At 38.7% G+C, this 127,494-nt stretch overlaps 4 protein-coding genes across 9 annotated transcripts; 3 read left to right on the forward strand and 1 right to left on the reverse strand.

The window, feature by feature from the left end:
* Positions 1–19,059: 19,059 nt before the first annotated feature.
* On the reverse strand, positions 19,060–25,369 carry xkr9 (XK, Kell blood group complex subunit-related family, member 9). Of its 3 annotated transcripts, none has more exons than XM_057323427.1 (4): positions 25,317–25,369; positions 20,571–21,000; positions 20,178–20,374; positions 19,060–19,871 (listed from the first exon to the last, which is right to left on the reverse strand). In XM_057323427.1, exons 2-4 carry the CDS (start codon positions 20,975–20,977, stop codon positions 19,234–19,236), a joined length of 1,242 nt encoding a protein of 413 aa, XP_057179410.1. In that variant the 5' UTR covers positions 20,978–21,000; positions 25,317–25,369; the 3' UTR covers positions 19,060–19,233. The 3 variants fall into 3 exon arrangements, with proteins under 3 accessions (XP_057179410.1, XP_057179408.1, XP_057179409.1); XM_057323425.1 differs by lacking the exon at positions 25,317–25,369 and adding an exon at positions 25,130–25,302; XM_057323426.1 differs by lacking the exon at positions 25,317–25,369 and adding an exon at positions 24,876–25,302.
* Positions 25,370–27,468: 2,099 nt separating this feature from the next.
* tram1 (translocation associated membrane protein 1) lies at positions 27,469–37,796 on the forward strand. The gene is made up of 11 exons (XM_057323283.1): positions 27,469–27,710; positions 28,895–28,958; positions 29,085–29,206; positions 29,380–29,496; positions 29,603–29,661; positions 30,469–30,553; positions 30,803–30,873; positions 33,210–33,314; positions 33,493–33,636; positions 34,168–34,313; positions 36,275–37,796. The coding sequence occupies exons 1-11, from the start codon at positions 27,588–27,590 to the stop codon at positions 36,346–36,348; spliced, it is 1,110 nt and encodes a 369-aa protein (XP_057179266.1). The 5' UTR covers positions 27,469–27,587; the 3' UTR covers positions 36,349–37,796.
* Positions 37,797–37,930: 134 nt separating this feature from the next.
* On the forward strand, positions 37,931–115,526 carry ncoa2 (nuclear receptor coactivator 2). 4 transcript variants are annotated; one of them, XM_057322325.1, is made up of 22 exons: positions 37,931–38,154; positions 58,597–58,683; positions 74,111–74,215; positions 75,130–75,302; positions 80,564–80,667; positions 84,765–84,942; positions 86,260–86,442; positions 89,227–89,328; positions 89,982–90,122; positions 91,135–91,282; positions 92,740–93,991; positions 100,791–100,986; positions 103,059–103,259; positions 104,204–104,425; positions 104,821–104,950; positions 105,133–105,295; positions 105,407–105,703; positions 106,727–106,804; positions 106,892–107,387; positions 109,578–109,755; positions 110,238–110,430; positions 112,333–115,526. In XM_057322325.1, exons 3-22 carry the CDS (start codon positions 74,127–74,129, stop codon positions 112,345–112,347), a joined length of 4,539 nt encoding a protein of 1,512 aa, XP_057178308.1. In that variant the 5' UTR covers positions 37,931–38,154; positions 58,597–58,683; positions 74,111–74,126; the 3' UTR covers positions 112,348–115,526. The 4 variants fall into 4 exon arrangements, with proteins under 4 accessions (XP_057178308.1, XP_057178307.1, XP_057178309.1 ...); XM_057322324.1 differs by lacking the exon at positions 37,931–38,154 and adding an exon at positions 38,969–39,217; XM_057322326.1 differs by lacking the exon at positions 37,931–38,154 and adding an exon at positions 38,969–39,217 and having other exon boundaries at positions 112,336–115,526.
* A 2,051-nt stretch (positions 115,527–117,577) lies between these two features.
* On the forward strand, positions 117,578–121,376 carry prdm14 (PR domain containing 14). The gene is made up of 8 exons (XM_057323371.1): positions 117,578–118,130; positions 118,307–118,357; positions 118,583–118,743; positions 118,854–119,121; positions 119,460–119,662; positions 119,994–120,095; positions 120,692–120,911; positions 121,222–121,376. Exons 1-8 carry the CDS (start codon positions 117,578–117,580, stop codon positions 121,374–121,376), a joined length of 1,713 nt encoding a protein of 570 aa, XP_057179354.1.
* Positions 121,377–127,494: the final 6,118 nt, after the last annotated feature.

Here is a 127,494-nt window from a genome sequence, read left to right on the forward strand (position 1 = left end):
CTGTGTATAGCTGAATGAATGCAAAGCTGTCCGTCTTGGGTGATTGGTATTGTTGAAAAATGCTTGGATGGTTGGGAAATATCCACTCAAATTAGGCAAATCCCGTTCACCTCTCCCGCTTTTTATATGGTGTTTGAAATGGAGGAATGAGGGAACATTCGGACAGGTTTGATACTAGAGCTAATAGAAAGTTTAAATCGAACACTGAGTAGAACAAACTTACACACGCACGATGACAAATACAAATGCAAAAAACAGGTATTTTTCCTATGCTTGAACAAGGCACCTGCGGGTCGTTCTGTTGTCCGTGACAGAGCATTTACATGGCCACCTATTGCAATGCAAATCTGCCTGGGCCCATATGGGCACGTAAAAAAACTCAAAAATCCCACAGTGTGTTCTTTGTACAGTCCTTCATTTGTATATTTTCTTAATGAGGCTGCCGAAGACTAAACCAATGATGTTACAAATGATGTTCAAAATACTTGCATCATTAAACCTCTCGATTGATTGAGTTACTTGGATGTTTGACTAAAACATTCACGAGTGTGCTCCTGTTAAAGCAAAAAAGTGCTTGTACTTTTTGCCAAAACGCTACTATCGCTGACCACAAACAAAATACTTTCCTCTTCAGTCATAAGACACAGATCAAAATATATGCTTCCCAACTGACAATGTTCTTATTATCTTGAGGGGAAAATCCTAACGGAATACTTTCCTACAATTTTTCAATACTTTCTATAATCACGTGAAGGCGGTGAAGACATATTTTTGTCAAACAGGAGCCACTTATTATGAAATAAGAACATGTTTTATTCTAAGTCCAACTCTGAAAGACAATAATAGCTGGTGAAAGAGAGCAGAGAGGAATAGCAAAACTATGCCACTGCTTCAATTACCCGCTCATAATCACAGCAGTCTCCAGACCATCTGACCAGCACTGGACAGCTGCTAGAGCAAAAGGGAAACAGGCACTTCCTGCCAAAGCCTCTCGTTGACTGGCATTCCAATATTGACCATGTGCCTGGTTTGGAAGAACGTGTCTTCACAAAACACATTTGAGCTGAATTGGAACACCGACTCATCAGGTCTTATCATCCAACGTCGGCGTCCTATACAATTAAAATCGTAAAATATAGCATCAGAATTCCACAAAATAATGAAAAATAGAGTTCAAGTTAAATTTGTGTGCCATAGTTTTATTTGAATAAGTCCCCAATCCAAAAGAAAGGGACATTTCTCTGAGGCACTTGTGCATCCAGCAGACCAGAGTCAGCGGGCAGGATGGAATCCATGCATGCAGCCCATAACAAAGCTCTCTCTTACCTCCTTTCTCTCCAGCCCAGCGATTCCCGCAACGCTCCACAGATGTTATTGACCTGTGGGTTAACTCATGTCAGGTAAGCCTGGGAGATAATAGACAAAGAGCATTTTCTTTTACAGGTGGAATGACAAGGCATATCCGCGGCCGGCTGCTCCTCCCGCATTGACAGATTTTCTAATTCACTGCAGATTCTCATAAAACTGGGTGGCCAACCACAGCCCGGGCCAACAGAGGGGCCATTCATACTGGGTGGGATGGAGGCCTGGCCAAATTAACCTGGATTAATTTAAGGGAGCAAAAGGCTCTTCACATTCAAATAAAATGAAGATCAATAAATTAAATGTTAGAGGTCAGGATGTCAACTTGCCTGGCGATGAGCGATGCCATGTGGAAAGTTTTTTTTTGTTCGCAGAGGAATGAAAGGGGTTGTTAAATTGTGCTTTATTCCACAAAAACTTCCATTGCTCTCTCTTTACATGCACGAGTTGCTCTCTTATAAACACAGCCATGCCGGAGAAGAATGCTTACTACTTTTCTCATTTACTGGATTGGTTATTTCGGAATGCACTCACCATAATTACTACCCAGTGTTTCGAACTCAATGTTTGTTTCTCCACTTCCAGAATTATTATCCCAAATGTTTGACATCTCCCCTTTGTATCGCTGGACTTTCCATTAGCGCTAACGTCGATAGTTATGTGAACAGATTATAGAGCTCTCCGAGGGCACACATATTATAACCTCTCCTGAGGTTACACGATAATTATAAACGGATTGTAAACCTAAGAAATGATTCATGATTAGAAATGCCGGTGACACTTCCAACTCAATTATTTAAGTATTCTAGAGGTTCGGCTGGTTCAAGAAAGCTCTCCATTTGGATATCGCCGAGTGACGCCATCCAAACCTAAAACCTGAACCACATCACGTGTCATTATGTGATCAATTATCCAGAAGGGTTCTGAGGAGGCCTACTCGCCATTAATAGCATTAATTCCTAAGCAGCAGCCTGTATCCTGAAATGACATTGATGGCACAATGGAAATGCTCTAAAAATGGCTGATTACATTTTACAATACATTACAGTATGTTAAAACGGTCAATGCATGAATAATTTCAAATCAATTTGTTTATTTTTCACATTCACAGGTACACACAACGCAACTATAACAATACAAAATATGTACAAGTTGAAAAATAAAAACTGAAATATAGAGATGAAAATCTGAATAAAAATCTGAATTAAATAATACTATGAAATCTAAGTATTGACAAATGTAAACAGAGTATAAAACAGAATAAGTACAGAGTATTGTCCTGATCTTTTGTAAGTAAATTACCGGAGTAATATAAATGGCCTGTTTTTTGGGCTTGTATATAACATCTTCCTGCAAAAAATACCATTTAATAGTTATTAAGTCTAAGAAGAAAACAGTGATTTTAAATACAAAGTATTTATTATATTGCTGCTGTCCTTCTGAAACCTTGTATCTCCATATTTCGTGATTTTTATTTTTTGTGATAAATCATTATTATTAGTCACCCTTTATGTTTGTCACTGTTTTGCAAAAATCTAACCAATAAAAAGTATTAAAAAGCGCTTGTCAACTACAGTGTTTCCTGAAAAACAGTGAATTTGGACATACAAAGTTTAAAAAGGACAGTGACGTTATATTTTATTTGAACAGATTACAAAAACAGCACTATTTTTAAGCAATCTATTCGATACAAGCCGGTTGAATCTGTCTCTCTGTCCATATTTAGACTGAATAAAGAAAGTGTCTGGTAAACAATACTTTGCAAATATGCAAACAGAATTCTACCTAAGATTAACATCAACATTTACATAGGACTCTCTTCATCTGGGCCACAAAGGAAACGTGTATACAGTGCTTAATTCACAGATTGAGTTGAGCAAAAGGACAATGTCAGCAATGTCATTGACAGTGGGCAGAATAACATCCAGAGGGTTCAGAAGGAGCATGGGTAAAAAATGAACCAGTCTGTAAGGACAAGCACCTAACTCCCGCCAACACGGTCACTGCCAACATTTAGTCTTCCCTCTCCATCTGTTTTTATTACCATGGCTTTAGAGTTCTCAGGTATGATGTGCCCACAGGAAGCTATTGGTCTCAGGAAACTGCCCCAGTGACTCTTGGCGCTCTTTCAAGGTAAAAAATCTCTCGCTCCCATGTCTCCATGTCTCAATACCCCCTCTCTCTCTATCCTGTACACCGACAGGAGGCAACCAGGGACCGTTTACTGAAGTCCCAAGAGCCTACAGCTGGTGAGGGAGAGCAAGTGAGAAAGAGAAATCTAGTCTGATCTAAGGTCAGTCACTAACAGTCAGGTGATCATGTCCTCTGGCCAGCTGGAGTTGCTATCCCCTCTAGACAGAGGGCTGCGAACAAAAGGCAAAGATGCTCGCCACCTGTCCAATAACAATACGCACACTCATTTACGCAAACACGCGGGGCGGGACAGGACGGCTTCTCTTTGTATCATTAACAGACTTTCAACACACTTTAAAGAAATCCAAGTAGCCGCAATTTCTCATTTGTAATTCCCCATCTGTTCTCCGATCAGGATGTGAGGCCTGAATGCGAAATGGGTCTAAATGAATTATAACTGCTTTGTATTTGTCAATGAAGGAATGCTGGAGAAGCAAGTGATTGGATAATCAAACAGTTGTTTGTGTTCTGTGACTCCGTGGTCGTCAAACCTGGCTGAGCGTCCTTGGAACTGTGTGTTACTCCGAGACCAAAAAAAAAATAGAGAATAACAGGTTTGTTGTGCTGGGCTTTGGATTGGTCTATTAGCTCTACTTTGTTTCTTCCACATATATCCAGGAACTAGACCGGCTTCCAGTGGGATTGGGCACCGGCAGGCAGTGGGACAATGAGTCTCTTTATCATTCAGGCCCTGTCTGAGAGTTCAGCTTTCACAGGCTTATCAAGATCCTCTGCAAGTGTGCTGAAAAGTCAATCACAAATGTAAAAAAAGACCCCTGGGATTCAGCAACCCCCCTTTTCTCTTTACATATAGAGCTCGCTCTGTCCATTAAGGGACCCGAAGTGGAATTTTTGTGTCATTTCCCAGCGAAGAGGAAACGGATGTTGAAAAGGGTGTGAATCGGTTGCTCTCGCCGATGGTCAGTCCGGCTGAAATGCAATGTAAATACCTACTGATCCCTTCTCAATTATGACAACAGTAATGAGTAAAAACCCAAGCATCTATTTAAAGGACACAAGCTAATGTAAACATCGCCACACTCCTGACATTTGTCAACGTGGAGAATAGACTAATGCCACAGCTAGCTGTCACACATTCTCCGTGTAGATTCCCATCACCGGGCAGGGCTGGAGAAGATGGTTCAGGGGTAAATCACTTGTGGAAAGGTGAAATGTGGCCAGCACGAGTCCATAATCCACTCCAGACACATGTGTAACACAAGAGAAACAGGTGCAAACAATTGAAACAGCTGTCAGTAAGCTACAGTGATCTCTTTTGATATCTTAATTGTTAGGCAATCCTGGCACAATTTTGGCAACATTGCTGTGGGCCCGACTGCCTTGTCTCCATCTGTCAGAGGTGAAATATAGTGTGTTTTCTGTCCTCACAAAGAAGAGCATCTCTGGGATGTGTCCAGCCCTGAGCTCTTGCTTTGAGGAAAATTGGGCCTGATTGCTGCCATTTCCACCTTCTCTCTGGATCTGGTTAGGGGTGACAGTAATACCCATAATTGTAGTGTTTGGAGACTTCTACAAGGTGTCAAACGTCCCCTGTGATTCTTAGGGCTAGGGTATAATTTATTTTTCCATACACCATTACATTTAATGCACAGTCAAGCACTCAGTCATTGACCATAAACCGGAATAGATGCATGTGCGCTACATCTGCTTGGACCGTTCTTACTGATGTATTCAATCCTATGCATATATGCAAATAAAGTATGTGAGTTAGCTGAACTCAAAAGCACATTTTCTCATTCTATTGACTATCAGGCCAGGTTAAAGCATCAACTCCCGTTAATTCACCTGTGTTAGTCTAATGTTTCCCTAAAGGCCAAATAACCTGCGTGTGACTGTCATTACCCCTCTTGGGTCAAGAAACGACCAGCGTTTAGCCAAAAGAAACAGTCAATAAACATCACGAGAGCCATTACTAACCAATGGCAGACAGTGATGACCCTAATAATGGGAGTTTCCACAAGAGGTTGAAGCCCGTCCCATGGTGCGCTCTTACCTTTTGATTTATGTGGGTCTGACTCTGCTATTTGAGGGTGGGGTGAGGAATGAAAGTGTTAACGCCGGGTGTTGGGTGAAGTGAGGGTGGGAGGTTTTGGGGTGGGGGGGGCTGGTGGGGCGAGAGTTATGAGTTTTCTCAGCTGAGTGCTGCGCTTAGGTTACTGCCTCTTGTTTTGATCTGGCAGCGGAGAGGGAGAGGCTGCAAGCCTGCAGGCTTGAACCCCACAGCTGAACCACTGACCCTAACATCCATCAGGGCCAGGCTGCCCTGACAGGGGAGCCAGTCGCAGACACTTGGGGGCGGAGCCTGGAAAGTGAGTCACAGACGAGAGAGATTCCATACTTGCTTGATGGAGTACATGCTAATGATCATAATGTTGTAAAGATACGTCAGTACAAATAAATATACAGTTTAGAGAAATGCGCTGTAGAAGATGGTAACATGGTAACTGATGCTACTTGTTAGCATGTTAGCACTCTTTCTCAACTGTTCAACAGGCCTCACTAGGCTCTCACTAAATCCTTGGTGTTTTGAGTCTGACGTCATCACGCAACCGTGTTTTTTGGCAATTTTAACAATCAAAGGTAGTTTAGATGGTTAGAGTAAGGTTAGGTTTAGGGTGTGGGTTAGGGTAAAGGTTTCGTAAGACTTGAAACACCAAGGATTTAGTCAAAAACAACAAGCCACGCCCACGGATCTGACTCGAAACACCAAGGATTTAGTGAGAGCCGGCCTCACTAGCAACTAGCAAACTAGCTTGTTGCTAAAATGGCGCACCGCCAGAGGGAGTTATCTGTGGTACCTCATGCTCCACTGAATCTTAGTGCTTTTGTGAATTGGACAAACAAATATTCTATTGTGCTCTTATAATCTGGTGCAGCCTGAAATTCCATCAGCTCGAGAGTTGTTTCACAAAGCTGGGAAAGTATCCTGAAGGAGACCACAAAAGTGGTTATAGGGGTGACCGTATTTGTCTGTTTGACACACTGTAAAAAGGGGTCCCAGCTTTACACGGCAAGGGGGGATGGCGCTCCAGACATAGGCCGAGAGAGAAAGAAAGAGAGAATAAAAGAGGCAACAGCAAATCCATGAGCAAGCGAAACCGCTGTTTTTAAATAGCAGGTATCTGGTGTCAGCCGACTGAGGCCTGTTCCATCAATATGTTACTTTGCCCTTGTCCGCTTCTGATATCTTTATCTTGTCAGGTCCTCTCCTGTATTTTCCACCTCAGTAGCTTTCGTCTGGGTTCACTGGGTCTCGCGCAGATGGGGAACTCCTGGTTCTGGTGAGGACCTGCAAAGCAAGAGAGCCATATCAAACCAAGCCGTATGTCAATCTCTGTTCCACTGGGGCCTCATTATAAAGCTATTTTTCCAACTTTTTAAGGGGATACTCCACCCAAGAATGTACATTTTGTCATGAATTACTCCCCCCAAGTTGTTCCAAACCTGTACAAATTTCTTTGTTCAATTGAACACTAAGATATTTGTAGAAATGTTAGCAACTGACATTTCTGGGACGTCATTGGCTACCATAGTAGAAACAAATTTAATTGCAGTCAAAGTTGCCCTAGAACGGTCTGCTTTCCTAAATTGTTCAAAATATCTAATTTTGTGTTTAACGGAACAAAAAAATAAGATACAATATTTTTTCCTACAATGGTAGTCGTTCTTTCTGTTCATCCGTTCAAAATATCATTCTATCTGTTCATCAGAAGAAATTTGTGCAGGTTTTGAACAACTTAAGGGTGAGTAAATGATGACAGCATTTTGAGTATTCCTTTCAGGGTTATTTTACAATGACCATTTAATTGGCCATCATGAGATCTTCTGTACTGGTGTATTTTTATAAAATATTATTTTTGTGAAACATGTTTTCATAAAGAGGTGTGTTTGTATTTTCCTTCGTTCACAAGACTCAAGGTGTAATTTCACCAACATAATGTTTTGCTCTGCAAGCAAATTCAGAAGGTTGTTTGGTGATTTCATCGTAGTGACGTCAGATGATAATTGAAAGAAACTTAACACTTAAATCTGTGTTTGGTCAATATTATGACAAAGTTTTTGGTGCCGCCACTTTAAGAAAGTACAAGTGTGGGAGAGTAATTATAGCGGCATCTGGGTAGGCTATGTTTCCACAAGCGCCAAATGTTACACAGATGTTATGAATACTGCAATGTCACTGCTTCTTGTAAAATATTTAAATCTGCCACACGTTGTCATACACTTACACTCATCAAAATTCACATAAACCAAAATCAAATTACAATCAGGGTTGTTAAAATCACCATTCTTTGATTAATGTAAACAGCATGCCTGCATGGGAAAATAGCTATGTTCGTGTAATTGAACTTGGGCTTGACGTGGGAAGCTCCAGCCCTTTCCTGTAATTTCGAGCTTTGAGCGTGATGAAAATGGGAGTTAGCATTGTGCGCTTTGCGCATGACAGATGTGGATAAGACGGAGCTGCTGATGGGGTCACGTGTCATCGCAAGGTCAATCTTACCTTTTGACGGAGGGGTACAAATCATTTTAACCCGAAAGTATGCTGTGACACGCATCATCGTAAGTTACCTCAAACAGACACCTGTCAATCACGTCTTTGCTTTTGTCAGATTTGTCTTTTGTGCAGTCGTGGCGTCTGCATTGACTTAAGGCTTCTACCTGCGCAGTTCTTCTTTTAATCATGAGTGTGACTGGTGTAGTCACGAAGCAGACTGAGGTTTTAATAGCTGTCAGTTACCTGCTCACACTCGATATCCCTCCAGCCTGCTTGAACAGATGGCTATCACTTTCCAGTTGTGAAAATCAAGCTTATACAAACACAAGGACCGAGTCGCACAGCCTTTAATATCCTTTTTGATTGATTTGGTTTCTGGTGGAAGTGAGGGCAGATTTTTTTAGGCCGCCTGTCATGCTCCAGGACTTGTGTGAAAATCATTAAATATAAGCATTAGTGCGTCTCTTCCGGTGCGGGTGGCAGGTGAGAGCTCCTGGTGCAGCTCAATTAAAACAAGAATTTTCTAGAAACGTCAGATTAATACGCCCTTTAATGCTGGTGTATATTTGGTCATATTTCTGAAATTAAATATCTTATTAGTAAAACAGTAGATAAAATATCAGAGCTCATTTTATTTAGGTTAGTGATTATTAGAAATTAGCCTATATACATACAAACACACGATTACAACAGCCCAAATTACTCTTGTTTTTCTTCAAACACACAAAAGCTGCTTAGAAAATGTCAAGTAATTTCGTTATTATATATATAATTTGTATTTTTTTTTTTATATATTTTACATTTTGTTGTACAATTTGGATTAAGCTCAATTAGTGTTCATAGACATTTGATATCTTTACTGGACTTGCTGTAAGTTTTAGCGTAAAGCCACCCTGATTATTGAGCCACATGCGTCGCGCGCTGAATGTGTGGTGGTGACATGAAGAGCGGCGCGGCCTCTTAACCACAATGAACCACTTCCCTGTCACATAACCCCTATATTTCTGTTGCGACATGAAAAAAGAAACACGACGATGCAACGTTTATTAGACGACATGTGTTGAAATACAGTGGTTAATGCAACGAATTCCGTCAAATCTGTGAAAAGAAATCGTTTCAATTAAAACGCGAAGGATACAAACAAAATATGCTAAATTATTTCATTATTTCAAAAGATCATACAGGACAGAGTAAAATTTTCATAATGTAATTTAGAATTTTTGGTAGGCCTATTTTGTATGAATTGTATTTCCTGCATGCACATTTGCTTTGCTGAACATATAGGCCTATAGGCTTACACGTGAAAACTGCAGAATGCTACACTTCCAACAATTTAATACTACCAAAACAATAATTTAGTCTGATGGGATACGACTGAAAAAAATCTAATTTAGATGGGATAAGGCTATATAAACATTGTAATTGCTGTGAAATTGATTAACACGAATTGTATAAAATGTAGCTTATTATTTAAATCATTTTAAAATTAGACAAATTAGATTGTAAAATGATAACATTAATTATTATTTAAAAATATATTATTATTAGCCTATTATTGTGGCAAAAACGTTCAAATGTATGCAGACTTTTATCTCTTTTATTATTTTCAATACGCCTAAAATATTACAATGGTAATATCATTTTTATAAATATAAAAACACACTCAAAATTCTTAAACTATAGTTAAAGCTTTTTTGAGAATTTAAATTTACCGTAAAAAGACTCGAAATGTGAAAAGATTTTGGCATGCCGTTCTCGGAAACCAAATGTAATTTTTATTTATATAATTGTATTATTTAATATATATATATTACACTAAAATAATTATGTCCCTGTTTGTACATTAATGCTAAACGATATTCAAATATATTCTGCTGCTTTTTGTCCGTTAAAACTGTCGTTATTTCCTAATTTATTTTAATAGATTATAAAGGAACATCCGATTTCGACATAATCGAATAGGCCCAATAACTAAAAAGAAATTAAAATTATAATGAAGTCAGATCACATTGCAATGTCTTTGAAAAACAAATACTCTAGTTGTCTATAGGTTTGGGATCCGTTCCATGCTGATTCACTGACATCTTCTGGATAAGAGTGGGAAATACCTGAACTATCTCAGCCTCAATTGTTTACCAAGACATCATTTTTGGGCATCATAGAACATTTAGATTAATCTCAGAATATCAAAATCACATTCGTACAGCATTTTGAGAAATAGACTGAATTGTGACACTCTGAATATTCCCAAAAATGTGGTCTAAGTATAGGCATCTCAAGCTAATTTTGATTCACATGTGCTAAAATTGACTCATGTAAACGAATTAGTAAAGCCTAGTCTCTGTTTTTTTCCGAAATTTATTTTCTCATCACTATAAAATTGGTGTACCTCTTAAAAAGTCCTTCCAGTCTTGTAATATTGATAAGATTAAGTTTCATTGCATGACAAGCTAGAAACTTTTTCAGTAATATCCATCTCTGATGTGTGACCAAGCTTTTATTTTTTTTCTTTGACTGGCTAGGATTAAGAAAACGCTGGTCCTCGATCAGTACATAAAAAGCTAAATTTTACATTTGGCCTTAATCTACTCCCAGGGCTTAAGTAATGTGACAGGGTCCTGTAAGCCACATAAATAACCCACAGGGGTGCAGTGTAGTATACAGGTTCTATGGGACTGTCTGTAATGACCCAACAGGCAGGAAAGGGTCCAGTTACCGCACAGACCCTGAGGTCTTGGACTCTAATATCGGGCAGCTAGGTCTTCATCAGGCCGAGAATGGACCCAGGGGTGGTATTAATGATGGTGTTCCTTCAGCAGGTCCATAAATGATAAATAATAACCATCAGTCATAGCTCAGTTGTGCTGTGCGTGTCACACGACAAGCTAATTTGTTAATGCTGGGCCTTAGAGACAGCCTGTTGGATAGCCGAGTGCTATGAATAACAAGTTCTCCATCACTGTGCTACACACTCACTTTTAACATAAAATATCAATGTTTAAAAGCCTGAAAAATTAACTTTGTAAATTTTGAAAGCAGAAGGTCTTAATATTTCATTTAACAAATTTAGCTCCAGACACAGTTCTGGATGTGGTGTTTTTGGGCGAGGTCACTGATCCTGTTTTCCTTGTAGTTGGGTCCAATTAGACGCCATCAATGTTTACAAACCCACCCTCACAGCGTTTTAATCATTCCTCACCTAAACAGCACCATCAGCATTTTTGCGCCGCACTTTTCCCGTTTCTGTGGCTTTGTCCAACTGAAACCCTTCTTTTTCCTTTTCAAATTATAGCCCAGGTCCTCTTGGCAAGTGCAGCATAATATATGAGCAAACCCATTTAACTGAGGTGCTCTGATCGTCATTCTCCTGAGTTTTATTTTGCTTGGCTGCCATCGCCAGCGGTCAAAGCCCGACTGCCTTCTGCGGGGGAGAGAAAACATTGTTATTCACGATGCCTGGTGCAGAATGTAAGCTAATAAGAGAGCTGTTTGGATTTTTGAGGCTGGAGTGATGTCATGGTTGTGTTCAATCTCACCGTGGATCAATGCCACAACATTTCCTGTCAAAATCAGGAGAAAGACTTTATGTCCAGCCTTGGTCTGAACCCTATGTGGACTGTTTGGGAAGATTTGAGGGCCCTTTTGTTGTATTACATTCCTGAATAGCAATGCCTCGCTGAGGTCCCACAGAGACCACACACAACCACAACCGGTCCAAAATATAGTGTGCGCTCTGAGGTTCAAAAATGTGTCAAACAGTGTTTGCTGCAGACAGCTTCCATATCTTTATTCACAAATGCTCAAAACAAGAAATATTGTTTTAGAACTGTTTTTTAGTACCATTACCATTAGATAACCTATTGCCATTAGATCACCTAGGCCAAACTAGTTTTAATGCTTTCCATTTCAAGGATCTTCCATTCTGATTTTAACATAATATATTTTTATATTAAACCTACAAACTAGAGCATTGGGTTTCTTTCAATGTGTTTTATATTTTACATAATAAAGTACATAATTTCACCACAATTTGCATTTACCTAACAATATGTCAAATTCATAACAGGGCATGGACTTACTTTAAAAAAATGTTTAAAAAATTGTCTCCTGAATTTTAATAATTCATACAGCCAAATATTAACCTAAATGGTCGGCACAAACCATGTTTATCATCGATGCCAGCGAACAGGTAGCCCATTTAGACCATATGATAATCTACCTTGCATTTTTTTTATCCCTCAGAAAGTTTAAACATATAGGCTACTTTTTCGTAAGGCAAGGCTTTAGAAAAACGTATGCCGACACACAATGTTGCCATTTATCATTATCTATAAACTTGATATCCACTGTTGTAAACAATATTATTTGAACTCTTGCAACATTATAATTAAAAGTTTTTTTATATGACGAACCAAAGCAACGCAGGCCCGTTCCAGTCAGACTTTGTGAAATGCAGAGAAAGAGAAAAAACAACGCCCGCTATTTACTCGTTACCTGACGCCAAAGACAGGAAATGACAGCGCCCTCTGCTCCTCCTCCTCCTCATTTCTTTTTCCTGTGAAAGTATGCACTTTTAGGGAATGCCCACCCCCCGGCGAGACAAAAAGGCTTTGGTTTTATTGCTCCGATAAAATGCAGTGAGCTCACGGTCGAGTCGAGGCGCAGTCGGATGTTTCATGCTTGTGCGCGGCTCGGGACGAGAGAGGATCACACATCATTGCCCGATCGGCGGCCCTAAGCGCATTTTATGTTGCTCTCCCCTCTAGTGCAGATGGGTTAAATATGACATCAAAGGTCCTTTAATGTTTCACAGTGCCTCTCGAGTTTCGTGCCTATATCGAGTTCAAAACTAGTGCACGGTGCATTTTAACAGTAGACTTAATGGATCGCAGTCCATAATCAGATTATCACCGGCTTAATGTAGAACAAATTTCACTACAGCCAGCATCAAAAAGGAGTCGCACACTGTAAATCCACACTGCATCTTTTTTATAATTCAGTGTTTGGACACTGAAGAAGACAGAGGGATGAGGTACAGAATGACATGATCTTGATATTAGGGAGATCTTGTAAAAAAAAGAAACATCAGACTGCAAATCAGTTGCACATGTGTGTCATGTCTTCTTCCAAATGTCTTCTTCATGTTTAACTTTTATAGCTCCTTCTCTGTCAGCGTTTATCTCAAAGTTATTTCCTTTCACTGTCACTCCACAGGGTCATCCATATTTCAACAGGTCTTCACTCAAGATGTGGCTTTTCTAGAGAGGGATGCTAGTAATGCCAAGGTCATGGGTTTGAATCCCATGAAAGGTACTGATTCAATATAAAAAGCATTATTCCACTCCAAGTCACATTGGATGTGTCTGCCATGTAAATTTTGCAGTAAATGAAAGCTGTTATGTATTCTGGACAGTTTAATATCAGGAGAACAGTTTATCAGTGGGTTGTTTTATTAAAGTCCCACAATTTTTTAGACCTCCATTATATTAAGCATGGGAGGTATGTAAAGTGATTGAAATGGTCGAAAAAAGGCATTATTATTTTCATTAGAGCCTTTCGCAATATGTACAGTTACAAAGCACATTCCTTTATTAAACATTACTGCATTTTAATAATAATAGTTTTTGCGATTTTTTTGAAAGCGTTTTAGCTCTATATTTTGGCCTTGGTCGTCTGGTACAGTTGTGAATGTAAGCAGCAGTGCTTGAAAACAGGGAAATTGACCCCAGATTTGCACTATTTTAGAAGAAAACTCGCACATATAATCAGTCTTGCACTGGATGTTTTAGACCTTTGCATAAAAACAAATACTGTATATTCACTCTGCTTTCTGAATTAAACTTTATTATACCCCAAAATGGCGAGACGATATACTAACCATTCACCGCCCCTGCTACCCAGAGATCAAGTTCAGCACTATACAGTGGAAATTCAAAGCAAAAAAAAACTGCAATTGATGGCTTCCGCATCCAGGCTGTTTTTGGAAGTTGGGCTATGATGTAAGAGAATAAACAAGAAATCCGGATGTACTCAGGTCAATCAAGACTGGCTTCCATTTCTATAAAAGCACCATCCTGCTGTGCACTTTCTCTCGCCACTTCATACCTCATTCATAATTTCGAATACTGTTTAGATGTTGTTCGTATGGACGCTTATACTCAAAGGTCCGCATGCCGTCCTGGGCAAATAAACAGGCAGGGTCATATCATCCATCTTGCTTGTGCTCTGCATGATCTTGCCCAACAAAAACACGGCTTCTGTTTTCTATCTGTGTGCGAGGTGACTGGGAAAGAGCCAGGAGACACAGGGCCCTGTCGTGTGCCGCTCAGACTGGCATCACTCTTGAAACACTAAACCAACATTGCCTAAATTTGGATTACACAAATTGGCTTTCCTCTGACTCACTACTTCCTCTTTTAAGGTCATTCTTAGTGCTTGAGTTATGTGTAGTGGCCAGGTTATTGTTGACCTGTTTTTAGACAGCACAATTGAAATCAAATATATATATATAAACAAATATTTTATTCTCCACAGATGTATCAAAATCATAATAATCGAAACATATATGCCACTGTGCTTTGTAAAAGTTCAAGAACTGGTGGATTGGAAGTGATTTATGAGACATAACATATGGGCATATGGCAGAGTACATACAGTCTCCCCTGTGTATGAATCACTCCTCTGACTCTGACCATGATTACCATCAGTGATAACATACAGATTCTTAAGAAGTCAGGTTTCTTAAGACATCATTTTTACCACACAGGATTTCTCCTGATCAAGGTTATTTTAGGTTGCTAAAATTAAAACTTTTCTGTTCATTTAAATAAAATAAAATATTGACGTAAAAATGATTGGAAAAACTTAACTAAAGGAAAAATCGAAATCTTGCCTCAAAAATAAACTGAAATAAGTTTTAATGCACTAAAATTATAATAATAAACAAAAACTAAAATAAAAATGAACTTATCTTATATAGCAACATACCAAAATTGCTAAAACTTTATGTAAAATTAACATAAAAATCTAAAAATAAAAGCTAATTAAAAATATTTATAAAACTAAGTAAAACTAAAATCAAAACTATAATAACTCTGCTCCTGATTACATCAAATTAAAGTCGCAATAATGCTGTCAGTGCGCTATTTCTCCTTTTTGTTTTTAAGAAGATTAAGTGATTAATATTGTGATATTATGTGCTATTAGTTTATTATGTGCTATTATGTGCATTATGTGCTATTAGTTTATATTGATATAATATGATGAATTGTAATATTATAACGTTATATTTTCCTTTATTTTGACATTATATTATAGCCATAATATATTTATTTAAACCCTTACCAATGGTAATACCATGGTATATGATAACAATAGTATTAGTATTCTATCTGATACCTCACTATGGTACTACCAATGTGTGTTCTTGTAAAGGACTGCAGGTAACTTCAAAGACTCCGTATTTCAAGTTTCAATAATCTGATCGTTCAAATAACTTGTGTGAACCTCTCTTTTAAGATCTCCCATAATTTCTTACTCCATCTGTTCCACTTTACTCCCTTTAAATGGTATGTTGAAAAGCAAATTGATTTACAAGGTCCACAATTCCTTGGAACGTCATTGGTCCGTTTATAAAAGCCATATTCTGCCAACAGAATTAACCTGAAATAACACATTCGTAGTTTTATTTGGCCCACGAACTAGCAAACTAGAAAGGTAATCATCAATTAATGTGCTCATTCTAATGTAAACACTCTTGAAATGAAGCATTGTTAATTACCATGAACAAATAAACCTATTTAGTGGAATGTACATTTTTATTTTTAATTTGACATTTACACAGCCAAGGGCAGACATTTGTTCTCATTTAGTCGCTAGCGTACATAAAAGGCCGCTATATGCTATTTATAGAAATCATTCAAATCATTTTAGTAAATTGATTACCTAAATATTTCATCCACACTTGATTGACAGCAATGTTCCAGTGTCTAGCATAAACATATTCCCTCACAATTCTCACATTTAAAAGAATTACATAACATAGAAGTGTATGTGATCGTTTACAAACTGTGTGTGTTCTTGCTCCTATATGTATATGATCTTTAACATCCCGTATATGAGTTCCAGGTGCGTGTATGTGTGGTTTGTGACAGCCCACCTCAGCGCAGGGGTGATGTGCTCCATCTCGAGTTTTGCCTTGTTTCTTTGGCATATGAAAACAGGCAGTGTCAGGTCTCTGGTAATGACTGACCTCACCATAGCTTTGCTACAACACAGATTGCCTTACGATCCCCCCACTGAACGTATGCCAACTGCAGCCCTGCCTTACAAAAATGCCACTTAAAGAATCCCAGCTGCCAATGTTACAAAGCATTGTTTGGATCTGCATAGGAAAAACCAGCACAGTTATATCTCACCCTCTGCATGTGGACTTTATTAAAAAAAAAAAAAAAAAACTCCGGGAGAACCGTAGTGCCACTCTGTGATCAGAAAGGATTTAATTAAACTTTTCTCTTTTGCCAATCTGTCACTGCCGAGCCTAATTTGTTAGTGTGTGTGCCGTGATTAAAGGACCCGCCGCGCCCTAGTGTACCACACCGATTTCTCCCGTCTTCCCATTCCAGGGAATTTTCCAGCTATGAGACAAACCCCCCCAGTGTCAGAATCTAGACTGTATCTGTAGACATTTACAGATTGCCATTGCTGCTAATGTATCTGCGCTCGCTGCCACAAGTCAAGTCATAATAATTAAAGACACGCTGCATCTCAAGAGCACATTAATCATGCTTTATATGGACTTTGAAGCTGTAATGAAAAACAGCCACCCATACGGCTTTATTGCGCTTGTACAAATTGTGGCGAGTGTATGCTGGTATGCCCCATTTCTGAGTGGTTTTAACAGGAAACGGCAATAAGAAAAGCAAAAATAAACTGGAGTGAATCGAGGAGACAATCAGCGGTTACGCTGTCTTGACTAACTCACATAAGACAAAGCCTGATCTGTGTGTGTATGAAACATTATCTTCTTAAAAATGGCTTCAGTTAGCCTATTATGAAGATATTCAAGTTAAATGAATTAAATCTACTCATTTTACCCCAGGTGTAGTAACTGGTTTTGATTAGTACACAGAAGGAATTGCATTTTAAGTTAACCAGGAAATAAAGGTTAATTCGTCCATTTATTAAAATCAGCTCAATTGAAATCGTTTACTGGACGCAGTAATTCGTTTTATTGCATAGTCTTAATCAAGTAGCATATGTCGACTAATATATACACACTGTGACTATCAGAAACTCTAGTTTTGTAGCTTTTTAATGTTTCTAAATAATAAAGAATTAAAGGTCCAGTGTGTAATATTTTTGGAGTATCTATTGACAGAAATGCAATATAATATACATATCTTTAGTGGTGTAAAAAGACCTTACATAATGAAACGTTATGTTTTTCTTACATTAGAATGAGCTATTTCTATCTACATAGAATTCAACGTGTTGTTTCTACAGTAGCCCTAAACGGACAAACTGCTCTACAGAGGGCGTTTCGTAAATACGTTATCTCCTTGGACAAAGAAGAAAAAACGTGATGACATCTTAGTTCTGTGTCAGCCTGTGTAGTGCTTCGAAAGGGAGGGGTGGAGTGAGCCGTTGGTTGCAATTCATAACCTCACCGCTAGATGCCACTAAACTTATACACTGGACCTTTAATTATACATGTAAATGTAGGGTCAGTCTATAATGTACCTAAATATTATCCTATACATAACATGAAACAAAGACACTGGAACAACATTTTCAGCATGCGAGTATGCTTTTAAAATCAATATTCTCTTCTACATTCTGGATACAGTGATCATTCAAAGAAGTTACATTATCTCGCCTATAAATTGTGATTATTACTTTTGAACACAATATTAGTTGCGAAATCATAGCAATATCCACACAGTGCATTTTTTTATGAGAGCGGCAAAGTATGTTGTTAGTTAACAAAAAGGTAGAGCATTGTAATAAATTACGAATCTGATACAGCTGTAAGCAAGAGCCAAAAGTTAAGTCCAGATAGTGTTAGATGGACAAGAGAAAACACAGTACATATGTGGTTTTATGTGCATGTAAAAGTGTTTATTAGAAAAAGAACTACTGTTGAAGAAATCAAAGTCATTCTCATAGTGCACATGTTCACTGAAGGGTCTCTCTCTCTCTCTCTCTCTCTCTCTCTCTCTCTCTCTCTCTCTCTCTCTCTCTCTCTCTCTCTCTCTCTCTCTCTCTCTCTCTCTCTCTCTCTCTCTCTCTCTCTCTCTCTCTCTCTCTCTCTCTCTCTCTCTCTCTCTCTCTCTCTCTCTGGCAGTCAAAATAAAAAAAAGATTGGTTTATTATTTTTAAATTAGCTCTTAAACAGGCAGATTGCAGATTGCATTTGATCTCTCAGGCTTGCATTTGATCAGTTTGACATGCTGTACAGTACATGTGAATGGGGAATGCCTTCTTTTTTACAAAGTTGTGTTGTTGTTCATTGTAATCTATACCTGGAATTTTGTTTTAATTGATGTTTGTTATAATTAATGATCCTAGTGGGGGTTTTGTTTGTTTGTTTGTTTGTTTAGCAGCCTCCAGTTTTCCTTTACCTGAATCACAGACTGACAATTAAAAATTGAATTACTTTATTACAACAAACTTAAGCAAAAACATATTATGGTAAAGATCAAAATCATATCTCTAAGTCACCTGTGAGGCGTATTTAAACATCGTGCTTTGATAAACGACATCTCGCGTTGCCAGACCTCATACTAAAGTCAACGGTCCGTGGGCGTGACTGAGGCTGAGACTAAACGTTATTTTATGAAGATTTTTGGAGCAACAGTGCCATCTTGTGGCATTTTTGTGGTCATAGGCGTACGTATTTGGGTGTCAAAGTAATGAACTGAAATGAACTGAAGGCACAAGTCACAGCAGCGGCCTGTTCATCATTTTACAGAATAAATGAAAGGTCAAACATTTCACCTGTACAATCATACAAAATGTCCTTTTTAGTACCTCTTAAAACACTTTAATAGCTTAAAGATTTCATTTTTTTACTTGATCAATTCCAGCACATATTGCATTCATAAATATCTGTCTATTGCACAGTTTTAATAGTCTTGTTTCCATTAGTCCACAATCCAACATCATATTTGTAAAAAACGATCTAAACGTGTTGTTTTCGGGGGACTCAGAGGCTCTTGGTGCATTCCATCAATCTCATCTGCCACTCTGCTGACCCCACGGGGATGCAGGAGACTATAGTAAAGTGCCAAAAAACCAAGTCCCATCGAATTAGAAAATACTATAAAAAACAACATAGGCAAGAAGTAATCCGTTCCCTCAGATTCTGGTTTGAACAGAAACAGCATGATGGGAGCAGCAATGTTTTGACTCAAAGTGAGGATGTAATACACTGTCATGTGAACTTTGGTGTTTTCCCCTTTTATGTTAAAGAAGGTGAAAAGTAGAATGATTCCAACAGTGGCTCGATAAAGATGTTCAAGACGCGGTGAAATGCAAAAGTCAGTCTTCTCTAGATGAGCCCAGATGGTTCCCACTAGCCAGATAAAGGCCATTGCTAGAGGGCTGAAGGTGGAAAGCATGATAAAGATGGTGAGACTGAGGATTCGAGGGGTTATGGTGAATATCTTGTAGAGCAGATATACAGCTGTGGGCATTCTAGAGGGCATCTCATTAACGTGAGGTAAAGAACGCCGGAAACATCGACGATAATCCACTGTGGCCCAGGCTATGTTGAGGAAAGACATAGCCATGCTGATATCTAAAAAGAGATGAATAATTATTGATCAAAAACAAAATTCAAATGTTTGTATAGTCTGATGGGCCAAAGAAATATGTGCCAAATTGAATATATATGTTCAGAATGATCATATTTTGTCTCATGCAGTAGCATTCAAACATTTTTTTGTTTGCGATTTAAGATTGCAAAATGATGGAAAAGCAGGTCAGAGACATGTATAAGAAAGTGTACCATCATTTTTAAGTGTTTCAAATTTCTCGTGTCAAAATTCATGACTGTCTAGATTTACGTGGAAGATGTTCATGATTTTATCTGTACAAGACTCACATTGTAAAATGGAGCGATGGTTGTACTCCAGTATGATATAGAGTTGCAGAACAAGTTGAGGAACACTTTCAAGGAAGGTCTCGAACAAACGGAGCATGCTCAGATCTGTAGCTAGGGCGAAAAGACGTAACTGCACATCCTCTTGAGTCTGACCTAACCACAGGGCTTTATAACTCCTTTTCAACAGATGATGATACCTGATAGCAATGGAAAGATCAAATTATTTGCATAACGTGACAGAGATTGTTGACTCTGTAGATTAGTGTAACATGTATCAAAAACTTTCGAGAACTTCAACAATACATTTTAATTTGCTGCCTTCTTATTTTAAATTCAGACCTTAATGCTCTACATTAAGATGGAAATAAATTATTACATTTTCTCAGAAGTTACCTTGTGAAAATGCCAATCTGCAGTACATGTATCCCAATCAGATGTCCAGTCGACAGAGGTTTGTCTTCGTCTTCATAATTCTCATTTTTCTTGTCATCTTCAAACCATGCATAACTAAATATTTGAATGCACAAAGATCCGCTCACAATAAAAACAAGCGTAAGTACAGCCCAGGTACAATGTCCGCCCCTGAAATATTGCACAGTTAACAAGAGATCTGAAATAATGTCTCCGATATAAAAAATCAATCCGATAATGGTGCACAGCCATCGGAATGTGGTAAAACCTCCTCCAGAGGCCATGATTGTGTTTTGTGGAATGCTGAAAGCTGATTTTCCATGTAACCGTTGGAAATGTAGAAGGACATTGCTGGCAGCGAGAACAGCTAGTGGACTCACCCTGTCCATATTCTTACAAAAACACTGAAAACCTGCAAGAAATAAGCGAAAGAGACAACCATCAAAATGCAGCTTTACACAGTTCAATTGATATCAATCAATTGTTGATTTCAATGAATAGGTCACCCAAAAAAACAATAAATCTGTCATCTTTTTTTCACTCTTATGTCATTCAAAACCTGTTCATATGACTGCAGTGAAAACCCTAATAAGTTGACTGAACTAAATTGATTGAGTAAACTCGTTGCCTCAATTTAATTGAGTAATGGAGTCTCCCGAAACTCGCATATTTAAGTTTATTTAACTTTGCGGTTTTGTAGACTATACTTCAATCTTTCAGTTCACCAAACGTGGCGCTTATTTAATGTACTCAAATTATTTTGTTCACTTAACTTGGTATTAATTTCAAGTGTACTTAAATATTTGTTCACTTATTTGTTAACATAATGATGTTATTATTTTTGAAGCTTTGTGCACACAGAACTGAAATAAAACAATGAACAGCATATTTAATCTTTGAATTTTTATTGACAAAATGTCACAATATTAATTAAAATACAGTAAAACACTATACTATAATGGGAATGGGTCACCGCCACACTGTAAAGGTGGTAACAACCAAATTAACTGCAGTACATCAATTGTACAACTCTATGCACATTTACAGTATACTTCACTCAAGTATCACAATTATGTTAATGTAAACATAACTATTACATTTGACAGTTTAAGCTGTGCAAACATTGCAAACTAAAATAATTACATATATAAATACATATAATAATTACTTTATAATTACTTTATTACATTAGTCTTTCACCAAAATTACACAGTGTTACAGTACAAATATACTGTGGAAATATTAAGGTGAAATATTAATATAATAAGGTGGTATAACAACAGTAAAAATGTCCAACATTAACTGGTGGACTTGCATCGATTGTACAACTCTGTGCACCAATTACACTTTTTACGCCTCACAATTGTTAATGTACTGAACATGTAGGCTACACATAATAAAAACTACATTTCACCATTTAAGCTTTGTGCAAACACGGCACATTGTCACTGAACATTGTCTTCGAAGAATAGAAGAAGTCAAATGCAAGGAGTTGGGGGACTGAAGATCAGTGTCCTCGAATAAGATCAGCTCTGGTACATCAAGGATAGTGTTGCGATGATCAGACACCTAGTAAAAAAACAGGTATAAATAGAGTATTGTGATCAGGAATCAAAGGTTTATCATCAATGCATGCTTATCAGAATGCACATTAAGTTTATTAAAATAGCTAATCACTAACCCTAAACCAACATTATATTAACATGTATACTGTACATTTGAATTGATGTAAATGTAGATGCTTCCTGCAAAGAATTTGGTATACAGTTTTGAAAGTATGCATTATAAATGACGTTTATTATATTGAAGACTTGAACAAAAAAGTTGCCACCTTTATATATTAAAGTAATGCTTCACCCAAAAATGAAAATGTACTCACACTCAGGTCTTTCAATATATAGATGAGTGTGTTAAAGACCTTCTGAAGTGACTCAATGGGGTTTGGTAAGAAAAATATATATATTTAAAACTTTTTAAAGTAAAAAGTTTTGGGTGAACTATCTCTTTAAAGAACAGATGTACTTACTTAACATGACTTGAAGAAAGAAGTCATCATCTCCGAGCATGATAGGCGGTCCTCAAAGAACAAGGGTTCAGACATCGGTTGGTTGGGCTGACTTTAGAGGAAAAGATTAAATTCTATAAATGCCAGAAAAACTTAATATCAATCTATTTGAAGCATTGTTATGAGAATATGTGATTTAAATTAAGATTATCATACATAACACATTACTGATATGAATATAAGAAATAAATTACATGTTGACAATGTCCCAATCGTGTTTTTGTATGAATTTTTGCCAGATTAACTTTCAAACTACTAATGGAGTTGAACGTACAAAGACAGTCCTTGTGTAGGCATGGAAAAGGTACAGTTTTTGTATGACCACCATGTTTCAAACGATAATGTTTGAGAAGTTCCCCTCTTTTTGCAGAGTCAAAAATGCAATACTTACATTTCCACATGTCGTTGTCTCATGTTACCTGTAACAGAAAAAATTGAAAATATTAAGTTTAACAAAGTCAGTGCAAAAACAACGAAAATTACATTATAATTAAGATGGTAATCTTACAATGTTATCCAAAAGAAACCTAAACATCCAAATAAAGGTGACAATCATACTGGAAGGTACATCAGATATGGCTGTTAAATACGTAAATTACTTTGTAGCTAATTACTGGTGACCAGTGTGAAGATGGTCTGTAATTTCGCATATACTGTATATGCCTAAACATCACTACCCTTATTCGTCTCAGCTATAGTTGCAATGTTCTTATAAAACACAATTAACCTATAATTCATACTTTACAAATGCACTGTACAAGTCAAAATATGTAAAAAGTCAACTTCTCAATCATACCTTGAGAACATTATATTGAAAATATTGTTATTTAACAGCGACAATGACAAAGTTTGCCCTGGACAGGCTAACCCACGTGGTCTAAAGTTAAGCAGTAACGATGGCTACCATGTGCTTTCTCTCGTCACAAAATCATTTAAAAAATATCTGCGAGGTTGGCAAAGTTTGAGCGGGAAAAAACAACGTTAACTGATCTCAGAAGTGGCTGTCATGTTCTTTACAACAGAAATACACCATTACACTATGATTAAGTGTTTGAACTTATATGTTTCAGTATTACAAATCAATAAAGAACCATTTTATATCTCAGTTATCATAGCGTTACCATCACAAATCCATACCGTTAATTGATGGCTACGATAGCAAGTTTGACCGGGCTGCATTGTCTTTTATTATAGAAATGTACCAGAAGGATTTAAATAAACATATTTCACTTTTATAAATCATACAAAATAACGTTATATATAAATAAATGTACTTACCGAACATAGCACATATTCCGTCTTGAACTGTGAGTGTCAGCTCAGCAACAGAACAGACGAGGCCAAAAGGACCAACTTTGTAATCCACCAATCGGTGCATTAGTTTTCTTGTTGCTAGGCAGAACAGAACTGCTTCCATGGAGTGAACCGTTTTAAGTAAAAATGACCAAAAGGATTTTTAAAGGATTGATCATGATTTTGAGCTCACAAGACTTGAAATTGTAAGTTTAAGCATTTTGAAGGTACATAAAGTTAAATCAACTCATATTTTTAAATGTCAGGACCAAAATGGAAAATTGTAATTAATGTTTAGTCAACATCACTTGATTGTTTAAGTACATACAACATTAGGGTTTGGAACACAAAAGTAGAGAGGCTATTTTGAGAAATGTCACAGTGGTTTTGTGTCCATACAATAAAAGTCAAAGGTGGTCAATGTTGTTTGGTAACCAACATTGAAAATATCTTGTATTCACTTTAAATGAACTGTATTTTGTATTTAAATTTTTGTTTTTGATTGACTACTTCACATACTTAATTTCTTCAGGTTACGTATATATGTAGTTGTTGCTATTCTGTTGCTTTTATATCTACTATATGGACTTTGTCCAGGTCACTAATCACCACACTGTGATAATGGAATGAATTTAGTGTATCACAAACTGCTTTCCTCAACCAAACGGATTATGTAATACATAAACTGTGTGACACAGGATCACAATGTCACATGTAGCCTATTTGTACATGTAGCCTGTTTCCGACCACAGTACCTTTTTAAATAACGTTCCTCATTTTTTCTCACAGGTTTGTGGTATGTTTTCAAAAGTGCATTTTTAGTAAGTGAAATATGCACCTTAAAGTTTTTTACGTTACATTTTTTGTTATCTTTATCATGTCTTGGTAAGTGCATGTTGAATTACTATTGTGTATAACATCTGCTTTACCTTATATGTCTGTGTGAAATTTACCTATATTTGGTGTACAACTCCAAAGAAAACAAATGAAAAACATATTTACATTACAAAAAGTGCATATGTTAAGACAGTAATATACAGACCTTTGACGTAAACACGCAATCAAAAGTATTTGCCAAGGTAGTTAACAATCACTTATTATTCAAACAGGATTTGATATTAAATCATTACATTTATTCACATTAGCTATATGGAAACATTAAAAAGTCAGAATCTGAATTTACCAGGGCTTTCATTCTTCGGCTTCTTCACACGGCTTATTCACAACCAGACTCTGTGTGATTTCTCATAATTCAGCTGACAGAGCAAACCACTCCCTTCCTGTACTTACTGTCTGAGATAATACACACCCAGATACGTCTTTTATGTATGGGGTTAGCCCAATGACAACAAGCATTCAATCTGTACTACCTTTTTGAATGCAGAGGAAGGCTCTGGTCTCCACACTCTTCTGCTCTCCTGTCTTAACCTGGAAACAGTGGTTAGACATTCTGAACATTGCTTAGATCCTCATCTGAATATGAAACTATTCATTTGTTTACAGTGTGCTGTGTTTATGTTGTTATGGCTGCATTTATTTTTCAAAAATGAAACGCAGAAAATGCCTGCAATGGTATGCTGCTTTACATGTTTCACAGCATGTTAAAACTTGATCATCATTCTAAGTGTGTTTTATGGACAAATGCTTCTTTGGAAGATTAATAGCCCGTACAAACCCATAGACACAGGTGTCACAAATTATTTCACGGGTGATGATCTGAAAAGATCCTTTCAAAGCTTTATTGCTTTCGATTTAGGAAATCTCTGAGTGACATCTACTGAACATTTTTTTCAAAAGCTTGTTTTTGTTACTAAAGGTATGTTTCAACCCATTTATCAATTGTAATGCAAGTATTAATAATGTCCTATATGTTACATATTGAATCAGAATCAGAAAGAGCTTTGTTGCCAAGTATGTTTGCACATACAAGGAATTTGTTTTGGTGACAGGAGCATCCAGTACACAGAGACCATAACACAATAGAATACAGTACACAGATGGTTTAAATAAGGGCCTATGGGTATACAAAATTAAGAAATACAATAAACATAAGATAAAGATATATGATAAAGAGTAAAGCTATGTGTGTATGTAAATATGTACAAGTAAAAATAAGAATAGACTATTGTATGTACAAGGTGCTATATACAGCAGAATGAAATATAATTTACAGAAAAAGTTGCATAAAAAATAGATAGTGTATTATCTGGAGGATATAATTAATATTGCACTTAATTATTAATTGCATGGTGCAACATTTAACTGTTCAAGAGGTAGATGGCCTGAGGGAAGAAGCTGTTTTTGTGTCTGGTTGTTTTGGTGCTCAGTGCTCTGTAGCGCCGACTGGACGGCAGCATTGTGAAGAGATGATGGCTTGGATGTGAGAGGTCCAGGGTGATTTTCTGAGCCCTTTTCCTCACTCTGGATGTATACAGTTCTTGGAGGGTGAGCAAGGGAGCACCAATGATCTTCTCAGCAGTCCAAACCGTCCTCTGTAGTCTTCTGATGTCTGACTTTGTGGCTGAGCCAAACCAGACAGTGATGGATGTGCAGAGGACAGACTCTATGACAGCTGAGTAAAACTGTTTTAATAGCGTTTGTGGTGGGTTGAACTTCTTCAGCTGATGTATTGACTTCTTCAGTTGATGTATTGACCACATTTCTTAAACAAACTGATATAAAACAAGTTCGGAAAATATTGCGGTGACATACAGTACATGTCAAATAGGGCTGTTAACCCTTAATCAGTAGGTGAAATTTGTTTTATGTTGAACAAACATTCTTTAATTGTCTTATAATGAGTCTTTTTCTTGGGGTTAGCATTATTAGAAGCAAGTTTTCATCAAAACCTCTGGCGGTTCCTATTTTTTGTACATTTTTTTTTGGCATTTTAATAGTTTTTTTGCCAGACAGTAGAGAGACAACAAGCAGCTTACGTTTTTTTAAATGTGTGCATTTGCTTTATTTTATATATAAAAACACCAATTCATTATGAAGAGCATTCAATGTATAGAGAATGTGCTTCTTGGTTTCATATTATTTTAAGGCAATGGTGAACAATATCAATATAATTTAGTTGCCTATTAAATCATGCAATTTAATAAGGATGATATTGTTATTATTATCTTTATTCTGGTTTGGATAAAAGTGTACTTATATATAAATTACAAACGTGAAACATGTAATTTACTAATACATTCAACTCAACTTTGTGGTGTTACTGAGTAAAGTCAGAGAGAACTTGATAGACTATGTATTTCTTAGCAGTTCAGTTTATGCAAATTATTTGTCCTTATATGATTTTGTTGCTTGCATTTTTGTTTGTTCACTGTAATGTTTGCTATTATAAGTATTATATAAAAATATTGTAATCATTTTAATCTAAAAAAATCTTAATAACAATGTCTTAATTTTTTTGTAACAGGAAACTATCACTGTCAATACACCACCCCAGTCCAGCAGATGGCGCTACTGCAGGTTACGCTACTGTAAAAAGTGCCTTAAATCGAAAAATATAGTGGAAGAAGGCAGGCAGAAGTAGGCGTTAAGACTGACGTGCTTGCTAGATAACAATAGTGGAGACGTGTTCCTCACTCACACACTGAGTTTGGTAACCAAAAGTTATCTAAACATCCACCAAAATGGGCATCCGAAAAAAGACGAATAAGAATCCGCCAGTGCTCAGCCACGAGTTTGTGATCCAGAACCATGCGGATATTGTATCGTGTATTGCTATGGTGTTCCTGCTCGGCTTGATGTTTGAGGTAAGAATCGTCTCCTGTTTAATTCACTCTTCATTGCACATATAAAACAAACCGGTAAAGAACTAAGAAACGAATATCATCTGCATGTTGGAGAATCATACAGATCCTTCCTGCTCTATCACAGTTTGAATTCCCAGTCTCAAACCTTTCACTTCCTTTAACTGCATATGTCAACTGAATCGCGTTACGTATTTGTAATTACATTTAATGTACGAAATAATGAACTTCAAATTCATTTTGGCGATTCAAAAAAATCAGTCTTGCAGTAGGGTTTACTTTAAACGTTGTACTAGTTGGTGTTTTGCACAGATGTGATGACCGAGAGACTGGGCTTTCGTTTGAAACGTTTTCAGGAACTTTAAAAACGTAGTAGATTAAAGGCATAACTGCGGATTGGTTACAGTTGTAGCAGTGCTTAACGGAATGACAGAATTGATTTTATTATAATTGCGCAACGTTGTAACGTTAGCTGCATCGATACTTTTACGCGCAAATCAAGTGTTACGTGGCAATCGAAGAATGACTGAGGGGGCTGTCATCAGTGCTTAACAGCAGGAGAACCTTCTCATCTTCCATCCAGCTCCCTTTTTTTTACAAGCAAAACCCATCTACTGATAGCAGTTTAATGATTTTACACCATCAGCACTAGTTGGGGCATGCGAGTTTGCACATCGGTTTGATTTGAACGGTAGATTACTGAATAGCAGCTCCAGTGCTGATGCATTGTGGGATTTGAAGTTCCCTTGCAGGTTGGGAGCTGTTAAAGGGCAGTTATAATGTGATACAATTTACAAATGACATAAAGTAACGATGTAATATTTAGTGTCTTGTTTTGAAATATTAAAAAAATTGCGTGTAGCTTTTAGCTGTAATATTCATTGAATATGAAAGTGACTCAGTGTATTATCTAATGCTGTGTATTGTAGAATGACATCCCTTACGAAAATTAACCAAAATTAATTTACTACTATAATCACAAATTTACTATGGTCTCACTATAGTAACATAACCTGGCCATTATATTTTTAGTAAAACTATGGTAATTCAAATAATGGTCAATTCTCCAAAAAAATATGGTTGCTACGCTTTATAAGACCATGGTTAATTTTCTTAAAGGGGAAGTATTTAAACAATATCGCCAAATGTAAACTAAAAGTAAGTCATGTTGACTGATTGTTTTCCAGATTACTTCAAAGGTGGCAGTTTTGTTCATCACTGTGCAATACAATGTCACGATTCCAGCAAATGGTAAGCATGCGTAAAACTACCTCTTCTAATTATTTGTTTCAGTTCCACTGCATGCGATTTTAGCATTTAATTCAACTTTATTATCATCATCTCTATGCTCGCATTTTATTCGTATTGGGTTTTTAGGAGGTCCGGAAGAAACGGCTCTGAATTACTTCCACTACGGTCTGAAAGATGTAGCTACTGTCTTCTTCTACATGCTGGTGGCCATAATCATGCATGCCATTATTCAGGAATATGTCCTCGACGTAAGTGTCCGTTGCTGCTTTCTCTTGCGATTGAGTAAACCCCAGCTCACATTTTTGCAGTTCACTTGTTTTTTAACTAACCGGTAGATGTCAACAAAAAGATGTAAGTGTATTTGTCGAGCCATTGTAAATAAATATTTTCCTTTGTTTTTTTTTTCATTTACGTAATTCAGAAAATCAACAGGAAGATGCACTTCTCTAAAACCAAGCACAGCAAGTTCAATGAGTCCGGTCAGCTAAGTGGCTTATACCTCTTTTCCTGCCTGTGGGGAGCCAGCATTCTTGTCTCCGTAAGAGCTGTGGCGCTCGGTTTCACATAAATAGGAGCTTGTGTGTAGGTCCGTGTATATATCAGTGTCTGAAAGATTAATTTGATTTATGCTGTTTCACATGAAGGAGAATCTCCTGTCCAACCCTGTCAGTCTGTGGGATGGCTACCCGCACACCCTTATGCCGTAAGTACCGCAGGAATTCTGAGAAATGCATGTATCTGTCATTTTATGAAGTCAAGTATAACATGTTAATGCTTAAATAGTTCACACAAAATTATTCTCATTGCTCTAAAAGGCCAAAAAAAGTTTAAAGGAATAGTTCAATAGTTGAGATTTTGGAAGTTTCAGAAGTGCAGCGGTATTTGAATTTATATTTCAAATGTATTATGAATGTGCTTTTTGGAGCTTAGCTTAAGTTGAAGCTATAGTTTAAATTCTGTATAAACATCTAAAGATGGCATTATAAAAATAATTTAACATTATAGTATAAAAGTAAACTTAGTATTCAACTGAAGAAAGTAAGTCATATAAACTACTTTATTATTAACACTAGTTTTGTATTAGGCTAAATAAATCCTGTCATGTTGTATGCTGGTGAAAATCAGAATAGTGATTTATCATTGTTTATGTGAGAGTGTTACAATTACAAAGCATGGCTTTAAGAAAGTATGAATGAGAAGATGGGGTTGAATATTAAAGGCACATATTCCATCCCCCCTCCACCGTGAGTTTTCTGATGATCCACATCACGAGGCGGCATTAGTTACATCAACTGTAAACTGATAGGCCAAGCTGCTTCACATCAAGAAGGTTGCTCAAAAGCTATCGTGACAGTGCTGATCAAATTATGCTGCATTAGCCTACCTCTAATTCTCTCTTCTGATTCTCGTAGACTTTACTGTATGTAACACACAGCTCGCAAACGCAATTATCATCGATGTTTGATTTCCACAAGTCGCGGAGATGCTAAAGGAGTTCCTTCTGTTTCAGATTCCAGTTGAAGTTCTACTACATCTGTCAGCTCGGCTACTGGCTCCACGCAATTCCTGAGCTTTACTTCCAGAAGGTCAAGAAAGTGAGTCTTTCAGTAGGACTTGTGTTATGATCAAAACCTAGTGAAAATGAGATTTTCTTCAGTGTAACCAGACAGATTTCCCATTTCAGAGGGGTTCAGTGTTTTTCAAAGATGTACTTTAGGAGAGTACAGTGAAGACATGACCATAGAGAAACACGTAGTGCAAAATAGATGGTTTGGCTTTCAGGGATACTGTGTTTATTTGGATATTTTAATACATGCTGTAATTTCCTTTTGTTTATTTTTCAGGAAGACATTCCTCGTCAGCTTGTTTATATAAGTCTTTACCTGGCCCATATCGCTGGAGCCTACATTCTAAAGTAAGCTATTCACAAACATGTGTATGCTAAACACGGTGTCCTTTTCTACGTCAGTGGTTCTCAAACTGTGGTACGCGTACCACTAGTGGAACCCAATGAGCTGCGTGTAAATTAAGCTTCTTGTGTATTTCTGAAATTGAACCGCTGTTGTTAAAGGGATACTTCCCCCAAAAGTGAAAATTCTGTCAACATTTAATCGCCCTCAGATTGTTCCAAACCTGTATAAATTTCTTTGTTTTGCTGAACACACAGGAAGAAATTTAGAAAAATTTTAGATCTCGCCCCCCATTGACTCCCATAGTAGGGAAAATAAATACTTCGGGAGTCAATGCGGGGCGAGATCTGACATTCTTCTAAATATCTTTCTGTGTGTTCAACAAAACAATGACGTTTTTACAGGTTTGGAAGAATCTGAGGGTGAGTAAATGATGGCAGAATTTTCATTTTTGGGGGAAGTATCCCTTTAAAGCTGTATAGCTCTAATTCAACAAGTGTCTGCCTCTTCTCGAGGTTAAATCAATGAAGCACACGTTGCGATTTAGTTTTGACGCACCACTTTGACAAGAGCCGCTGCAGTAAAGTGTGAGTCTAATAAAAAGTAAAAGGAGACAGACTTACTTAAAATGCACCCTATAATCACCACCCTATAACACTCCTGTCCCATTTATGTATAATCTCATCTCTAGATATCTGTTTGTTATATTGTGGTTCTCTGCATGTTTATGCATACTTTTGTATTAAATATTCTGTTCACATTGTCTGTCTTTAATGTAGATTTGGAGTCTTTCTACAAGTCCCCATAAAGTTAATAAATCCCCCATATGAGTAATTTACAGAGCCCTGTTTACAGTGCACTACAGAAGTGTTTTATGTCCACTATTACTGCTGACTAACTTGAAAAAAATAAATATGTTCTTTAGTTTGAAAACAACTTATAAATAAAAGTATTTGTATTAGAATTGGAGGAGGAGGTGTATGGAATCATAAGGCAAGTAAATATTTATTTATTACTATTAATTTGAGTGTTTATTCATGTGTTTTCTATGGCGGTCATTAGGTGGTACTTGGAACAACTCATTTTAGTAAAGGTGGTGCTTGATCTGAAAAGTTTGAGAACCACTGTTCTACATGATTTAACATATGTCGTGCAAATCTTTGTGTACACTTTTGTTCAAAGGTTTAGGGCCAGTTACTCACTACTCAGCATTTTTACCCACGTATTAGAATTAGAATAGACAACTTAATTTATGGTTTTCTATAGTATCAGGCTAAGGTATAACATAACTGTCTGTAACTCTACAATATTTTGTGACTGAAAAAAATCCTAAATGAATCAAAACTTGTTAAACATTGAGTGCGTTTACATGCACAAAATAAACGGATATCTTATCAAAAATCAGCTTAAAAAGAAACCTGTTTTCATGTATTTACATGCATAGTAACAAACCGACTCCGCAGAAAACCACGTTTACATGGAAGTTTGAGACATGCCGGGTTTCTCGCGTGCAGTGACGTCAGCATCGATAGTCTGTTTAGTAATAAAAAATGCAGCGGGAAAACGGTCAGAAGCTGTATTTTTATATCTCTTCTCATGTTCGCAGTACCTACATATGCAACAATAGTTCTTCATTTTGACATTTCTACATCAACTGCATGATTCCAGAGCGGACTTTTATGCGTTATTTTACTATGACTTCCGTTTGGGAATTTTACTATTGCGCCGTCAGACATGCACACATAAACAAAACTGAAAGAAACCGGTAACGGCGTTTACATGCAGCACGAAATCGAAGTAATGGGCAAAACAATACCTCTGCCGAGCGGGTTTTGCTTGCGCCGTTTATGAGCTTTCCCCGATAAAAGAAAATCATTTTACGCGTTTACATGACCTTACTTGTTATCAGATTAGTAAATACAACCAGAGTAAGACTGTGCATGTAAACGCATTCATTCTCATCTTCAGTATAGTCACCCTTTCCCTAGAATTTGCAAAAAATCAAGCAGCTCCTTGAGGTCTTGTACTGTGCTTTTTTGGCTGGTTTTTCTGTATTCCGCCAAAGTCATTCAATGAAATTATGAATTCAGTGAATGTAATTAATGTTTTTTAACAATAATTTTTGTCTGAAAAATAATTTGACACCTATAAGCAAATGCCTTCAAATCAAAAGTCAAGAGAAACATTTCACTCAAGTGACCCTAAACTTTTGAACCATAGTTTAGTCGCAACAGTTGTTCACTTTTTGTTCACAAATTTGGAACTTTGTTTGGATGTGCATGTACACTTAAAGAAATAGCCATTTTATGCTTTTCTTGTGTTAAAACATAAAGTTTTGCAGTCTGAACAGGTTGGGCCTGGTGTTGCTGGTTTTACATTACTTTGTGGAATTCCTCTTCCATGTATCCAGACTCATTTACTTCAGTAATGAAGACAGGCAGACTGGGTGAGTGCCATCCGTTGGAAGTTAATTAACGCCTCTCATAATTTTCACTGTGCATTGGCAGACACGAAATTGCATTGTGACTGATCACATTTTGAATATCAGATCACTTCAGCCTTTTAAACTGAGGAAATGATGTTTCACCATTGTGAAGCTGCTGTTTTTGTGTTTATGTTAACAGGTTTACAGTGTGGGCTGTTCTGTTTGTGCTGGGCCGGTTGTTGACTCTTTCTCTCTCTGTACTTACTGTGGGCTTTGGGCTGGCTGGAGCAGAGAAACAGGGGCTGAACCTCGCAGAGGGAAACTTTAATGTGCTGTTTGTTCGGTAAGCAGGTTTATCTACGTTTTGGAAAACCAGCATATGTAGGAGATGGAATCGTGCTAATCCAAAGTAAACTTTTTGCTTCGTGTTAGCAAATACAAGTGTTTTTTCCTGGGTAAACTACTCTGTAGATTGTTTTTGAAACTTTTCTACAACTTTTTAGCACCTCATTATGAAGTCCTGTGTTATTTGATATATTTGGCTTTCCATGGTGCTTTGACGAAATTCTGCGTTGAATTTAAATGGTTCGCATCTCATGGGTTCTGTGGTCTGTGAGCTACAGCGCTCTGTTGGATAGCACATTTCATCACTTTTGGCTTCCAACATAAAAGCACAGAATGGGTAATGATGACACAGTCATAAAAAATCTTTAATTTTATTGAACTCGCTTGCTATGCAGAAGAAAATACAGCAAGGTATGTAATTAGATTAAGTTCTACTGGGAGTGGACTGAATTCAGAGGATGGAAAGCAATGACGACCTTTTGCTTTATTATTGTTGGAGTTGGTTGTAATGGACCTCTTTGTCTCTCAGTGTGACTGTCCTGGCTGCAATCTGCACTACTCAGGCTTTCATGATGTGGAAATTTATCAACTTCCAGCTGCGACGATGGAGAGAACACGCACAGACTCAGGCCTTAAAGAAGAAACCATCCTCTTCTAAGAGCAAATCAAAGAAAGGTTAGCGTTTCATTTGTTGATGGTTAAATGGTTTTATAATTGTGTGAAAATACTAGGCTAATAAAGATGGAAAAGTTGGACTTACTAGATCTAGAATATTGATTTTTAAAGGGGTCATATGACACTTCTAAAACGAATATTATCGTTTGTTTTAGATGTAATGCAATTGGGGCTACACGATAATTTATCGCGGTACCACGAAATCCTATTGTAATCGAGCTGGCTGCGATATGCAATGTGTCAATTTTTTTTTTAATGCGTAGCTTGTCCGTGAAGCACGGCTCTAGGATCAGTAGGAAATGCTGCTCAATCTAAAAGCAGTGCGAGTTTGAGTCGCTTATAATGTGCATTTGAAAAAGCAACACCCGTCAAACATGATCATTATAAATATACTTTATTATAATAAAAATACCTGATGAGACTTGAGTAACAGTGATAAAAATTTGTCCATAGGAATTTCCTAGATTCTAGAAGGTGTTGCGGTCTTCTTCTGCAGTGCGTATTTGGAGTTTCCGCATGAGAGCGCCCTCTGGCTTTCGGATGCAGCAGCATTTTCCCGTACTTAACTCAAAAGCTGTGCATAAATCAAGTGATATTTATCGTCGGTTTATCGTGACCGCCCTAAATGCAATGTGTATACACGATTTAAGGTTCAAAAACGCTGTATTTTCCACATACCGTGCATGTTTGTATCTCCTCTTTGCCCCGCCTCTCTGAAACTCGCATATTTTTTACAAAGCTCATGGCTCTGAAAGCGAGGTGTGCTATGATTGGCCAGTTAAACAGTGCGTAGTGATTGGTCGAATACTGCAAGCGTGTGACGGAAATGTGACGCCTCTTACCATATTTGGAACATCAGGTTCTAGAGCAACTGTACTGACAGGTACGCCCACCTTACAGGCGTATACATTTGGGCGGTCTTAGTCAAATCATACCACGAACTGACGTAGATTTGTGGGGGTGTGGTTACACGAGGCATTTCAGGCAGGTCTGGGTGAGCATTCACTTTTAGATAGAATGCATCTTTTGCCCCGACACTTTAATTTTTGCCATTTTACGTGTCTAATACATGCATGGGCAACTTATAACACACCAAAGACACAGAAAAACACATGTTCGCGCCATATGACCCCTTTAAAGGTGCGGCTGTGTGTCATTTTTGGAGGATCTATTGAAATAAATGCAATGCAATAACTGTCTTGGTTGTATAAAGCCCTTACATAATGAAGCATTATGTTTTTATTACCTTAGAATGAGCTATTTCTATCTACGTACACCGCGGGTCCACTTACATGGAATTCGCCATGTTTCTGCAGTAACCCTAAATGGACAAACTGCTCTACAGAGCGCGTTTCGTAAACACTTTATCGCCTTAGGCTAATTAGCAAAAACGTGATGACATCTTTGTCCTGTGAGAGCCACCGTAGTGCTCTCACAGGGGTTGAGTGAGCCGTTGGTTGCAATTCGCAACCTCGCCACTAGATGCCGCTAAATTCATACACTGGCCCTTTAAGTTACAAGTGGTTCCAGTTTCTGAATTGTCTTTTTGTCACAGTTCCAGACCATCATAACTTCCTATGAAATTAAGTAGTGTACATTTAAAAAAAGACTAAATTGTGAAGTTTGCAGCCATGGTATATTGTGAAACTTCGAAATAAATCTTAAATAGAATCAGAGACTGTTGATTTGTCTGAGATGTGCCGTTGACTTGACATTCAGTGTGTTTTTACTGTCTATGAGAATTACCAAGCTGTTGATATTGACCTAATTCATTGTTTTACATGTTTTTTTTGGCGGAGAAGGGATTTATATAATACATTCATTTTTTATTGGTCTGGGTAGAGACACAACTGGATCCATTTGTGTTAGTTTTGTTTTTAGAGTATACGGTTGAATTTTGGAATCTTGGAGAATGAAAAGTGAATTGATAGCTTACAAGTTTTCATTTTTGTTTATCATAGCCAACGGTGTGAACGGATCTGTTGGTGCCAGCGGAGCAGATTCCCCCAGATCGAGGAAGGAGAAGTCATCGTAAACCACCCTCGTTCCCATCTTCTGTACTCTGTCCTGGCTGAAATCAGCCTGTTAATTCCTCTCTCCGATCCCTTTTTCCTTTCCCCTCTTGTTTATCTGAAAAAAAAACATTGCAATATGGCAAATTCCTCATTCTGTTCCTTGATTTTTTTTTTTGGATGTTAAGTGCTGTAGTACTATTAATCCATCCAACTGTTATGTGTAATTGCAAGAAGGGCTTAAGGAAAAGTGGCATTGGGTGAGTGAGAGGACACCCCCAGTCCATGACCCCTCCCACATACACACACATTCTTTTCCTGACTGTAATGGCCCAGATGCTGTTTGCTTTATTTGCTTGAAGCTAAAATCCACAATCCAAATGTCTAAACCATGATCTCGTCATGCCTACAAAGAAAACATGAACGCTGTGGAATACTCATTTACAAGTGCCTAATCATACATTATTATAACAGAACCGAGAGGGATAATCCGCTATTTTAAATTAAGTTTAAAACAAGGGTTATATTTAATGGTTTGTGAGGCTTCACTTTAGGTTGATTTGATTCTATGCATATGGATCTAAAGTCTCAGCTTTTTTTTTGAGTAACTCACGTTTCTTGCAACTAGTAAGCATAAAGCATTTAATGCCTTTGTATCTTATAACACAGTATAAATTCCATCAATTGCACTGCCAGATTGGTCAAGCTTAGCAAATAGTTTCAACAATAAAGTTTATTTAGCAAAAAACAACATTAAAAAGAACAAAAGCCACGTGCTTTTGTTGTGTCAATAGTTTCTGCCTTTTAATTGTGAACTTTGTACAGCTGAGTTTGCTGTTCTGTATAGATAACATGTTAAAAATGACAAATCAGTTGTGTCATTCCACTGTGGTTGTGTGAGACTATGGTCAAAATGTTAGTATAAGTTCTTGAGAAATACATTTCATAATGTTCATAAGAGATCATGTTGTAAGAAAAACATTATATAGAGAATGAAATTCAATAAAGAAATAATGTTATCTCAACTTTCTTTTACCCAAGTACAATCCATTTACGTAAGCAGTGAATATGTTCATAAAAACGTTGTTTTTCATGGTCATCTATATTTTTGAATGCATTATTCTCTGTTACTGAATTTGTTTTCCCCTCACTGTAGTAAATAATGGTCAAATCATTTTCAAAATGAGAATTGTATTTTTACAAAAAAGTGTAATTTTCTTTTTTTAAACGTGCCGTGAACTTCATCAAAAGACAAAAAAAAACAATTAGACTAATAAAGACGACTTGTGGTAGTGTTTGTTTTAATGTTGCAAATTATTCTCCTTGCGATGTCGATGTTTCACCATGTAGCGGCGCTGTGTACCACGGTTTTTCTTTGACGTGACTTTCTCAGTTTCTCTAATAACTGTACTGTATTTGAGTGTTTTTCTTGAGAAAGTATTACTTTTATACACATTAAAACATAATAACACAATACTTTAGTCAACTCATAACAGTGATGTTCTTTGGGGGCGTTTTATTGCGAAAAACAGCCCCGTGCTGTTTCACAATTGCTGTCCAGCGCGTGCCAATCTGAAAGTGTGAACAGCAATATTGCAAGTCACAATGTTTGCAGATTTCTCTCAGAGAGAAGTCACGTTCGTTGTGTAGACCTTTGATCGGTTGTAGCTGTAAAATCTGTCACGATTCGTCGATGCTTAATCCGAGACCCACTATTGGTTTACGTTCACGTGGAAATATGTTATACAAGGAAATAAACATGGCGTTTGGATTTTGATCGCATACGTTACTTAAAACATCTGGGGTGGATTATTACTCGGTACTGGACGGTAAGTGATGGATTTCTGTCAGGTCGTCGGAGGTGGTGGGAGACTTTAGGCTTGTAATATATGACATTGCGTGGACATGAGGGGAAAGTAAAATGAGTGTGAACTTCAAAACTCGGTTGTACTAATGGCATGTCCCACTAAACTACTGTTTCCATACTGTAACATTTTGTAATTGTAATTTGTCAGTTTCGTTTTCAAATGTTCAGAAACGCAACAGCAGCTGAAATGTAAGTCATGACGTAGCTACTGTATGAATTCAATTAAGACAATTACAATAAAGGCGACTTTATTAAGTTAGCCAGCAAAATAAAGATTTTCGTATCCCGGTAAGCATTTCTGTTACAAACCAACTGTAATTGTACAGAAATCATCCAGTTCCTCTAAGACTGGTATGCACAGCATCAATGAAAACAAACATTTTACTAACAGAATTGGTTTGTATTGACAGTTACATAAAAGTTAAATCACATAACGTGACGTGTGTGTCTCCTACAAGAGTCGTCCTATTTGCCATTTAATTCAGATGTTATGACTGTCATAACAAAGTGCAGATTGCTTTGGCTTTTCCAGCAATAACAACAACAACAGTAGCTTTCAAACTGACCACTTTGGCACACTTTTCTCCCACACCACTACTTTAAAGGTGAAAGCTTTTGTAATCTGGTGTGTAAACTCAAACTTGCCTTTTCGACGTTGCTTTTATTGTCTTTTGAAATATTATGAAACATCTGCGTGCTGTATAAAAACAAAGAGAACCCAACCCCCTTATTGTGTTTTAAAGGGAAACATGCAATCCAGCTGGTGAGCAGTGTCCTTATGTTTGCTGTATCATCATTTTGCCCGGTTGCTCACTGCAAGGTTGCTATGCAGGCTAGAGTAAACGAGTAGATACTGGTGCCCGTAGTATGTGGGGGAGGTTTTGCTGGCGAGATAAACAAGCAGCCAGCCATCGTTAGGCATAAGGCAGGAGGAACATGGCGGCGGCAGTTAACTATAATGCTGTTTCACCAACCCGAAGGTCAGAGCTGGACGTAACGTACTGGATTTAAGAGGGAAGAAAACAGTAAGTCCGACATCGTTACAAATGTTCGTGTTTGCCGGTGCATGGCGGTTCGGGGTGGCTTTCTAACGCGATTTTTACACACTCGGTGCAGGATCCAATCACAGTTCCGCGGCGGCGGTGGTCTCCTGCATTAGCTTGCTAAACCAGCTACACTCGCTATTGCAGCCCGGCTACTTTGTATAGTTGGAGAGTTGTGTTTTGCTTTTTGTTGCTTAGTAAACAGTTCGCCGTGAGCGACCTTTAAGCGGATGCGCGACTGTTATTATGTAAAGATTGAAATCGTGCTGCTGATTTACTTCATTCCCCCGCGTTGCTTGCATACGAGTGATTAAGTTGAACCAGCTCCCCCCTCTTATTTGCCTGGTTAGCTTTAGCCTTCGAGCCTCCATTTGACTATGCGAGGACACTATCGACAGTTCTGAACGCGTTTCAACTTTATTTGATCATTGTAACGTTCAACTCGTTACGATGTAACGCCACATTTGAAATTGCTTTGTTACATTTTGACGAGCAAGACGGAACGGAGGATCAATAATGTATCATTCGCGGGTGCGTTCTATTAAAAGTAAAACGCGCGTTATTTGACAGTCACAGCGTTTTGTTTGTGCGAGGGCTGAGATTAGTGAGTCGGCTCTTCGCTGAACTACTTGAGGGTGCTGGGAGCGAGGTTACAAAACACGGTTTTTCGAGAGATTGAGGAGAAAGGAAAAGTTGGGGTGCTAGTGGGGGGATGCTGCTAATTAGCATTCGCCTCGTGATTTGCTTGAACTTCGATTTTAACGCTAACGCTTCATAGAGGAGGTGGTTGCGTCGTCCATTGATGAGATTTTTTAGCTTGGTCGACGGAGTTCGTGCCCCGTTCGGACCCGCCGTGACGGTGTTTTACGGTGTGTGACGTCACGCCGCCTGAGAGTTCTTTGGGTCTCGGTCGTGTTTTGATGCGTTTTAACTCATCTTATTACGAACAAGAATAGCCTTGCTTTCCATTTATCTTAAATTCGTTTTTTTTGTTTTTGCTCCATTTATTTATTTCACTCACTTTTTGGATGGCTACTTTGAAATTACACGCTTGAATGCCCGATCTTGGATTCTGTACACTGACAGCTGGTGTTCACCTCAGATTTGCATTAGTGCTGCTAAGAGCTACTGTAGTGCGACTCAGCCTGTTGGACCAGTAGTTCAGTTCACGCTAGCTTTGTTACCAACATCTTACATCATGCTGACACATTCCACAGTAGGGCTTGTGTTGTAAGTGCTCACGCAGCCGAAAATAAGAATAATATGGCCATTACATTGATTCCTTTATTTTGAGAACAAAGCAGAGTGTTGTTTCGGAGCTCCGTGTAATTTACATTTATACAGTGCATTTAAACAATAATTTGACTTGCAGTGCATTAGATGTTACATTTTACATGCATTCTTGGGAATCAAACCCATGACCCTTGCGCTGCAGAAACACTATAATGTAAACTGATGTTTAGTAAAATGCAGAATAACCTTTAAAAGACCCAGGGATTAAAATCGCTGCCAACATGTGGTATTTTAGCAGTCTCGCACCAGTGTCAGGTATCAGATTTTTATCATGAAGCATTAATGTACTTCGTTTGTGATACATGCTTGCTTGACATGCTGTTGTAGGAGCCTGATTATTCAAGGAACGGTTGCAGTCAACCCTGTTCTAAAGCTATCCTGTCAAACTGCTATGATGTGGTAAGATATTTTCCCATGCACGCAAACTGTAGTGTTTGGCTGTGCGTGTATACCGTCAGTACTCCCTTGTGCGCATGCGTGCATGGCGATGGTGTCTACGGATAGGTCTTTGCCACGCGTGAATGCAGCTAATCTAAATATGGCATATCCACCAGTGGATGTCATGGTCACGTGACCTCCCGGCTGCCGGCAGTGGGGTAGAAAGGGGAGAGTTAGTTCACTGCCCAGCCAGCAATCTAGAACTGTGATTTCATTCTAGATCAACTGACCTTTGACTCTTTCTATTGATTGAGGTATTCCATCACCGTGAATCACATTGTAATTGTTGAACTTTGATCTTCCTGCAGAAAGGCAGCTAAAGGGCATTCGCCGTAGTTGTAAGGCTTGAGCTGGGCAGCCTGACTGTCACGCATGCTCAACAGAAGGTTGAAAGGTAGAGAAATTTGTCACCAAGCTGTTTGATTTCACGCCACTGTGACAAGATGCGGTATGTCAGTCGGAGGGATGATCATATGAGCCACTATCAAATCAAATCAGTGTCAAATTGGATCAGATTGTCATGCAGGGGAAACAAAGAGCACAAGAAAGCATTGGCTGAAATTATTGAAAGATGTGGCAGCTTAAGAGCTTCATGTTTCATTACGTTATGGAACCCTTAATGCGATGGTGTGGTAGGCAAATTTTTCTAGGGTACAGTAGCTCTGTGTCGCTCACTGTTGAGGATTAGTGTAACCAAATTAAACTGAATTAAGGCTAATTAGAAGAAAGCTGGAAAATGATGACCTTGTCTGACTCGATTAGGTTAGACATAGGCTGAATGTGAACATGCCTGCTTCCTCCCTGTACTTTTCATTCAGTTCTGTGTTCACGGCCTTTTTTAGTGTGTCATATTACACCGGGAGCAAAGGGCAGGGAGGTAACGAGGTCTGTCGTAATGACATTGCTGCTCACATTTAACTGTAATGCACTTTAAGGAACGGTGGTTAGAAAGCTGGAGTCTGTCTGAAAATGGTATAGTTAGAATGAATAAGCAGAGACGGCTAAATGACTCGGGAGGGTTCAGTCACCAAAAAAAATCTTATTTACTCGCCCTCATGTCGTTCAAAACTTGTACAACATTTTATTTCCTGGAAGGCTATAGGATATATTTTGAAGAATGTTGATGCTGATTTTTCCTTCATACAATGTTAGCCATTAACATTCAGCTTTAGGGCTGCATGATTAATTGTATTTTAATCATGATAACGATTTCTGCCTTTCACAATTTATTAAGCATAATAGTCACGATATAAATGTGTTAACAGCAAGCACAAAATATCCTCATCATCATGCACTTAAAAACATGTTTGGGGGGCTGGATTTTGGGGGTGTAGCGCACTTTGAAATACGGTTTCACAGAAGTTCAACAGTGGCAGATTATAACATATTCATTGGCTATAAAGTGTGATATATATGCTAAAAAAAGTTAGTGACAGAACAATTGTGATAATTATAAGGAAAATAATTGTGATGATCTTTTTACCCATTATCTTGCAGCCCCATTCTGTTTAAAGGGATAGTTCACCCAAAATGAAAATGCTGTCATCATTTACTCACCCTCTTGTCATCTGAAACTTCTATGAATTTCTTTCTTCTGCTGAACACAAAATATGTTTTGAAGAATGTTGTTAAACCGAACAGCAATGGTATTGCATTGGTTTTGTGTCATACAATAGAAGTCGATGCGTACCGCCATTGTTAGGTTACTAACATTTTTCATAATATCTTCAGTGTTCTGTAGAAGAAGAAAAAAATCATACAGGTTTGAAATGACAAGAGGCTTAGTAAATGACGACAGAATTTTCATTTTTGGGCGAACAATCCCTTTAATATATCCTTTTGTATTACATGTATGAAAGAAAATCAGTTTTTCAAATGTGTAAACGACATAATTAAAAGTAATGACTAAATTTTTTATCCAGCTCTTTTTTATGCTATTTGTTTCTACAGCCTGCTTTGAATCCGTTAAATATAATACAGTACAATAATACCGGATGGCCTTTTTGCTCTTGTAATAATATTTTTTTGTCTAAAATGCTTTGTATCATGTGATCTACTCACCTTACAATTAAAACAATAATAAGTAATTGTTACTTCTGAAATGATACTGAATGAAAGTTTAGCAGTGTGTTGCCAGGGTAACAGCGGGTAGACGGGCCCGAGGCCTCACAGTGACGGATGAGCTGAGTTATAATGGCTGGGTTCATTCCACTCACCGCTTGCTCTCATAGACATAGCGTCCTTGCACAGACTCTGACCCAGGATTTCTACACACATCTCTCTCCACTCCCCACTTCTGCCTAATGAGCCCACCGTGTGTGTGCGTGCGTGCGTGCGTGCGTGCGTGACTGTTCAAAATGAGCTGTCTTACTGTTGCACGTTTGCTTTGTTCAAAGGATTGTGAAGATTTTTTTATTTAAAAAAAATGTTTGTAGCATGTAAAAGAAATTAGAATATATATATACATGTTATTTATTGAATATTTATTTTATTTAATATTTCTTTAAATTCAAATATTTTTAATAAAATCTGATGTGGAGGAGGGTTAGAATGAGCTTGTGAGAAATAAACGTGTCGGGCTCAAACTTGTGTGGTCCACATGACCACCACAGCTCATTGTGTCAGACCTACACGTATGCTAAATGCATCGTCATTCTTAATTGGCTTCTTCGTTTTTCAGGAAAGTAAGTGCATGCAGAAGGTGTTACTGATCAAGGTGCTGTACACTGTACATGCAAGACGCTCTTTCTTGATTTGCCTTTGGCCAGTGACATTGTTATTAGGGAGCGATTTTAGTCTCATTAATTATTCACGCGTAAAACAAGATACACACATGCGTAAACAGTTTCACATGAACAAAACCTCATTTACGTGCACAAAGTATAAATATACATTTACAAAAAGCAATTCACGTGCGTAAAACAAAACTATTTTCTCAAAGTACGTTTCGCAAACATACGACTGTGCACAAATATTTAGAAAGTTTAAAATGTACACGTTTATCGTGTTATGTGAATGTGCAAATCATTCGACTAACGTGTGAATCGGCTTGGATGTGTGTGTGTGTTTTTTGAGACTCTCCTGGCAGCGCAACCCCTCCCACGTGGGTTGTCGTACTCTTTAGCCAATTAGATTCAACCTTACCATTCAACCAATCATAATCGTGGAGAGCACAGAACTCAAGGAGCTCTAATGTTAGCACTAAAGGCTCGTTTGTACAGCTTCGCTAATCTACTCTCTGAGCTGTGATGCTGTATTAAAACATAATACAGCCACGCAATAAATCTGTTTTTATTAATTTATTTTGTAGGAGAAAAGTATGAAATAGTGAGTGAACATGACCACTTAAAAACTACACAACCAGCAGTCACTTCCACTGAACTGCTAAAATCCGTCTGGGTAACAAACTGTGCCTGATAGATGAGATGTGTTCATGTTTGTATGTCCATACAATGTGTGTTTTAAATGAACAAGGACAATAAATAACTGGTTCTTGGAAACATTGTTTTGTATGGGCGTATAGATTTGTAGCTGCGCAAAAGGTGCGCAGAGCCGTTTTCCTTCAGTCCTGTGCTCGCCGCGTTTATGATTGGTTGAATGGTAAGGTTGAATCTGATTGGCTAAAGAGTACGACAACCCACGTTGGTGGGGTTGCGCTGCCAGGAGAGTCTCAAAAAACACACACACACATCCAAGCCGATTCACACATAAGTGACGATTTGCACATTCACATAACACGATAAACGTGTACATTTTAAACTTTCAAAATATTAGTGCACAGTCGTATGTTTGCGAAACGTACTTTGAGAAAATAGTTTTGTTTTACGCACGTGAATTGCTTTTTGTAAATGTATATGTATACTTTGTGCACGTAAATGAGGTTTTGTTCATGTGAAACTGTTTACGCTTGTGTGTATCTTGTTTTACGCGTGAATAATTAATGAGACTAAAATCCCTCCATATTGTTATTGTCACAGATATTTGCTGTGAAGGTGGCAATGCCCAGACTGGCTTTAGGTTACGCAGGCTCCACAAAGGGCAGGTGTGTTCATTCACCACAGTTAGATGGAACAGAAAAGGATATTTTCTTGTTTTGTAGTGCTACAAACAAAATAATGAATGATGTTGTACTTTACAACTAGCTTGTCACTTTTACACAAATTGTAAAACATTCCCGCAGTGGCTCAATGGATTTTGACCAGTTGGATTCCATTCATTTGAAATTTAATTGCAGTTTAAGGGAGGATAAGTAGCAGAAAAGCTTAATACAGCTTTTGTTTTACATGTAAATTTACTTAATCTCTGTTCAGGAATGCACTGTGTTTTCCATGTTATCGGTTGCTTTCCGTAGTTCACCCAAAATAAAAAAAAATTCTACATTTATTCACCCTCATGTCATTTAAACTTGTACATGACTCTTTCGTATGTGGAACACAAAAGAAGATATTTTGAGAAACGTCTCGGTGGTATTGTGTCCATATACAACGGAAGCCAATAGGGACAGTGTTGTTTGTTTACCAACGTTCTTCAAAATATCATCTTTGTGTTCTGCAGAAGAAAGTCATACAGGTTTGGAATGATATGAGGGTGAATAAATGACGGAGTTTTCATGAACTATTCGTTTAACCCAATTAAGTGACCTGTCAAATCAAACTTAACAGAAAGATCGGGCAAGTGCACCTCAAGGTCCCTCTGTTGTTAAGAGTGTCTCATGTTGAAAGGATATCGACTGGCTCTGTGTGCGTGACTGCAGCTATGTGGCGGATGGTGTTCGTTTCACCGCTGTCTGGAGGACTCTGCACTTGGAGCCCAGCGTGTGCCTGGCAGCAGACCTAGAGTGTAATCCTTGGCACAGAGTGTGGCCTGGCACCAGCTCAGAACGCCACAGTTAGAGTGGTGATGGGGGGCTACTTTAAGAAATGCCAAGTCGAAGGAAGGAAACAATGATCACAGAGCAGGTTAACCCAGGGTGGCCACAAGTAGCTTGAGGTTAGCGCTGCCAAAAGATGCAGAGCGACTTCGCATATACTTTATGTGAGAGATGTACGTAAGGGTTTTGATACTGGCTTTACTGCATTGTAATACAGGGTCAGGCAGTGTGCGTACTGGATTCACACAGAGATTCTTTCCTGTTCATTTTCATTGCGTATGGTGTAGCACTGTCATTGTTAAAGGGATAGTTCACAAAAAAATAAAAATTCGGTCATCATTTAATCACCCTCAAGTTGTTCCAAACCTATATAAAGTTTGTTTTTCTGCTAAACACACAAAGATATTTGGAAGAATGTTTGTAACCAAAAAGTTCTGGGGCACTATTGACTTCCACAGTAGAGGTAAAACTACTATGGTAGTCAATGGTACCCCAGAACTGTTTGGTTTTCCACTTTCTTCAAAACCTCTTCTGTGATCAACAGGATAAGAAAATGCTAACAGAATTATCATTTTTGAGTGAACTATCCCTTCAAAGAGACAATTCCAAAAATTTTAATCTATTACGCTTCATCATGCTGTTCCAAACCTGTGGTTTTCTCTTTTTTTTGTTTGATAATTCTGCTTTTTTCATAGAGTGACAGTAGATGGTACCGGAGCTGTCGAGTTTCAAAAATGACAAAGCATAAAAGTCTTCTGAACCTGTTTCAGGGCTTGTGTTGGGAAGAGACTGAAATATAAAGTTTTATTCACAGAAATCTCTTTGAAATATTTTTGACAGTTGTGGTCAGCATTCGCTTTCATTACAGGAAAAGAAGCTCTTTAGATAATCAGTTATAAATAACTCCCTTTGTTCCTCAGAAGAAAAAGTCATATGGGTTAGAAAAAGAGAAGAGGTTGAGTAAATGCTGACAGTTTTTTTTAGTTTTTTAAGCTAAACTTTTCCTTCAGTTTCTCAAACTGGAAAGGAGACAAAGAATTTTGTATTGACTTATTAAACCATTTGATTTGGAACCTCTGACTCTTCAAAGACTTGTTGTTGAATGATCAGGAGTGTGATGCAGTCATCAGCTGGTGACAGATAACTCAATAAACGCTTGCCATTCCTTGAGTTCCAGTGCTGAGCCACCAGTGATGAAAGTATCTGTAACTCCCTAGAACAGAAGCCCTCCAGGTGACCCTAGCGCTAGTATGTTTCTTTGTTGGAAGAAGGTTCCAGAAGATCCTCCAGATGGCATAGGCCAGCTTTTCCTGCAGAGCCTTTTCTGCTGTAAATTGACTGGGTCTAGTATCTGCTGGCCAGCCTCGCAAACTGGGCCACAGATCTAATTGCTCTTTCATGCAGTGCAAATTCATAGGGGAGAAAACTTTGGCGGATTCAAACCTACAGAAGCAGAAGCGAACATGGTGGCATAGAGACGGCCTCCGCTTGCAAAAGAAAAATGCAGCAGTAGCAAAGGACCTCTTCTTTGTGGAGAAAGAGACAATTTGTTTTGCAAATAATTTAGATTATGATTACAAAATGACACAGAATCTGGACTTTTGTGCACTTCCATCAGCTTGTTCTTTGCAATTTACATCCCCTGAATAACTGAGTTGCATTCTTCTCTTTGCATGTTTTATGGTCATCACCCCTGTAATTCATAGCCTGCAGTAAACTACAGAAAGGTTTTATGTTTAAACCAATACCTTGTGCACTTATTAGTAAACGCTCTTAACCGAATCAATCGCTGTTTCAAATTAGTGTATCAGAAGCAATAAAGTTGTCCATAATTCTCTTCTCACCGCATCCGCACTGGCGTTAGACAGAAGACTTGGCAGCTGCTTTCACTGGAGGTTGCTAAGCAGCTTGATTCACTCAGCAGCCAGCTCGTCTGTCATCAAAATACATCGGATTGGCTGTCATTCGCCTGTTACAGAACACGTGCACACCTTCGTTCCTCGCTGCTATTTTCGAACCCGTACAGGCAAAGAATACAAAGAAGTCCTTAATCAGATTGAGCGGTGACTTTCCTAAAGGGAAATTTTGGTATACCAGGGCTCTAGACTGCGACCAAATTGTCACATTTTTCAACAATATAATATTTTGCGACAATATAATATTAATATTGACTGCTAAACTGGTCAATATAACATTTTTGCGCATTATAAATTTAATGCGCAGAAAAGTTATATTGTGCAAGCAATGCATCCAGTCACTCGATTTCACTTCCCCTCCTTCACCCATTCGTTTATCTATCAGGGCCCCCGCCCCAAAAAGTGGTAATACACGGGTGTCGCATTCAATTCTATATTGATGAAGCAGAAGGACTGACAAGCGCAAATGTTTCACCTCCAGAATGCAAGAATTTCCACGGCTAAGGTACAAAACTGTAACATTAATGAAATATGTTTGTGTTGTATGCAGTGTGAAGCTAATTCAGGAAACAACACTTGCAACAGGGTGTTTAAACTTTAAGCACTATATTATTGTATAAGACCGCATCCTAACCAAACGCAATGCGATTCCTGCGATAAGCAATTTGTTTGTCCATACCGAACGAGAAAAGGGGGCGGGACGCGACAATCAATCACAAAACACAGCCAATCAGAACAGTTTTTCTCTGTCCACGCACCCTCTCACGCTGCAGCTGAAGAGTGCACAAAGAGAGATGCGTTCTGTTCTCATGACTTCAGTGATGCCTCACCGGACGCTATTTCATAATTTCAGAAACTAAACGTATGTAATCAAATGTATAAAGCCTGTCCTCAGCCATGTTTGGCAATTAATATTCATGAGGTGCAGAACTTGCATCGAATGAGATCGTTGTGTTGGCGGAGCTGTCAGCCGCGATGCCGCAGAAATAAAAACCGTTGCTCGTCACGCAGCGCTGTCGCGGCAGGTTAGGACAAAACCTCTGATTAACATGGAAAAGATACCTTTAATCGCGTGTCGCAGCGTCGCGTTTGATTAGGATGCGGTGTGAAGCTCTCCATTATTGTATAAAGCTCTCCAACAATACTGCAAAGCATACAAAATGTTAGACACAATGTTACATACTTTTAGTTGTGAGTCGCTAATATTTGATAAAAGCCAAACATCTATATCAATGCAGGCACCTTTCATGAAGAAAAATCACTAAATGCCTTCAGTTCTTGCACGTTGTTTGAGATATGCTCACGCCCAGAGAGAGTCAGAGCACAAAATACTAAACTGAGGTCTCTTGCACGTCTTCTTACGTCAAAATTCCACTATTAGCGAGTATCCTTGTAAAAGTAGTCCGTTGCATGAACATAAACAGTTGGGAAACACATGCATCACAATATTCAGATTAGTATATCCATATAGTTGCTCTTAAAGGGGCCGCAGCATGATAAAGATCTCTGTTTATAATGTTCACACAACGAGCCCAAAAACACTCACTGATGTTATAGGAATGGTTTACTCCTAATATGAGTTCCCAATAAAGGAAAAAAAATCGTTGTTAAAGATATGCTTTAAATATGGAAAAGTCTTGTTTATGTGTGTGAGTTTATGTATATTAAACAATAATGATTTGTATTAATTTGTGATTAATTTATTAATGCATTAAACACGTTTGAATGTAGTTTTAGTGTTTCTGTTTTCTTGCCTCTGGTGCTTCCAAATTAGGGGCTGGTGCCACCAACTGTATGACTTGGTAGCATCAGTGCCACCTCTCTCAAATGTTAGTCTAGAGCCCTGTACACACAGGTAATGCTTTTTCAAAGACTGTGATGCAAAACTGAGATCTGAGACGTGATTTTGTCACAACACGTTTACTTGAGACGCTTGGTTGGAGACTGTATGCTGAGGAGGTCCTCTTTCCCTGACTAGAGATAAATTGCTGGTCATAGGTTAAATAAAGAGTACTTAAAACCTCTGTAATCAGTGTGCATCTGTCTGTTACAGATATCTGTGGCTTTGGCCCCTTGAATTGTGGGTTGTCAAAACAAATCTCCTCGTTACACCGGAGACGACAATTACACATACACACCCATGTAACGCGGGCTTTGGAAGGAATGGTGTATTATTTTTGCATCTTAAACAGTTAGTGATCATTAATTTTATGTATGTCATTTAGGTTTTTGAATAGAGTAAATATGGAATTAAATTGACCCGATTTACTTTCTTAATGCACGTTGAGCTAGACTTTTTTTTATTTGTCTTTTTGATGTTTCAAAACCTAATAACTTGTTTTGTGACTGAAGCAACATTTTGGCTGATTCTTTAAAAATTTTCAATCCATCCTATCCAACCAATACAGTAGATATATAGAGACAAATGTTCTCAGTCCTGTCAGATCCAGATTGAAGTCCTGCCCTACATTTATTTCATGTTAAGTATACTTACGCTTCACTAAAGCTGCGTTCAGACCGCCAGCGACTGTGTCGCCAGTCTCTCACTACCAGGTCGTTAGAAGGCTTTCCTAGTGTTGGTTGTCCTACAAACATTTATTAATTTTTTTAAACAGAAGAGAGATACGGCTGATGTGAGCTCTGCTGCTGTACTCCTATTGGTAGTCGCTCCTGAAAGTCGCTCATCATTTGCATAAAGTTGAGCAAATCTCAACTTTGTCAAGTCGCTAGACACGTCCTGTCGCCAAGGGTCACTGCCGCTCGTGTCGCTGGATGTCGCTAGGCTACCATTGAAATGAATGACATCGCCTCGCTTTGTCGCTGAGTGTCGCTGGTAATGTGAACTGAGCTTAAGAAACACAAAACATTAGGGAATAGCTTGCGAACACTTGGGTTGCTTTTCAGAAGGATCCAATCCACTTTTTCTGATGAGGAAACTAAACTTTTCCAGATAGATTTAGGTGTTTTGAAAGACTCTAGAGACTTCAGTTACATTTTGCTATTGTATTGGAATGAATCGTTATAAGATTATTCTGTAAAACATGTATTATTTGGAGTAAATATAGTAAAATGTAGAATTGCCAGTTTAAGTGTGTCATCATGTTGTTCATCTCTTTTTAGGAGCCAGTGCTGATGTTTTCTTTAACTCAAGCAGAAAACCACTTTCATAACTAACTGTCTTTTGCAACAATGTCCGCTTAGTTTTTACAGCCCAGTAGTTGCTCTGTTTATTTTTGTTTCTAAAGTCTTCTTACAGTAAATGGCCTGGAGTTACAATCATGACATTATGGTTTATTTTGAAAGCCTTAAGCTTGAGTGGCCAAAGCACTAATTTTGGATAATCATGGTCTTTGACAACCGGAATATGTAACGCAATTTCACGGTCTTGATGTTGACTGGCAGAATGATGAGTGACTCTGTCCACAGAGACAGGTTTCCACTGCAGCCCTTTGCTTTTCCCTGTCTCGTCCAATTACGTGTCCTCCTGGAGAATCCGCAGCATTCCTGATCGGGTAATGCGTGATTTTCAAATTGGCCAGAACAACCTCTTCACTTTAGGGTTGTGCTCAATGGGAATGGGTGCTATAAATCATAGGATGCAAGGACATGTTGTGTTGTTTAATTATAACACAGTGTCAACATGTAACATTTTGTTTCTGTGTTTAGTTAACATTGATATGTTAGAAGCGTTTCTTTCCTGGGTTAAAAGGAAAATGAAACTGGAATACTTTTGTACCTTTTTAACATAAGTTGCCCTTAACAAAATGGCTTTGTTCATGAAATGCTTCCATACTTATGTAATTTGTCCCCCTGCATTAAATGCATATATTCACACAAAAGTTGGATCTGCTTGCGTTTCATGAATAAGGGCCCTTTGTGAGAGGCATTGAGGAGCATTGATTTGAGGCTGTACCTAAGCAACTGACTAAAGAATGCTGCCTCATGACATCAACGCTTAATGAAAATCAACATGGCATTGTAGTAATTGCATGAAGTTTTCTTACAGCCCCCCTTATTTGAAAAAGTGAGTTGAAAGAATGGCAAAACATTCCAGGGTTCGATTTGTTTTTTTACGTTACACATCACTGTAGTACTGTTTGACTTCTTTTACTCAAGGCATATAGTATGTTCAGGGTACAGAAGTGGAAATGCAGAGGATTATACACTTATTATTGAAATTAGATGGTTAACGCAATGAAATTGCGATGCTCTGGGATTTACTTCTTAAAAACAATAATTGGGAACATTGACACACATTAATGGTACTTAGGTTTGTTTACTACTAAACTCATACAGCGAACAGTTCTAATGTATAATTTAATAAACTATATAAAAAGAAAAATAAGATTGTTTTGGGAGCAAAAGCATCTTAGGTTCTGGATCACATACAGCAGTGGAAAAATTAAGACATCATTCCAAATTTTAATGTAATAATAATCAATATTTCTCTGTGTTGTGGCCAGTCCAGTCAGTGTCACACCTTAGGACTCAGAAGTGACATAGTCATCCAATGTGAAAGACACATATTTTTTGTGATGACCTCAATTTTTCTCACAGTTTCATGTTTTTAACTTTTCCTAAATACATGTACAAGTATTACTGTTGTATTGCTTAAAAGTGAATATGAACTTTTTGCTGTATTTGAGGACTGAAAAATACAGAGCATCTCTTCTGTTATTTTGACCTGTTTCTCCAGTTTTCCTCTTCTGCAAATAAATGCCAATAGAAACACTATTTTGTATTTGAAATTTGGTAGACATAATGTTAGTAGTTTACATTTACATTTAGTCGTTTAGAAGATGCTTTATTCAAAGCGACTTCCAAATGAGGTAAACAATGGAAGCAATTGGAACAACATAAGGACAACAAAAAGCCAATAAAGTCCAATAAAACTGGTCTCATATAGCCTACCACAGTATACAAAGCGAAGTTTTTTTTTTTTTTTAATAAAAAATAGTTCACAGAATAAAACAAATACCATCATTCTACCTAAACGCATACCTATAAGTATAGTAAATGTAGTAGTATAAAAATAATATAAAAGTAGTACATCAGAAAAATTGATTTTGAAATGGTTTCTTTATTTTTTTCACGGCCGTTTGTGTGTGAGGTTTGCTTAAATGCAATCGTAAATTTTACTAATACTCAAGCTTAGCAAAACCTATAAAAAACATGAAAACTTTGCCATCTCTTCTAAATAATTAGACAAGCTTTTTTTGCTTTGTGAACAGTATCAAAGGCATACAATCAAAATAACTAGAATCACTAGACCAGAGCTTCCTAGCAACTGTTTAGCAATGTATAAAAATAATTCGGACCACCTAAGCAATCACAGAGGAATGCCTTGGCAACTACCCACAAAACTCTAGCATCATGGCAGTGTGCTTTGCATAAGCAAGCACGTTTTTGTCAGAAAATTTAAGTTTATAATTGGATCCAGTGGCCTCAATGCACAATGTGGTTTGCTTAGTTGGGAAATTAAGTGTTTGACACACTAACGGTGCATTCACATGGGGCATCAGCGTTAACTCTTCTCATTTACTTTGAATAGGTGACATCAAGCATTGGCGTACTGAATTGTGGGTCCGTCGGCATCGTGTCACTGGTGCAGTGTTAATTTCGTTAACGAAAACTATGACGAAAAGTATTCGTTAACGACATGTTTTCACTGACGAAAACGAGACGATAACTAAATAAAAATGAATGCATTATAACGAAAACTGTAATAAAAATATACTGACATTTTCGTCAACTAATAAAAACGAGACGAAAATATTCTTGTCCTACCTGGCGGACATCAGTTTGCGCGCATGTGCTGCTTAGCTCATATAAACGGTAGAGAGAAGTCTCTGGGAGAAGGGGAAGCACAGACATGTATTCTGTGTCTCCACGCGGTTTACAAAGCGTCTTATCTTCCTTCACGATCGCCGGTAAAACGCCGCAAACTTGAAGCGCGACTGCAGGCGAGTCACCCCGAAACACATTACGAAGGCAAGCTCAAAGGTTTTATATGCCAACGTTAACTTAACACGAGCTGCTGCATAACGTGAAATGCAACATAGATTCAGCCAAAAGAAACCAGCGCTGTCCTCTACCGATTATAGAAGTGATGAAGTGAGTCGAACTGTACATTCCAACCAAATATGTAACATGTTTGCATGACTAAAGAAATGTAATACAATTTATATAATATGTCTTTTTGAAAGCTATTCTCATTCATTGCTGTATCAAGCAAAGACAGTGCGCTCTTTCTTCAAAGAGGCATGCCATGAGCCAATAGCCTTTGAGTGTGAGCCGTGTCAGAGCGTTTCATTGGTTGAATGAACACGCCCTACTTAACGAGTCATTTGAGTCAAATGGGATTGAACGAACTGGAACATGTCGTTCATGGTCTAATACTCTGCGTTCCAGCAATGCATATATAGTTACTGGAATTTTCTGAAAAATAAAGATAATGACCTGGTTTAATTTTATTCTAAGGTGAAGTAAATTATGTCAAAACAGTTGAATCTTCGTATGGAACATTTAATTACACCAAGTAAATGATTTAAACCATTTAGATTTTAGTAGACTAAATATAATGTATATTTATTAGACTAAAATGTTTTTCATATTTCGTCGACTAAAACTAGACTAAAACTAAAATGAAGGGGTTGACTAAAATGTGACTAAAACTAAATTGCATTTTCGTCAAAAGACTATGACTAAAACTAAATCAAAATTTGCTGTCAAAATTAACACTGCACTGGTGTAGCTAACAACAGAATTTGAAAATTTCTCAACTTGGCAAGCGCCAAAGTCAGATCTGACCAGTCAGATCGCCTTATACAAATAGTGCAGGTTCATGCATGACCGGAGAACAATGTGATTGGCTGTTGTAACTATAACGATCGTGTCGGGCTACTCTTCAGACACCCCATGTGAATGCAGTATAATACAATCAAGAAGCTGACAGAATGCTGTGAAAACAGCAACACGGAAGGTTATATTTGTATTTGGCCTCTGCGTCTGGCTTGTTGAGGTCAGTTTTGAGTGAGTAAAAGAATCTGTGCGACCAATCTAATCTTTAGCCTTTGAGCTGTATGATTAGCTGGCTGTTTTCTGCTGACATGAGCCTTTAGTGTCAGCCCTGCTGAGATGACTCGAACCTACTTCAGGCCAGGGAGGAACAGAGAGGATCGTGGGACAGAGAGCAGGATCACTTACCATCAAACACAGGGTTTTGACAATTTCACTCACATATAATCACATAGGCACTCTGTTAACTTGACAGTATATGTGGGTTGTCAAAAGTTAGGTTTTTAAATTGCATGCCAACTTTTGGGTTTCTATCTGAATGAAGTGTTTAACTTATGTTCATCAAGATTTGCATTAACTAAACCAGGAATTTAGAGTTGTAATCGTTTGATAAAATGTAAGGTTTAGACTGTTATGGTTGTGTTGTTGAATGATTACGTATTTTAGTGGTCATTCAACAAGAGGATGTGGAATATGGCCTGTGGTGACACACACAACTTTAACACTTGACATGAACTTTTGACTCTGACCGCCGAAGGACAGATTGAAGGGCCCGGTGAAGGGCATGCAGGTTTTTTGACTTTCTGTATTTGGTTCATTAGAAAATGATCCATGGTGTGAGTCCTGCCGTGTGTGTCCACACAGTGAGATCTTCCAGGCATTGTGGTGGGCTGTCTCGGTGGACAAATAAGCCGATTTTATGGAATCGGGCGTTTTTATGTAAATGTGACCATTTGATTTCGGTGCATGTCTGGATAGCAGATATTTTGTGTGTTCACAAAAGCTTGTGACTTTTCGGTGTTTGATAGACATTTTCAGACAAACAAAGGGGTTCCTTTTTGAAACCGTGAAAATAAGTGATGGTTAATTCTGCTGGGTGTCTGATTTATCATGCTTTGTAGACCCCATAACTGCAGTGACCAATCAGCTTAAGGTCTGCTGTGGGCAAGAACGAGCATGTGACACGAAAAAATAAGGGAAATTCCTTCGGCCTCAGCAAAGGATTTCTCTTTAACTTCCTTCTGACCAATGTAAAGATAAATTTAACATTTTAGAATGAATCAACTCTATCTTTATGATGACAAATGTTTATACATGCCAATGGCTTTTTATGTATGCATACCATATTATTGTTCTGTTGGCCCATTTCAGTATTAAATCTGCTAAAGCCACAAGTCTTTCATAACTATGTCGTAAAATTGCCTTTTTTTGTATAAACACCTGCCCAGAACGGTCTTATTATTTAATGTACCCATGAGAAAAACAGTGCTTGGTCTTTTGTTTTCCCTTTGTATTGATGTCACTGGCTCAGTGGTGTTGTAGCAGGGCAGCTGGTTTCAGAACTACATGTAGCAATATCTGCTCAGCACATGACATCATGTGACGGCTTGATGAGTGTCCTCGCCATGGGTATTTGTTCACAACATCCCGGGAGAGTTTCTGCTTCAAGTCAACAGAGCACTTTGACGGCATTTGCTCACAATGGGCAAATTCTGGCTATTCTATGTAAGGCTCTCAACTTTGTTGAATGATACTTACTGCAGCACGTAATTTTTTTCTTTCTCTCGGGCTAATTCTGGGATCGGGGAGATGATTTAAACCTTTTTTTCCACTAATTACTTGCTGAACATAATTAAAAAGGCGTACTTCATGTTACTATCTAATAAGCTTGAAACGATTCCCTTGTGGAACCAAAGGCCCGGAAGACGTGTGTAACACTATTAAATCTTTACCAACCTGATGTGATTGTCAGTTTTCCCTTTTCTTCCTGTTTTTTTATATCTCCAATTTTTCACTGTCTAATGATGTTAAACTAATTTTCTGTCCCTTAATAGTCTTCATAAAAGTTTATATGATTATTGCGTTATACCATTTACACTTTGGGGGATTCTGACTCTATACCCATGAACCCTGGCTGTTTGGCTCTCTGAAGGTCTTGGGCTTTCTTCTTCTGAACCAAGTCTCCTTGTCACATATACTTTTTCACAAACATCTTGTGCAAAAAGTTGTTTGTATGCTGTAAGTCAGTGGTTCTCAAACTTTTTTGTTGTAAGGCCCCCTTTGTGTAGAGTGCATTGCTTTGCGGCCCCCCAAATAAAGACTTATAATCTTAAATTTAAAATTTTAATTAATCCAAGAAAATATTCAGTTAAACAATGCTAAAACATCAATTCTTTTGGTTGGTGGCGTTGTTTTTCTGATGTTTGATTGCACAAAATTTATGATAAATATCTATATTTCTAAAATGCCACAAAATCTGTGGCCCCCTGGAACCATCTTGGGGCCCCCGAGGACGCCACGGCCCCCAGTTTGAGAACCACTGCTGTAAGTTGTGTTGTGTAAACAAGAAAGTCTTATTTTGAAGATGAAGTATTCGCTTAATATTTGAATGTATATCCATTATATTTTCTCTCTCTCTTTTGTTTGTTTTCCAAATTGGTCCAAAAACATTGACCCTACATATCTGATGTGACCTCTGTGTCTGCTCAGTAACACCAGAGTATCAGCGCTCTTGCGGCCGGTGCTGGTAAGGTGTTGTTATTAAGAATAGCCTAACAGGTCTGGGAATGCTCAGCTGTCTCTTTCTCTCTATGGTTTGCTGATAACTCACAGATAAAGGACAGCTCAAGTGCCGTGCTCACAGCTGACAGGGCTCTGCTCTTGTGGGATGGACAGGGAAGTGATGTTGTACTGTGGGGCCTTTTACACGAGGCATTGTTTACTTGCACTGAGGTCAAATGAAGGCGGGGCCTAAAACATGAAGGTTTTTCCTCAAAAGCTGTATTCAGTTTTCAATTCGTTTTTTTTCTATAGCACTTGATCTTTCACTATGATCACATAATCTTTCGCAAGCAGCTTTGGAAGATCACGTCTTACTCATTCCCCTGTGAGCAAGATCATCAAATTGAATTCTGATATTACATCGATCCGATTTATATGTTGTACATATGTTGCAATATAAGAAGGCATGTCATTTATTAAGAACCAGGGCATTGTTTTTAATATGATGAGTTACAGACATGTAAACCTAGAAAAAGAAGCCAAAAAAAGAAAATCCATCATTTACTCACTCATGTACGAACCGCTTCGGTACCCATTGAATTGCATTGGTTTTGTGTCCATACAATAGAAGTGAAAGGGTACCGCCATTGTTCGGTTACCAACATTCTTAAAAATATATATTCTTTTATGTTCTGCAAAAGAAAGTAAGTCATAAAGGTTAGAGATGGCAAGAGGGTGAGGAAATGATGCCAGAATTTTTGTTTTTGGGTGAACTATCCCTTTAGATATAATAATGACACTCCTATTAGACAATAAGATTATTTAGTGAAATATTGAATCATAATATATAGAATTATATATTTTGGCTTTCATCACCATTGATGCTTGTCTTCACATTTTTTTTTAAATAAAATCAAATATTTTAGCTGGGAAAGTTTCCAAAGTTTGGTTGATTTGGCATGGAATGAACCTGCTGATATTTTTCACTTGCTTTAGAAACTATAGATTGGGCGAATCTCCTGAATCCTGTTATGAATATGTCCAGGTGGTAAATGTAATTTGCATCGATGATTTGTCTTGAAATGTCTGTTTCAGGTGTACGGTTTAAAATTAGAAGCAGTGTTGTACAACTATAAACAAATCCCATAGAGCTTCACTCTTATTGGAGCAACAGCTGTGTTCTGTTTTTAATTACCAGTAAAAACAATATTAATGACAAAGCTACAGATAAAAACAAAATTTTATTAAGGTTTTGAATCCATTGCTTGTGCTATTTGCTTCTCATTGTGTACATTCTAATAGTATGGTTCTCCTCTCCTCCACAGATTGAGAGAAGTAAATAATGCCCAAAGATTTCTTCAGGTCCCACTGCTGCAGAAATGCCCTGATGCCGAGTCTGGACTGAAGCCAAGGTGAGCTTAGCAACCTATCACAGAGTCTCTCTCTCGGTGTCAATCTTCCCATTAATTTGCTGGATAAATACACTCAACGAATAGAAGGTCTAATGTGTGTATGAAACTTGCTAGAGAAATGTAGAAAACATACTGCGAACCAAATGAAAGTGAGTTGATGTGGTTTGCGTGGGAGGACCGACGTCATTTCCTCCCGGTGTTTGGTTCTAACAGCAAAAAAGAAACTTCTCTTGTTTGCATCCTAGAGGTTCGCTTCCATTTGTTTGTTTCTTTCTTTCACTCATTGCATTCCTTCTGAACTCTGCGGTTGATATTTCATTACACGTATTATTAGCAAACATTTGTGGAATCAAAAGTTTGAATCCGCAAAGTTCTCCAGTTGCCAGTCAGAGCAAAAGCCTGCAACAGAGCATGTGTTTGGCTGCGTGTCGATGCCACAGTCACCACCTGCTCCGTCCGTACCATCGTTCCTCTGTCATGTGACTGACGAACAGCCTATTGTGTCTGTTTAAAAGACAAACGCTCGTTCTGAGGAGTTTTCGAGCACGGCTCATGCGCTGCATGTGTAGAGGGACGGTGGGGGTGGTGTCGGGGGTTGGACTTTCCTGCACAGGATCGCAGGGGACTGTTGGGGGTGGGGCAACTGGAGCTGCTCAGATGGGATTTGCATTAGTAGTTTGTCAGTTGTCATTAGGAGCAGATGACGGTGAGGATAAGCCCATTTTTGCACACGGCTCTCCCTCCGCTCTTGCATAGACTGACCGTATCGTTCGTGCACCTTTGGAAAAACTGGGTTATTTTTATGCGAGTGTAATAGGTTTTGTTTGTGCTGTTAGAGAAGAGAGTCCATCCTTGTGTCACGCTCTGGTTATGCTGAGTGTTGCTGATGCATGCAGTGTCAAGTACTCTGCACCGTCCATACGCAGTTCGGGCACGTCCGTGTCCCCGCGTCATCTGCTGTCTTAAAGGGACATGTCCTGTTTTTAGAAATCTGGCTCAGTTTGCATGAGCCTTGAAGAGTTACACATGCATTTGTTTTAATTTAGTATACATGCCCAACCCTTATCATAGTGTTGCTACAGTAGGTATACATATACATAATAAATATGCAATAAACATATGAATGGGTAGTTGACAGATAAACCGTAAATGTGTCATATGGTGAGACAGCAAACATTTTGAAAACGACTATTTATCATATATTTTATATTAATATTTAAAATTCAAAATAGCAAAAATTTTGAAAACAACCTAACAATAAAGATAAATCTCTCTTATGCTATGTCACACTGTTGAACACATGTACAGTTTATTTCTCAACTACCTGAATATAATTGAATTGATAGAAAACTATTAATTCTATTCATGTTTTTATTGTATATCTAATTTTTATATGCACGCTTAAATCAATCAATAATGAAATAAAATCATACACATTTAATAAAATAAAAGCACGCAAAAACAGCAATATCTTTAATTCAACTTTTAATGCAAATAAGACTCAGAATGTGCTTGATCCGTTTTTTCCTATTATTTCATAAAGCACGATATTTGTCAGATTTCATTTTCAGATTTTTCATGTAAAGCAGGAAACCAGTCTTTACTGTTAAAAGCTCGCAAGCCTACCTTTGACTACATTAATGGACTGTATTATTTGATGTACGTTAAGTCATGACATTAAGCCTTCAATATAAGAGCTCTTTAATATACCTCCGTCCCATCAACTCTTTGTTTAAATAATTAAGAGAGATGGCTCAGACATACGTTAAGAATATATTTCTAGGAAATGGGAGGTGGTATTTAAGCTCACAGAGGATCTAATTTTCCGAGCTCTTGTTTGTCAGCTGGAGAACGCGGACCCTCCCACCGAGCATGCACTGGAGAAGTTTATTGATTTTTCGCACTGCATCTGTGCCCTCTTGTAACCTAAAACCCATCAATACGCATCAGACATTTAACCCCCTCTCTGTTACCCATTCGGTTATAGGAATACAGTTAACCCTGCATTTCAGAATCCACAGACGGGCTGCCTTTAGTCAGTGCCGAAGCCTGTGATGGGCAGATGAAGGGAAATCCATTCGCCTTTCTTTGGTTTCCAGCTGCTGGCGTCCCATGGCTGCAAGCTGGTCTGGAATCTGACGTTTGCCGCTTAATGTGTTTATTATACAGTGCCGTCCCAGTGGCAGCTTGAAGTGACTGTCAGTTTAAAAGATTCATGAATGCGATTGGCTTCCGTAAATGGACGTCGGCTTTTCGTTCCTGCCTGATGCTGCCACTTTAAGACCATTACATTCTCTGTAATTGTATAGCTTATGAGCGGGGAGGACGTCTCTCTCGTTGTGTCTCTCTGTACTGAGCAATCGAGCCATCTGGGACAGTGGCTGGAGACCAGGCCTGCGGCTCTGGGGAGGAGAGAATGTCGATCTCCCCTCCTCCTCCTCTCTTTCTCTCTCTCAATCTCAGTCATAAACTCACCCGCCCGCTATTCCCTCACCCCCCTCTTCTCCTCCATGCAGCTTGTTTTTGCGTTTCCTTGGTAGATCGTTCTCTATTTTCTATCGTCTCTTTGACATGGACTGTGTTTTTATCCCTCTCTCTGTATAGCCATCATTCATTGCACTGATTGGTTTAATTTCCCTCACTTCCTGTCTCCTGCCATTTTCACTAGCTGACGTTTCGTTTTCGCTCTCATTATCGTCAGCTGAAGAGGCTGTAAACACCGAATCTCCTGCAAATCTCTCCCAGACACTCGCTGCTAATAAAGGCCCATCTGTTCAGCATAACCACAATCCCCATTGGCCTTAGGGATCTCTCCGCACTGTAATCAGTAATGTTGGGTAATAGCTGTGGGTTGCTCGCAACAACTCAATGCACTCTTGTGTATTTTGGCTCCGCAAGCCAACGCCTCCCCCCGATATTTAACTCACTTCACCTTTGAGCTGGAGTTGGGCCCCGTGCCATCAGATGAGCCTGGGAGGTTGAATTTACGCGCCACGGTTTAACGTATGATTATGAGAAAGCAATTTGTTTTGGCCTGAGTCATGAGTAAGATCATATAGGCAGAGCCGTCAGGGGTCAGGCCAGGATATCATTCTTGATTGAAAGGTTACTCATTACGCAAACCCTTCAAAGACCCCCGAACTTCAAAAGGGGGTGAGCCGATGCAGAAGCGGGGCCGTACGAGTGCGAGCACAGGGTGTGTCACCAGCTATGGTTCCTCTGAGCTTTTCAAGCCGCAAGATTACAGGGATGGCACATGGAGCTTTGGTGCAAGCTGCCTCTTTGTCTGCTCCAAGAAAATGATGGATTGAGGCTCTGATGAGACGTCTTCTTTGCTGGGGTTTGTTTGGCAAGTTTGACTCTGCCTCCTGTAGGCACAATGCTAAACCAATAGAAGATGCTTTCACGGCATCCATCCTGCAACTGGAAGTGTAGACCAGACCTTTGTCTTTTGCGTTTTTACTTGACATCTTAACAACAAGGTTGACCCGGTTATAGCTAGAAGGGATACAGCTACGGCCAAAATCTCGCCATCTCTCTTCGAGCCATAAAATTGCAGGTAGCTTTGCGTACTTATCTTTATGTGAGTGGAAGACAAATGGCGTTAAACTGACATTTCCTGCAAGATCATTCCTGACAGCAAAAAACCCCCAGATTACAGCTTTTAAGTTCACCCAAAAGTGAAAATTCTGTCATCGTTTTTTCACCAAACCTGTTTGACTTTCTGTCTTCTGTAGAACACAAAAGAAGATCATTTGAAGAATGTTGGTAACCAAACCACGGAGGTTCCCATTCACTTGCATTGGTTTTGTCCCCATACAGTAGAAGTAATGGGTACCACCATTGTTTGGTTACCAACATTCTTTAAATATCTTCTTTTGAGTTTGAAAATCATACAGGTTTGAAATGACAAGAGGGTGAGTAAATGATGACAGAATTTTTATTTTTGGATGAACTATCCCTTTAAAGAATCCTTAATTGTTCAACTCATTAGTCGCCACTTGCTGCAATCATTGTTGAATCCACATTTTTAGTTGCAGGTAAACCTAAAATTGTTGTCTCTGCATTTTGAAGAACCCAGACTGTCAGTCTCCTGTCAGGCAGGAGTCGTCTCTTACTATGATATCCAACCCATCAGCGGATGTGAGGGCTTCTCTGACATCTTCATCAGCCAGACAAAGTCAACTGATTCTTTGTGTCGTCTTTTTGTGTGGGTGTATGTACATGTTTTTGGAGCCCCTAAAAGGCAACTTTTTACAGTCATGTTTTGTGGTCATGTAGAGGTTTGCACCACATACAGTAAACGAAAATGGGAGTTATATGGGTGGTTGATCTGTTAAACTGTTGATCATTTGTTGTGGTCTTGGCCATTTTTAATGAACCTTCATGTCACTATGTGAGACGTTAGGGAGGTTTAAACTGAGTTAACATTTCTTTTATTATCAAGTTTAAAATAAGCATTTAAGTAACTTGATGGAAAAAAAGATGCAAGTTATTATGTTTAAACAACTGTCATTGATTTCTAAAGAAAATAGACTCCTTTGACATATGTTTACATTTATAATTATAATAACAGGTAATGTCCTCTTTTTTTATTATTGTGGAGTTAATAAAATGTAATCCTTTTTAATTTACTTTATCCTTTCAGTAATAATGGCACATCATCCACCCTATTAAAAAATATGTGTATATTTACTAATATACATTCATCGTCCTCTGGTCCATCATGTAGCTTGCTATTCTCCGCTATTGATGTGCTGTGTAGTAAGGTGCTCTCTAGAAACATTGGACATTGATGAATCATTTGCCAGTCTCATCTGTTCCTACCCTGCCTACATTCTTCTTGGCGAAAAGAATGAGGCATCCTCCTTGAATTACCCCAGGGATTTATATTATGCACAGATATTGTGGATTTTGGATGCTCCTTTATCAACATGAGAGTCTGTTGATTTAAGGGACATCAAGGGGATCAAGTCCCATCATGCCTGCCTAAGTCCCATTGGAAACACCATATAACTGAGTCTGACGCATTGTGTGTAGTTGTGAGAAAATCATCTTTTGTCAAATAGATGGATGCTAAAAAATAGATCGTCCAGTTAGCTGGGAACATTTGAAGGAGGTGGGGGTGTCGGTATGCGTCTTGTTGGGACAATTCAAAACAGCAGGTGTGTTTAGTGATTTCATATTCTGATTTTAGCTTTGTGGTAGTCCTTGGTACCTCACTGCACCAAAGTCCCTTTAAGGAAAGTCATTACACTCGCCAGCCATATTTGCGACGCCTCTAGGCAGCTATTTCAGTCATACAAGACCAATTCTTAAAGATGGGCCTTATTGAGCGATGCACGATTTTCCCCGTTCATAGTAACAGCACCACGACTGTTTGTTAATATCATTGTCTTAAGTCTTTATCTGTACTCAATGACCTCTGTCATTTATTAACTTAGCAGTGGGCTGTTTCGGGCATTGCTGGGTGGTCTTTTGGGTGTCAGGTCTCAACAAGTAGACGGTGTTATCAAGGCAGTTATCAGGTTTTTTTATTTGGAGATTTCGTGGGTATTTTAGTATGTTTTATGTGACATCACACACAATGTAAAATCAAAGTCACCTCACCTTGCTTTCATATAATAATACGTTCTGAGTATAATGATAAGTTCTGAGTCTAATGATTAGCTTACACCAACCTGGAAAACTTGTGTATAAGTGTGTGTGGTCGCAATTGTGTGCTCGAGAAGAATTACCGTCTTTATTTAAATAAGCGCAGAATAGCTTTGACATTTATTTTCCGTCACACCTGTTGTTCAACATCACTGTTTGGTGTATCACACACACAGTGACTCCACATGTCCCAGTTCTGAGGCGCATTTTTGGCTGTGCAATGTTCTCATAATGATTGTAATTTCATAGTTACAAATGTGTTCCACTTTGTTGACCTGTAATGCGTACTGTTGTTATCTTTATCTCTCGATGCATTTTGGATCTTCTCCAACATTGTTAGGGATGTAACAATTCCCTCAGCTCACGATGCGATGCGATTCACGATTCTGATCTCGCGATGCGATTCAATCACGATTTTTTACAGAATGAGTTGAGGAAAATTAAAAACGAACAACCGCCCTTTTATTATTTCTCTAATGCTGCACAATTGTTTGTAAAATAAAAATATATTTTATGTCAAATAACAAAACTAAATTGCAGTTTTAAAACAAATTCCAAATCAAATAAAAAATGAATAATAAAAAAGTCTCTTTAATATCACAAACTAAGACTTTGTCTGTGCTTTTCCTAACGTGTACTTTTTTAAGAAATATCAGCGTATCCACGTTTACAAAGGTCGAAGAAAAACAGCGACCCCTGCTATTCAAAACGATTTTTTATCAAGTCTCAACCGACTTGAATCGTCACATATTATAATCGATTTTCAACCGGCTCACGGTGAATCGTTACATCCCTAAACATTGTCATTTCGAAACATTATGTCCTTGCGTTTTGTAATATGGCAGTCCTGCTAACTTTGTTATATGAGTTACCAGTGCTGATTGGAGGATGTACAGAAGAACTGTCATGACGTAAAGCTGCCACCCAAGAAGAAAACATCTGAGTATTTATGTTGCAATTTAAGCTTAGCAAACCAAAGTTAGTTATTGATCGGAAATATGCCATTTAATTTTGATTTTTGCCAGTGATTTAGAATTATATGCCTTCTTCCCCCATTCAAGTAGATAGGATTGTAGATAGGATAGGATTGAGGACTTCCTTTGATGTAAATAACTGCCCAGAGGCAACGCAAACATGCTGCCGAGTGGCACGACTTCTATAAACGGACTGCATGAAGCCATCTTTAAACTCCATGTTTATGTTTAAAGGGATTGTTCACCCACAACTGAGAATTCTGTCATAATTTACTTACCCTCTTGTCATTTTAAAGCATAATTCCCTCTTAAAAATGGCACATTGTTGAAAATCTGCGTTGACTGTAAACCTTTTTTAGTTGCATTGTTCTAGTTATGGCAAGGTCATGAGTTTGCTTCCCAGGGAATGCACAGACTCCTAAAACTTTTATTCGCTTTGGATACAAACATCTTCCAAATACATGTAAATGTTGCTGTCAGGGACGGACGGATCTGCTCGGCTGCAGTTATTTAAGTAATTAAGTAAGTAAACCCTCCCAAACATGATCTTTAGATGTTCGTTTGGTGTCAGTGATCAAACATGGTATTTTTAGTTCTGTTGAATCACAAACAAACAAAACTCCCCATAACTCTCTGCCTGTCCCAGCTAGAGAGTCTCTTCTCTGTTGTGTTAATGGTAGCGGTGGGGAGTCATCCCTGTGGACTTTAAATGGTTTCTCTGGAGGAGAGTACAAGAAGCTGTCAGCACCCGGGATGCTGAAGTTCTCTGTGCTGACTGTTATACTCTCTCTCTTTCTTTCTTTCTTTCTTTCTTTCTCTCTCTCTCTCTCGCTCCTACCTTTATGGAGTGTTGCAGGCTGTAACGGGCTGGCACGTCTGTTTACAGCACAAAACGATAGACAGAATAAAGGGCAGAGCTGCATCCCAAATGATGTACTACACACTGCATTTAGACTATGTACCATGCACATTTCTTTATATTTGATGCAGGCTTTTTGACGCAAATTAAAAAGGAGGCCCAAATTTACAAAGACGTTTTTAAGTTTTTTATGTTTGCTTCACATTAAGTAGGCTAGCTACCCTTCACTAAGGTGCTGTACAGAGATGGGGTTGGATTCAGGCACCAGAACCCACCCTCACCAGATTCTAGGCACCTGATTGGTCGACCCCTCTGTCACTCATTGTCTGCATTTTCAACAAGCTGTGGAGCAGCTAATGGAAGGCAATGATTGAGAAATGTGTCAGTGATTCTCATTATTTATCTGTGCTGATTAGTGGAGCTCTGACATGGGCTCACGTCGAGCGTGGAGCGGCAGCAGGCTGTTCTGAGTCTGCCAAGGCCGACTGTTCCTCTCCCTCCCCATTGCTGTAAATAATTAATGCTCCATATCAGTGCCTCTCCGGCCCTGTCACAGGCTACGCCGGGTTCACTCTGCCAGCTGTGACCTGCTTTAAGCACAGGGGCTTCCAGAAGCTGGTCATGCTACATTCGCGTTGAGCTGACTGTATGGCTGTAATTAAGAAGACTTAACTAAGTTAAAGCAGCTGATTGTGACCCACCTTTGAGTCATTCCATAATATTAAATAAGCTAAGCCAGGTTTGTGGTTTTGCATAGTAGTGGATGCTTTTATATTAGGGGTGTAACGATACTTCGTATTACGATATTTCTTGATGCAAAAATGTTACGATGCGCATCGTAGAGAGAGATGGGGATATTTTACGATATGTTTAATTCTGCTCCAGCGCGTCACGTGTGCTTATCTCACATATGCGGTAGAGAGAGAAGCACAAGACACAATCTGTGTCTCCAAGTGGTTTACAAAGTGTCATATTTTCCTTCACAATCGCCGTTAAAACACAGCAAACTTGACGCGTGACTGCAGGCGAGTCACCCCGAAAGTCATTACAAAGGCAGCACAAACGTTTTTAAATGCCAATGTTCATTTATCCGCTAACGTGAGCTGCTGCATAACATGATCTGCAACATAAAGCCAAACGAAACCAGCGCTGTTCCGATCAGTGAAGCGATGAAGTGAGTCGTACTGTATATTAAAAGATCGAATGACATGCTAAAAAACAAATATGTCATTTGCATGATTGAAGAAATGTAATACAGTTTATGTAATATGTATTTTTGAAAGATTTTTCTAGTTCATTACTGTCTCAAGCAAAGACAGCGCAGCTTCAAAGAGACACGATTCTGACGCCAATAGCGTTTGAGTGTGAGCTCTGTCAGAGCGTTTCATTGGTTGAATGTACTGAATGAACACGACCTTCACAAAACGAACGAGTCAATTGAGTCAAAATGAGACTGAATGAACTGCTACATGTCGTTCATGGTCTAATATTCTCTGTATTACAACAATGCATATCCAGTAGTTACTCAACTTTTCTGAAAAATAAAGGTAATGACCTGGTTTAATTTAATTCCAAGGTAAAGTAAATTATGTCGAAACAGTTAAATCTGTTGTCAAAATTGACACTGATCTTAATTCTAATTTTAGTTAAGCCTTAAAATGTTAAAATTCTTTATTAAGTTGTATGTGCAACAAAATAAGTTGCTGAAATTGATAATATATTGAAAATAAATGTTATTTGAATTTCAGTTTAATTTTTTAATTTTGTTCAAAATATCGAGATGTGTGTCGTATCGTGAACCCAGCATCGAGATATGTACCGAATCGTGAGCTGAGTGTATCGTTACACCCCTATTTTATATTATTTTTACTTTTGTTTATTTTCAGACATATCGCTGCTGTCTTTCTGAAACCTCGCATCTCCATATTTTTGGTTAGGGTTAGTTTTATGCTGTGTCATACATCATTATTATAGTCACCTTTTATATTTGTCACTGGGTTTCGCAAATATTTAACCAATGAAAAGAATTAAAAACTAAATATTTACAGTGTTTATTCCATTTTCTGAAAAACTGCAAATTTTTGAGGTTTTGGAAGGACAGGAAGATATACATTACAGTATATGTCCTGTTTGGTACAGTTTTGCTTGTTTGTTAGGCAAATTTTTATACATTTTCAAACAAATTTTAAGAAAGTACTTTGAAATATTAGTGTTTAAAATAGGGTTGTCAAACAATTAATCGCAAATAATTGCATCCAGAATAAAAGTTTGTGTTTACATAATATATGTCTGTGTACTGTGCATGATGTTAATTTTGTATTTATAAACACAAAAACATGCACATAAATGTATATATATTCAGGAAATATTTAGATGTATTTATTTATATTAACCAATAATTGAAATGATATATAAACCTTTATTGATTTAAAATTTTTCTTAAATATATGCATGTATGTGTTAATAAATACAAAGTTAATATGCACAGTACACAGACATATATTATGTAAACATAAACTTTTATTCTAGATGTGATTAATCACAATTAATCGTGTGACAGCCCTAGTTCAAAAAAGTCTTTTTACCTGAACCCGATTTGCAATGGTAAGATTAAACTGATGATAAACTAAGGTGTCAAGTATTATTTTGGAGGAAAAGACTGTTTGACTTTTGAGAAATACAGCCTGTTTAGAAACCTAAACTGCTGTTTTAAAATCAAATAAGATAAAATTGTGCCTTCACAACTGCATGGCAACACCCTGGCAACAACCCAGAACTCACTAGCATCGTGGTGTGTTTTGCTAGTACCAATAATCAGCGCAGTCTGCATTGTGTTTTTATATGATGATAACACTCTGGACGACTGTGGACAAGTCATTTATTAACTGATGAACACAAATAAAAACAGTTTTTAGGAGATGTGGTCAATTTCTATAAATAGCTCTCCCTTTTGGGAACACCAAAGGGAAGAGGTGGAGTCAACACAGGAAATTAATATAGGCAAGGAAATGAGGTCAGAAAGTTAAAGGGGCAGACACACACACATACAGTAAACACATTAGGCATACAGTAATTAGATTTTACGTAATTCCAAGCTTTCTAATCTAGTCCTCAATTGCGATTCTGCAACAGTTAACTGTGTGATTGCATGATAATTATGTAGCGTTTTTCAATCCAGGTTCCACATATTTCTCTCTATGTGTGCCCAAGTTCATAACAGACCTCTCTCACCAGGAGTTTCAATCCTTGGTCACCATTTCACTAGTCTTGATACACATTTGCCGGGGTGTATCTGAATATCAGAAGGCTTTGACTATCCCCCTCCCAAGCCTTAGGGGACAAGAAGCATCTCTGAGTCACTCTTAAGCGTATGTGGGTGATGCACACAGCCTGCAGGACATCTGTTAACTGTAAACCTGTCGAACGCAGCCTGGCAACAGTATCAAGACCACTGTATTTTAAATCAGTTTTATATTATTTTCATTAACATTAACATTAACATGTTGATTTTTGTCAACAATCCATTAAGAAAATGTAATTGCTTCTAACTTCAGGGTGGGGGGAGAAAGGGAACAAAGCGCCGTTTCCTTTTCAAGAACGCCCACACATTAGAGATCTTATCAGTCGCCTCAAGCCTGTGGTTTCAATACCCTCTGCCGTCTCTGCTCACGGCGGTTGGCATTTGTCTTAAAGCTCCGGTCAGATGGCTCTTAAACAGTGTGGCAGCACCTCCTAATATAAACTCATTAGGATATCTGAAAATATGTAGAGCAACATTTATCAGCAGCAGAAAAAAATACTTTTGACTGCGTAGAATAAAAAGATATTTATATATTTGGTTCTATATTTCATAGATTTTATATATTTGGATGGGGTGTGTGATAAGGAACTGGGCTGTGGGTTTGTGTTTATCCCAGGGATGCAAACATGATAAATGCAAAGAATAATTGCAAGTAAAAATCATGCATAGATAGAATAAAGACATACATTTTAGTTAGACATTTACATTTTCTTCGCCAATTGCGTTTTATTAAATAAAATTGTGACCTGCCGATACAGATTTTTGCAGATACTGATTTTCTATCCACAAACTATAATTGACACTGTATATAAAGCACAAATCCCAATTGCTTTCTTGAATGCACTTTTTTTTTTCAAATATTATTTTCGTAAGTGAATTTATTGAACATTACAATTACCTCAAATTTCCCTAAATGCAGTTCTCCAAGCTGCATTAAAATACAGGATCTTCTCTCACCTAAATAACTCTTAAATTGAAGAACTCTGTGACTGACAAGAGGTTGAAATAATAAATATAACGAAATAAAATCACTCAATTTACCTTTTTTTTCTCATATATTCATCTCACAGAATAATATGACTTGCGTTCTAAGGCAGAAAGTCAAACTGCTTTGAAACTTGGAGGAAGTGTAAGTGATGACTGAACCCTTTTGCAGTTTTGCATATTGTTGGGCCTTTGCAGTTCATAGTGAAATGAACACATTGCAGTGTTGGACAAGACAGTTTTGTTTACATTTGTAAAATCTAGGACTTTAAGCAAAACTTGTTTCAGAACCACTATGTGAAGAAGTTGATTTACTGACGTCCCCTGGTACATCTATCAGAAAGCTGCTTTATGTTCTGTCTATTGTATCATATATTTGGTATTCTTAATCTTTCACACTTTGGACCACTCCATCTGTGTTAAATCCTCTCCAGCCAATCGGATTGTGTTGGCCATTGGGGAAGGCTGATTTCAAAGTTTTTCAAAGCCGCCTGTAACCCCTTCAGCTTCTGTAATCACAAGTCAGCATGTCTAACTGTCTAACCTCTCATTGCAGCTACGCCGGTGGTTCTAGAAAGAAACATGTACCTTCCTGCACCAAGTCACTTGTAGAGAATCCGTTAACAATTCATTAAATTGTGACATGGGATAGAGAGAGCTAGCTATAAATAGCACCTCTGTTGTCCTGGTATGGAGATGTGCATGTAACGGCTAGATGCATGTGTACTTAATATATGTGCAAAGTTTTGAGTGAAGCAAATATCGCAACCATCAATCCTAATTTGCACAGCTATGCATTTTTGATGCAACAACCTAGTAGTTATTGGATTGCTTTGAGGTAAACAGTCAGGCAAGCGATGACCTTGTCTAATTACGTTCATGAATCCGGTGTTGTCCTCTATCCAAGGGGACACGGAAAATCGTCTAGGCTGTGTCACGAGAAGCCGGTCGCTGCTAAGATGGTCAGAATGGGCCCTGTGATTGCCAGGCGCTGTTGCATATTGTTATGATTCAGATGTCCTACTGATCACCGTCTCTCATACTAGAACATGAACAGTTGACAAGAAACTTTCTCGCCTGTTTGTCCAGTTAGCATCCACTGTAGAGCAGCGTTGGTCACTTCCACCAGAGACATTGCTGTGATTGGCCTCAGCTCATTAGGTTTAAGTAGGGCACTGCAATCCAGCAGGGATTGAATAGCAATTCTCCATTCATTCCTGCTCTGACTCCCCCAGCAGGTCTGCAGCGACGCTGCAGAGCCTTACGTAATGCAGTGTGTGTGCGCGTCAGCCTGGCTTAAATGCGGCCCTGCGTGCTGGCCCGGGTGTCTCTCCTCCTACTCCCCAAACGCTGCGGATGAAACCCTTGTTGCTGGTTTCATTAACCTCCGCTGTTTTAAATTAGCTCTGAATTTTTGCTCACAACTGGTCCCATCAACACTCTTCAAAGTGCAAGTGCTGTTGACATAACGTCGATTTATTTTTCCCCTCTTGTCTCGCGTTTGGCTTTAAAAGTGGAAATCTAGTAAATGATGCGAAAATGCTTTTGAAAACGTTGAAGACCATTATGGTTATTCCAGATCTATTCCAGAATAGATAGGCCATTTTCAAATTGTAACAATTAGCCCACACGTGCTATTCGCATAATGTTTGTATTGGAACGCTTAAAGTGATTTTCTCCAAAGAATACAAACTTAGTTCAAAGGCTGCGGACTTTGGTAAAGGTTTATTTTTAAATTTAAAGCTCTTCTACTTTCATCTTTAAGGGATAGTTCACCCAGAAATGTAAATTGTGTCACCATTTACTTACCTTCAAAGTGTTCCAAATCTGTATAAATTTGTTCTGATGAACACAGAGAAAGATATTTGGAAGGATGTTTGTAACCAAACAGTTCTGGGGCACCATTGACTAGCATAGTAGAAAATATAACATTGGTAGTTAAAAGTGCCCCAGAACTGTTTCCTTTCATACATTCTTCAAAATATATTCTTTTGTGTTCAACCGAACAAAGAAATGTATATAGCAATTTCCCCTGCTATTGTAGTCGATGGTGGCCAATAACTGTGGTTACAAGCATTCTTTCAAATATCTTTCTTTGTGTTCAGCAGAACAAAGAAATTGATACAGATTTGGAACAACTTGAGGGTGAGTAAATGATGCCAATGTTTATTTTTGGTTGAACTGTTCCTTTAAGAATCCCAGAACCCAAACTGTGTGACCATTTTGCTTTGATTGTTTAAATCAACAAATAAGTCACAGTGAGGAAAACCTATCTTGAACATTTCTCCTCAGTTTATTACAGGACTGGGGCACACAGGAGACTTAAAGCGCACCGTTCCGAACCTGTTCCCAGCACATGCCGTTTTTGACTCCGTTCCGATCATGTGGGCAACTTTAATGCACCGTGCTATTATTAAAAAGTCAGTTCTCTTTCAATAGTTGATATTGGTTCATTTTCCCCTGGTGATGGGACACATTTCCCTCTTTCTTGCTCTCATCATATCGAGGACGGTATGAGATGATGAAATGTACTACTTTTGTCTCTCATGGGAATTCCCAGCGTTCGAGCCAAACCAGTTTCTGTAAGACACAAATCTGAATCGAAAGCGAGATTCCGTTTTGTACTACATGTAGGAGAGATGAACAGCTGTGCTTGTTGTGTCCACATTTGTTAGGGCTTGTTAAATAAAAACTTGCATGCTCATCAGTTTTTTTGTGCTGTACAGTATAGTGGTGGTGTGAGAGAGGGACGTTGTGTTCCCCTTGTCTCTCTCTCTCTCTCTCTCTCTCTCTCTCTCTCTCTCTCTCTCTCTTTATTTCTCGCCCTCGCTCTCTATCTCACTTACTTTTGTATTACTTCCCTTTTTTCTTTCATTCCCGTGCCCTGTCTTATTCTCACACTCCATCTCAGGGGACCCTCATTGTCGCACAATATAATTGAATCTCCTTTCCGTTCCATTTTCTCCCGTTTTCATTTTACAGACCTCCTTACACCTCCCAGCACCAACCCACATCCTCAATGTATGACCTCAGAACGCAACCCCTAAGCCTTCTCGCTTTTAATTATCTCTAATTAGTAATTAAATATTCCAGGCAGTTGTAAAGAGCTGTTTAAGATGGTATGAATTGATAAGAAAATGTATTTTGGGGATTTCTGGAGTGTTTAGAGAGCTGCCAAAGCAAGCGTTTTCAGGCACTCACAGCCAAACCAGTAAATTATAAAAATTTAGAGTGTTTTATAGAGATTTTTAACCGTAAGTACCTAAATGACTAATTGATTTTACAAGCATCTCTCCCCGAAGAGCTGTTTGGCTGTTTTCTTAAATTTATATGACCTTTAGGATGCCGAGCTGCAAGCTGTTTTAACTCTTAAACGGAGCCATATCTAATAGCAGCACAATTTAAAACTAATCTTAGGAAAGTCGGAATAATGGATCCACACTTCCAAGTGAAATTCCGCAATCATTCTCAAAACTCAAAGGAAAAGTTGGCTCCAAACATTGTCATTTAACCTGTTCAGGAGGTTATTTAATATAATGACATTTCCGCCCTTTTAAACGTTAAGCATAAGCCTAGAATGTTCATTTATCAACTCTAACTACAGTTGATTTGTCCTTTGAGCATTTTCTAAATGTTGAATTCTGTCTCCAATAGGTGATATGTATTGAGGATGAGTGCTGTCGGGGAAAACTCGTCTGATCCTGCCAGGTCAGAGGCTCAGAAGCGCAAGGAATGCCCATCGGACCTTCTGGGCCCAAGGTACGTCATCTAGATACGTAATGCAAACAATCATTCAAAAAAAAAAACGACCGTCAAGTCCACCAGCATATTTCAATGATTATATTGTTGTTTTTATTGTTACTGTAGGTGTAATTGAGCAGATTATATTTAAGATATTCCTGTTAAGTTGTTTATAGTTTAGGGATCGATTCAAGATTACTAATTCAACAATTTCACACAGTAGACACAAAAACACTCCAGTATATTCACATTGGTGGAGCTCAGCCTGTGTGTTTCTATATAAAGCCATGTTCCACTGAGTCAGGAAACATCAGTCTATATAATTCATTCATAGGACAGAGCAATGCATGACCTCTTTATTAATGAAACTTTCCGTGCATGCATCAGCATAAACTGCTGAGGATGCACAGCGGCAAACTGAAAATGCAACCTGCTGATGGTTCTGTAGTTTAAGCTGGAAGACATTTTAAAGGTTATACACAATGGGAAAAAACGTATCCCAATACATACTGTATATATGTATTTATATATATATATGTATATGTACAGTATATATAATAAAAGCACTACGGTGGCTGACACAGAACTAAGATGGAGTCACGTTTTCGCTTTTTTGCCAAAGGAGATAACGTATTTACGAAGCGCGCTCTGTAGAGCAGTTTGTCCGTTTGGGGCTACTGTAGAAACAACATGGCGCATTCCATGTAAGGGGACCTGCGGTGTATGTAGATAGAAATAACTCATTTTTAGGTAATAAAAACATAACGCTTCATTATGTAAGGTCTTTATACATCTCTGAAGACATAGTTATGGATATCATATTGCATTTCTGTCAATAGATCATTTCAAGTGCAACTTTATGGTACATAGTTGGTTTTTTGGTTTTACGGCAGCCACATGTTGAATCTTCTCATAATCATTTCTCTCCACAGTCCCAAACGCAGCACCGAGAAACGCAATCGAGAACATGAGAATAAATACATAGAGGAGCTGGCGGAGCTGATCTTCGCAAACTTCAATGACATCGACAACTTCAACGTCAAGCCTGACAAATGTGCAATCCTCAAGGAAACCGTGAAACAGATTCGACAAATTAAAGAGCAAGGTAAGCAAATGGGGTGAATTCTTGTATTAAACTCGCATTCCGTAATTATTCCTGAAACTGGTTTATTAATCATAGCTAGTAATTGTACAACCGAAACACACAGGTGACTAATTTGTCCTGACAATTAAATATTATCAACAGCATTTTTCTTTTGCAATTAAACATTATACCAGAACCCTTGCGAAAATTGTTTTTATTTGACCACAGTAACCACAATTTTACTATGGTCTCGGCACACTATCCATAGTTTGCTATGGTAATACAAATGGTAATCAATCTATCAATTAATACACTTAATAATAATTTCCTTTTAGCTCAAACTTTCCATCCATAATGAGAGAAATTACTTTTTGTACATTTTCCTATGAGCTAATGAAACAAAGAACCCAGTGTAGATTAATCAATTTAATTCATATGAAAGTACTTGTGTTGTTGTTTCATTGAAGTACGTTTAAATAAGCGTTATGTAACATAATTGCTTTGTTCACTTTCATATGATCACTTTGTTGCATTTTTCCAGGCAGATGTAATTAAATTTAATCGTAATAGTTGGTTTTCTAATTTTTTGATTTAGTAATCAGAACATACTGTAAATACATGAATACTGCGAGACTGCTTAGTGCAAATACTAGCACATTTTGTGATGTGAAATAGCTTTTCTAGTAGTCATTTTTGTTATTGAAGGACTAGGACTTTTTTATTTTTAGGTGGGTACACTGTATAATTGAATGAATAAGTCTGTGTCGTTTATACAGGATGAGTGTGGGTGTTAGCTCACCACGCTTGTGTTGTCTCCATTGACTCTGACTTTCCTGTGATGGAGATTGTTTGTGATGTACTGAGTTCTGAGTTATGTAATGCTGAACAATGTGATGTAAACTAACAGAGCGACGGTCGCCGTCTGCCATGTCCTCCTCAACCCCTCCCTCACCCCATTTCTGCTGCTCTCAGTTCCGCACGGCCGCAGCATCGCACCCTCCTCTAACCGTGTTTGTACAGCCTCAGAAGAAAAGGAAAGTGGGCCTGTTTTGCTTGTAAACAAGGCCTCAAGTGTCGAGTAAGGCTGTCAGTTCGCCTTTTAAAAGAAACGTTTTTCAGGCTCACAGGAGGCACTTTAAAACAGAAACTCCTCTTTGCTGAAAATACCGGTTTATAATTCTGCCTTTCGTTGTATTCAGACCTGTAGCAACAAATGACTCTTTAAAGACATTTGAGTTCTTATAATTGAGTATGATGAATGATTTAAAAAGACATTTTTATTGAAAGGCAGACTTTAGTATGTGCAGGCTAAAATATCCTTGATATGCTCTGGAATGAGTTCAAGCTCCACAACCTTTACAAAAGGAATTCCTTCACTGCTTATTTAACACACCGAGTGGAAAGTTCAGTGAGTATTATGCTCACACAATTTATTTTAACAGTATAATTAACCCTTGTTCATTGCCAAGCATCGGTAACAGCTGGCACTCCATTGAAATAACATTTTTAAAATGAGATTTTTATATTACGCTAAGAAAATGTGAGTGGTGCTTCTCTGTGATGCTCTGGGTGGTTGCCAATGCGTTGCTAATTGGTTGCTCAAGCGGTTTAAGTGGATTGCACTGTGGTTTGTGTAGGGTGTTCCGGATGGTTTCTAGAGCGTTACTATGGTGTTTAAGCCCACCCCAGGTCTCTATATTTTGGGCCCTAGATATAAAAGCGATGTTACTAATTGTAGCAATGGACAGTTTCCATCAAATTGGTGTTGAGTTTTAGTGAATTCAAACCGGCTCTTCTGTACTGATTACACCAGATTACTTTGCCCGGTAGTGAATGATTGCTGAAAAATGTCATGCTTACACACCCCAAAGATCACATGATGCTGAATCCTTACTTGAAGAGTCATGACCTTGCGTCCACAACCAGATTATGATTGGTCAAGAGCAGAGTTGTGGGTGTGGCTTTGATTTCTGACTGATTGGGTAGATCACAAAAGATCCAAGCTGTGATTCAGCGGAAGATGAAACTCATTTGCTTTTCTCTCTCCTTTTTTTGATGGGGATAAGGAAACCACTTTGGAGCCGAGTTAGAAGTAAGAGACAGAATAAATGATCACCATTCCTTTTGTGCAGCTGTGCTGGTTTACCAGCCCCTGCTGGGTACAGCAAAGACCTGCTGACACACAACACGCTTGCATCCACCCATCATCAGTGCACGCATGTGTATCTGTGACACACACACACACACAAAAGCGTACAGGAAGAGGCCTGTTCAGAGCATCCCAGAATGGACTGAGGAGAGCCTGATGGATGGGCTTTTCTCTTTGCCATATGGCTACTCATCGTGCTGGCGCTGTGTGCCTCTCTATTGTGTTCCCCATAAACCCCAATGCTACCACAGACTGCTGCCCTAATGGATGGGTAAAGACAGGAAGTTAGATTAGCCTAGGGAATTGTGGGATTGAGGATGTGCCACTGGCGGCAGGAAGCGTTTGTCTTTATCACACTGCAAAGTAAACATATAGAGCTGTAGACAAAAAACACACAAACAAGCCATGCAGTTTATTATTGCCACTGCTTGTACATTGTCCCACTTATTACACGGCTACTTGCCACATGAGAGAAAAACTGAACATAACATGTGAATTTGAAATATTTTATTAGGTCATTTTTACCGAATGCAGACCTTCCGTGAGGAAAAGCTGTTTAGTTTTGGTTTTAAAGTAAGAAACGACGTTCAAACATCACGAACAGGCAAATTGGTTTAATCATTTGTAAATGTAATACCATATGTGTTATTAAAAGACATATTTATAATTAATTTTTGTGTTATATTAAACTGCCCCTCTCAAAATTATTTGCAGCTTCCGGGTTACAGGGTTTTATTCGTTTTGAGCGGTTGTTATTTGAAAATCATCTTTGTTATTTGAAAATAACAACCCTAGGAATGTCGCGACTGGCCAATCAGAATCAAGCATTCAAATGAGCGCGTAATAAGCTGCCATAGCACACTCAGTTTCTACCAATCTCATAATAATCTTGAGTACCTATAGAGTAGTATTGCATACTTTGTATCTTCGAAGAGTATCTAGTTTGATCACATTTATAAAAGATAGATACAGCTGTACGATTATTTCCGGAAAAATAGGAACTCGTGGGGGTGGGAGGAACTAAATCACGAGCACACAATAGCCTACATCATCGCATTATCTCTGCATAACTATTGATTCACTTTAAGTTCATGTTGTTTACATTATGCATGTACATGCCGGTTGCCAACAAAACAGACATATGACTTAGTTTCACTTACCGCATGCGGTTCATCTTTTAGCACTGGGACCGCTCCATCTATTGATTTCAAACGATCTGCAAATCCAGCGTTATATCCACCGTTTGTAAAACATTCCATCACTGAAATGCTGTGAACAAAAAGACACACCTAAACTTCACTATAGCAAGAGTAACGAGCTGCAGCTGCAGGCCTACAGCGCAGCCAATCTTGATGGTAAGCGGGTCTCGCTCGTTGGTTGGCGCATGGGCGGGCTATTTCTTTCGCCTTGCCGAGCTTTTCCGGGAGAATTGCCCAATAAAAGTAATAGGATCCCTGTTATGAAACAGGGGTCCAGACTTATAAAAAGCTTTCCAAAACAAGTTGGAGTGCTGGGGGAGTGCATCAAGCCCAGAAATACTACGTCATACATCCAACTCATTTTTGACAAGTTCACCATGTTAAGCATGAGAAGACAGCACGTTAAACAGTGTAAAGAAGTCAGAATGCATGAAACACCGTAGCATGCCCCCTTTAAAGGGATAGTTCACCGCAAAATGCAAATTCTGTCATCGTTTACTCATCCTCTTGTTGTTTCAAACCTATATGATTTAATTTCTTCTGCAGAACACAAAAGAAGATATTTTGAAGAATGTTGGTTATCAAACAACGGCAGTACTCATTGACTTGCATTGGTTTTGTGTCCATACAATAGATGTGAATGGGTACGGCCATTTTTCGGTTACCAGTATTCTTTAAAATATCACTTTTGTTCTGCTAAAAGAAAGAAAGTCACACAGGTTTGAAAGGACAAGAGGGTGAGAAGATGACAGAATTTTCATTTTTGGGTGAACTATCCCTTTAATTCTTTATATGTCCTTCTGTAGTTCTTTATTTGAAGTGTAAACTGTTTCACAGCATTGTTCAGTGTTTTGGTAAATCTTACAAATCCTGTCAGGAACAGGAACATATCCATGTTAAATTTCACTCCAAAATGAAAAGAAAATAAATATGTTCTCCCCCTCATGTCACTCTCACAGTTAATAGGGACCACAGCTGTTAAGCACCAAAACACACACACAAAACAAACAAAAATAGCTAGACAAATGTTTGTCGCACAGAAACTGAGGAAGAATAAATGAAAAGTGGCTTTTTTATTTATGGATAAGCTACCGCTTTAGGAGTTTTTAAATTTTTATAACACGTTACACATTTTCCCTCCAACCATTTGTTGTTGCTAATATGCAAATTAGCAACAGTTACGTGTTAAAAGTGATGTTTTATGAGTGATATATTAAATTGTTTCTACATCATGGTAATATTTGTTGCTTCGTTTTGAACTCGTGCTGATTAAAATGTAAAAAAAAACCTCTTCCTGAGCTCTGCTCATTTCCCTTCTCACAGATCTTGACTGCTTTGTTTTGCAGTCTTCGGAAGACACGTTGTTTACAGATAATGTCACTTTGTTGAGCAGAATGATGTTCTCCATCCTTTATATAATGGTTTGTTTAGTGAGTGAGTGAATGTGTAGAGACCGTTCCATTCATGTCTGGGCCGCTGGCTGCACGGCTGCTGCGTCACATGCACCCATTTAGCCCGACAGTTTCTGCCTCACCCGTTGCTAAGGTCTCTGCGCGCACCATAACGACACATCTCAAGCGTGCCGCAGTCTGAAATAGTGAGAAAGGGGTTGAAAAGGTGTGTTTATTATTAAATTAAGTGCTTTACTAAGCAGAGAATCAAGTTTAGCCTTTCAAAAAAAAATGAGTGTTCTAATGGCTACACTGGACTACGCGTGAAAATGTGATTTCAAAAGAAACACTTTGGCTCTGTTGGATCTAATGGGGGGTTTCTAGGTTCCTGTCATTGAAATGTTCATTATTTTAGCCCACCTTAGTCACTCACACAGTTGGTTTGTTAATGTTAGCATAATTGTTCTGGATGGTTTAAGTTCTCAAATGGACTGCCTCGCTCTCTCGTTTAACCTCACTGTTTTTCTGTGTGCCTCTCTGCAGAAAAAGCGGCTGCAGCCAATGAGGATGAAGTGCAGAAGGCTGATGTGTCATCGACAGGCCAAAGTGTTATTGACAAAGATGCCCTTGGACCAATGATGCTGGAGGTGGGTCTGTCAGGCTGTGTGTTTACTGAGTTACACTGACTCTACAGAACATGCAGGCAGACACGCATTGGGAAGAAGCATGCAGCATGTATGAGGAATATCAGTATGCACCCAAGAGTTGACCAATTTGAATGCAAGATTAAAACATTGTGCAAGCTAAAATTTCTTTATAATTCGGGGAAGAGTCTTTGGTCGCTTTCAGTTTGAAGTTTCCTTCCCTAAATTCCTCCATCTGGTTGCCGACCTGAAGAGAACATGTAAGACTTTAGAAAATCTGCATTCTGCAAGATTTTTTTTTTTTTCTGAATGACCACTAGAGGATTTGGAATTGAATTTATTTAAATGTGATTGATGTTTACAAACTTGAAAAATTTAAAATTCAAGAACATAACAATTGAAGAATTCCAGTATAATATTCAAAATAGTGGTCGATTGAGATTTTCAATTATTGCTACTTTTACATTCAGTTCCCCACAGTCTTATGTTGACAAAAAACAAACCTTTTGTCACTGATAACAACTATAATGTAATTTCATGGTCTATATAAATATTAACAATTATAACAATGCATGTGGCATTAAAGTATCTCTCAACTAAATAATAACAAAGTTATTATTATTTAGTCAATTAAGCTGTCAGTGATAAAGAATAAATTAAGATCCCTAAGTGGTTTTCTTTTTTCTATCCATGTTGCTTCTTGATTAATATTAGTGAATAATAGATAGCAGCAGGTGTATTGGCTAAATTTACACTTCATTTGCGAGGCCTAATGCTCGAATCTGACGTTTTGACAAATCGTTTTATTCCTATCTGTATTCACATGACATGAGAAATAACCAATTGCTGTTTTAAAGCAGCTGCCTGTCAAACACCACACAAGTATTAAAATACTTGCAATGTAAGTCGCTTTGGATAAAAGCGTCTGTCAAATGCATAAATGTAAGTATAAAATGAGTCTGTAGTCAGTAGTACCGTAACTAGCAGGCATTATTGCATTTTATATATTACTTTTTGGGGGTTCTCTAACTATTGACTTGGTACTGAAGTATTGGTACTTTTAATGTCTTTAATATTAACCATTCTCTTCCATCTTTGTGACAGTTTGCCATCTAACTTGCTGTGAATAGTTTTCATTGCAAAAAAAACTTTGTGCAGATTAGTTTCTGTAAACAGGGTTGACTGTTTAATAGGACTCTCCAGTGCGAACGCAGAGTCTGCTGTTGCCCGAGCAGGCAGGACGCCCAGATTTGAAACAATCCGCCCATCCAGTCCCCTCGTCTTCCTCACACCCACTTCTCTCTCTCCTCTTTGGGGTATTTATAGCCTCTGTGGTCGGCCGTCACTGAATCAACACGAAGCGGAGGCCAAATATAGCCGCTTTGCTTGCGCGCTTGGTCTCCCATCTGTTTGAAACGGCCGAAGGAGGGAACGGTTCGCACCCACGCGCTATAATGCACCTAATTAAAAACCACTTGTGACAAAGGACCAGAGAAGGGAACTCGCCCGACTGCCCTTTTCCACCCGACGCCCATAAAAGCTCTCACAGTGTCGCCCGGGCGCACATGCTCACAAACACTCGAGTGCACAGACAGACACTGTGGAAAGCTTTTTGCAGTCCTGTGCGCCCCCCCCCCCGCCCCGTGAAAAACTTCATTGTTTCATGGTGCAAGCTAAAGTGTGAGTGGCCTATTGGATCTGCTAAAGCAGCTTTGTCATTTCAGAAGCATTATGTGGTAGCTTTGTGCGTCTGCCTTTATCGGCCCGGCCATTTTCAGTTTCTGCACCTTGGTCCGTGACTCTGAGCTTGCAGACCAACCCAGCCTTCCCTTTGTATAGGAAGTTACACAACCTCCCACGCTGGGACAGGCGCAGCAGAGCGCCGTAAAGCCAGGCCCACCCAGCCCCATTTTTGTCGCAATACACATTCATCAGCACATTTACAGAGTTGCATAAGTTTGGCTAAATAAAGGTGGATTTGGCATTCCCGCATGTTTACTTTGCGATGTTTGCTGAATGTGCCCACCAGATGGCCACATCTAGAGCAATGCACAAACAAGGTCTCTCTCTCTCTCTCTCTCTCTCTCTCTCTCTCTCTCTCTCTCTCTCTCGCTCGCTCATTCATTTCCAGCAACTTTCTAGAGCATGTGCGTTTGTACCATGCTGTTCTTGAGCGGTTTTTGAGACTGAGCGTTTGTGATATAATCCTCTCCGTTAGGAAGTGGCGCCGTGTTTGTTTTGCTGATAAAACGATTTAGAGCTTATTATGCTTCGCCACAGATTAAAGAATGATTTCAGAGCTGCTGCTTCACGTTCTAAAACAAACGGCAGCTTTTACAGAGATCGCTGGAGGCCCTCAGGGGCCCAACTGCATTCAGACCTAATTGACACCATCTTGATAGGTAATGCTTGACTCAGGGCTGTGTTCTTTCAATTAAGACTCGTCAATATCGTTCCTGTCAAGCTATCAAGCGCTGAGATTATTCCTCACGAGCTCTTTTTTAACCAACATAGTGTAAGCAGACAAGAATATTCCTGTTCGTACATGCACTCGTCGAGTCCAGAATTAGCATCAAATGGGAGTAAAAACTGGCTTTGAGTTAATGAAATGGACATAATGTCTATTTTGCTTTTGTAAGAAACTGCAGCACAGTCTGAGTCAAAGTCTAGGAATGATCTGTCTGATCCTTGTGATTTAATTAACATGCACAATTTAATTTCAACCGGCTTGTGTACTAATTGTGTACAACTTGCACGTCTGTTACAGCAACCTCTGGCCACACATATGTGGAAAATTCCTCACATTAAAGGGATAAATCACCCAGAAATGAAAATTCGGTCATCGTTTACTTACCCTCAAGTTGGTTTTATGTATAACACAAAAAAGATATTTGGAAGAATGTTAGAAACAAAACCGTTCTGGGGCACCATTGACTACCATAATAGATCTTTTCCTACTATAGTTGTCAATAGTGCCCCAGAACTGTTTGGTTACACACATTCTTCCAAACATCTTTTTCGTGTTCAGCAGAACAACAAAATATATACATATACTGTACATGAAACAACTTAAGGGTGAGTAAATGATGACAGAATTTTCATTTTTGGGTGTACTATGCCTTTAAGATACCAATAAAAGACACAATAGTGTCAGGTGCTGTTTCACAGTGACTTTACTTCTGACTACTCTGCTCTGACTTCTCTGATCAATAAATCCATTGTCATAAGTATAAAATATTTCTAATATTATATTTTAATAATAATAAATAATGTTTTTTATCGACAAGTGCATTCTTCTTTTGTGTTCTCTTAAAAAGAAAAGTAGGTTTGAAACAACGTTAAGATTCAGTAGACAAAATTCAAAATAAATCGATGTATTGTGTATTTATATGTATATGGATGTGATGTGATGTGTTCCTGTTGCTTTAAACAACTCAAGATCTCGCTGCAATTAAACAATCACGCATCGTGAACTACGTGTAATTAAACATATGAAACTTAAGATGCTCACTTTACGCCTCAGCGCATCAAATGCTCAACATATGCGACACGAGGATGCACTCGCGCTCTGATAGAGCCGTAGCCTGTAATCTGCATCTAAAATGAGCAAAACCAACTGCTCTTATTTCACGCCTGTTTACCTACCAGTATTGTTCAGACTTTGTGAGGAAGCCTGTTAAAATAACCTACTATCTGTCACTTGTATGATTTTCCTGCAGCTAATTACATCATTTTGGTTAACTTGAATTGAGAAGCGCACACTTTTAGGTCATTGCATCCAGCCCGTTGCTGATCAAACCTGTCGATTAATCATAAGGCCACCGATTTAGACGCTCGCTCATGTCATAATCCCCATGACTTCACTCGATCTCTTGTTTAGAGTTTACAAGGTCTCATGTCTTCTCTGGCCATCCTTTTTTATTTTGTTTCTGCTTGTTATCGCATCTTCCCAGCCGAACGGTTAAGCTTTTAGATGGATGTGTACACTGGCTCTTATGTCCGCATGTCCTCTTCATTTAATAGTATTTGTGTGTTTGCTGAGCGTCTGTGCTGGCAGTGCTAATGTTTGGCTGTGTTTTTCTCTCTTATCTCTCCTCTAGGCCTTAGACGGGTTTTTCTTTGTTGTGAACATGGAGGGGAACATCGTGTTTGTGTCAGAGAATGTGACGCAGTACCTGAGGTATAATCAGGAGGAGCTGATGAACACCAGTGTGTACAGTATCCTGCATGTGGGAGACCACAACGAATTCATCAAAAACCTCCTGCCCAAGTCACATGGTGAGATGAGCTTTCGCTTTCTTTTCTACTTTCTTCCTTTCGCTCTTTTTTTTTTGCTGTTTCTTTCGCTCCTTTTACTTTTTCTTTCACTCTTTCTTACTGTCAAGATTGAGTTAAACGTTGTTCCTCCCAATCTCATATTAATCTTGAGTACCTATACAGAAGTATTGCATACGTCGAAGAGTATTTAGTTTGATCACATTTATAAAAGAGAGATACAGCTGTACTATTATTTCCGGAAAAACACGAGATGCTGGAGGCAGGCACGAGGGATGGAACTATAGCACAAGCACACAATAACATTACATCATCGCATTAATCCCTTTGTGTTTTTTACATTATCCATGTAACGTTACGCTGCCGATTGCCAACAAAACACAGACAAATGACTTAGTTTGACTTACCGCATGCGGTTCATGTCCGGCATCTTTTAGCACTGGGGCCGCGCCATCTATCAGTTTCAAACAATCTCCAAATCCACCGTTTATATAACATCCATCACTGAAATGCCGTGAACAAAAAACCTACTGACTTCTCTCACTATCGCAAGTGTAACGAGCTGCAGCTGCAGGCCCACAGCGCCGCCAATCTTGATGGTCTTACCATCACCCGTGCTATGTCTTTCGCCTTGCCGAGCTTTTCTGGGAGAATTGCCCAATAAAAGGAATAGGATCCCTGTTACGAAACAGGGATCCAGACTTATAAAAAACTTTCCGAAACAAGTTGGAGTGCTGGGGGAGTATCAAGCACAGAAATACTACGTCATACGCCAACTCATTTTTTAAAAAGTTGACCATGTTAAGCATGAGAAGACAGCACGTTTAACAGTGTAATGAAGTCAGAATGCATGAAACACCATTAAATCCCCCCTTTCACTCTTTCTTTCGTTCATTATTTCATTTGTTAGTTCTTTCTTCCTCTCTTTCTTTTAACTTTCTTTTATGTTTTCTTTCACTCTTTCTTACTTTTGTTTCTTCTTTTCTTTGTTTCTTTCTTACTTACTTTTACTCTTTCTTTGTTCTTTCTTTCTTGCGCTCTTTCTTTATTTCACTCTTTCGCTCTTTCACTCTTTCTTTCGTTCATTATTTCGTTTGTTCTTTTCTTTCTTTTCTTCTGTTCCTTGTTTAATGAGAGCTGTGACGCTTCACCTCAAACTGTCAATTCTCCTTTCCTATTCTAATTTTTCCTTGAAAATCAATGACTTCCTCTCCCTTTGCTGCTGCGATGTGGAAAGCACTTTATTGAGTAAGGAAATACTGTGGGATACTGATTCAAATGAATGACAGCAAGTTATGTGTTTTCACCTCCCTCCAACAGTAAACGGGGGACCGTGGTCCAACGAGAATCCCAGGCGGAACAGCCACACCTTTAACTGCCGCATGCTGGTGAACCCTCACAGTGAGGCTGAGGAGACGCAGGATCACGAGGTGCAGCAGAAATATGAGACCATGCAGTGTTTCGCTGTGTCTGAACCAAAGTCCATCAAAGAGGAGGGAGAGGGTGAGCCACGCTTTCTTAAAACACATTTAAGCCACACGAACTCAACTCTAGATTTAACACTTTCACTAATCCGCAAATGAGCAGATTTTACATTTACACTTTTATCCACACCCTTTTATTCAAAGTGACTTACAGTGCATTGAAGGTTTACTTTTTTTTTTTAATCGAACCCATGAGCGTTGTGTTAGCAGCGCAATGCTCTTGTCTCAAAGTCGCATCGCATGACATTCCAGTTTATTTAAGAAATTAACCATTTATAACATACATCAATATTTACTGAGAAATAGCTGTGCATCCATACAAGTGAACCGCCTCTGCGTTTAAATTTGAGTGCCTCTTAAAACACGTTGAAGCAACACTAAGCTTTGACAGTTGTTCCTGACATTAGTGAGAGAAGTGAGTTTTCCTGTTGCTAAAATTTAGTCTGGGATTCATTGGCTCTTTCTGCTTCTACACTTCCACCTCACGGAGTCACTCAGAGTTCAGGGTGCATTTGAGACCCACTTCTCCACTGGATCGTTTTGGCTTTGGTTTCGGCCCTGGCTTGTGTGTGTGTGTGTGTGTGTGTGTGTGTGTGTGTGTGTGTGTGTGTGTGTGTGTGTGTGTGTGTGTGTGTGTGTGGTGTGTGTGTGTGTGTGGTGTGTGTGTGTGTGTGTGTCGTGTGTGTGTGCGTGTGTGTGCGGTGTGTGTGGTGTGTGTGGTGGTGTGTTGTGCGTGCGTACAGTAAGCATGAGGGAAACGAGAGATGTTTATGTGTTTAATGTTGTTCCCCTCATTTCTCACACTTACGTTCTCTCCCTTTCTCTCAACACCACACACACACACACACACACACACAATGTTTAATTCTGGGTACTGTGGTGTGTTGAGTGATAAGAGTCTCTTTTTATGGCTGTTTGCTGTGTGCAGCTGCTTTTCACCTGGCACAGAGGAGAAAGAAAGGAGCAGGATGGTGAGGAGAAGGGTATAGAGGAGAGAGAGGAGAGAGAGAGAGAGAGAGAGAGAGGAGGAGAGAGAGAGAGAGAGAGAGAGAGAGAGCGAGAGAGAGAGAGAGAGAGAGAGAGAGAGAGAGAGAGAGAGAGAGAGAGAGAGAGAGAGAGAGAGAGAGAGAGAGAGAGAGAGAGAGAGAGAGAGAGAGAGAGACGGAAAGAGTTTATTACAGAGCTTCATACAGTTCCAACTTGAGACCACCCAAGGGTCTCTTCAAAAGCTGCGTTTGTACATTCAAACCCCTTAAACATAGTTTTATTATAGTAAAAGCGTAGTAACCATTTTTTGTGGCTTGATTACCATTTGTATAAGATTACCTTTACATTTGCATTTATGCATTTGGCAGATGCTTTTATTCAAACCTTTATTGTTACTGTTAGTTTTACTACAGATTTCAGATAGACGGTGGTTAGTTTAGCAAACCAAATTTGTGGTGACTACGCTTTTATTACAAATATAGCAAAAAAAGATAGTTGCTATATTTAAACCACAGTTCATTTTATAAGAGAAGGCCCGTTCTCACCAGCTGATGCAAAATTGAATATTCAAAAATTTTCCCCACGGAGAACCATTTCTAACTGTGTCTTTCTCTGAAACCAAACGTTTTGTAATATATCCTAATTGTGCAATTGGAGAAGAGAATCTAAGCAATCAGACTTATAGTATTCACCTAACGGCAAATAAAACAGGAATCCATATCTGAAGACCAAAATTTTATAGAGATTTGACTTGCATTGGTAAACAACCACTCAAAACACCTTAGCAACTACATGGCAACACCCTGACAACCCCCCGAGCAAGCGCCACCCACTTTTCTAAATCTTCAAAAACTTGAACTGTTGACTTGGATTACACACAGGTCTCGACTACACTGTAATAAAGTGTTACTCCGTCAATTTGATCTGGTGTCTTTCTTCTCCTCTGTTTTATTTATTATATCTGATCATCTATGTGTCAGATGTGATGTGTCAGATTGGTGGAGGATGTAGTGCTCATGTATGATCTTTTGGTGGGTGGATGAGGGATGACTTCTCTAACTCTGTCTCCATGGGAGCAGCACAGCAGGGTCAGCCTCCACAATGACACACAACCAAAAGGTCACATTCCATCATATCACCCCACGCTCCTCTCTGCTCCGCCCCCTCAACACACACACACAGAACAAATGCCTCATCATTCATACTAATAATCTGTCTCAATCCGATTATGTTAAGGGCTGAGCGATACATCATGCATTCAGAATGCATTTGCTGGCAACATTCTTGGTTGGCCATTAAAGGCGGGGTAACCGATTTCCGAATTGCGCTTTTGACAGCTGAGTCGGGCCGAGTACCAAAACAACCTTGTAGCCAATCAGCAATAAGGTGCGCAGTGCACAGGACAGACATTAGCCGAGCCGAGCGCTGACGAAAGCGAAAGATGGGGGTAGGGGTGTGTTTGTTTTGGTGATTTGAACATCAACAACGGCTCAAGAGAAATCGGACACCCTGCCTTTAAAGTTTATAAAGAGTGTATCATTATGCATTGTATCTCAATTTTTAGGAATTAGGATTAGATGTAGGAAATGGAATTTTGTAAAATGATTCGAAATTCTGATTCATAAAGTTTGTTGTGTCATTGCTCAAACGGTTCACGTGCATTGTCATGTGACATTTGTAGTGTATTTGAATGTTTTCTTTGGTAAATATTGCTGTTCATTACGATGTATTGTTAAATTGGTTCAGTATAAATAAAAATCACTATAATTTATTTCAATAAAATAGCCTTAACTGTGTTCTCATTCTCTGACTGTAGATTTCCAGTCGTGTCTGATCTGCGTCGCACGGAGAGTACCCATGAAAGAGAGACCCATGCTCCCCACGCAAGAGAGCTTCACCACCCGCCAAGACCTCCAAGGTAACCATGCCAACGCCGCCCCTCTCCGCATACTCTTCAAAGAGCGTTTACATCACAGTTAGTGTTATCTGAATGCTCAGCCCCTCATTTAAAACAACAGAGACTTAAAGCCCAAAGGACTGCTTTAGATGACATGTACTGGCTTTTACAGTTTAACCTTTTAATAGGTTTAATAGGTCACACTTTTATTCAATGAGGGAGGTGAAGCACGAGTCATTACCCAGTAAGATTTCGCAACTGGGATATTTATAGCGCCATCAAAAAAAACCAGGAAGAAATTAAAAATCTATAATTTCTTGCAATAGTGCCAACATTTTTATCCTCAGCACAAATGTGATGTTTTGAGCAGCGTTGTGTTATTGTAATGGAGCTTCTTCAGTTGATGTGTTTCACATGATCACATATTAATATCAAGCAGTTTTTTGTCATACCAGCCACACCTGTTTTCACATTCTTATGTGGCCAGTTAATGTAAACCCCCCAGTTTTCTCTTTATTGTCATTCAGGTTCTTTGAAACCGAGATGGGTCGGACATGGTTTAAGATGTTTTTGTTACAGTTCTTGCAAGGCTGTATTGATATTCCTCAAACTTCTGCATGTAACATGTATTGCGACAGAAACACCAAGCTACATTTCTTTGGGTGTGTTTGTAGGTAAGATCACCTCACTGGACACCAGCCTGTTACGAGCGTCTATGAAACCAGGCTGGGAAGATTTGGTGAGAAGATGCATTCAGCGCTTTCACCTCCAGAATGATGGAGACATGTCATTCGCCAAACGCCATCAGCAAGAAGGTACCGTCCAACTGTCCGGTTAATCTACTTATGAGATACTAGTATTCATTATTTGCTTTCACATATACATCCTTGTTGTTGAAATGCTTGGAAATCGTTTCTGTTGGTTTAGGCAGTTTTGTAGTGGTGCCATGAATGATTAATCGCATCCAGAATAAAAGTTTGTGTTTACATAATATTTGTCTGTGTATATTACATTTGTATTTATAAACACAAAAGCATACACATACATGCATATATATATATAGGAAATATTAAGATGTATTTATTGTATTTTTACCAATAATTGAAATTATGTATTAACATTTATTATTTTTTATATTTTGTAGTTTTCTTAAACATATGCATGTACTGTATGTGTATGTGTTTATAAATACAAAGTTAATATGCACAGTACACAGTACATATATCATGTAGTCATAAACGTTTATTTTGAATTTTGAATTAATCCCGATTCTGTCTCAAAGTGTGTCATAATTTTTGAATCGGCTGACAATATTCATGTTTATTATGTCATGAATATTAATCAAACTATTCTAACAAGAAAAAGAAAAAACTTTGTAATTCTTCTTGTTGTATTCTTGTTGATTTATCGATGCTTTACTTGATAATTACATAATCTTTAAGCAATGTGTACTTGAGAATTGAGAAATATTTGAAAGTTACATGGCTCTGTTTGAATTTATATGAATATTTAACTTTATAAAAGAGGATAGTTCACTCAAAAAAGAGGACTGGCTTTCCATGACTTTCCTTCTTCTGCAGAACATAAAAGAAGATATTTTGAAGAATGTTGGTAACAATGGGCAGTACCCATTGACTGTCTGTATAACAGAAGTGAAAGGGTACCGCCGTTGTTCGGTAACATTCTTCAAAATATATTCTTTTGTGTTCTGCAGAAGAAAGTCATACATTTGAAATGACAGAAGTTTCATTTCTGGGAAAACTATCTCTTTAAACATGGCAAAGAATGGTCAAATGCAAAACTTGTGGATTTGTGTGTGTTTTGTAGTGCTAAGGCACGGGCAGGCATTCAGTCCCATCTACCGGTTTTCCCTGTCCGACGGGACCATTGTCTCGGCTCACACCAAGAGCAAACTGGTTCGCTCACCTGTCACCAACGAGCCGCAGCTCTACATGTCCCTGCACATCTTACAGAGGTACCCGCTTCCCCACCGCACAACCTACTCACGTCTGCTGTATCTGATTCTGTTTTTAACACAAATGTTTCTTTCCGTGGGTGTGTGTGAACTACCTGGTTAAGTGTCATCATTTCTAACCCTCTCATTGCTTCCTGTGCGATTCGCCTCCGTGTTTGTGAGCAGTACGTACGTGTTCTAGTTCTGACAAGCCCAGATAATGACCTCACGCTGAAGTCTCACCGTCATGTGAGAACATTCAACCGTGTTTTCCCAGAGGCCGATGCTGGTCTCCAAACATTCCAGCGCAACCAAGAATAACACAACTCCCTCAAGTCACAGCTACACATTGGCAAATTTCACATCACCCCTGATAGTCTTGTTTTTATCACCGATTAAATTAAGAATTATTTGTTTTGAGGAAAACTTTCCTAAAATAAAAGTTCTGACGTTATAAACAGTATTCTGCACTATTTGTTCACAAATTGAATTAAAAGTAACCATTTCTTGCTCAAAGCTATCGTATGTCACAGACTGCTTGTATGATGCTTTTATGTTCTTTTTGAAACTTAAAAAACACCTGTTCCCATGCGTTGCCATGGATGCACGCAACCACATCACGTGGACCCTATTGACCCACAGTTGTCTCCGCAGCGGGCAGTTGTGAACAGTTTCACAGTTTCTAACAGTGTCTATCTCTCGAAGCATGCGAGGGAGGAACGCAGCCTTGGTTTCTGAGACAATAGCAGCAGTGTTAGGCCGGGGTGTCGAGCACAGATAAACATTAAACCCGGTGTGAGCTCACATCAGGGGGGCGGTTGTCTTAAAGCACAGCATCTCTCGCACAGTAACACACAGTATAGCCTGGCCATTGATTCATCCTGCACACTGAACAAAAGCATCACTATGCATTTATCAGCGAAAGCCCCTCCGAGAGAGTTTTGGAACATAGTTTGTTGATAGCTTTACACCCCAAAGGTTTTTTTACCCGTTAGAGCGCGATGAAACAGCACAATGGCACACTTTCTTTTTCACATGGCTTGTTTTCAAGGATGAGCGATACAGTTTGTCCCCTTCTTTGACGAAACATACTTTAGATTATGAAGCCATGCTTGAAATTCCTCTTAAGCTTATTTGTTCTGATTCCTTGTTCGGTGCTCTGGAAGAGCCGTTTGCTGTGTACGAGATTAATTTAACAAATGACTGCGCTGGATTAATGTAATGAAGCAGTTTCAATGGAATTTACTCCGCGTCACGTGGAAATCAATTTTAATTACTTGAATCGCAATTAAACGACTTTGTCGACAACAGTGTGTCCCAACCTGGCGGCCCTGACTAATATTTGTTGTTTTTTTATTCTTATTTTTGTCACTTTATTTTATCTACCAATTTTAATTAAAACTAGATTGTTATATTGTGTTGTTTATTTTATGTTAACGTGCTGACTGTAATACTAATACTAATATTTTTATTTGCAGGGAGCAGCCCGTATGTGGTATGACTCCAGACCATGGAGCTAATCAGGCAATGGGCAAATCCATGAACCCCATGAGCTCTCCCAACACAGCTGGTTCCTCTGGCGCCCCCCAGGGGCAGGATTCCACCGTCAGCAGTAACACATCCACTTTCCCCTCCCCCGGTGGTCAGAAAGAGCCCGGTGCCATCGGCCCTTTGCAGGGTCACCGGTTCGGCTGCCCGGGCACCATGAGCCATTCTGCGACCATGCAGGCTGCTACCCCGCAGGGCAGTGGGTATCCACTGAAGTTGAGCAGCCCATCTCAGGGCAGTCCAGGCATGCTTTCTCCACGCCACCGAGCCAGTCCTGGAGTGGCAGGTTCTCCGCGATTGCCCCCTCCTCAGTTTTCCCCAGCGGGCAGCCTCCATTCGCCTGCAGGAATGTGCACTAGCAGTACAGGTGGCAACGGTGGGGCAGGTGGTAACCATGGTTACACAAGCAGTTCCCTTAACGCACTTCAGGCACTTAGCGAGTGCCACGGCGTGAGCCTCGGCCCATCACTGGGCTCGCCAGACAGGAAGTTAGGATCTCCAGCCGCGGTGGGCGTCAATCCTCACTTGATGAACAAAATGGGCGCCTCCGATTCGTACGGAGAGCAGAACCAATCGGAACATGGCGGTACAGGTCAGGACGACGGCATCGAACAGCCGAGAGACGAAAAAGGCAACATCAGCCAATTTAACACAGAGGGTGACCCACAAAACCGGCTACGCGACAACAAAGGCCACACTAAACTCCTACAGCTTCTCACTACTAAAACTGAGCCTATTGAGTCCACCTCACCGCCTCCGATGCCCGGTGGAGATCCAGGCTGTAAGGACCCCATCGGTGGTCTAGGGAACGGTGGCATGGGGCCTCAGAGCGCGTCACACGCTACCACCCTCAAGGAGAAGCACAAGATACTACACAGACTTCTCCAGACCAGTTCATCGCCCGGCGATCTGGCCAAGCTCACGGCCGAGGCCACGGGGAAGGAGATGTGTCAGGATTCTGCCAGTGGGGAGGCCAACGGGGCAGAATTGGCTATTAAACAAGAACCCGTTAGCCCGAAAAAGAAAGACAATGCTTTGCTGCGCTACCTACTGGACAAAGATGACAACGCTCTCAAGGATAAAGGCATCAAGATGGAGCCGAGCGAGATAAAGGTGGAGGGCAGTAAGATGCCCGTAATTAAAACGGAGAAGAATGATGGAGGGTACGAGCGGGGGGAGCAGGTGAGTGATGTCATGAACTTTTTTATATATGGCCATAGAAGTTTAACTCAACAGGCAGCATCTGTTTGATACTAAATTTGTGATACATTCATAAAGCAAGATCAGTTTACTTAAAAACATTTGTTAAGACATCTTAATAGTAAATAAAACATCTTTTGGAGTATAGATTTTTTTAAATGAAGTTGATCTTTTCATAAATGTTTGGATCAAATAGGCACTAGAGTAAAAACAGAACTTTTTACACGCAGTTCTCCATCAGCAGCTGTTTTGAGTAGTTAAAGGGATACTTCACCCAAAAATGAAAATTCTGTCATCATTTACTCACCTACACCAAATCTGTATAAATGTATTTGTTCTGATGAACACAGAGAAAGATATTTGGAAGAATGCTTGTAACCAAACAGATCTTATCCCCCCCATTGACTCCCATAGTAAGAAAAATTACTTTGTTGATGAACACAAGAGAAGAAATTTCGAAGAATGTAGGACAGCAAACCATCACTTTTGACTACGATTGTATTTTTTCCTACTATGGTAGTCAATGGAGGGCAAAACCTGTCTGGTTATAAGCATTATTCCAAATATCTTTCTCTGTGTTCATCAGAACAAAGAAATGTATACAGATTTGGAACTCGAAGGTGAGTAAATGATGACAGAATTTTCATTTTTGGGTGAAGTATCCATTTACGAGAGAGTCAAAAAATTTGAGAAATCACAGATTTCAAAAGTATAGTGCGATACTTTCATAGTATTCACACAATGACGAAACCAATAAGAACACAGACACATTCAGTCACTCTTATCTCCTGCTTGTGTTTGTTTCTGTACCCCGTGTGCCCCTCGTGCTCTGTTCTTTTCATTCTGTTTTATTTCTCCCCGTTTGGGCGTGAAACTGGAGCAAACAACAGATTTATAAACCGGCCAATGAAGCCCCAGATCGAGGCAGTATGGTAACAGCGGGGATATAAATGACTCAACCAGCTGGAGAGAGAGAGAGAGAGAGAGAGAGAGAGAGAGAGAGAGAGAGCAACTTCTGCTCTCCCCCTCTCTCTCAGCTCTTCTGACACAGGAAGTCGATTCTGTGGGAAACTGGCAGGACTTTCTCAGAAGCGCCTCTGTGACATTTGCAAAAAAGCATCTCGGTTGCGCTCGTCGCATCTCATCTGGCACAGCGGTTGGCACATGCCCTGCAGAGCTGGCAACGGGCACCAATCAGACCTGGCACAGAGGCGGTAAAGTGAGAGAAATGTCTGGGCCCCGGCAAAAGAATAGAGAGATTATCCTGTATATGTGTGTGTTTGTATTCATTGGCTCTCCCGGGTCTCTTTTGAAATCTGTTGATTGAGCCACAAATTGAGTCATAGTTGTCAAATCAAAGCAGCGGTCTATGGTAGCTGTTGCAGTTAGCATAATGATCACGCCGCCCCTCGGTTACCAGGAAAAGACCAAGAGTTCAGCTGGAGAGGAACCGTCACCACGACAGCGCCATTGAGAACACAAAGTGCGGTTTACAGAGCAGGATGACAACAGCGGGACAGGAAGACTGATGCGGGAGATGCTCCGGCAGAAAAACCGAGCTTTGTGAGAATGAGGCAGGAGGAAATGAGGAGAGTGTTGAGAGAGAGAGGCTGAGCTACAACCTTTAGTGTGTTGTTTACCTAGAAAACATTTTAAGTGGCATAGGCGTATGAAAGGTGTTTCAAACAGTAGGTGGCAAATGTACTAGTCGTTCAGGACATTTAATTAAAGGCAGCATTATTCCGTTCATGTTTTTCATAGATGAAGCAATTACAGAATGCATGAAATTAGTCCTTATGAAATTGAAACTGACCCTATTAACTTTTTAGTCGAGATGCGCGGATATATCGTCTAATAATCCGTATCGATCGATAAAAGCAATTTTCAAAAGCAATCGGACGATAGTTTAAAAACAGCCGATGATCAGGGCCGATATATCCTGTCAATCAAAAGATGAGAGCAATATGCAATGAACTTGTGCTCAGTTAATATTGAACATCAAACATTTTCTATACACAGTCATTATATGAATGAATAACATTCAGAGAGATTAGAAATATTCATTTAATCTTTAGAATCTGTATCTGCAGATATCAGACTGAGTAATCTGCTCTCGGTGGAGAAATTTTGTATCGGTGCATCTCTACGTTTTTCTATACATTACGAGGCTGTTGGTACACAAGTTAATACACTTTTTTGGTTTTGTGTTTGTAATCATATATCTGACAATGTGCTTTCGCTTTGGTGTGGCAATCCTGATGTCAGTTTGGCGGCTTGGACAGAACATCTGTTAACCCCTCCCCTCCTTGTTTTCTATATGTTAGCCCCTCCCCTCCTTGTTTTCTATATGTTAGCCCCTCCCCCTCCTTGTTTTCTATATTGTGTTCTATTTTTCTCATTCAATATTCTGTTTATTCAGAAGTAGGTCACAACAGAGGAGTTGATCGCCATGTTTGAAATACCAGTGTATTCTCGTGTAGATTTTTAGATGATTTATTTAAGCTAATGAAAAGATCCAGAAAGACCAAACTAACAGTGACCTCGCACCACTCGTGTGATGAGTGGCAGGCTGATGTGAGAGAAGCACAGCTGAGGATGAAGAGAAACAGAGATCTGTATTAAAGGTCATGATAGAGAGAGCAGAGCTAAAGGATTCTTCAGCGACACCGCTCCAGTTTGTGACGCATGCTGACACATTTGCATTAATGCAGCCACATGAATGATTTCATCAGTATCATTCAATGCATAGGGTTATTTGAGTGTTTTACCTTTAAATCCTTGACTGGCTGTAATGACAGCATGACTTTTAATAATGCAGTATTTTTTATCATGGGTGGTAGAAATGACCCAGATGCACATATCTTTGTCACCCGGGACCTGTATTTCCCAGTCTGCATCTCTAGAGGTCTAGTAAGCAGTCTACATTAACGTCATCTTAAGGCATTATTAGCACACTCACAAAGCGCTTTTAGGCCAAATTCAGCACAGCACATATCCTGTTAAAGCAATCCCACAATGCATCGCAACAGGTTTAGAGAAGTCCCAAATCAGCCATTTCCATTTAGTTAAAATGCTTCCTTTGTAGGCAGCTCCCTATGTAGGCATCAAGGTTTTAGACACACTTCTGTACACTAAGGTGCATTTGTTGGTGGCCACACTGGTTTGTCTTCTATGTATTTGCTTTCTATGTGCATCTGTGTGTGTTTGCATGTACAGTCTGACACTTGCAGTTTCTCTATGTGCTTGCGAAAGGCACACGTGCGTCCCGGCAGCAGGAAGTGTGAGTCAGGATGTCACTCCTCTGCCCTTCCAAACCCCTCACAGAGCCCTCTAATCGGCACCTTTACACCATTCCTCAGTAACACACACACGGTGCAGACAGCTGTCCCCACGCTGACATTGTCGCTTCATTGGTAGTTCTTCTATGTATCAATTAACCCCACAACCCCTCTTACCCTGCAGTCGTGCTCCTGTCTACACGGCTAACTACCCCCACCCCATCGACCCAGCTTTAAGCAATCTCATTTCCTCTTTGGACTAACGATTGTATTCTTAGCTTGTTTATGTGTTTAGCATTGACAGCATTTCTATAGGTTAACTTTAGTTGTACTTAATCGGGAATTTGAAAGAAATGCTGTCGAACAAGTTCTTTAACATAATTAGCAAGTAAAGATTGCAATTGCAATATATCAGGTGTGGATGACTATAATCTGAATACTGTGTAAAGAACCGCTGTAATATTGTATTGCTAGTGAGGATGGAAGTCTTCTTAATATGACAATATTGCCATTCTGTATATTAGTGTAGTATGGTGTAGTACTACTTATGTGTTTATTTTTACCATTATTTATTTGTCAGATCTTCTTTTAATGTCCTTGCAGTTTTTTGGACAGTATATATTTTTAATATATTTTAATAAAAATAATAAATACAACAATAAATTATTATTATTTGTACGATTATTATCAATAATAATAATATGTTATGATACATGTTGTTAATAATGTGTGATCATATTTATAGATAATATTTTTCATACCTCAGAACTGTTAAAGCAAACAACTAAATATATTTTTTATTAAAGCTAATATTAATAATAATTATTGTTATTATTATACACATAATAATAATTACAATAATATGTTATGATGTATGTTAATTAGGGATGCACCGATACCAGTATCTGTATACTTAGCTCATGTACTCGTAAAAATGCACCAATACCAAAGACCGATACCTTATGTGACTTAACTGACTGAAATTTGTTGTGAAATTTGCTTTGAAAGTTTGTGACAAGCACATAATATGTTAATGTTAATAATAATGTGTGATAAATAATATTTATAGATTACTTTTTCATACCTCAGGACTGTTAAAGTGAACAGCAAAAAAGAAGCTAAATGAATTAATATTACAGATACAGTATATCGACCAATAATCGGTATCGGTCGATAAAAGCAATTTGTCACACTATCGGCTATCGCACCAGTTTGATGTTCAATATTAATAGCCATTATATGAATTAATAACATTCAGAAAGTTAAGAAATATGCATTTAATCTTCAGAATGGGTTCGGCAGATATCACTCTGTATTATCGGTATCAGTGGAGAAAAACTTGTATCTGTGCATCTCTAATTAAAATACTTTACATTTTTTAATAAATATTTTTAACTCAAAGCTTAATGTTAAAAAAGTATTTTTCCAACTCCCCACATCCAAATGAATACGAGTAGTGTAGATTAGTGTGAAATATATACGTTTTACTGTAGGTTTCCAATAGCTGATGATGAGAAACGCAGGTCTCATAGATCACCACGCAGGGAGGTTTTCCACAATTGGCTTGACAAGGCGCTGACGTCATCTCTCCCACCGAGCAGCGAGCAAGTGATCCGTGGAGGTGCAGCTCAGTGCAATAAGAATCCATGTTAATGCACGGGCACTTTCCGGTCTGAGCGAGCGAGCACGGAGAATACACAGGAGAGAGAGGGAGGGTGATAATTGGGACAGTGGGACAGAAGAAGAGGCTTAAACAAGCGGCATGTGAGATGCACAAGGACAGCGAAATAATCAGCAGCAGGTTTTCTCTGACAAAAGGGCAGCCAGGGACAGGTGGTGCTCACACAAGTGTGTGTGTGTGCATGTGTGTATGTATGAGATGAGACGTGGGAGCTACACGAGGAGACTGACCTCATTAAGTAGTCCCTCCTCTCCCGCTCACTTCCTGTTTGTGTGGCCCTTTTCCTCCACGCTGCAGTCGCAAATCAATGGCAGGAGAGACATGGCTTCATTAGGCTTTGGAGTTGCGTGTCAAGACAAACTTTCCGTCTATCTGCATGATAATGTACAGCATTTGAACTTTGACCCCTAGCGTCAGCCACCTTCCTGCATCTACATGCATGAACCCGTGGCCACTGAGGCGTCTGTTGTTGTCATTTACATTATAAATGTAACGTCTCTCTCTGTTTTGATTTATTTAAACAAAGAAAACTGATTTATATTGGAAATTAGTGGAATTTTCTGGATACGTTTGACATCTGTAATATACGTTTTATTTATTGAGATCTCGCTTTTTTATATAAAGACTTCTGCTTGTAGAAGATTCTAAATGATTTATCAATCTGTGGATTGCACTTCTATTGTGTCTCTGTTGATATAGAGACGTCACATGTGCTGCCCCCTTGTGGTGGAGTGAAGAAATGAAGGCACGTTTATCAAAAGTTCCAAGTGCTGGCTTTCATTAGGATTTGTGTTTTAGGATAAATGTTTACATGCTGAACTGTAGCGCGCTTGTTGATTTAGCTTTTATTTACTGTCATTTTATTGAACGGTTGCATATTTACCTCATGGCATAAGCAAAGTTGCATGATTTTGTTTATCTGCAATGCAGTGCAGCAGGAAACTTTCTTTACGTTCTGTTCTGGTTTGATCTGTCAGACAAAGTCCATCTCAGCCTGTTGAGATAAAGATGTGATGCATCAGGACAGATATTTTAATACATATGTACTTTAAGGGGACGGTGCACTTATAGCCAAGCATGCATTCGATTTCTAGGGTATAAATATGTAAATGCATATGAAGGAGATGAAAGCATTCAGAATAAGATCGATTGTGTGTTTAAAATCAAGCTGCACACCGAACCATGTGATGAGTGCGTGTGCATTTAGAAGATCTTTCTCTGATAAAGAAGTAATCTAGGATTTAAAGATGGTAACCAAAGTATGGCAAACGGAGAAGTGATCAGCTAGCCTCCTTTAACTCGATGTGAAATGTGTCCTAGATTCCTGCCGGCGTTGTGCCTGTCTACATGCAGAGAGCGATAGAGAGAGAGGAGGGTGTGTTTCGGCAGACAGATATTTGTTCCCCTGCTGAAGTGTAAACCTACAAGACTTTCATTGACACTCATTGACATTTTGTGCTGATTCGTGGAAATGAATGCTCAATTAAATCACAATATTCATTATTTCTTTCATTTCTTTATTGCAAAGCACAAGCAAAAAAAGTGTAAATATTTGAAATCTCACCCAGGTTTGAGTGTATATTTGTAAAATGCAGAATGCAAAATTATTCATTTGAACAGCAAAAACATGGAGTATATCTATAAAGACATCCTTGGTGCTTAAAAATAAATCTTGCAGTAAAAGGAAATCTGACCTTGACAGATTCTTTGATTTATCTTGTTACATTGCAGACAGCTGACAGGCGCTTCATTATTTCAACAAATATCTCTATATTTATAAATAGCTGAATTAAATGCTTTCCTTGTGCGTGTTTTTGTGTAGTCGAGTGAATTAGATGATATCCTGGATGATCTACAGAACAGTCAGCCAGGACTGTTCTCTGAGCCTCGGCCTGTGTCTCTGCCTGCTGCCGTGGATAAGCAGTCAATCATCAATGACATCCTGCAGATGACTGGAGAGGGCGGAGCCAGCATGGGCACCCAGCAACAGAGAGCACTACAGGCCATGGGCCAACAGAGTGAGTAGCTGAGGATGCAATAATACATGCTCGGAAAAATGACACGGGCTGTGTTCAGAATAGCACACTACTGTTACTTTTGTTGCAGCACATGGAAATAATCACATTCCCTGTTTCATTTGCCAAAATGTGCCATTTCGAACTGAGCATACAGTATGGAATCCCACAATGCACTGCACTTGACCTTTCGGTTTTTGTATGACAAATAACATCAGCCACAACTTTAAAGATTTCTTTGAACGTGGTTTAAGACATATAAGATGGTTTTTGTACACCAATCACTAACTGAAACTTTAAAATCCCCCTGTGTGAAAATCACCTTTTTAATGTTGTTTATATGTCTGTGTGGTGGTTTTAATATGCGTTAAAGGAACACTCCACTTTTTTGAAAATAGGCTCATTCTCAAAGTTGAGTTTTACTGTTTTGGAATCTATTCTGCCTATCTCCGGGTCTGGCGATAGCACTTTTAGCATAGCTTAGCATAGATCATTGAATCCAATTAGACCAGTAGCATCGCGTTCAAAAATGACCAAAGAGTTTCGATATTTTTCCTCTTTAAAACTTGACACTTCTGTACTTATATGTTGTGCTAAGACCGGCGGAAAATGAAAAGTTGCGATTTTCTATGCCGATATGATTAGGAACTATACTCCCATTCCGGCGTAATAATCAAGGAAGTTTGCTGCCGTGACGTGGTGTTGATATCACGCTCCTTGTGCAAGCAGTTGGTCACGTTGAATATGTTGACGGAAGTTAGCCTATTTCCACATGCGCTGTGTGATATCACTGCGCCTGCTGCGGCCATGTTACGGCAGCAAACTTCCTTGATTGACAATATAATAGATATTACCTCTGTCAAAGTCCAGCTGGTGCTTTATTTTTGTTTTATAAGAGGGAGTTTTAAGTCATTTGACCCATCTCATACTATACCTCATCAACAGTTATGATTAGAGGATAAAGAAAAGAGGACAGGATAATTTGAACATCATTGCAATGTTCAATAATTGTTTATTTAACACTTATGGCACTTTTTTCCAAGTCTTCATTTGTCCTTTTAAATATCGCAATAAACATTACACCGAGGCATTACCATACCGTCAGATTGTGATATCGTTACATCCCTATTAAAGATTTGTTTTAAGTGATACAATTATTGAATGCAGTGGAACTTTAAATGTGATCAGGTCAAATGTGGTCATGTGACAAAAATTTTGCACATTACTGTCTAAAACATTAGTTTTGTATAGTGGTTACTGTTTCACTTAGTGTTTCTGAATGACTCTTTCATCTTTAGTCCATGGGACAGAACAATAAATTGTTTCAAAAATATGCAAATACAGTAATACATATGCAGGGATAGTTCACCCCCCCCAAAAAAAAAATCTGTCATAATTTATTCACCTGCAGGTCTTTCAGAACCCCTGTGACACAAAAGAAGATATTTTGACAAGTGTCTTGGTGGTTTTGTGTCTGTACAATCAAAGGTCACTGGGGGCCAGTGTTGTTTGCCTACCAGCATTCTTCAAAATATCTTCTTTTGTTCTGCAGAGGAAAGTTTAGAATGATATGTGAGGGTAAATGATGAAAGAATTTATATTTTGGGGTTAACAGTCCTTTTAACACTGTTATTAATCAAGTTCACGAAAAAACAAACTGCGACATTTCTTACGTCAGGTGTAACTCCAGCTTGTATACAAATAGTTCTGTAAGTATCTTATTGGTTACATTTACGCACACACACACACACCCCTGAGGTAAGAAGATTAGACTCAATGTAACGCATTCAGAGATTTTCCCCGTGTGCATGCGTGTTACGTAAGAAACTACCTTTAGAACAGCTTCACGTCATCTTTATCTCTGATGCCATAATCCTACCTGGTCACACCTGACAGTAACTGTGAATGTGTTTACACAGTGTGTATTGTATGTACAATCGAATCAAATAAATGTTATTCACAAAAATGCTTTCCGTGATGTTCGGGTTATATAATTATTTTGTCCATCACTATAATCGTTTTAATAGAAATTTTGTAGTATACTGCATATTTACTGTGTTTATGTGTGTGTGCAGACTTCGGTGGTCCAAGGCCTGGTCAGCCCGGCAGAGCACCGCCTGTACGAAGCGTATCTTTGGACATGAACATGACTGCTAAAGGCGCTCAGGGTCAGTACACTCTGACGAGGAACAACAGCCCGTATACACTCATGCAGCAGCAAGGCATGATGGGAAACCAGAGTGTCATGCCAAATCAGCCAAACATGGTCAATGCAGGTGAGTTGGGGAGCAAACTGGAATGTCCCTAATCCACTAATGTTGAAGCAATAAATCTGAGCGTGCAATAACAAAAACCATTGGGCAAAAATATAGTTTGTCCATTAGCGGTTGACTACCTGCCAGGGCTGGTTTAGACGGCATTCAGATCATTGAACGCTTCAGCTTTTGATATCTCATTACAATGTCGTGGTGAAATAAGTTGGCTATATTTACATTTGCCATAGCTATTAAAGTGATTTATTCACCTCAACTGCAACATTAAGTCATGCTTGTGCTATGCCTCCAATGACAGGGTGTCCAAACACACGAACACTTAATTTAGTGTTCATTCGGGATGGGCGTTCCTGCCAACTGATGTGTTAAAGAAAGAGATGGCTGCAGTGTTCGGAGTTGTTTGTGCATGTGTTGTGCAGGGCTTCCCCGACGCTTAACGCCTGTTACGAGCGAAATGTTCCAAACCCACCCAGACCCTCGTAAAGGAAAGTTTCAGTGCGACTAGCACAGTCGAGCGTGATGGTGTTAGCCAAAAGGAAGAACGGGGACAAAGTGTTGAATCATATCAAAAGCATGTGTGTTTGTTAGTGGTGGGTTGCGCTTGTTTGCATGCAGTCGCTTGAATGCAGTGTGCATACGGCGAGGCTGTGAATTAGGTAGATGAATGACTCATAACTTCAGGAAAGAATTGTGGGGGCTTTGGTTGGGCATTTGCCTGAGTTACAAAAAACCTGTCCTTTTAACTGTCAGCAATAACGGACAGTAACTTCCTGTTTTGTTTTGTTTTTTGTGCATGTTATTCTTAAGAAAAAACGGTAATCTTTTGGCAACAATAAAACTTCTCTCAGCATAGAAAACCTGGTTAACTGCATTGCAATTGCATTTGTGTATTTTATAAAGGTTACTCTAAAATTTACAGTCTTTCTGTGCGTTTCATCATCTTTCAGGAGTTATGGGTAATAATGGTCCTCGTGTAGGTATGCAGCAGGACGGTTGGGGTGTGCAGGGACAGGGTCCCATAAGTAGTGCGGCTTCGCCCGCCACGGCCGCTCCCACTGTTCAGCACTCCCTCCACCACGCTCGAATGGTGTCTGCCGCTAGTATGGCAATGAGACCCAACAGCCAGCCGGGACCCAGACAGATGCTTCAGTCTCAGATGATGCCCAATGGTAAACGCACACTGTGAAAACCAAGCAGATTGGTATTTTATGAGCGGTGTTGTTAACAAAATCTAAAATAAACATTGTAGTTAAAGGAAGAAAAATAAAATGTTCTAAATCTACATAAAATGATGCATTGCATCCTATTGAAACACTGTTTAAGCATTATACAAAAAGCAAAAATATGAAATGCCATAAACCGAAGAACTAACTGAAAACAAAATACCCAGTCACAGAGTAGCACCTAACAATAACCAAACAAAACTGAAATTACTTAAAAATGCAGATACACAAACATTACATTTATAGATAACGTGTAGAAAAAGAAAATCATATTTAACATCTCAACAAAGGTTTCTTACGCAGTTTTAATAGTGTTTTGTTATGTGCCATCCTTTCCTCAGCCCAATCAAACATGGACATGGGCATGGCTGGCCACCAGTTTCCCCAGCAACAGGCACCGCCCAATCAGACGGCTCCGTGGCCAGACAGCGTGATGCCTATAGAGCCGGTGCCGTTTGGGAGCCAGAACAGGTAAACGGCATTTATTATTGTCACTATCGTTAGACTCTCCACTTTATTGCTGCACAAACTAGGCATGTGCTGTGATGTTGTCCTTCCATAACAAAATAGCAGCGTGTGATCACGTGATGGATGTCCGCTGATTCACGTGTCAGTTTGACAAGTGCTTAATCAGAGTCTCTGGTCTTTGTCAGTTCCATGTATAGCGGTTCTCAAGAGGAAGTGTTGTTACCCGCGGGTCCCGAGGGTCAGGCCGATGAGCGGGCTCTACTCAATCAACTCTACTCCGCCCTCAAAGATTTTGATGGCTTGGAGGAGATCGACCGCGCACTTGGCATCCCTGCACTAGTAGGACAGGTAGAGTCATGTTAGCATTTAAATTTGACAAGTGGAGGGAGTGTTTTTTAGAGTAATTAATTAAGAGTAGTTAATCAAAAAGTTTGTGCATCATCACCTGTGTTTGTCCAGGCACAGCCGGTGGAGCAGGATCAATTTCCCGGTCAGGACCCCAGCATGATGATGGATCAGAAACCTCCCATGTACAGTCAGCAGCAGTACGCCGCATCCCAAGCCCACATGCAGCAGGGCGGATACGCGCCCATGCAGGATCCCAGCTTCCACGGCATGACAGGGCAAATGGGGCAGAGGCCCGGTTACCCCATGATCCGCATGCAGGCCAGACCGGGACTCAGGCCCGCCGGGGTTGTTCCCACCCAACCCAATGCTCTCAGATTGCAACTTCAACACAGACTACAAGCACAGCAGGTAAAGTGTGGAAAAACATGAGACAAAAGCTGGAAAAATTTGATATTGTATCATTGCAATGGTTTTTTTGTTTAAGTGGTGACAATAATGCACAATCTTTTAGCCAAAATGTTTGATTTCACTAAAGACATTCTCATAATTGCCTTTGGTTTTGTGCCTCCTACTGGACATTTGAGGAATTGTTTCTTGACCTCATTTGGGGTTTATTTAGGGGTCATTTGCAGTAGATGTTGAAATTCTTATTAAATATTAAATAGTTGAGTTTTTAATTCAAAATTGAATATTAAGATCTGTGATATTGTATTTAAATTCTTTTTCGAGGAATTTATTCATTTTTTGGTGGGGGGGCTGTCAAACAATTAATCATGATTAATCACATCCAGAATAAAAGTTTGCGTTTACATAATACATGTCTGTGTACTGTGCATATTCAATTTGTATTTATAAAAACATACATGCATATATTTAAGAAAAGAATGTAATATACAAGATAATAAACATTTATATCAAATTTCAATTATTGGTAAATATAAATAAATACATCTACACATTTCCTAAATAAATATATACATGTATGTGTATGTTTTTGTGTTTACAAATATACAAAATTAATATGCACAGTACATAAATATGTCATGTAAACACAAACTTTTATTCTGGATGCGATTAATCAGTTGACAGCCCTAATTTTTTTAATTACTTACTGTAGTAACTAAAAGTATATTGTTTTTACAGTTCCAATAATTTCATTGTTCAAGCATTGATATTAACAACAATGCAATATTTTGCTTTTTATAATCACATAAACCTAATGTTTATTTACTACATAAAATTACATTTGAATTATCTTATTAATCTAATTTTAAATTTACAATTTAAATCTACCATTTCAGTTCCTTGAGACATAAATGGTTTGTAGAACTGTATTAAAAATGAATCACTTTTTTGTATAGTTTTTGTATAGCATAATGCTTTTGTATATGAGTAATGTGAAACATGCCATAATTGTGTTTTTCCTTCCAGAATCGACAGCCCATAATGAATCAGATGACTGGAGTGTCAAATATGAACCTACCTCTAAGACCTAACGTTCCGAATCAGGTACGTAAGGCCGCACCTTACATCCTCCTTCCCTGCGTGGCGACGTCAACTTTTCATTTGTCTGAAACGTGTAACTTTTTCTCGCAGGGGACGATCAACGCTCAGATGCTCGCCCAGCGGCAGAGAGAGTTGCTGAGTAACCACTTACGACAGCGTCAGATGGGACATCAGCTGGACCAACAGCGTCAGCAGCAGCAGCAGCAGCAGCAACAACAACAACAACAACAACAACAGCAGCGTAGCATGGCCATGCGAGCGCAAGGCCTCAGCATGCCACCCAACATGGCCGCAGCTGCGGGCATGCCCGGAACCATGAACAACCCTCGGATCCCCCAGGCCAACCCCCAGCAGTTCCCCTATCCGCCCAACTACGGTACAGGACTGGCCTCGCCGCCCCCTTCCACCAGCCCCTTCTCCCCCGGTTCCCCCAACCTCCCTGCCCCCCAGCTCCTCACCCACAGCGCCATGCATGGCTCTCAGATGAGTCTAGCTAACCAGGGGATGCTGGGCAGTCTGAGCGGACAGTTTGGGGCTGTTATGAGCCCTCAAATGCAGCACAGTGCCTTTCAGTTCCCCAGCTCAGGTACTGCCTGCTCTTTCACTCTGTCTGTGTGTCTCGCGCTTCCACACGCACACGCGCAAACACCTGCAGCCGCAAACACGCTACAAGCTTAACTTGTGTGATTTGACCCATGCAGTGAAGAACTGATCGTATCCTCAAATAGTTGAAATGGTTTTAAGCAATGCAATAGTTTAGAGGTGGCTGGTGCGTTAAACATGCTTTATAATGTCAGAGTTTCATTTAGCTTATTAGAGTCTTAACTCTAGTAATTCATCCGAAAAATCATATTCTGTTTTTTTGTTCTTTGTGTAAATAACTAATGATTTGCAACAAAATGTATTACGTTAAATGTGTTAAGCTAAAAGGAAAACACTAGATATTGAAGTTAAAAGCAACATTTTTAGTCCGTATTTGAAAAAAGAATTCATATTTATTTTTTCAGCTAAAGTAAGATGTTAAAGAAAATGTAGTTATTTAGTGAAGTATCGTGTGGTGATAGTAGTATTCAAATAAGGGATAGTTCACCCTAAAAAAAGATAAAGATTTAGTCACTCTTATTTCCCTCAAAACCTGTATATGACTTTTTCTACTGTGGAACACAAGTGAAGATATTTCGAGAAAAGTCTCAGTGGTTTTGTATCCATACAATGCAAGTCAATGGGGATCAATGTTGTTTGGTGACCAGCATTCTTTAAAATACCTTTTGTGTTCTGCAGAAAAAAGTCATACATTTTTGGAATGATGAAACCTTAAAAAAAATCTAATAGGTAAGATAGTGCCAATGAAAGGTAATAGTGGTTAGGCCAGACTGTGCCACTAGAGGGCAGAAAAGAGCTTTAAAGAACTAATCTACCTGTAATGAAAAAATATTAAAGAATATTTTGGGTTATTCTCCACACTTAAAGTTTATGCAGATTATCAAAGACCGCACCAGATACAAAGAAAACTGATTTTGGAATATTGTCTTTATTAGCAATGCAACCCTATTGTACTTTCATAGTATTTTCCACTTCAAAATATTGTGTGACTGTAGTAATTGACAACATGTCACAGGTCCAGTGCATAGTTGAATCTAACTCAGAATATTATATCAAAATAGCTAATGTACTTCAAGGGTGTATCAAACTACTAATGTTATCGAAGTCATTATATCATTAATACAAAGCTTACGTCCTGTTAAGTGCCATGTCTGTTCTGTCATGTGTCGGTGTCTGTGTCCTAGACTAATTGGCTGATGGTGATCAGTGGAAGTGGAGCAGTTGATTAATAAAAGATCAATTATGCGGTGAACCAGACATCTCACCCCTAATCCCGCCCATTTCCCCACCCAAACCTTCTCTCTGGCTGTTTAAGCCACTAACACTAACCTGCATGTGTAACCCTGCCCTAATGCCTGCTTATAACACCTCAAACCCATTGATTATGACACTGTACGTCCGTCCCTCCTGATTTCTCACTTTTGATTAAGGAGATGAGCTGAATCTCTTCTCAATATGGTTTCTGCTTTGAAATTTATGATGATCAGCTAATTAGTTTGAGCAACTGAAAGATACTCATTATTTGTACTGTTGAAATGTGTGTGTGTGTGTGTGTGTGTGTGCGTGTGTGTGTGTGTGTGTGAGAATTAGATTTTTTTTGCCATTAATTACATTTCGTATTTGTATTTTAAATAGGGCTGTCGATCAATTAAATATTATTGAACGTATTACATGCTGTGGCGACTAAACTGATCACAGTTAATCTTGCACGGCATATCAGTATTCGCTCAGAACATTACCCAAATGAATAATATTTTCACACAAAAAAAAATATTGCGGCAAATAAAAGCATTTGAATAGAGATTATAAAAGGTGGCTTTAGAAGTCAATATGTAGTTTTTATATCATGATTTATATATAAACATAATTTGTTGCTGGTTTATAATCCCCATAAATCCGTTTTAGATTAAGGGCCTGTTCCCTTGTATTTTATCTGTGATTTTTCTGTTAAGTTGACAGCTCTAATTTATTTGGTAAAACTGTCAAACGTTAATAGATTATAAATAATTTCTGTGTGTAAGCGGTTAATGGGGGTAAGAGAGTGTTTGTATGTGTGTGTGTGTGTGTGCGTGCGCGCGCGTGCGTGTGTGTTACAAAGTAGTAATAATTTGTTGAAGTGTTTTGTTATTTCAAGTTCAGTCCGTTCATCTCTGTGTGTATATGTGCGCATCAGGTATGAGTCAGCAGTCGGATGGTGGGTTTGGTGGGGCCGCCACCCCTCAGAGCCCCCTCATGTCTCCCAGGTTGGGCCATGCCCAAAGTCCCATGATGCAACAGGCGCAGGGCAACACCTCTTTCCAGTCCTCCCCTGACATGAATGGCTGGACGCAGGGCAACATGAATGCCAACAGGTACAAGACGAGATCAGCACCAAGTATTTGTTTAACAGATGCTGTCCTGTATTGTTAATTTTGAATTATTATGACATATTTGCTCAATTTAGTTTAATTCTATACATTATTTTTTTCTTATAATTTTTCCTTTTATTTTCATCATATTTATTTTTTCTCTAATTTGTTTTTTAATTTGTATACCTTTTAACATTGCTGAAAATATTTTTTGCTTTATTTTATTTAAAATTTATTTTTATTACAAAATAATCGTTTTTTCTGTTTTTGAATTAAGAATTTTTGTTTATCCAAGTATTGAAATGTCTTTAGCTCATTTGCAGCAATAATATTAAAAGATTCATAATGACATTGACTGTATTGACAAAAACAAATGTTTTTTTACATAAATTCACATCTTAATTATTAAAAAACAGTTTAATAATGTGTTCTTACTAATACTGGCGGAACGTATCTCATATATTTATCTGCTTTCTTCCCTGCAGTATGTTCACTCAGCAGTCACCACCTCAGTTCGCCCAACAGGCCAACAACAACATGTACAACGGTAACGGCATGAACCTCAATGTGTCTATGGCCACCAACTCGAGCACCATGGGCCAAATGGGCAACCAGATGACCATGGGCTCTATGAACTCTGGACCGGCGGGGGGTATGACCAACATGGGCCCTGAACAGGTTAGATTGATACACACTCACCACTTATCTTTACTACAGGAGAATTAGATATGCCTTGTGGCATTCTGCATGTGTGGCCCTTTTTGCTTTTTCATCATTTTTATGGTCAATATAATGCATTTATATAGCAGAAATGTTTACGCCTGAAATGCTATAACGTGAGTGAGAAAACACTTGACATCATTTTAATTTGGGAGTCATGTGACACCTTTGTCTAATACCATACTGACCTCATCGTTTTATGTAACGTGTGAATGTTTATTGTCTTTTAGGAAACCGTACGTGTGCCTCACAGTAGATGGTTTGAAAGCTCAGATTAGTCTTTTAAGGCACATCTTTAAAACTACTTGAAACTACTTTGCAGCGCTCGTCAAACTGGAACTTTTTCAGCGCTAACTCCTCAATGTTCCACATAGGAATTCAGTGAAAGTGAAACTCTGTAGATTTATTGGATGCATTTATTTACTTAAACCATTAGACATAGATTGTCTAATGGTCAGACCTTAAGTGTCTGAGGTCACCAAATAGCATAGACGACTGCAACTAGCTCTTGAATAATTTACTGTAATTATCCGCGGTACGTTTGCAGTCGAGAGAGATGATGCAAAACTAGACATAACGGACCTGTGATATAATTAGTCACTGACAATTAGTGTCTGTTTGAGGTTGATAAAGAGCTCATATCTGCAGACATGACAGACTTTAAGTGCTCGTGTCAGAATGCTCTGATATTTGGACCTCAAGCCAGGACTTGAACTCATGTCCCCCATGATGCAACTGTATCTCTGAGAGCTGACCACTAGGCTACCGCTTCGAAAACAGATATTTCATTATTTAAAGGGATGTTTTGGAGTTTTGCTGTAAGTTACCACAGAAAATAGAGTTTTGTGCTTTAATAGTTTGTAAAAAAAAGTTACATACAATTTAACTGAATAGGCCATGTTGGACTACTACGAAAACATAAATGAGTTCACAGTTACTCAATATCAAAAGCCAGTTTTCCATTTGTTTTTACCATTATTTTGCTTAATTCTCCATTAAAGCATTTTTAATACATTCTTAAAGTAGTTCACCCAAAAACGCAAAAAGATAATCACAAAATAAAATATTTTGAAAAATGTTGGTAAAACTTAACTGTTGGTCCCCATTGACTTGCATTGATTTAGTGTCCATACCATAGAAGTCAATGGGGACCAACGGTTTTTGGTTACCAACATTCTTCAAAATATCTTCATTTGTGTTGTGCAGAAGGAAGTAAGTCATACAGGTTTGAATTGACAAGGGGGTGAGTAAACGATGACAGAATTTTCATGTTTGGGTGAACTGTCTTTAATTCACGTTCTCTCTCACCAGTTACACAGTAAAGATTTTTTACATAGACCTTCACAGCTTTTACGAATCATTAAATAGTATGAATATTTAACCAAGCTACATTGGTTTATTTGTGTGCACTTTATGTTGCTATAAGCCCTCGAAATCTTAGTCCACTGATTTATTCCCAGGCTGTGTGTATAGTCACTAGTCTTTGAATAATTCAGCATTTTGCCATTAGCTAAGGTTTAACAAATTATTGCTCTGTTTCTTAGCTGTAATTATCTCTTCATGGCAACACAAAGTTTGACATTACAACACATTTTAGCGAGCGATACATGAAACCCGGATATAAGAGCTTGTAAAAAGTACTTAACCCTTGATTTATTGCATGCGTGTAGCTTTCGCTATGCCATACCTTACTGGTACTACATTAATACCATACTGTATATTTACCGGACAAGTGTGAATAGCTGTGACAAAACCAGAAAGAAATGCAGATATGTATTCATTTTGATGTTGTTTTTTTTCAGAGCTTTAATTGATGTAGACCTCAGTCTGACTAAAATTTGTCTTCTCTCTTTCACCCAGCAGAAGTATTGTTGACCCGAGGCGGACGACATCCCAATGCAGTAAACGGAGTGTGATGAAGATGTTTATGAGTGAATTTCTGCTACAGCGTGATGGAGGAGATTTTGGAGTAATGCTGTGCTATTTAAGCTGCTATTGGGGGCCAGACGGGTGTTTAGAGATCCTGTTTACTGCCTCCTACTGGACATCTATAGAAGATGCATCAGGGGTACTGGAGCTCAGAGGGGTTGGACTCTCTCTCCCACACACACACATTGACACTTTGATCTGGACCTAGAGCTCCCCCCCCCCTCAGTCGAGCACGGCCTTCTCTCATACACACACACACAGCGAGCCCTTTTCGCGAGTCTGCTCTGTTGCATTCACCGTAGTGTGACTTAGGTCTCCCCAGAAAAAAGACTCTGCAACTGTGGAATCAGAATCCTTGTCTCCCATGAATGTAATCCACCCTTTTCTTCTCCTGGTCTTCAGGCTCTCTTAAGACTTGATCTCCCTCGTCTTTTTCCCCCTGTCTGACTTTGCAAACGGGCAAGAAGACTGCATTTGAAACGCGCTCAATTCAGCCGTTTTGCCTTTTTTTTTTTCTTTTCTTTCGTTTTCTTTTCAGAGTGCAAATAAAGTTAGAATGATGTTGAAATGGCATAGAATTCAGATGATGGTTTGTAAAATTAGAAGTAATTTAGAGGTTTATTGTGTATTAAATTAAGTTCTATTCTAATGTATAGATTTTTTAAACAATGTAGATTTCTTTATGATCCATCAGTTTGAGTGAAAAATCACACGGAGAATCATGGTTTAAGAATTTCTTACGCGTGCGAATGCCTCCGCGTAAGAAATTCTTAAACACACCTATGGGTTTTATTTGCTTTGGTCCAGTAGTTTCAGGTAAAATGTGATTTATAAACTTGTGGTTAGTAAAATGGAATTCTGGTAGTTTGTAAATACCAATAGTGGGGGAAACAAATCTGTTTCGTATGATATTTATTTTTTGATTTTCAATACATTTCCTTCCCCCAAAGTTCGGGTTTCGCGAACGACTGCGGCGTTTCTCACGTGTGTAGACCGGAAAAAGATAAGAAAGACGGGTTTTCTATGGTACTAAGGAGAGTGAGCTGGGGTGCGGTGGTCCTTCTTTCCTGGATGGGGTCTGGGAGGGCGCTGTGTGTACAGTGTACAGATACTCGCTTGCTTCTAAGCCTTTAGCTGGGAGCCCCGCCAGAGGAGCCCAACACAGCCATAAACTCGACACTGAAGCGTGCTTTCTTTGTTGCGTGGAGTAATGTGCTTAATGCCAGATGCTATTTACAACCAGAATCCGGTGTGTGTAAGAAAATACAACAAGCAATAAATATTACTTGAGATTTTTTTCTTTTGTTTTGTAAGTTTTGTACAGGACTTTTCAGGAGACACCTTTTTGCTCCCCGGTTGAAACTCAGTATTAAAGACAGATACTTTTTTATTGTGGTTTATATTTTGAGAAAAACTACAAATGAAAGATGTCGGAATCTATGTGTTTCTCAGTGAAAAGCAGGTTTTAGTTCGGGTGTAGCCAAAAAAAGAAAGCAGCGTTTGTTTTAGGTGGCTATTCCTAAACAGGTAAAACTGGGAATCTACAGCCAGACTGTTTGTTTTGAGCCCCAGTACACATGAATCAGACATATCCACTTGTAATGCATATGTCTGAATTTCATCACTACGAGACATGTCAACTCTACAATCGTAAAGCTGTAACGTACGCAATACAGTTCCTCGTGTTTTATATTAGAAGACGAAGCCAAATTTTGAATTGATCAGTAGACTTACACATGCCACTTTCATTTCGTTTCTTCTCATGTCTGCGCACAGGTCGTATTGGGGAAAGATCCTCAGCTTTCGCAGTTTCGCTGAAAATATCGCCATGTCCTCTGTGTTTAAGCTGGTGTATTAAAAAAAGTTCATGTTTTTGAGTATATACTGTATTTACCAGCAGCAACTGAAGTTTGCAATGTCCCAGCTCTGTCATTATTCGCTAAAGGTGCCGTGGTTGTGTACGAATATACCTGGTGTTTTGGTATAGCTTTAGCTTTTCCTTTCGAACACTGTAAATACAAGTTTGATTTCACATCAATTGGGGTGAAACGTTCACTGCCCACCAACGTTTCTGTGAATTCTCAGAAACACACCTGCAAAGATACAACAAAACCTTGATTTGATGATCATTCTTAATGAATCTGCTGACATTTGTCATCGGTTTGGCGTCTGAGAAGGACAAAAATTCTATTTGGCATTCATTTATTCCACAAGCTTTTTGAATGTCGAATGCCTTGAACAAGGACAAGACATCCAGAGACCATATTGGAGAATAGCCAGTTTCGAAGTCGCACATGTACAACTACCCTCTGCAAAATCCAAAGATTGTCAAGATTTTGAAATAAATATAAGCCATGATGTGAAGGTGGTGCAGAGTTGTTTTTTTAGTGTTTTTATCAGTACTAGTGCAAAAGAGCCATTTGTCCTAAAATGAAGAAATAAATACATGGAATTGTAACTGCAAGTGATTGAATTCCTGAACTGATTTGTCTTTACCTTACCTTTGGTTTTTCTGAGTCTTTTGTATAGTCTGCCAATTTCTTAGAGCTAAATGCAAGAACCTTGAAATGCTAAAACGTAGCATATTGCCTTAGATCTGTTTTACTGTCTTGTATATTACGAAACCTGTCTGTATTATATTTGTATAGTGAATCATTGACCAGATTGACCCAATTCACCCATCATCTACCTTTCTTAGACATTTACATGTCTCTCTATCTATTTCTAGCCTTTCCCACTCGCTCCTCCTCGTCTCAATATTGCTCATTTTCCATATTTGTGATCAGTTGTGGGTTTTATTATTTGTACAGTCCTGATTTTACCCTCTGTTATGTGTGAAAATGGAGATGATGCAATGGGAAATCGAAGCAATATGTAATTTATAAGAACTTTTTGGAGAAAGCTTACAGTGTTGCGCGCTCCTGAGATGTATTTTTCTTTCCAGTTGGTCACATGAAACATCTGTTCATACGCATCGATGTGTGTAATCTTAGCGTGAGCCTTTTATGCAAAGTTAGATATACCGAGAGAAATTTAAATACAGTTATGCAAGTTGTCAACTATGGCTTTGCTGATGTTATTTGATGTTCAATCAAATTGAATTGTAAATAAAGAATTCTGTTATTGCAACATTTAAAATGCTGTGGGTGCTGTTTTTGAATCTTTGCTTGCAAATAATTGTGGTTATAAATACGCCATGAGCTTTAAATAACGATAAAAAACTAGAAAAAAAATAAAATAAAAAAACTTTGGGTATGGATGGTACAAAGTTTTTTAGTTTAATAATATTTTTATGAAATTGCCATAGGCTAAATAAAGCAAACCGCGTTAATGCGTTTTTTTCGCGCGAGTGTTTATAGAAAATGGTTATAAGCTATAAATAAAACAACCGATTTCATAATTTTTTGTTATATTTAATTAAAATAATTTTGGAAAAGTTGGAACACTCTTCTTGTCTGAAAATAAATGTATAATGTCAACATTGTCAATAATGTCATTTTTTCTAATTCCATTCGAATAAAATTTGAATAAACTAAATATCCCAACAAAACCTCTTGAATTCCGCTTGTTCGTTATTATAATACTAAAAATGATACAAATAATATGTCTACAGTTTGAACATCGAATCTTATTTGTGGTATAGACAAATCAATTGTTTAATTGTTTATATAATTTATTATGAAAACAAACATGCTGGACAACAAAACCATTTATGATTATTGTGCTAAAATTGCAATTTATTTATTTCAATTACGATTATGGCGATTATTAGCCTAATTTGTTTGCTTGACTCAAAATAAGTGTAGGCCTGTTTAAAGCATGACGTTTCATAATTTAAATGAAGCCGTGCGCTTCTTTCTAAAATTTTAAAGAAACGTGCTCAAAGTTAAATTCCAACCTTAAATGCACGTTTCTTTACGTTTTAACTTTCATTTTCATAAACAGCCACTGATGTGCTGTCGTGCCTTTATCGTATTCTCCACGTTAGGTCCCGTTAATAGTCCGCCTCTAGTTAACACATTAGAGAACTTGTGATGCATATGAAAGGAAGGTATGAGTGGAGGGTCGGGTGGTGCTAAGAGCGTGTTAAAGTGCAATTCCCTGAGGATGAACCTCAAGACTGACCAATGACAGCGCAGATACGGGAAAGGCATCCCATCTCTCCTAGGTTTTGTACGCAGAACCATATGTCTTCAGACCTATGTAAAGCTTCACACATACAGGACCGCATTTCATCGCTCTTGAGTCGTCTGTACCCCTTGTAAACCGAAGTCAACGCTTCTTTTTTAACAGAAGAGGACAGAGCTCTGGACTGACAATGCGTTGGTATTTGGTAAGAAAGATTTTAATAAAACTACCAACTTTAACAGTTTCGTTTTTTAAACAATAGTTAATTTGGGTGTGTAATCTGTTAAATCTGAATTTAGGATTACTCTTTGTGCGCAAAAAAAAACATCTGAGGCAATATATGGAGCGTGACACCCTCAATGCGTTTTAAAAGAGCTGGAAAGGCTTCATTAATGGTGACCTTTCTTACTGACCCTGTGTGTTCTTAAATTGTAGTGTCACGACCCTCATTAGTCTCTGGTCATGTGTACCAGTGCGCGCGCTCACCTCTGTTTATCTTGGTGATCGAGAAGTGCGTTACAGCTAATTGTAAAAAGCGAGACTAAAAACTGTTGAGTAAAATTTGTGAAATAAAATTAATTTAGTACACGCCTTTTGTCGTCATTCCAGGCTTTTTAACTAGCTGAGATTCTATAATATCTATACTGTAAAAAGTAAGAAAAAGTGTATTCAGTGTGTTAAGAAGCTATCGCTGATCTGAAAATTTACAACTTTTGTTTCTGTGTTAGGCTACAGGCCTGCTTGGTGTATTTAGGTTGATCTAGTCATTGAAAAATAACCTGGCACGTTAATTTATTTTAAACATTTTGAGGGATCTTTCCAAAAATATTCTGAAAGCTGAAATGTTTGTTTAGAATGTCACGCAGTTTTTGTCAGCTGCAATAAATTGTCATAGACTATCTGAGCAGACATTCATGAGTATGCGTAATATTCTGTATGCTTCTTCCTTAGCTGTGTTTGGACTAAACGGGACAATAAAGAAGACTGAATACAAAAAGACTCCAAGGCTACTGAATTCTCCTCAGATCGCCCCTCATCGGCTGTGGTGATGTCGGTGTCTCTCTCCACTCACCCGGCAGTGAGAGACAGGAGTCTTCCGCTCTATCCGTCTCTCCCTGGCGCGCACTACTCGGACGTCCTAAAGAGCGCGCACGGCATCTTCCATCCGCTCAAGTCTCTGGGCCGCATGGTGACCGACACACAAACAATCATGCCGTTTAATTTTACAGGGACTCCGCCTTTTTTCAGCCACAACAGCCATCAGACTGCGGTATTCCATGAACAAATCATCAATATGTCCAGCATGCCGTATTTTCAGCATGTCCAGCCTTCACAAACCGCGTTCTCCAAACATGAGGATCGCAGCACTGGCTCATTGTCAATGTTCAGCAGTCCGTCCAGTGAAAAGTCTTCCTCGGTTTCATCTTCACCGTCTAAGGACAGTTTCATTTACCTGCAGGCCACAGATCTACTACCTGAACACCCTCGCACCTACAGTTTTACAGAGGAAGACCTCTTCACGGTCCTGTATGGATATTCCAAAAACCAGGGTCAAAGTTTTGGGCACGCGATCTCTGGATTATCATTTCCTCCCAGTACAGGTAACATTTCGGTTTTGATTTTTCAATTGTATTTATAATCTAAAATAGATGCGTTAGGTATACCTATCAGAAATTTTCTCTCAGATGACGGCTTTTATTTTCATTTTTTATTTAATGTCATATTTAGTTGTTCATCAATATTCGGATTTTAATTTATTTCTTTAATTGTTCCTCAGCTGGTCGAAATCCTCTTCCCACTGATGCTGAGGCGCATGAGCTCCCAGAAGGTCTTTCTTTCTTTCTTTCTTTCTTTCTTTCTTTCTTTCTTTCTTTCTTTCTTTCTTTCTTTCTTTCTTTCTTTCTTTCTTTCTTTCTTTCTTTCTTTCTTTCTTTCTTTCTTTCTTTCTTTCTTTCTTTCTTTCTTTCTTTCTTTCTTTCTTTCTTTCGCCTTTCAGAGTTTATGTTCTAAATGTCCCTGCTGCCAATTTAACGAAGTGTCTTGAATTTTGCAGGGTTATCGATTCTCCAAACGAATTGTGGAAGCCTTTCCCATTACGGTGTATTTGCTGATAAAAGCATAATCCCAAAAGGCACAAGGTTTGGACCATTTCAGGGGAAACTAGTGAACACGAGTGAGATCAAAACCTACGATGACAACACGCTAATGTGGGAGGTAAATATCAATGATAAAGTGTAGTTTTTCAAAATGTAAAAATGTAATACACCCAACTCAGGTGTATATTAAATATTTATTACATGGATATTTTCTCTTCCTGTGTTAAGATTTTTGAGAATGGGCGCTTGAGTCACTTTGTGGATGGAAGAGGCGCTCCAGGGAATTGGATGTCCTTGGTGAAGTGTGCGCGCTTTCCAGAAGAGCAGAACCTGATTGCTGTGCAAACTGAAGGACAGATATACTACGAGGCCTGCAAAGAGATCCAACCCGGTCAGGAACTGCTGGTGTGGTACGGAGACTGTTATATGCAGTTTTTGGGCATTCCCCTCACCCTCAAAGTGTTTATTGATGATAACGAGCCGCTCTCAACTGAAGGTGTGTATGAAATACAAAAAAATGCACTTAAATCACCTCTATTTGAATTATTCTCCTAATAATGTTTGATAGATAGATAGATAGATAGATAGATAGATAGATAGATAGATAGATAGATAGATAGATAGATAGATAGATAGATAGATAGATAGATAGATAGATAGATAGATAGATAGATAGATAGATAGATAGATAGATAGGGCTTATGTGATTTTATAATTCAGGCCGCATGTGTGATGCACACTGGTTTTGAGGCAATTTGAACTGCCCTTTGCCACATTCAATTATAAATCAGTGTTTAAATGTTTTTTACTTATGTCCCCATTGTCTTTTCTCAGATTCCGGAGAAGGTTTCAAGTGTGATCGCTGTGGTAAAGTCTTCGCTTATAAGTACTACAGGGACAAACACTTGAAATACACGCGCTGCGTGGATCAGGGCGACAGGAAATTTCCCTGCCACCTCTGCAACAGGTCTTTCGAGAAGAGAGACCGTCTCCGAATTCACATTCTCCACGTACACGAGAAACACAGACCACATAAGGTACAAATGATAGAAAACGTAAATAAATAATTGTATTGTTTTCACTTAAACCGATGGCGCTGAAAGAACAGCAGTTAAAAACGCGCCTTATAGAAAATAACACATTGTATGGCTGTAAGTTATTTGTGTATGATTATTTTTCAAATACTTAAAAGCCTAAACACTTTAATTACTCGAAAAACATAAATGCTATGTACGCACCTTTTAGATGCATGCACATGCTTATAAATTTATTTGACATGCCCAAAAAATCTTGAATTTTATACATAGAAAAATGTAATGCTATATATTTGATTTTATAATAACCTTGCAATATGTGACTTTTCTCTAGTGCTCCGTATGCGGCAAAAGTTTCTCGCAGTCCTCCAGTTTGAACAAACACATGCGCGTGCACTCAGGAGAGCGGCCTTACAAATGTGTTTACTGTAACAAGGTGAGTAAAACGTAATCCTCAATAGGTGTGAAGTAAAGTATAGCTTTAAGGATTTGGCTAATTTCATGGTGAATGTGTGCGCTCGTTAGCCTGTGTCCAAGCGTTGGTCTACTCTAGGAAGACACTTACATGCTAACTAATGCCAGATGCACCTTAATTCTATTGTGCATGCGGATTATGCTTTAATTTATGACTCTCAAAGACACAAAAGTTCGTCTGTCGCTTTGTTTCAAATTCGCAGCCTTCCTTTCTGAAGAGTGACTTAACGCGTGCGATGAGAGCCTTTTTTCAATGGCCGTGTCACTCCCTCTGGACTGTTTGTGGACTCACGGTTTTGCACTAACAATATAGCCTATCCTTGAGAGTTTGTACACATGCTTTGCTTTGAGGCAAATTGCTGTAAAATGTAAAAACAATTTTTCAGACACAATCAGACGTAATTTCAGACGTAAATTCAGACACAATCTTAGCCCAAAATTATAAAACAATGGGAAGATCTCGGTTAGATATAAATGGTGTTAAAACGTGTTTATATGCGTCTATGACGAGTAATAATATTACCAGCCATATAAACGTTAATGATATTTATGTCGCAGGCTTTCACGGCGTCCAGCATTCTCCGCACACACATCAGGCAGCACTCCGGTGAGCGGCCGTTCAAGTGTAAACACTGCGGGAAAGCGTTCGCATCTCACGCTGCCCACGACAGCCACGTCCGGCGAACACACACCAAAGACAAACCCTTCTCCTGTGATGTGTGTGGCATTACTTTCCAAGACGCCCAAGAGCTGAAACATCACACGAAGACCCATAAAAGTAAGTGTTAAACATTTTGGGGGTACACTGCTTTGCTTAATGCAACATTTAGTTTGTTTTTATCCTACGGCTAATTTTAATAAAGTAAAATATAGAGCCGCACAAAAACATTAACAATAAAATAAAAATAGAAATTTTCAAAGGATCGACAGTTATTGAAATCCACATGTAAAATCCGCAAAGGAGGGTTGGGATGTGTGGAAAGAATGGAATGAAATATTTGGGGTATTTTTTTATAATGAGTCCATCAAATGTGGCGTGCACTAGCGATTTATTTAGGCGTAGATAATACAATTTCTCTTTCCTCCAGAGCGGCCAGTTTTGGAAAACACTGTTCTTCCTGGAGACGAGAACAAGTTTTTCCCCACGGCTAAAGATCCTTCACACCCACAGAAACAAATTATTGATCCTTTCTCTTTTTCCGGAATGACCACCATCTCCTCCGAGTACAGACCCTGGAATTAATACCGTCAAACTGCCTCTAAATGTCACTGTTTGCGTTAATAAGACTTCACCAAAGAGACTTGCCTAATGTTGCTTGGTATTGTGTATTTTATTTAATGTTAACTGTCCCCTAAAATATTTTGCTTTTATTTTATATTATTTTTATGTTGTTGCTATTTATTAAAGTGTTTATTCAAATGTGTTTGGCTGTAGAAGTAAACATTTTTGTACTTTTAAAGTTAGCTCCAAGCAAATATCTGCGTGTTATTGTGAGCCGCACATCCTAGCCAGACCTTTTAAAGACAAATCTATTATTTCATTTTTATTTGTATTATTATTTTATTATTATATTGCTACCTGTCCACCTATCGTCAGAACGTTTTGCACAGACTTTATCATAAGCTGTAACTCTTATAATACTGTATATGTCAGTGTATGTCGAATTGTTTGTTAACTAATTAAAATTATTCAGAGATAAATGTTAATACATCGAGCATGAGTGTTAATGTGAAAGATTTTTCTAATGTGTTTCTCCATGTTATGTGTCTGCTTAAATGCGTTCTGCAAATGAATGTTTAATGCAATAGTCTAAATAATGTCAAGTTCGTTTCTTATATTAAATTCAACGCAAATTCAATAATTGAGCTTACCAAACAATTAAATATAATTTATTTCACTTGAATCTCTGACTGCGCAGAACAATTAATGCTACAGTCCAATGCTCAAGAATGATCGAGAACAGATTAAAGTTGTATTCATTTTATTTAAGACATTACAGAAAAAAACATTTAAATTGTTTCATGTTTTAATAGTCTCTCCAGCCCCAAACACACACACATGCGCACACGCACACATAGTTGCACAAAAATACCAGCAAACAAGCAACAGCACTGCTGATAATATGGATCAAATTAATGAACAAATACTAGATCTGACATTGTGTATAGTGTGATAAATAAGGCTAAAAAAGTTAGATGCGTAAAAACTGATTTAACCATTTCAGTTTGTTTGTCAAGAACTTGTAAGGAATTTAGCAAGGCAAACAGCAGTCCAAAAGAGACTTAACATAGCCCCTCCCCAACTAGACAGAGACTTTGGTGCATTGACTGGGTTTTACTAAATGATGGTCGGGGACAGCAGAGGAGGAGAGTGAACATCCCCCAACAGCAAATTAATGACAATGGACTACTGCAATGAGGTGGCCCAGTATGGAGAGAATGGAAACAAAGGCGGTCTCTCTGACATCTGCTGCCCCCTGATTGTGTCTTCATGGTACCAACTGTCTGTGATGGAGAGGAAAAGAGAGAAAAGGGCCTTCTGACAGATTACTCCTTCCATGATCTTCCAGCATTCCTTTCTCAAGACACACAACAACAACAAAAGGTCAAAGGGTATTTTACCTTTATTTTCAAAGTTTTTTACTAAACAGAAGCTTTTCATAAGTGTGGTTGAGCATCTTTAGGATTTTTTTATATACAGTATACACTTTTTTATTCTTTATTTATGTGGGCGTCCACTTAACTGGTCAATGCAGCTGACCTCACCAAAACTATGAGATTGAAACTCACGGATTGGTGGCTTTATGTAAGCTGGTTTAGAGATCATTTAAAATGTTGATCTCATAACTATTCTTTGTTTTGAGGGATTCCCCGGATAGCTTTGACACAGATCCAGATTCACCCAGCACTGGCACAGGGAGCTGCCATGGATTCCTATTATTAATTTCACCCTCACTGGTTACATACAAAACTGGATGGGTCATAGGTCAAGCTTCAAAAGACAATTCAATTACCCTCTCATACTTGCTCAGCTGAGAGATGCTGGAAAACCAACCCTCACCGGGCTTTACCATTCTGTCTCCAGCTTTTGAAGTTCCCCAGGGCTTCTTGTAGTACATATGTACAGCAGAGCTCATGTAGAGTTAACAGAGCTTCCAGGCACAATAAATTCACAAAGGAGCCCTCAGGGCTGACGATAAAAAGCATATTCCTTGTAGACAATAGACACTGTTGTCATCCAGATGATGATATCACTACTGGCATTGTTCTCCATGCCGGTAGTCTGTCGAATGATGCTGTAATGTAGATATGATTCCATCAGAGCCCATAATGAGCATGGTAAAAGTTGCTGTCTTGATGCACTATAAGCTCTATATGTTAAGAGCATTGCTGCACAATCGTGGCTCTGTGTCTTTGTCTCCCGTTTTTCACTCCAATGAATATGTATACGATCATTTATAGACATTGATTTCACACTTAACCTTTGGTGCTTTTAAATGCTGCCCATTCCACCGTGGACATCCATAATTTAGTTTGATCTCTTTATTAATATGAGATTAATGACATCCCTCCTGTGGCATTTGGATGCTTGTGTTATGATGCAGCTATACCTCGAGGTCAACGTCTTATGGCTGTGCTGCAATACATATTAAATGAGGGATGTAGTGCATAACTCGAGTTCTCAGAATCATGTCCCCATCAACATACTGGGTAAAATATTAAAGGAACAGTTCACCCCAAAATTAAAAATCTGTCATCATTTACTCACCCTCGAGTTGTTCCAAATCTGTATACATTTCTTTGTTCTGATGAACACAGAGAAAGATATTTGGAAGTATGCTTGTAACCAAACAGTTCTTGGCCACCATTGACTACCATAGCAGGGAAAATTACAATGGTAATCAATGGGGTCCAAGAACTGTTTGGTTACAAGCATACTTCCAAATATCTTTCTCTGTGTTCATCAGAACAAAAAAATTGAATAAATCATACTTGTCAGGTTTCTTTTTTATCTATTTTGGTTTAAGCGAAAGTTGCCGTTTTTGCTTTGTGCTATGCATTAACTTCTTAAATGACAAACTAACAATTTATTTTTGCAATAATCAAGCAAATTTGAAAGAATTTTCTTTGCAAATATTGTTCAAATTGGTCAAGTAAATGTATTCTTAACAACATCCTTCAGGAAGTGACATCATTGTTGGTGGGAGAAAACAGTCCAAATATAAATATTGTCATCGTAATAAATGATTCCACCATGTTTGATACAATTACAGAAATGTATACCATACATTTCTTAAAATATGGTAAAATAAGAAAATAAACTTCAAGCTGACACGTTCAAATTATTTAACTCTGAATCCTGACCAAGCAATGAGTAACTTTAGTTATTTTTGTCCTGTTTAGTTTATTTATTTCAGAGCCTAAAGTGTATTCAGAAAATGTGTTATATCCTTTAACAGTAATATTTCCTTAAATTGCAACACAGGCATTCGTTTTCACAAGTGACAGAGCTTAAAAGAAATGTCCCAGCTGTTCTTTAAAGGAGAAAAGGTTGTGTTTACATGTGCGTTTCTTTAAGAGAAAAGGTGGACAATTTATATAACTGTGATATAGTGACTAGCTTCACTCCAAGTCTAAACACACACACACGCACGCACACACACACACACACACACACACACACACACATACGGTCCTTGTGTTTAGCCCACACTGTCTCTCTTTAAGTGGTTACCTGTCAGTTCCTATTTCAGCTCTACCTCTAGTCGCCACCAACAGTTGAGCTAAACCACAATCTGATCAATTAGCCCTATTGATTCCCTAATAGCAGTCAGCACACATCACTAGACTTGTCTAAAACTAGCCGTGGGCTCTTTGCTCAGTGAAACCATAAACTCGGTTTTAAACTGCCCTCTCATCTCTCAAGCACCCATTTGATCTCTCCAACAAATAGTAAAATGTTATTACACACAACGCCCCGTTGTGTGTGCTTATTAGTGGAATTTTAACTCAGATTTGTTAAACACTTGAAAAAACGATCCCTGGTCAGGTGCTTGGGTCTCTTGAGCAGCTTGGAAGCAGAAGGTTACAGGCTGGGGTATGTTGTCATTGTGCTGGGAGGTTCCTCTGGGACAGTAGGTAATCCTTTGCAAAGTCCAGCTAAAGGATCTGCATGCTGCTCACTGGATGAATGAGAGATCAAACACTGTAAATCTGCTCCATACTGGTAGTGATAGCAAAAGGCTTAGACTGAAAGAGAGAGAGAGAGAGAGAGAGAGAGAGAGAGAGAGAGAGAGAGAGAGAGAGAGAGAGAGAGAGAATTAGAGATAGAGGGTGAAAGACGAAAGGAAGAGAGAGAGTGTCCAGATGACCAGTAGTGGTTGGGCAGATGGCTCTGGTTGCTTGGCTGAAGCTTCAGTGAGCCTTCAGTGATGGTCAGTCTCATGGGACAACACACACACACCACTCTCTATATAGATGTCTTAAGCAATACTGTGCCTTTATTACATAGATGACAAACCGGTTAAAATCTCATGCAGAAATGGACTTATTAAGCAATATCACAAAATAACAAATGCTGACAAATTATGCCAAACGCTCAATTTAACTCTGCTTGTCCAATCAAAATAATAACTTGAACTGTTTTATAAGTTTGGCTATGACTTGATTTATTGATAACGACTTGTAAAAAAGTATTTTTTTGTATTACAGTAAGTACAGTATAACACATTTAAAAAAATAAAAACAGAAAATGTACTGGTCATTTTCTGCCAGGACATTATCCATTAATTTATATGCCATATTTCCATTAATCCTAAAACACGACATCATGCAGTGCACAATTCAAAATGAACACGAAACAGATCAATCAAAAACAAAAATCAATATGGAAAATTCCTTCATATTAATGCAGTATTGTGTGCTTTACTTTTACGGATTTCTTTAACAGTGTACTATATATTTCAGAATTCCCAATGGAATTAAATAAAATTATTGATGTAATAATATTTCTCATTTGAATACATCTTTAAATAATTATTTTGAGTGAGATCTTGTGACTTACAGGCCTGAAACGGAATCTGTCATTTACATGTGATTGTGCTGAACATCTCTCACCATACATCATGTTAAACAATGGCCCAGGAGGAGTGCATGTATGCATATGTGTGTGTGTTTGATGTGCTTTTGTCTCGTTTTCACAGTTATTTCTCATGACTCTAACGGAGCAGCAGGAGACCAAAAAGAGAAAGAGAGGCAAGCAATGGCTGAATGAGTGAAAGAGATAGTGAAATAGTTAGAGACAGAGACACATTTGAGGTGTTCCTGGGGTGACACTTTGGAATGGGAGATGACCTTTCAGCTTTTACCTTATTACTGGGTGTACGGGTTTGGCTTGACACAGTCCTCCAGGATTTAGTAAAACATGAGCAAAAGTGACATTTCGGTGGTCCTAACTAATACAAAAGGCTCATAAATTGAGAAACAAATCTAGATGACATACATGTAAGTCTTCAATGACAACTTAAGTAAATATTTGAGAAGTTAGTTTTATTAAGTTTATTTAAAGGTCCAGTGAACCAGATTTAGTGGCATCTAGCGGTGAGGTTGCTGCTATGACGGCTCACTCCACCCCTCCCTTTCGAAGCACTATGGTGGCTCTCACAGGACTAGGAAGTCATTGTGTTTTCGCTTCTTTGTTACGAAATGCTTTGTAGAGCAGTGTATTCCGAGTGCTTTTAATAACCTCTGCCCAAAGGAATACGCCAAAAAAGGGGCGAGGCCTTCCTTGGAGAAGAGGAAGAGCCGCTGGAGTAGTGTTTGGTTATCAGAGATTGTAAACATTTGGTGTGTACCTCTAAAACACTTCTATGAAACGTCCTTTGAAGTCCTGCTTGCATATGTCTCCTGGTCAATCTGCTTTTTTTATTATCCAACTCGGGTCCAATATAAAAAGGCAAAACTAACGCTTCTGTTATTAGTGTTAATTAATGTAACCGGTCTGACGCCATTGGGTGTCATTTCCCTCGTCATAGTACGGAAAAAATTTGTTTGCACATGCACTAGCAGACCTCCATTACACTTCGATCGATCCGCAGGTTTTTAACTGATAAAGTGAAGTTGACGCCATTGTTACTGTTTATTGCTATAAGTTTATGAATACACGTGCACTGAGAGGGGCACCGACCAATCACAACAGCTGAGAAACGGAAGCTCGCTGATATGGTATGGGTGGGACATCTTCACACACACGCACGCACGCACGCACACACACACACACACACACACACACACACACACACACCACAACACACACGCACACACCACCACACACACACACGCACAACACGCACACACTCACG

This window comes from Triplophysa rosa, linkage group LG23 (genome assembly GCF_024868665.1).
Source record: "Triplophysa rosa linkage group LG23, Trosa_1v2, whole genome shotgun sequence".
In the NCBI taxonomy this organism is placed as follows: Eukaryota; Metazoa; Chordata; class Actinopteri; order Cypriniformes; family Nemacheilidae; genus Triplophysa; species Triplophysa rosa.

Excerpts from the sequence above, each read along its gene's own strand:
- prdm14 (XM_057323371.1), top strand. The coding sequence starts at position 117,578 with ATGTCGGTGTCTCTCTCCACTCACCCGGCAGTGAGAGACAGGAGTCTT. Across the intron at positions 119,663-119,993 it reads AGAAACACAGACCACATAAG|TGCTCCGTATGCGGCAAAAG; the intron begins GTACAAATGATA and ends ACTTTTCTCTAG. Across the intron at positions 120,096-120,691 it reads AATGTGTTTACTGTAACAAG|GCTTTCACGGCGTCCAGCAT; the intron begins GTGAGTAAAACG and ends TTTATGTCGCAG.
- xkr9 (XM_057323427.1), bottom strand. The coding sequence starts at position 20,977 with ATGGACAGGGTGAGTCCACTAGCTGTTCTCGCTGCCAGCAATGTCCTT. Across the intron at positions 20,375-20,570 it reads CAGATTGGCATTTTCACAAG|GTATCATCATCTGTTGAAAA; the intron begins GTAACTTCTGAG and ends CATTGCTATCAG. Across the intron at positions 19,872-20,177 it reads CCATCGCTCCATTTTACAAT|ATATCAGCATGGCTATGTCT; the intron begins GTGAGTCTTGTA and ends ATCTCTTTTTAG.
- ncoa2 (XM_057322325.1), top strand. The coding sequence starts at position 74,127 with ATGAGTGCTGTCGGGGAAAACTCGTCTGATCCTGCCAGGTCAGAGGCT. Across the intron at positions 75,303-80,563 it reads TCGACAAATTAAAGAGCAAG|AAAAAGCGGCTGCAGCCAAT; the intron begins GTAAGCAAATGG and ends GCCTCTCTGCAG. Across the intron at positions 100,987-103,058 it reads ACAGGCCATGGGCCAACAGA|ACTTCGGTGGTCCAAGGCCT; the intron begins GTGAGTAGCTGA and ends GTGTGTGTGCAG.
- tram1 (XM_057323283.1), top strand. The coding sequence starts at position 27,588 with ATGGGCATCCGAAAAAAGACGAATAAGAATCCGCCAGTGCTCAGCCAC. Across the intron at positions 29,497-29,602 it reads GAGCCAGCATTCTTGTCTCC|GAGAATCTCCTGTCCAACCC; the intron begins GTAAGAGCTGTG and ends TTTCACATGAAG. Across the intron at positions 34,314-36,274 it reads TAAGAGCAAATCAAAGAAAG|CCAACGGTGTGAACGGATCT; the intron begins GTTAGCGTTTCA and ends TGTTTATCATAG.